This window comes from Oryctolagus cuniculus, chromosome 18, assembly GCF_051225735.1.
Source record: "Oryctolagus cuniculus isolate XC-2025 breed Fujian yellow rabbit chromosome 18, ASM5122573v1, whole genome shotgun sequence".
In the NCBI taxonomy this organism is placed as follows: domain Eukaryota; kingdom Metazoa; phylum Chordata; class Mammalia; order Lagomorpha; family Leporidae; genus Oryctolagus; species Oryctolagus cuniculus.
This window is the reverse complement of record NC_142884.1, coordinates 2,674,897-2,796,792: the sequence shown is the minus strand read 5'-3', so window position 1 is coordinate 2,796,792 and position 121,896 is coordinate 2,674,897. Positions and strand designations below refer to the sequence as shown.

The 121,896-nt window shown below is 43.5% G+C and overlaps 3 protein-coding genes, 1 long non-coding RNA gene and 2 pseudogenes across 8 annotated transcripts; 5 read left to right on the top strand and 1 right to left on the bottom strand.

Annotated features, from left to right (window-relative positions):
- Positions 1-5,370: 5,370 nt before the first annotated feature.
- On the top strand, positions 5,371-17,001 carry ZNF582 (zinc finger protein 582). 3 transcript variants are annotated; one of them, XM_070063460.2, is made up of 5 exons: positions 5,371-5,713; positions 6,993-7,098; positions 8,874-9,000; positions 9,269-9,364; positions 13,842-17,001. In XM_070063460.2, exons 3-5 carry the CDS (start codon positions 8,967-8,969, stop codon positions 15,158-15,160), a joined length of 1,449 nt encoding a protein of 482 aa, XP_069919561.1. In that variant the 5' UTR covers positions 5,371-5,713; positions 6,993-7,098; positions 8,874-8,966; the 3' UTR covers positions 15,161-17,001. The 3 variants fall into 3 exon arrangements, with proteins under 3 accessions (XP_069919561.1, XP_069919560.1, XP_069919562.1); XM_070063459.2 differs by having other exon boundaries at positions 5,372-5,713; positions 6,993-7,081; XM_070063461.2 differs by lacking the exon at positions 6,993-7,098 and having other exon boundaries at positions 5,372-5,713.
- On the bottom strand, positions 9,349-26,260 carry LOC149120697 (uncharacterized). The gene is made up of 2 exons (XR_016225128.1): positions 16,093-26,260; positions 9,349-16,037 (listed from the first exon to the last, which is right to left on the bottom strand). It is a non-coding gene; the product is annotated as an uncharacterized LOC149120697 (long non-coding RNA).
- A 9,186-nt stretch (positions 26,261-35,446) lies between these two features.
- On the top strand, positions 35,447-49,941 carry LOC138846759 (vomeronasal type-2 receptor 116). Its single transcript, XM_089320098.1, is given in 10 exon segments — positions 35,447-35,501; positions 36,650-36,704; positions 40,616-40,907; positions 41,571-41,781; positions 41,784-42,245; positions 42,248-42,356; positions 43,387-43,577; positions 43,580-43,653; positions 44,364-44,487; positions 46,979-49,941. Coding segments are annotated over 10 exon segments (2,487 nt in total). The 3' UTR covers positions 47,893-49,941.
- Positions 49,942-51,093: 1,152 nt separating this feature from the next.
- Positions 51,094-67,351, top strand: LOC100343264 (vomeronasal type-2 receptor 116). Of its 2 annotated transcripts, XM_089319919.1 has the most exons (6): positions 51,094-53,031; positions 59,776-60,067; positions 61,067-61,867; positions 62,998-63,225; positions 63,563-63,686; positions 66,072-67,351. In XM_089319919.1, the coding sequence occupies exons 1-6, from the start codon at positions 52,772-52,774 to the stop codon at positions 66,983-66,985; spliced, it is 2,619 nt and encodes an 872-aa protein (XP_089176045.1). In that variant the 5' UTR covers positions 51,094-52,771; the 3' UTR covers positions 66,986-67,351. The 2 variants fall into 2 exon arrangements, with proteins under 2 accessions (XP_089176045.1, XP_089176046.1); XM_089319920.1 differs by lacking the exon at positions 61,067-61,867.
- A 6,009-nt stretch (positions 67,352-73,360) lies between these two features.
- LOC138846760 (vomeronasal type-2 receptor 116-like) lies at positions 73,361-87,359 on the top strand (annotated as a pseudogene). The gene is made up of 7 exons (XR_016225219.1): positions 73,361-73,515; positions 76,457-76,791; positions 77,827-78,563; positions 79,698-79,925; positions 80,634-80,757; positions 83,084-86,231; positions 87,103-87,359. The product of XR_016225219.1 is annotated as a vomeronasal type-2 receptor 116-like (transcript).
- A 1,537-nt stretch (positions 87,360-88,896) lies between these two features.
- On the top strand, positions 88,897-100,577 carry LOC138846758 (vomeronasal type-2 receptor 116-like; annotated as a pseudogene).
- Positions 100,578-121,896: the final 21,319 nt, after the last annotated feature.

Genomic DNA, 121,896 nt, shown 5'->3' with positions numbered 1-121,896 from the left:
CAGGCTGAAGATACAATTCTGGAACACTCCATCTGAGTTTCCCACATGGGTCACTCATGACCCAAATACCGAGTCATTATTTGCTGCCTCCCAGGATGTACATTGGCTGGAAACTGGATCGTAAGCAGAGCATGGACTCCAATCCAGGCACTCTGATGTGGGATGTGGGTGTCCCAAGCTCCATCTTAACTGCTGCACCACAGTGCTTGGCCCTAAAGTAGCCAGCTTTCACAGTTGCTGTAGTGTCATTTTCCCCTCTTGTGATCACTGATTTTAAAATGCCCATTGTACTGGGCTGAGGGATGCCCAGGTAGTTGGTAAAACATTATCTCTGGGTATGTGAGGGTGTTTCCAGGAAAGAAAACATTCAAATTGGTGAGCTGAGTAGAGTGGATGGCTGTCCTCTGTAGGGTGGGTGGGTAGCAGCCAGTCCATCCAGGGCCTGAATACAACAAAAACATGGAGGTAGGGCAGTCTCTCTCTGAGCAGGGACAGCCACTTTTCTTCTACTCAGGACATCGGCACTCCTACTTTATACAACAAAAAGGTGGAGCTAGGGCAGTCTCTGTCTCTCTCTCTCTCTGAGCAGAGACAGCCACTTTTCTTCTACTCAGGACATCGGCACTCCTGCTTTATTGGCCCTTGGGTTTGGACTAGCACTTAACACTATTGACTCTACTGGTTCTCCAGGTTTTGGGTTTGGACTAGAACTGTGCCACCAGCTTCCCTGGTTACCCAGGTTGCAGACAGCAGATCATGTGACTTTTCCATAATCATGTGAGCCATTTGCTCATAATACATCTGTCTGTATATGTTGATGTATTTACTCTTAGCACGACATCAATCCTGATGTTAACCTCAGTAAACTGTGTTGAGGTATGCACACTTCTATCACGAATTTACATCGAACCCACAGCACAGGATTCTTCCTTGCCTTTCCTCATCCTGTATTTATTTCTCTCCTCTCCACCAGGAGAAGACTGGCTCTCCAAAACTAATGTATTAATTTGTTCAATTTTATTTTATTTTTTATTAAAGATTTATTTATTTATTTGAAAGTCAGAGTTACATAGTGAGAGGAGAGGCAGAAAGAGAGGTCTTCCATCCGATGGTTCACTCCCCAATTGGTCGCAATGGCCGGAGCTGTGCCAATCCGAAGCCAGGAGCCACGAGCTTCTTCCTTGTCTCCCACACAGGTGCAGGGGCTCAAGCACTTGGGCCATCTTCCACTGATTTCCCAGGCCATAGCAGAGAGCTAGATCGGAAGTGGAGCAGCTGGGACTAGAGCTGGTGCCCATATGGGATGCCAGTGCATCAGGCCGGCCCCAATTTGTTCAATTTTATAACAAATAGTTTCCACATCACTACTCATGCTTTTCTGAGTGATCAGAAGTTGCTTATGGCTTCTTGTTTTTGTTTTCTTTATATAAAATTGCTAGCTCTTATCTGAGGTATATAAAGGTGTTAATATTTTCTTCCAATTTTTCGTTTGTCTTTTGCCTTTGCTTGTAGAGTATTTTACTTTGCATAAGTGCTTTTTTTTTTTTTTTTTGACAGGCAGAGTTAGTGAGAGATAGAGAAAAAGGTCTTCCTTCCGTTGGTTTACCCCTCAAATGGCTGCTATGGCTGGCGCACTGTGCCCATCTGAAGCCAGGAGCCAGATGCTTCTTCCTGGTCTCCCATGCAGGTGCAGGGCCCAAGCACTTGGGCCATCCTCCTCTGCCCTCGCGGGCCACAGCAGAGAGCTGGATTGGAAGAGGAGCAACTGGGACTAGAACCCAGGGTACTGGCGCTGCAGGTGGAGGATTAGCCTAGTGAGCCATGGTGCTGGCATAAGTGCTTTCATGTTCTCAAAAATGTCTTTTCATTTATTAAGTCTATAGAGTTTTCAGCCACAATTAGAAAGAATTTTCACACATACAGCTTATAATGGAATTCACCTCTAAACCTTCTGGTATTTCTAAAGCTTCACTTAGACCTCAGGTCAATTTAGAATTTTGATTCTAATAGAAGAAGGTAAGAATACAATTGAATCTTTTCTAAATGACTCTCCCAGTTATTCCCCAATGTAATGTATTAAGAACATCCATTTAACCTGATTTGTCATCTTTATTGTACACTAAATTTCCTCATTTGAAAGTATTTCTAGACTTTGAATTCTATTCTACTGGTTTAACAATTCATAGGTCAATCCCATACAGTTTTAATTGAAAAGTTGATCAGAATGTTTTAACATCTGATGAGGTTAGTATATCCTCATAGCATTCCTCTTGGGGTATTCCTAGACATTCATGCATGTTTTCCACCCATCTATTTTCATGGGGGAATATAGTATTGGAGAACTGATGTCCTTGAGATGTACAATACAGACATGAACAAATTTCAAATAAAATGTTGGAGGAAGGCTGACACATATTTTAATTCTACTTATGCAAAGTTCAAAACTGGTAAAGCTAGTCTGCACTAACATGTGCAGTAAGGAGATTGTAGGGTATGAGTGAGACTTCATGGGTCTGATCAGGAGCTGTTTTTCCTTTTTATAACAGACATTTTTAAAAAAAGAATTTATTTATTTATTTGAAAGGCAGAGTTACAGAGGCAGAGACAGGAGCAGAAGCAGAGAGATTTTCCATCTGCTGGTTCACTCCCCAGATGGCTACAATGGCCAGAGCTGTGCCGGCCTGCGGCACAATGAACTGGGTCTTCCTGAAACAGAGAGTGGGAATGCGGGGACAAGGACGCAAAGAATGGAGCCAAGACAAGTCCTGATCAAGGCTCGTTTATTGAAGAAATCCAGTAGTATTTAAACATGACCAGTTGTTTACAAGAAGGAGCACAAAAGATTTACATATCAAAAAGGCTTTTAAGGTTACAATAAAACATTTAGGTGATAAATGCAGGTTACAGGTGTGACTGATTATCTGTATCATCTCTTGTGAAAGGTTTAGGTTCTTCCTGCCTCTTCCCGGAATCTCCCCTAGCCTAATTGTCTGTGCCGGGAAGTCTCCATTCATATGTTTAAGTGTAAACAAAGGGAGCGACTACCTGTGGCTGCCCACAAGGAGCCAGGAGCTTTTTCCATGTCTCCCACATGATGTGGGGGTCCCACGCACTTGGGCCATCTTCTACTGCTTTCCCAGGCCATAACAGGGAGTTGGATTGGAATGGGGCAGCAGGGACTCCAACTGTCACTCACATGGGATGCCCACGCTTCAAGTGGAGGCTTTACCTGCCACTCCACAGTGCCTGCCCCAGGATCTGTTCTTCAACATGGTTACAGGTTACAGCAGGTGAAAATTAATCTTTTGTAGTTGAAGGAGTTTTTAAGATCAATGTCTTAATTGTGAAATTCTCTCCTAAACTGAAAGTTTAAAGATATAATAAATACATTGTATGAACCTGAATCAGAGGCTGGATCAAGAGTTAAAAGTGGGGATGGTGCTGTGGCGTAGTGGGCAAAGCCACCGCCTGCAGCGCTGGCATGCCATCCATAAGGGTGCTGGTTCTAGTCCCGGCTGCTCCTCTTCAGATCTAGCTCTCTGCTATGGCCTGGGAAAGCAGTAGAGGATGGCCCAAGTCCTTGGGCTCCTGCACCCTTGTGGGAGACCCAAAGAAGCTCCTGGCTTCAGATTGGCACAGCTCTGACTGTTGCAGCCAATTGGGGAGTGAACCATCGGATGGAAGATCTCTCTCTCCCTGTCTCTCTGTAACTCTTTCATATAAATAAATAAGTAAATAAATAAAGTTAAAAAAATGTTGGGGTAGGTGGTCACACAACTCAGTAAATTATCCACTTAAAAATTAGAATCAAGTGTGGAAAACCTGAACTTGGGCTGTATGTGAAGGGTTAAAAAGTTAAAAGCCGCTCCCCCCCCCCCAACCTCCTCTGGTGAACTTTCCTGACCTCGTTAGACTTGCTCTGCATAGCCATTAGTCAGTAAATTACCCCAATGTGAGCATAACCTCAGTTTCACCTAAGTGAGATAGAAGAAGTCACCATATATCTCTGCCTCCTGGACCCCTGACTCCACCATGTGTCCCTTATCGCCATTCGGCTGCATTCCTAGGTATCACTCCCTGTATTCATAAATCAACTGGTTGTAAAATCACTTAACTTGTATCAATTGTTTACTCTATACCACTGTCTGCATGCAATGATTGATTTTCTTTGTTTCAATGTGTATAAAAACCCCAACCCAAGACTATTCGAGGCCGCTTGCTCCCCTGTACTGGGACGGGGGCCCCAACATGTCGGAACATCAATAAACTTTACCCTTTGTTAATTACATGAGAGAAAGTCTCTTGGAGCGTTTTTGGGGTGGCAAGAGCAATTCAACTCTAATTCAACTGTAACATATGTATGCGAATATTACGACTGTTAATTTCTTCAGATGTGATAATGGGACTTAAAACCAGAGAGCAGGGGGAAAGAGGATGGGGAATACCAGGGTGACACTTTAGGCAGGGCAGTACTAAGTTTGTCCAACTAGAGCTTAACGGTACCATCCTCCACACATTGCGATCCCCTCACAAATGCTAACAAGAGTGTCTTTTAACAGCACGAAGTTGGAATCAGACTAAACATATAAAAATACGAGACTTACAATAAGTTGAGATTATGCCAGCTTGGGAAAAACCATTTTTCTTTTTTGACAGGCAGTTAGACAGTGATAGAGGTGTCTTCTGTTGGTTCACCCTCCAAATGGCCGCCACGGCCGGCGCACCACGCTGATCCGATGGCAGGAGCCAGGTGCCTCTCCTGGTCTCCCATGGGGTGCAGAGCCCAAGCACCTGGGCCATCCTCCACTGCACTCCCTGGCCACAGCAGAGGGCTGGCCTGGAAGAGGGGCAACCGGGACAGAATCCGGCGCCCCGACCGGGACTAGAACCCGGTGTGCCGGCGCCGCAAGGCGGAGGATTAGCCTAGTGAGCCGCAGCGCCGGCCAACAAATACACTCTGACTGGAGCCTCCACCCAGTCGATCTCTGTGCATTCCTCTCCGGAAACCCGAGTTTCCCGTGTCAGCTCCCGACAGGCGCCTCGCTTTCCCCCCTTCCCATCCTCGGGTGAACTTGTACCTCACGGAACCGGCGAGCTCACGGCTGACAAGGTGTTTCACAGCCCACACAGTGCGTGAGGCCACCATTACACGTTACAGCCACTGAAGCCACGACCCACGCCCCCGAGGAGCGGACCCCGCGGACCGCCGGGAGAGCCCCGCACGCACGGCCGCAGAACCACGCGCAGCCGGCGAAGCCGCGGGGCCCGGTACGCGGGACGCGCGCACGCATGCGCCGTCCGCACTCGGAAGCCTCGCGGTGCCCGGCCTCGAGGCCTGGTAGAGACTACGTTTCCCAGAAGTCATTGCGGCCGCGCCGGCGGTGCTTTGTGCGTCTGCGCCATCTTCCGGCTCCGGGCGGCCACTCCACCGCTGCCGGGCTGGGAGCGCTCAGCGGCGCCGGCGGCACCTGGGCCCGAGGCGGCGGCGCGTGAGGGCTTCTGGAGCTTTCCGGGCGTTCCTGGGAGTTAGCGGGAGCGAGACCCACGGCCAGGCAGGCCTCGGACCTGCGAGAAGCCGGGACGTCCGGCGCCGGCGCCAGTGTGTGGCTTTTCCCGCTCAGGACTACGTCTCCCGCCGGCCCCTGGGGCACGGGCCCCGCCAGCGCCCCCTTTCGGCGCCCAGCGTCATAGCCCAGGCCCCTGGACCTCGTAGGTGGGTGTGGAGGGGCCCGTGGCCCTTTCGAATACTAGCGTTTGGTTGAAACTGGGGTGCAGTGTGCTTCCATGCGTCCGCTGACACGCGGGTGCAGTAACTGCCTCCAGGACTCAATGACGTGATCCCAAAAGGTTTGGAACTAGTAGTAGTTTAGAAGCAGCCTGGCACTCGGGGACGTTTTAGACGACCTCGGTCGAATTCCCTGTTTAGCAGTGGAACAGGCGAGTCAATCCAGGCCCTGCGTGTGCGAGAGCGTTCTACGGCGATTCCAGTAATACTGACAGACGTCATCGTGCGACTGCCTGTTCCAGCATGTTCGGCAGCTCCAGGGACTATTTCACTTACGCATTGCTTAGAATTAAATGGCTGTGACGTGCAAGGTGCTGTCCAAAGTGCCACACACTTGACGATAAACTAGAGAAGTGGTTTAAACGAGAACGCTCTTAATACTTAGTATCTACCGTTCGAGTCGGTGGATGCATGGGCTTGGCTTTTGTTTTGCTGACTGATTTCATATTGTACAAAGGATACATATTATGGACTTTTTTTTTTTTTTGCTTGGCATTGCACACTAAAGCTGCCTCAGAATTAACCCAGTCATTTGGCACCAGAAGTGCCTGGTGTGTACTGATTTCCAGTTTTACGGCAGGTGACACTGTGTGTGCAGTTTTGTACACTGCCGTGTCTAATGGAAGGGCATATGCGTGTGCTGATAATGGAGCACTGGGCCTGCTCCATCTAAGTTGTCCACTTGTCCCCTGCAGCCCCACCCTGTTTCTTAGGGCAGAACCCATGCAGCCTCAGGTTGAGTTGTGGGGCTCTTTGTGAACTTGGACGTGCCAAAAAGAGCCAGGTAGCCTCCTGGTGTGACATTTGATACGTGACAAAGTCAGATGGCTCGGTGCTGGCAAGGCTTTATTTCGGACCGAGGATGCAGATTATGCGGGTGCTCTGTGATCCCTGGGCTGCTGAGAGCCCTCCTTGTCCTTGAGGTGGGATTCAGTGAGAACAGGTCTCAGCATTCCTCCCTCAGATTTGCGTCTGCAGAGAAGGCAGGACTTCTGAGTATTTAGTAGAAACAGGACAGAAAGAACCATGGTTCCCTGTCTCCTTGGCAGCTAATGGTGATGTCCTGAGGTTGTTTTAAGATGACGGTTTGTCCCAACGCTCTAATTTTTGTGGTTGGTGGAGGGCCAGCAGGCAGGGACTTGAACCTTGGCATTCTGGGAGCTGTCAGGCAAGCCTAGCCTCTCATGTTTGCTCTTTCCTCCCCCAGCTCTGCCACCTCAGGAGTCTGCCCTTCCCCAAGGGAGGATCCAGGAGGAGAACTCGTCAGCCCTTGAAATTCTAAAAGTCATGTCCCTCGTGAGTTTTAAAATCATGTAAATATTTGCTTATCCTGAAACTTGGCATGTGGGTTCCACGCAGGAATTCGGTTCTCAGAGGTTCCCATTTTAGGGAATTAAAAGGTCTGCACAACCAGTCCCTCTCCCATTGCTCCCTCCTCGTGGATTCATGCTGTATAGGATTCTGTATCTCCTCATGGTTCAGTCTTCTGCCAGGAGGCTAAGTGGAGCTGAAGTCCCTTTCCAATTAGGAATTGAGAGCATCCATTGTAGGAACTGAAGTTTGAAGAGACAGAAATCAGCACTTACTATTAGTGATTACATGGGGAAGTGGTGCTGGTTGGACTCAAATTCAGCCTTGTTGCAGTGTTCTGCTTTGGAAGAGAGTTATGTGTCCTTGTGTAATTGAGGCTTAGCTGGGACTCTATTAGAGATTAGGTGTTCAACCTCTAATTTGAAGTTGAAAGGTGTTTGATGCCGGGTCACTCTGCGTTAGCTTCCTCAGCTTATGAGCAACAGCTGTGCAGAGCTATGGCTGGTAGGTGATAGCAAGGGAGACAGTCAGATGGGCACATGTTTAGAACTTGAAAGTGCTTTGGAGATCTGATCCAACCTATGAATATAAAATAAACGAATGAGTCTTTCTTTTCACTTGATAGGAAACTGCACATTCAATAAAAGTGATCTTCATGTTTTTCTCATAAAAAATGCTTGTGATATGTTCTAATGTAGCAGTGAACTTAGCTCTTCAAGAAAGTGTTGACATACATGAAAATACTCTTTGTAATATAGAAAAAAATTGAAATTCTTAAAAATTTAATTGAGAGACAGATAGACCAAGCTCCCATCCATTGGTTCCCTCCCTAATGCCCAGAATGGCCAGGGCTGGCCTTTGGGATGGAAGCTGGGAACTGGGAACTCAATCCAAGCCTCCCATACGGGAGCAGGAACCCAGTTATTTGAGTCGTCATTGCTGCCTCGCAGAATTACATTACCAGGAAACTGATGTGACACATGGGCATCCCAACTACTAGGCTGAATACCCACACTTAAAACAGTTCTTATAGAATATTTTTATTTTTAAAAAAGATTTATTTATTCATTTGAAAGAGTTAGAGAGAGACAGAGAGGTCTTCTATCTGCTGGTTCACTCCCCAACTGGCCACAATGGCTGGAGCTGCACTGATCCGAAGCTGGGAGCCAGGAGTTTCTTTGGGTCTCCCACAAGGGTGCAGGGGCCCAAGGACTTGGGCCATCTTCTTCTGCTTTCCCAGGCCATAGCAGAGAGCAGGATCAGAAGTGCAGCAGCCGGGACTCGAACTGGTGCCCACATAGGATGCCAGCACTGGTGACCTTTACCTGCTGTGGCACAGTGCTGTCCCCTATAGAATATTTTTGAACAGAATATTTGAAGATAGTCCATCAAAAAGCTTTGTATTATTATTATTATTCTATGAAGATAAAAATGATAAATCTGTCACTTTGAGAATTTATTATGTGCCAAGCAGAGTAGACGACATGTTTAATACACTGTTTCTTACAGTAAGGAAAATTGCATTTGCTTTGATTTTCATGGTTTAGTCCCATCCCATATCTGTGCACAAGAGCTTTGATTTGAAATAGAATGGAGTGTTTCGGAATGTTTGAACATTTTGTTTTTCTCAGGCCCATAGTCCACTATCATCTGCTCACAACCAGCCCCTGCTTTCTTTTCATTAGAACAACCCCTTCCTGCAGAAACCCATGCGACTGCTCTCATACCACAGTGAAACATTGAAATACACATATATCATGCATGTCTGTTGTTTCAGGGGTCAGAGTTGTTCAGAGATGTGGCCATAGTCTTCTCTCAAGAAGAATGGCAATGGCTGGCACCTGTCCAGAGGGATTTGTACAGAGACGTGATGCTGGAGACCTACAGCAGCCTGGTCTCATTGGGTAAGGTAATCTGGTGTATGCTCATCCCTTCCTGGTCAGTTTCTGAGTACCTTCATTTTGTGACTAGATGCTCATTTTTGAGGTGAAAGTATAGCCCATTGGCTGAAGCTGCATCTTCCCACCCTCAGATGACTGTCATGTCTTCCCCTGGTGTCCCTGCAATGCCCCTTTTGCTCAGTGACCAAGCCCTGGTTCTGCTTCCCAACCTTATCCTCCCTCACGCCACCCCTCACACACACTATAATAAGGAGGCATGTTTCATCTCCAGGTCTTTGCATATCCAAACCTGATGTGATCTCCTTTCTGGAGCAAGGCAGAGAGCCCTGGATAGAGGAGAGGGTGACGGTAGGAGACCTGTGTCCAGGTGAGTGAGACATCAGTGGGAAGGGAGCAGCTACTGCAGGTTCACATGTTAGCTGATTGGCAAGGAAGTAGGCTCTTTCATTGGAAAATCTTCCTCCAAGTTGCCAAATTCAGAAAGTGTAGCTTATCATCTTTGTTGGTTTGTCAGTAGCATATGACTAGAGTAGTAGTTCTTTCCTTCCTGAAACATTTGAAAATTCCATTTGCATTTTAGGGCTACAATACAAATATGGTGGTTCCTGAGGAAAGCATTTTCTCTTTAGGAAGATGTTTCTGTCTTTTGACCACTTCTCTTTTTCTATCCAGTTAGCAAATTTTTTATTATCTGAAAGGCAGAAAGGAGGATCTTTCATCCAGTGGTTCACTCCCCAAATGCCTGCAACAGCCAGAGGTGGGCTGTGCAGAAGCCAAAACTCAGTACAAGTTTCTCATGTTAGTGGCAGGGACCCAACTACTTGAGCCATTGGTGCTGCTTCCCAGGGTGTGTGTTACAGGAAGCTAGAATCAAAAGTGGAGTTGGGACTCAAACGTAGGCACTGTGATATGGGATATGGATACCCCAAGGGGTTTCTTAACCCCTGTGCCACTCACACCATTTGACTACTTTTCTAAAGGAACAAGTTGGTCAGCAAATACATATTGAGCCTTTATTATGCACCATAGAATGTGCTACAGTAAACTTTGGTAAGGTAGGCAGACTTAATCCCTGCCTTCATGGAATTGATCCTGTAGGGAGAATTCGACATTTACACACACACATACACAAAACTTATACTGTGGGGAGAAAATAGGCATTCACATACATGCATGTGTATGCAGATACATGAAAGAAAAAGCCGTTTCTGTTGGGGTGCATTTGGGACTGGTGACCTCTCCAAGTATAAGACAGTTTAGCTGAGACATGGTAGTTGAATTGTAGTTGGGAAAATATCAGCTGTAGCTGGTGTGTGTCAAAGACTTGCCCAGGGGAAGCACTGGTACCTCTGAGAGACAGGATGACTAATGTGGCTGGAGTTGGAAGCAAGGCAAGGAGCACAAAGGAAAAATAGGAATGGCAGCCATGTTAAGGGGTTTGGATTCTATCTGTGGGCAGCCACTGGAGGAGAGGGCCACGCTATGATTTGTGGGAACTTTAAGAACATATGAATGTCCTCTCAACAGATTTTTCATTTGCCAGATTCAGAATCCATTGAGAGTTCTCTCTGTCAGATCTTGCCTACGATGACTACAAAATAGTGATTTAAAAAAAAAAAAAAAAGCTTTATTCTTCCTCATTCATTAGTTAGCTTATTTATAAAGAAGAACTTTTTCCTTTTCATCATTTATGCATTTATTTTTATCAAAAATTTTTATTTATCAAATATTTTTATTTTATTATTTATCAAATATTTTTATCAAATATTAGTCAATCTTACATCACTTAAATTACATCCCATACCATTATTTATCATCGTGTTCATATTTTTCCAGATTTAGCCAGTGAGAATCCTTTCATCCTGGTTGCTGGGTTCTTTAGACAGAATCCCTATCATTTTTTCTTTTTTGTAAGTACATATTTAACTTCTAACAATTTAAATAAAAGTCATCTGGTTAACAAATATGGAGCCAGTGCACATGATTTACAGCCATCTACATAAATGCAAGAATAGCAAACCTCACATGAATCAAAAGATACCAGCTCTTAAAAACTTGACTTTAGTTATGAGTGATAGGCCATTATTTAATTCTTTATATATGCAGTGTATACATTCAAATAATTTAGCAAAAGCTAAAATAAAACAATTTAGATCTCTTAAAAAAGATTAGTGTAAAAGTCATTAATCTATACAATGATTAATAAGAAATACAATGGCATGATGAGGAAGAAATTTGAATGGGCAAAAAATACATTGTCTAAAATACTCTTTTTAAAATGCAATTTTTTTTTTAAGATTTATTTATTTATTTGAAAGTCAGAGTTACACAGAGAGAGGAGAGGCAGAGAGAGAAAGAGAGAGGAAGGTCTTCCATCCGATGGTTCACTCCTCAGTTGGCCGCAATAGCCGGAGCTGTGCTGATCTGTGCTGATCTGAAACCAGGAGCCAGGAGCTTCTTCCGGGTCTCCCACATGGGTGCAGGGGCCCAAGGACTTGGGCCATCCTCTACTGCTTTCCCAGGCCATAGCAGAGAGCTGGATGGGAAGTAGAGCAGCCAGGTCTTGAACTGGCGCCTATAAGGGATGCTGGGGCTTCAGGCCAGGGCATTAACCCTCTGTGCCACAGCGCTGTCCCCCCCCCCCCTTTTTGAAGATTTATTTATTTGAAAGAGTTACACAGAGAGAGTAGAGGCAGAGAGGGAGGGAGAGAGAGAGAGAGAGAAATGCAATTTAAATCATTGTTAAATATCTGAGGTGTCTTCAAAAAGTTCATGGGAGGTGCATATTATGAAAAAACTGAATGGATTCCAAAATATTTTTGCAGGAAAATAAAGTTATCTTTCAATTCGATTTTGTACTCCCATCCTTGAAACTGGATAACTTATAAAGAGGTTTATTTGGTTTGTGATTCCCAAACGGGATGGCACTGGAGTCCCAGTAATGGGCTCATGGTGATTTCACAGTGGCAGAAAAGCAGGAAGGGAACTGGCTGCTGCGCAGGGGCCCTAGCACCTGGAGAGGCCTCATTCAATAACAGCCTCCTCTCAGGAGAGCTGACTCAGTCACATGATACCTGCCCTCCTCTGAGATGGGCGTTAGTCCCTTCCAGTGGCGGTCACTGCCCCCCCGCCCCCATCCTCTAATCACTCCTTTTTAAAGGTTCCACCGCCTCAATATTGTTACACTAGGAACCCAGCTTTCAGCACCATGCTAATTTTACTGTCCCACAGTCTACTGCAGTCTCTTAGTTTTCTTTCTTTCTTGTAAGATAACAACTAGGTGTCTTTAACCATTGAGTAAATAATACATAAGTAGCCATCATAATGGTTGTGTTTGCAGTTTATATCGCCAGATGAATAGTTGGACCACAGCAAAAAGACCCATAGACTTCCTCTTGAACATTCAAACACAGTATCTGAGCTAATATCTTTGAAGTCCTTTTTATATGATCTTGTTGCAGTGATACATAAATGCACAGTAGTTGTGACGTAAAATTTTAAAGTGACAGCCAACATCATTCCCACAAAAATCTGATGCCTTTTCAGTCTTCAGTATTTTCCATGGTAGAGGCAATCCTGTATTTCAGTAGTTTTCGCTTAGCATTTTCACAAATAGTAAAATGAGTTAATCTCTGATACACCACTGTGTGCAGCAGACATGTGCCCATGACATCCTCTAAGGCCACCCATCTGGTAAACTTTATGGCCGCAGTTAAAAGCATTCATTTGCTTTCTGCCATGGATCCTCACATCAAGCTTTAAGGAGACTTTTTAGTTCACGTGGAGTTACGTACTGTAACTGAGACTTGCCACTGTAGCTGCAATCTTGCCCCGTGTGTCAAATCAGGACCACATATCCCATTCAACTTGTTCTAGGAATTTGAATTAGCAGTGAAGTTTGTTGCTTTGCAAGGATGCCCATCTCCAGTAAACTGGACCTAATCCTTTAAACAAGGAACAAGAGCCTTCTTTTACCAAGGTTACCTTTAAGCAGTGGAAAGATCCAAAGGAGGCTTCTGCTCAGTTGGTGCTCAGCTCAGTGTTGGATACAGGAACTGTCACAGAAGGTGGCAGCAGCATAACCATAACTTCCACTGGGTATGTGAAAATAACTGCTACCGTACTGCCACATCCCTGGCAGGCTCTGGCTCGTTCCTTTTCCCACATGTCCTCTGGCCACTGAGGCAGGGTGTGGATCCAGCGCCACACTCATTCCGTTGCTTTTATTTGCATTCTTTAACGTTGTAAAATACTCATAAAACATTTTAATTACGTGTACAATTTAATAATATTATATTCATGTTATACAACTGTTAACTAATTTCATCTTGTGAAATCCTCACTTAAAAATGTATTCTATTGGGTATAACTTAAATTAATAAAGTACATGTTTTGAATATAATATTGATAAGTGTTGACAGATTTCTACACTCATGTAACCACCAACACAATCGAGACAGAATATCTGCTTTACCCTGATAGTTCTCTGTGTTCCTTATTGCTCAGTTTCTCAGCCTCAGGCAACCAGTGATTTCTTATTGTCACTCTACAGATTATTTTTGTCTTTTCTAGAGTCTCATGGAAACACTCATTTAAAAAAACATGGTTCAGAGATGAGTGAGTCACACTAGCATTTTAGACCTGTTGTTAATCAGTTCTCACTTGGTTACCTCCCTCATCTCACCTCATGATATTTTCCCTTTCTCTCTTCTGCCTGTTCACTTTGCAGTTGCCTAACCACAGGAAGGGGCTGTAGCTGTTTTCGGTCTGTACCTTCAGTTTTGTCTACAGTCCTCTTTCCAGGGAAGGGAATACAAAACACTTGCTTTTTTGTTCTTTTTCAGTGTTGGAGTCCCAATATGATACCAGGGTATCATCTCCAGAGCAGCCTGTTTGTGAAATTGAGGTACCCCAGTGGGGGATAAGGGAGTGTCTCACAAGTAATGATCTTGAGCATTCAAGTGTCCAAGATGATTGGGATGGCAGAAGCCAGTTTGACAGACAGCCAGGAAATCCAGATAGACCTTTCAATCAAATGTTAATCAGTCACGAAGAAATGCCCACTTTTGACCAGCAATCATCCCTTACTTTTTATCAGAAAATTCATACTGAAGACAAACATTTTGTATATAACAAATGTAGAAAAAGCTTCTGGCAAGAGGATTTTCTTATTAATCATCAAGGAATTCATACTAATGAGAAACCCTATAAATGTAAGGAATGTGGGAAGGCCTTTAAATATGGCTCACGACTAATTCAACATGAGAATATTCATTCTGGAAGGAAACCCTATGAATGTAAGGAATGTGGGAAGGCCTTCAATTCTGGATCGAATTTCATACAACACCAGAGAGTTCATACTGGGGAGAAACCTTATGAATGTAAGGATTGTGCAAAGGCCTTTAGTCGAAGTTCACAGTTGATTGAACATCAGCGAATTCATACTGGAGAGAAACCATACCAGTGTAAAGAATGTGGCAAGGCCTTCAATCGGATCTCACATCTTAAAGTACATTACAGAATCCATACTGGTGAAAAACCCTATGCTTGCAAGGAATGTGGGAAGACCTTTAGTCATCGGTCTCAGCTGATTCAACACCAGACTATTCATACTGGCAGAAAACTCTACGAGTGTAAGGACTGTGGGAAGGCCTTTAATCAGGGCTCAACTCTTATTCGACATCAGAGAATTCATACTGGTGAGAAACCGTATGATTGTAAAGTATGTGGAAAGACATTTAGAGTGAGTTCACAGCTTAAGCAGCATCAGAGAATTCACACTGGAGAGAAACCCTACAAATGTAAAGTATGTGGAAGGGCCTTCAAACGGGTTTCGCATCTTACTGTGCATTATAGAATTCATACAGGTGAGAAACCATATGAGTGTAAGGAATGTGGGAAGGCCTTTAGTCATTGCTCACAACTGATTCAACATCAAGGAACTCATACTGAGAAAAGACCCTATAAATATAAGGACTGTAGGAGGACCTTAATTCACGATTTAACTACTGTTCAACGTCAGAAGCTGCATAACAGAGAAACACATGTGAATATAATAAATGTAGAAAGGCCTATCAGCACGTATCCCTTATTAATTATCAGAGAATTTATGTTGGCAAGCAGCCATATGAATGAAAGTAACAAGGAAAGCCTATTAGGTTAGGCTGATCCAAGCTAACACCTGTGTCTTGGAGAAAGTCTTCAGGACTCTAATACAAGTGAGGATACATTCGCTTAGAGGTTATCGTATGTCAGAAAATTTCTATCCCAAGAAAAATTTTATGGTTGTAAATGGTTTAACCCATGGCTGCCTGAGAAGCAGAGGAAGAAGGGAAAAAGATGTTTAATATGTTTCAGAATCACATTTTCTAACCACATTGTAATAATCATAACAAAAGCCTGAAGTTTTCCTTTTCTTGGAAATAGAAAACAAAAAGCCAAATTACTCTCAGGTTCACAAAAAAATAAAACAGAATTACCATGGATGATAATGAATAAGCTGCCAAAAGATGCACCCAGAACCACCCGCAGTGGAATCTTTACAGCCAAGGTCATGTATCTACATGAAACCTGAAAGACTATATCAAATACACATTAAATGCATTATTCTAGACTGCCAAGCATCCAGGAAATGGAAGAACGAAATAAAGGCAGAGTGAGGGTAGTCCAGGAATCTCAGTTTTAATTACTTTGTGATTCAGGAGTGGTCTAAATTTGGGAGTGTTTCTTAATTGGGGTTATCTGTTAGGAATTCCATGACAGACAAATACTGGTTGCCTACCCAGCACCCATGCCCTCTTTCCCTTAATGGAAGCCTTTGCCTTGCCTTAGAGTCTGAAAATATCAGATACTAACTTTTTAGTGTGTGCAGCTTTGGGTGGCCATATGTCCCCCAGTGGTGGCCAGTGTTGTCTGCTGGGGGTTTGGGGAAAGAGTTTTCTCATTCAGAAGAGATGTATTGTGTGGTGGAATGAGAAGGCTGTGCCAAGTAGCCGTTGACAAATGAGCTTCAGTTACTCAGGAATGGCTTTGAAACCCACCTGGCAACCAAGCCTGCCTGGCAACAGGCTGAGATTGGATGGCTTTGGAAACCACCTGGCATCAGAGCCTTCCTGGCAACAGGCTGTGATTGATTAGGGCATAAACCACACCTTGACCGGATTGGCTATCTTGGTTATTTAAGCTGCTGTACCAACTGAAATAAACGAGTCTACGGCTGCTTGCCTCTGGCCTGTTTTCACCCAGCTCCCGGGGTCTGTGTGGTGATCCCGCGCCTCTTGCCCCCACCACACTCCTCCTCTCAGAATGAATCCACAGCAACAGTATTGGAAGACTCCTTTTCTCACTTCTTGCTTGTAAACATCTTGCCATGCGAGCGTGATGCCTGCAGCTGTCTTGGAACCAGGAGGAGAAAACAGGATTCAGACAAGCTGACCCAGATCAACAACACTCAACTAGAACTGCTTCTTTGATGCCTTGTTATAAGAAAACTAAACCTTTATTGGTGAAGTTACTGTTGGTTGTGTATTTTGTAAACTTGTAACCAATAGCATACTAAGTAAAATTTTACTTTATTATGATTGATAAAAGTGGCCCGGAGATACCTACTGTTTTGAATTTTACATTTTTTTTCTTTGTGGCTAAATAGAGGATTGATTTTTGTGTATGTTCCATGAATATTGAGAAAATACATATTTTAGGGTACACATTTCTAATAAGTATCAAGCCAATGAATTATAATGATAAAATTCTCCCATGTTTTACATAATTTGACTTACAGGCACAGAATTTCTTAAAATTGAAGTTTTTTTGAACCTAGATCTTGAACTTCCAGAGACATTTGCTTTTTAATTTATGTTCTTTGCCTATAAAATACATTACTAACCCTTCATTATGAATTGTAGGTTTTATAATTACATAATAACCAATTTTGCCTACCACAGAGGTTTACTAGCCAAATCCAGCCTGCTGCCTCTTTGATGAATAAAGTCTTACTGGAACACAGCCATGCTCATTTGTTTATCATCTGACTGCATCTGCACAGCTACATCAGAAATGAGTAGGCACAGCAGTTTACATGACCACAAAAGCATACTTAGTCTCTGACTCTTAAAGTTTGCCAACCCTTGGCCTAGGGCAGTTCTTTTGGTACCTGATGTTTGTTTGCCTGGTACACTTGCTGATCCATTGGTTTTCAGCCTGTCACTTGATCTGTTATTTCTTATTAAAGAAAAATTTAGCTGAGTTTTAAAACTCAAAGGATTAATTGGAATTTCCACTGTGCCCTTAGGATAGTGGTTATCTCCCCATCTTAATAGTCATTACTTGATCAGAATGACCTCACACACTTTTTTTTTTGACAGGCAGTGGACAGAGAGAAAAGTCTTCCTTTTCCATTGGTTCACCCCCCAATGGCCACTGCGCACTGTAGCCGGCGCACTGCGCTGACCCAAAGCCAGGAGCCAGGTGCTTCTCCTGGTCTCCCATGCGGGTGCAGGGCCCAAGGACCTGGGCCATCCTCCACTGCACTCCCAGGCCACAGCAGAGAGCTGGCCTGGAAGAGGGGCAACAGGGACAGAATCTGGTGCTCCAGTCAGGATTAGAACCTGGGGTGCCAGCGCTCCAGGTGTAGGATTAGCCTATTGAACTGCAGTGTGGGCCTGATCTCACAAGAAGTATGAAAGGGAGTTTAAGCTGCCGAGAATGTGACTAATGGCAAGTCAGGAACAGATGGGTGCTGGAGCTGGTTGTGTGCCTGATAATGGTATTTTATTAGTCATGGATGTTAACATAGTTCATTGAAAAAGCTGCTTGATGGTTTAATCGTTAGGAGGAAATAGCGGGATATTATTTGGCATCTGAAAGATAAAAAGTTCTGTGTTAGGAGCGTTCAGTGTTTTGTTGACTGGGACAAGGCCTGTTCAGCCTAGATGCTTCCTGTGCTCTTAGTTATTTGTATCCCTTTACAGTCTGTTACAATAAATTCAGTCCTCTGGTCATGCTGCCTGGGCTAAATCAGATTAGTTTCCAACTTGAGCTGGCTTTCCCAAGGCCAGGCATTATTGATGTGTTGAACACTTTAGTCTGTTACAAGCTCAGTAGTTAGCTTTTGTTTGTGAGATATGGAAAGAAAAGATGTATTCAGTAGGAGGAGTACACTTGAAAGCTCATTTTTAAATCTTTCCACAAGCTAATGAAAACTGAGCTAATAGGTCTCTGAGTTCAATGTTTTGATACTTCTATTCTCAGACTTACCCATATTGCCACTAAATTTACACAAACTCAGTAATAATCATTGCTGGTCCCATTTTTCATTGCTTTCCAGTTTCAGTTCATATGCTACTTACTGGACTGTTGTCTTAGTTATTCATAGTTATTCAGTAAATGGTCATTTGTGACTCTATATTCCAAAATTTTCTTGCACCATCAGAAATTATATCTTAGGTGAGAACAACATTCTTGGACTGCAGGGTTTTTTTCTTATTACTCTACAGATGTCCTGTCAGTGAAGTCAGGCTTCTGGTCTTGGAGAAACCCAGTACTAGTCTGGTTATCTTGGCCTATATAGGTATATTTGTTTCCTATTGCTATTATAACAAATTATGCAAATTTAACAGCTTAGAACAGGTTTATTGAGGCTGGTGCTGTGTCCTGGGAGGCTAAGCCTCTGTCTTTGTCTCCAGTATTCCATGTGGGTGCTGGTTTGAGTCCTGGCTGCTTTTCTTCTGATCCAGCTCTCAGCTTATGGCCTGGGAAAGCAGTGGAAGATACCAAAGTGCCTGGGTCCCTGCACCTGTGTGGGAAACCCAGAAAAAGCTATTGGCTCCTGGCTCAGATCTGCTCAGCTCTGACCATTGTGGCCATTTGGGGAGTGAACCAGTGAATGGAAGACCTTCCTTATCTCTTCCTCTCTCTAGCTCTACCTCTTAAACAAATCTTTTAAAAAATACTATATTTTTAAAAAACATTTAGCTGGAAGTCAATATTCTGAATAGGTCTCTATAGACAAAAATCAAGATATTGGCAGGTGTGAGTTCTCCTTAGGAAGTAGAATGGGAGAATCCTTTTCTTGGCTTTTTCAGCTTCTAGAGGCTAACCCCATTTCTTGGCTTGGTGTCACTCTTCCATCTCAAAGCCAGCAGTTACCAGACAAGTCTGATGCTGACCCTTCTGCCTCTTTCCCACTTTTAGGGCCTCATATGTGTAATTCAGGATTATCTGACCTTAAAAGTCGTCTGATTAAGAACCTTAATTCCTTTAAAAAATGTGTCCATTTCTAAGGCAGAGTTAGAGAGGGTGATGATAGATCTTCTATCCACTGGGTCACTCCCCAAATGGCTGCAATGGCTGGGAATGGGCCAGTTTGAAACCAGGAGCTTCATTCAGGTCTCCCACTTAGATGGCAGGGGCCCAAGGATTTACACCATCTTCCACCTTCCAGGTGCATTAGTAGGGACCTGGATAGGAAGTGGAACAGCCGGAAGTGGAACTGGTGCATATTTTGGGATATTGGCATTGCAGGCAACAGGTTAACCTATTATGCTACAACACTGGCCCCAAGAACCTGAAATTCTTATCTGCAATTTAATTCCTCTTTGCCATGTGGCATATTTACAGATTTTCTGGGATTAGTTTTGTATTTGGCTGGCTCTAATTGGCTATCTCATTAAGAACATATTTCTGTCTGGCACTTGACAAAGGTTTATCTTTGAAATTTAGGATCATAAGTTGGATATGTAGTTTGGAGCCTTTAAAAAATTTTCATTTCAAGGAAATTTTTTCCTACATATTACTTTAGTAGTACTTCTTAATTGTTTCACTTTATTTTAAAATGTTAATATTTGGATTACTAGTATGACCTCATCATTCAAAAACCTGAAGATGTATAAAAGATGTACAGTAAAAAGAATTTTCCTGTTTTTTACTTACTTTTATTATACCAAGAAAAAAGTATCTCCCTGTGTTCTGATTCTCACGGTGTGAAATTCAGCCTCTTCCTAATGCCTCTGTTAATCCCACTAATCAAAATTCCTCAATATAACCTTGTGGTTAGATTTTTTTTTAAAGATTTATTTATTTGAAAGGCAGAGTTACAGAGAGGCAGGGAGAGAGGCGTTCCATCTGCTAGTTCACTACCCAAATGGGTGCAATGGCCAGAGCTGGGCTGATCAGGAGACAAGAGCTCTCTCCAGGTCTCCCAAATGGGTACAGGGGCCCAAGGACTTGGGCCATCTTCCACTGCTTTTCCAGGCCATAGCAGAGAGCTGGATCAGAAGTAGAATAGCCAGGACTTGAACTGGTGCCCATATGGGATGCTGCCACTGCAGGCAGTGGCTCTAACCACTATACCACATAGCCAGCCCCTAGATGATTTTTTTCTTTTTTGTAGGAGAAAAAAAAAAACACAGAAGAATTAAGAGACTTGCTGAGGAGTTCCAAGCTGGCTAAATAAGGAAAAGATGCACTGATGTTGATCATGAGAAGATACTAGTAAAATGGGAGGATCTGCTTTCCTAGGAGACAGTTGGAGAGAAGTTTTCAGTGAAAAGTCTGCAGAAAGAAGGGAGCCTCCCAGGAGCAGTGGAGATTGTAGAAACACACGGCAGCTCACAGGATGCCAGCACTGACTCCTGTGGCCAGCAGCAGGCAGGGGAGCCATCTTCCCAGAACAAGGTAAGAGGCAGGTACGGAATCCAGTGCTCCACTGGTGATCTTGTCTGGGGTAGAACCTTGTGAGCCCCACTAGCTGAGTCCAGACAGACGAGTTGGCAGAGAGCAGGGTGCCTCTTAACGTGAATGGAGGGCACTTGGCTCCCCTCCCCGCCTCCCAGCAAGGTGCCCAGCAACCAGAGTGGGAAGCCCCACTTCCAGAATAAGGCTAGTGGAGGCTGCTGCAGCCAGCATACCTCAGGTGAATTTTGTCACAGAAATTCAAAGTCCCCACTGACTTTCAATCTGGGCAGATGACTGGCTAGGGGCAGGGTGGCACTTAACTTTGTGGACAGAGGGCACATTGTTTTCCTTCCACCTTCCAAGGTGCCTGGTGACCAGCAGGGTAAGCACCGCCTTTGCAGAAAAAGGTGAGTGAAGACTGTGGCCTGTGCACCTATGATGGATTTTGTCAGAAATCCACAGTCCCCACTGACTTTGAGTCTGGCCTGGAACGTTGGGCATGGGGTAGGTTCCCACTTGGCACATTGCTCCCCTCCCCTCCCCTTCTCCCACCAAAGTGTCAGCCTCAGCTTGCCAATGTGGATCACCTGACACCTCTGTTGGGCAGTTAGCTGGCTTCAGGGATGGGGTGTGGGGGGATTATCTCTGGACCGATAGGCTCAAAGGGCAGAGAGTAGATCCCCTGCATCCTGCGACTGTGGGAACCCTACACCTTGTGACTGCAGCAGTCCTGTGATTGTGTGATAGGCTAGGAAACCAATAAAGGTGTGAGGTGTTGCCGGGTCTTTGGGCAATTACTGAGTCTGAGCCCAGAAGCTCAGAATGGACATGGTGGAGGGCTCCATGCTCACACTATGTACTTGAGGTGAGTTGGGAAGGGGGTGGTTGCAGCCACAGTGAACTCACCCTAGGCACTTGTTCCACCATGGCATAGAGAAGGATAGAGGCAGTGATCATGCCAGCCAGAGTGATCATCCTATCTTCTCTACTGACTATAGAGATCTACCACAAATAACTTGGGTGTCACCCTAGGCTCTTCCTCACTCAAAAATGCTGGCCAGAACTCCCTGGTCCCACCCACCACACACCTCTGGATATCCACCAAAGGTGGTGGCATTCCACTGCCTATAGGTCCTTCCCCTCAGAAGAGATATCAACAAGTGTTTCTCCAGATGAAAAAAATAAGCATATAACTAATAGAAACATGAACAAAGAAGACAACATTACTCCCCAAAATGATCACAATAACTTCAATATTAAGTTGTGAAGACAAGGAGATTGATGAAATGCCTGAAAAGGAATTCAAAAGAATGAGGGTAAGATTACTCAAAAACACCAAGTAGTTATATGAATTAAATAAATCTGAAAGTGATATGGATAAGAAATTCTTCTTGGAAACACAAATACTAATAAAAAACTGAAATGCTGGAAATGAAGAATTAATATGACAAATGAAAATACAGTGGAAAGCCTAGGCAACAGACTAAGTGAAGGAAAAGAAAGACTATCTGAACTGGAAGCTTTTGCAATAGACCAAAAAGAAGAAAAGGAGAAGGAAATATTTGTCCCTTTGGGACTGGCTTATTTTACTCAGCGTGATGTGTTCCAGATTCCTCCATTTTGTTGCAAATGACCAGATTTCATTGTTTTTGACTGGTGTATAGTATGTTATAGAGTACATGTCTCATAATTTCTTTATCCAGTCTACTGTTGATGAGCATTTAGGTTAGTTCCAGGTCTTCGCTAATGTGAATTGGGCTGCAACAAACATTAAGTTGAAGACAGCTTTTTTGTTTGCCAATTTAATTTCCTTTGGGTAAATTCCAAGGAGTGGGATGGCTGGGTCGAACGGTAGGGTTATCTTCAGGTTTCTGAGGAATCTCCAGACTGACTCCCATAGTGGCTTTACCAGTTTGCATACCCACCAAAAGTGGGTTAGTGTCCCTTTTTCCTCACATCCTCGCCAGCATCTGTTGTTGGTAGATTTCTGTATGTGAGCCATTCTCACCGGGGTGAGGTGAAACCTCATTGTGGTTTTGATTTGCATTTCCCTGATTGCTAATGACCTTGAACATTTTTTCATGTGCCTGTTGGCCATTTGGATTTCCTCTTTTGAAAATTGTCTATTGAGGTCCTTGGTCCATCTCTTAAGTGGGTTGTTGGTTTTGTTTTTGTGGAGTTTCTTGATCTCTTTGTAGATTCTGGTTATTAACCCTTTATCTGTTGCATAGTTTGCAAATATTTTTTCCCATTCTGTCGGTTGTCTCTTCACTCTCCTGACTGTTTCTTTTGCAGTACAGAAACTTCTCAATTTGATGCAATCCCAATAGTTGATTTTGGTTTTGACTGCCTGTGCCTCTGGGGTCTTTTCCAAGAAGTCTTTGCCAGTGTCAATATCTTGCAGGGTTTCTCCAATGTTCTCTAGTAATTTGATAGTGTCACGTCATAGATTTAGGTCTTTGATCCATGTTGAGTGGATGTTTGTGTAAGGTGTAAGGTAGGGGTCTTGTTTCATGCTTCTGCATGTGGAAATCCAGTTTTCCCAGCACCATTTGTTGAATAGACGGTCCTTGCTCCAGGAATTGGTTTTAGATCCTTGATCAAATATAAGTTGGCTGTAGATGTTTGGATTGATTTCTGGTGTTTCTATTCTGTTCATTGGTCTATCCATCTGCTTCTGTACCAGTACCATGCTGTTTTGATAACAACTGCCCTGTAGTATGTCCTGAAATCTGGTATTGTGATGCCTCCGGCTTTGTTTTTGTTGTACAAGATTGCTTTAGCTATTTGAGGCCTCCTGTGTCTCCATATGAATTTGAGCATCATTTTTTCCAGATCTGAGAAGATTGTCTTTGGTATTTTGATTGGTATCGCATTGAATCTATAAATTGCTTTTCAGAGAATGGACATTTTGATGATATTGATTCTTCCAGCCCATGAGCCTGGAAGATTTTTCCCTTTTTTGGTATCCTCTTCTATTTCTTTCTTAAAGATTTTGTAATTTTCATCATAGAGATCTTTAACGTCCTTGGTTAAGTTTATTCCAAGGTGTTTGATTGTTTTTGTAGCTATTGTGAATGGGATTGATCCTAGCAGTTCTTTCTCTGCCATGGCATTGCCTGTGTATTCAAAGGCTGTTGATTTTTGTGCATTGATTTTATATCCTGCTACTTTGCCAAACTCTTCTATGAGTTCCAATAGTCTCTTAGTAGAGTTCTTTGGATCCCCTAAATAAAGAATCATGTCATCTGCAAAGAGGTATAGTTTGAGTTCTTCCTTCCCAATTTGTATTCCTTTAATTTCTTTTTCTTGCCTGAATAGAATGCTGGCCGTGGGTTTTCATAAATTGCTTTGGTTGTATTGAGGAATGTTCCTTCTATACCCAGTTTGCTTAGAGTTTTCATCATGAAAGGATGTTGAATTTTATCGAATGCTTTCTCGGCATCTTTTGAGATAATCATATGGTTTTTCTTCTGCAGTCTGTTAATGTGGTGCTTCACATTGATTTGCAAACATTGAACCATCTCTGCATACCAGGGATAAATCCCCCTTGGTCTGGGTGGATGATTTTTCTGATGTGTTGTTGTATTTTTTTTTTTTTTACAGGCAGAGTGGACAGTGAGAGAGAGAGAGAGAGAGAAAGGTCTTCCTTTTGCCATTGGTTCACCCTCCAATGGCCGCCGCAGCCAGCACACCGCACCTATCCAAAGGCAGGAGCCAGGAGCTAGGTGCTTCTCCTGGCCTCCCATGGGGTGCAGGGCCCAAGCACTTGGGCCATCCTCCTCTGCACTCCCGGGCCACAGCAGAGAGCTGGCCCGGAAGATGGGCAACCAGGACAGAATCCGGCGCCCCAACTGGGACTAGAACCCAGTGTGCCAGTGCCGCTAGATGGAGGATTAGCCTGTTGAGCCGTGGCGCCGGCCAGTGTTGTTGTATTCCATTGGCGAGAATTTTATTGAGGATTTTTGCATCTATGTTCATCAGGGATATTGGTCTGTAATTTTCTTTCAATGCTGCATCTTTATCCAGCTTAGGGATTAAGGTGATGCTGGCTTCATAGAAAGAATTTGGGAGGATTCCCTCTTTTTCAATTGTTCTGAATAGTTTGAGAAGAATTGGAGTTAGTTCTTCTTTGAATGTCTGATAGAATTCAGCAGTGAATCCATTTGGTCCTGGGCTTTTCTCTGTTGGGAGGGCCTTTATTACTGTCTCAATCATGCTGAGTGAAATAAGCCAGTCCCAAGGGACAAATATCATACATTCTTCCTGGTCAGTGACAACTAACCGAGACCAAAAAGGAAACCTGTTGATGTGAAATGGACACTATGAGAAACAGTGACTTGATCAGCCCTTGTCCCGACTGTTGATGAACAACTTAATACTTTACCCCTTTTAGTATTTTTTTTGTTCCACTTAATACTATTGATTGAACTCTATAATTGATACACAATTATTCTTAAGTGTTGAAACTTAACTGAAAAGTGATACCTGTTAAATATATGGGTGGGAATAAGAGAGGGAAGAGATGTACAATTTGGGACATGCTCAATCCCAAATTATCTTGCCCCAAGTGGTAGAGTTAGAAATGTGCCAGGGGATTCCAATTCAATCCCATCAAGGTGGCATGCACCAATGCTTTCTCACTAGTCCAAGTGATCAGTTTCTTTTCACAATTGATCATAATGAAAGGACTAAGAGCCAAAGGGATCACATAAACAAGTCTAGTGCCTACTAATACTAACCGATAGAATAAAGGGGAGAGCGATCCAACATGGGAAGTGAGATACTCAGCAGACTCATAGAATGGCAGATGTCCTGAACAGCACTCTGGCCTCAGAATCAGCCCTAAAGGCATTCAGATACAGCTGAAAAGCCCATGAGAGTATTTCAGGCATGAAAAGCCAAGACACTCTGGCAAAAAAAAAAAAAAATGACCTAAATGAAAGATGTCTGTGAGTGAGATCCCAGTGGAAAGAACAGGTCATCAAAGAAGGAGGTACCTTTCTCTGAAGGGAGGAGAGAACTTCCACTTTGACTACGACCTTGTCTAAATATGATTAGAGTCAGAGAACTCAAAAGGCCTCCATAGACTTGGCAACTCCTGTCAAGATCCTAGGGTGATTACTGACACCATAAACAAGAGTGTCAAATTGTTAAGTCAACAACAGGAGTCACTGTGCACTTCCTCCTCGTGTAGGATCTCTGTCCTTAATGTGCTGTACATTGTGATTTAATGCTATAACTAGTACTCAAACAGTATTTTACTCTTTGTGTTTCTGCAAACTGTTGAAATCTTTACTTAATATATGCTAAATTATTCTTCTGTATATAAAGATATTTAAAAATGAATCTTTTTTTTTGACAGGCAGAGTGGACAGTGAGAGAGAGAGAGAGAGAGAGAGAGGTCTTCCTTTTGCCGTTGGTTTACCCTCCAATGGCTGCTGCGGCCAGCGCACTGGGTGATCCAAAAGCAGGAGCCAGGTGCTTCTCCTGGTCTCCCATGGGGTGCAGGGCCCAAGCACTTGGGCCATCCTCTGCTGCACTCCCGGGCCACAGAGAGCTGGCCTGGAAGAGGGGCAACCGGGACAGAACCCGGTGCCCCAATTGGGGCTAGAACCCAGTGTGATGGTGCCGCAAGGTGGAGTATTAGCCTATTGAGCCGCGGCACTGGAAAAATGAATCTTGAAGTGAATGGAAGAGGAGAGGGAGTGGGATGGGGAGGGTTGTGGGTGGGATGGAAGTTATGGGGGGGGAGCCATTGTAATCCATAAGCTGTACTTTGGAAATTTATATTCATTTAATAAATGTTAAAAAAAATAAAAGGAGAAGGATAGGAAGAAGAAGATGGAAAACAGAAGAGTTTTCAGGACCTATGGGACACCATCAAGTGACAACCTACACATGTCTTAGGAATTCTGAAGGTATAGAAAAACAATGCTTAGAAAATTTATTCAGTGAGGCCAGCACTGTGGCTCACTAGGCTAATCCTCCACCTTGCAGTGCCGGCACACCGGGTTCTAGTCCCGGTCAGGGTGCTGGATTCTGTCCCAGTTGCTCCTCTTCCAGGCCAGCTCTCTGCTGTGAATCGGGAGTGCAGTGGAGGATGGCCCAAGTACTTGGGCCCTGCACCCCATGGGAGACCAGGAGAAGCACCTGGCTCCTGCCTTCGGATCAGCGCGGTGCGCCGGTGCAATGCACTGGCCATAGCGGCCACTTGGGGGGTGAACCAATGGAAGGAAGACCTTTCTCTCTGTCTCTCTCTGTAAATCTACCTGTCAAATAAAAAAAAATCCCAGCTTGCAGCACTAGCATCCCATGTGGGCGCCAGTTTGAGTCCTGGCTGTTCCACTTTTGAAAAGCGGTAGAAGTTGTCCCAAGTCCTTGGGCCCCTGCACTCATGTGGGAGACCTGGAAGAAGCTCCTGGCTCCTGGTTTTGGATCAGCCCAGCTCTGGCCATTGTGGTCATCTGGGGAGTGAACCTGCAGATGAAAGATTTCTCTCTTGTTAATTCACGAATGTTGAGAAACGTGGAATTTTATGTGAAAGGGAATATAAACGGAAAAGTCCCCTGCAAAATACTAGAAGGATGCAGTAGTATACTAAAAATGTGCACTTATACATCAGGAGCAAGTGATATTATTCCAGGAATGCAAAGGAGATGCAAATGCACCACATTCTAGAGTACAGAAATAATGCACCACATTAGTAGATGAAAAGAAAAGACATCATCTCAATTGATGCAGACACTAAGTTGCTAAAATTCAATCCCTTTCCTGACAAAAATGCTCAATAAGCTGGAGATAGAAAGAAGCTCCAGGCCAGCGCCGTGGCTCACTGGGCTAATCCTCCGCCTTGTGGCGCTGGCACACCGGGTTCTAGTCCCGGTCGGGGTGCCGGATTCTGTCCCGGTTGCCCCTCTTCCAGGCCAGCTCTCTGCTGTGGCCCGGGAAGGCAGTGTAGGATGGCCCAAGTGCTTGGGCCCTGAATCCCATGGGAGACCAGGATAAGCACCTGGCTCCTGGCTTTGGATCAGTGCGGTGCGCCGGCCGCAGTGCGCTGGCCGTGGTGGCCATTGGAGGGTGAACCAATGGCGAAAGGAAGACCTTTCTCTCTGTCTCTCTCACTGTCCACTCTGCCTGTCAAAAATTAAAATAAAAAAAAATAAAAAAATTAAAAAAAAGAAAGAAGCTCCAGCCACATGATAAAGGGGATGAGTATGGGAAAAACGGTGCTTTCCCTGGAAGGTCAGGAAAAAGACAAGGATGTCCTCTTTCAGCTCTTCTATTTACCATTTCATTCGAAGTTCTAGCCAGAGTGGTTGTACTAGAAAAAGAAATAAAAGCCACCAAGATTAGAAATGAAGAAATGAAACTATTTTTAGGGGGCAAGATCATATACATCAGAAATCCTAAAGAATCCACACAGAAACCATTAGAACTAATAACAAAGTTCAGCAAAATTACAGGATATGAAACAACACACAAAACACATTGCATTTCTGTAACAACAATGAATACAAAACATAAATTAAGAAAGCAGTTCCATTCACATTCTATCAAAGTGGATAAAATCTTGGGAATAAACGAGAAGGTACCAGACTTGGACATTGAAAACTATAAATCATTGCTGAAAGAAAGTGAACTTACATAAATGAAAAGAGACCCCAATATAGGGATTAGAAGATTTAACATTAAGATGGCAAATACTCTCCAGAGTGATCTACTGATTCAATGTGATTACTATAAAAATTGAAATGACCTCTTTTAACAGAAATAGAAAGATGTTCTAAAATTCATGTGGAAGTGCAAAAGATCTCAAGAAGCCAAAACACTCTTTCAGAAGTTGAAAAATCAACATTTCCATATTTCAAAATTGATTACCGACATAAAGGCAGACATACAGCAAATGGAATACAATTAAGAGTCCTCTATAATTGGTTGATTTTCTTTCTAAAAATATTTTATTTATTTATTTGAAAAGCTGAGTTAGAGAGAGAGAGCAAGAGAGGGATACAGAGGGAGAGGGAGCGAGGGAGAGAGAGTGAGAGGGAGTGAGGGAGAGAGAGGGAGAGGGAAAGACAGAGAGAGGGAGAGAGAGGGAGAGGGAAAGACAGAGGTAGAGAGAGGGAGAGGAAGTGAGGGAGAGGGAGAGAGAGCGAGGGAGAGAGAGGGAGAAGGAAAGATGGAGAGAGGGAGAGAAAGGAAGAGGGAGAGAGGCAAAGAGAGGGAAAGGGAGAGGGAGAGGGAAAGACAGAGAGAGGGAGAGGAAGGGGGGGAGAGAGGGAGAGAGGGAGAGAAAGGAAGAGGGAGAGAGGCAAGGAGAGGGAAAGGGAGAGGGAGAGAGGGAGAGAGAGAAAGCTTGCATCCACTGACTTATATCCCAAATGCCTGCAGCAGCTGTAGCTGGGCCAGGCTGAAGCTAGGGGCCAGGAGATTTTTCCAGGTCTCTCATGTGGGTGGCAGGGACTCAGGGACTTGGGCCATATCTTCTATTGCTTTTCCAGGCAGAATAACAGGAAAGTAGAACAGTCAGGACTCAAATGCACATAATGGATGCTAGCATTGCAGGTGGTGGCTTTACCTACTACGCCACAGTTCCTATTCCTCTCAATTGTTTCAAGAAGGGTGCAGGACTAATGGAGGAAACATCTTCTCAACAACTAGATATGCACATACAAAAAAATGTTCCATTACCTTATGGCACATGTAAAAAATAATTCAAAATGCATCGAAGATCTAAATACAAGGGGTAAAAATCAGGATAAATCTTCCCTTGGATATTGCAATGGTTTCTGAGACATTACATCAACACTTAACTACAATAAAGGATTAAATTGGACTTCTTCAAAATTAAATGTGTTTTTTTTTGCATCAAAGACACTATGAAAAGAGTGAAGAGGAAAACTCAAGAATGAGATAGAATATTTGGAAATCATTATCTCCTACAGGTCCAGTATACAGAAGATAAGATGAGTTATGACCCAACAAGAGGGGACAACTGTTTAAAGAATGGCAAAAGATTTAAGCCAGTATTTCCCCAGTGGAAAAACAAATATCCAACAAGAACATGAAAATATGATCGGCTCCATTAGTTACCATGAAAATGAGTATCAAGAAACTCCACAAAAACAAAACCAACAACCCACTTAAGAGATGGGCCAAGGACCTCAATAGACATTTTCCAAAAGAGGAAATCCAAATGGCCAACAGGCACATGAAAAAATGTTCAAGGTCATTAGCAATCAGGGAAATGCAAATCAAAACCACAATGAGGTTTCACCTCACCCCGGTTAGAATGGCTCACATGCAGAAATCTACCAACAACAGATGCTGGCGAGGATGTGGGGAAAAAGGGACACTAACCCACTGTTGGTGGGAATGCAAACTGGTGAAGCCACTATGGAAGTCAGTCTGGAGATTCCTCAGAAACCTGAAGATAACCCTACTGTTCGACCCAGCCATCCCACTCCTTGGAATTTACCCAAAGGAATTTAAATTGGCAAACAAAAAAGCGGTCTGCACCCTAATGTTTATTGCAGCACAATTCACAATAGGCAAGACCTGGAACCAACCTAAATGCCCATCAACAGTAGACTGGATAAAGAAATTATGGGACACGTCTGCATTTCTACCAGAATGCTTGGTTCCAGTCTCAGCTCCTCCACTTCCATGCCAGCTCTGTGCTGCAGTGCGTGTTTCAAATTTCTTTATTTACTGGAAAAGCAGAGTTACAGAGAGAGAGGGAGAAGGAGAGACAAAGAAAGAAGTCTTCCGTTCATTGATTCACTCCATCAGGGCCAGGACTGGGCCACGCTGAAGCCAGGAGGCTGGAACTCCATCCAGGTCTCCCGTGCAGGTGCCAGGGGCCCAATACTTGAGTCCTCTTCTTCTGATATTCCAGGCACTTTAGCTGGTAGCTGGGTTGGAAGTGGAGCAGCTGGCACTGGTACAGGCACTCATAGAGCATGGCAGCATTGTGGGCAGCAGCTTGACCAGCTCTGGCACATGTTATCCCCCACCCCCACTTCCTATCATGCACACCCTAGAAATAAGTGGATAATTACTTGAGTACTTGGATCCCTTCCACCTTCCTGAGAGAAATAGATTCCTGACTTTGGCCTGGCCTCGCATTGGCAGCTGTGGGTCTATGGAGAATGAACCAGCAAATGGGAAAATCTTTCTCCCTCTCCCTTCCCATTTCTGTGTCTCTTGCCATCTCTTTCTCTCTCTGCCTTATAATTAAGTACCATTAAAATTAATATTAGCATTCAGTAAGGTTACCAGGTAGCTATCATTATAGTAACTAAGAGTTTCAATTTAGGCAAAAAATACACTTGATATCAATTTTAGCAGAAAGCAATGATTCCACTGACAGCAAGAAACATTCCTATAGTAACTTCAAGCATGAAATGAAGATTATCAAAATTTGCTAATGCCTATAAAAGAACTGACTAAATGCAAGCGAGTGAAACAGGGATGAACTGCTAAAATGAAACTATTTAGTGACAAGAAGACTCAAAATGAAATGTTATCAGTTCCTGTCATCTGTAATGTGTCCACTGTGACATTCTAACAGACACTGGGAGTTGACAAAGTGTTCAGAAGGTTAAACGTAAGGATAACAAGAGGACTGGATTCCAGACCACATTCAGAGCGGGGACATTGACTGTCATGTGTGAAAATATATGTTAAAGCTGAGACAGTGTTTCTTTCTTTGCCTTTTGACACTCCTATGACCTCTGTATTCATATTCTGAAATGTTTTATAGTTACCCTAAATCTCTTCACATATATCACTACTCTTACTGTTACATACTAAAACCTGGGACTCCCTGGGATATCTCTCAGCGGCTCCAGGTCCTGTGCAACAAGGGCTCTGCCACTCTCTTCTACCTCGTGCTGGGATACCTGGGGTCCCTGGCCCTGGGCAGCTTCTCAGTGGCTTTCTTGGCCAGGAGTCTCCCTGATTCATTCAATGAAGCCAAATACTTGATGTTCAGCATGCTGGTGTTCTGCAGTGTGTGGGTGACCTTCATTCCTGTGTATAATAGCACCAAGGGGAAGGTCATGGTGGCTTTGGAGGTCTTCTCCATATTGGCTTCCAGTGTGGGACTCCTGGGCTGTATCTTTGCCCCCAAGTGCTACATCCTTCTGGTGCGGCTGAACAGGAGCATTTTACAATAATAAAGGAGAAAGCAAGGTCTAGGGGACCATAAGCAGACTGTGCATTAACTCACAGGTTTTATAAAATGAAAGCAAGGGCTAAATCTAACCACACCACTCTGGTACGCAGGACTGAGATGGATCAGAACACTGCACCTTCTCATTGGACACGAGGCTCTCCTTTCTTTAACAGCTCAGGACACTCCAGCCTTCTTTCTATTCATCCCAATAACATGTAGGTTTTTTTTTCTTTTTGGCTGTGTTAATTTAATTTTAATATCATACCTTAAAATTTCTAGTTCTTGTACATAAATTACTTTTCCAGTGCTTTTACTGTACAGGTTTAAATTGCACAATATGATATTTTGATATGGCTGTAAAGGTGAACACATGACTAGAGTCAAACAAACTCACATATGCATCATTTGTGTAGTTGTATTTTCCAGTGTGTGCACCACTAAAGCAGCTAAAAGTTGTACTACTAACACATTTCCAGTATAGAGTACTATTAGCTGTAGTCATCCTGTGTGCATCAGTCTTACTCATTTCGCTCACTGCACATTTGTAACCTCTGACCTATTTTCCATACTACTCCTTCTCCTGAACTCAGGAGCCACAGGAACACTATTCTAAATGTGACAACACAGATAAACGTGGTTGAGTACATGAAATTGGACCATGCCATTATGAGGCCTGATGTGTCCACAATCCGCAGGGTAGACCAGGAGGCTCAGAGCTCAGGAAGGCCAAGGCTGCAGGCCTTGTCTAGTGTGTTGCTGACGAGCCAGGAAGGGCTGAAGTTGTCCATGAGATTGCAGAACTGCCTGCTGCACAGTCTCCTGTCTTGGTTTTCAATTCAGACCTTCCACTGACTACAGGAGACCCAGCCAGAGTAGCAAGGGAAACGTTCTTTGCTCAAAGTCCACCAACTTCAACACTCATCTCATCTAAAACAACCAACCAGAAACCCCAGAGTAATATTTATCACATGTCAGGGTAATCAAGGGTCCAGTAAAGATGACACATTTAATGAGAAATCACACATTTTCTCATTCATCAAGGGAAAAATCCACTAACTTGATTTACCAAGTACAGGGATAGCAGAGAACATTGCACTGCAGGTACATATGTGTGCTAGGCTGACCAGGAAAATGAGTAGAGGAATGGTCTTTCTAGGTGCATCAAACACCTCTCCCCAAAGAACAGAATCACAAGAGCATGGTCTCACTGCAATTTTGCAAAGTGCAAAGGGAAGAGATGGGAGATGCTCCTGGGAAGATGGAACAAATTGATATTTCCTACTGGGCTACGTTCAGGCGCTTGGATTCTGTTCTGTGGTGGATGGAAAGTGTGAGGGCTGTGAGTCAGGCACAGTCATTACGACATTAACATCATCTTGGGGCAGAATGATGGTTGGGGAAAGGGAACTGAATGTGCCAAAGGGCCAGTCAGGTTTTCTGGCTCTGTCTCTGGCAACTGCAGACCTCTTTATGCAACAGACACTGGGGTCTCATCTCTCAAGCCAATTTCACTTTGCATCATTTAGTCAAAATCCAGGGGCTTTCGCTCTGGCACAGTAGGTTAATCTTCCACCTGCAACACCGGCATCACATATGGGTGCTTGTTTCAGTCCCATTTTCTCCACTTCCTTCCAGCTCTCTGCTATGGCCAGTGAAGGTTGCAGAGGATGGCCCAAGTGCTTGGGCCACTGCCTCATGCAGGAGACCTGGAAGAAGCTCCTGGCTCCTGGCTCTGATTGGCTTAGGTTTGGTCATTTTGGCCATTTGGGGAGTGAACCAATGGATGGAAGACCTTTCTCTTTGTCTCTGCTTCTCACTGTATATAAATCTACCTCACAAATAAATAAATAAATAACTATTTCAGAAAAAATGAAGTGGAGTGGCCAGGTCTTGAACTGGCACCCATATGGGATGCCGCCATTGTAGATGATGGCTTAATTTGCTACACCACATTGGCAGCCCCTGCATTTTCTCTAAAAAATGACTACAAAAGGAAGAAAACAAACAGTGCATGCACAAAAGGATCTTCCATCTCAAAGCAAGGAAATGCTTAAAGCTGTTTCTACTAGAAAAACTGGTAGGATTGAGAAATAAGAAAAATAAGTGGAAAAGTAAAAGCTTTACTACAAGCAGAAAACTATGAACACAAAGACAATGTGAAAACTTATTATACTTCTGATGCCTCCACACTTCCCCCTGTCTGACAAAGCACTAAATAGAAAGGGTAGAAAGAGCTACAGCAAGTCCTTGACCAGAGAAGAAAAAGGAAAGGAGAAAGCTAATGAGCACTAACAGGGGGCTGTACCACTATCACCAGGGTACATCCCGCTTAATAGTCAGTGGGGAGGCTCTCCAAGCAGGAGGGAAGGCAGAGTGAAGCAAAGCTACTCTTTATCCATAGCTTTTAAGTCTGTTCACTAAGTCATCACTTCCTAGAGTCTTTGTTATATAAGGAAAATGCTTTCTTCAAGTTTAGAAACAACTCTGAAATGGTTTATGTCTGTACACACACGTGTCTGTTCATTTAGCAGACATGTGGACATGTTTGCCAGCTGTTTGCTGTAAGGCAGAGAACAATTCACCCCAGTAGCATGGAGTGAGCTTGATGTCCAATCTTGATGTATCATTTCATCCTGTACTGAAGACAACCAAAGTCCTCTACAAATCTTGATCCCAGGTTTGGTTCAGGCCAAACATAAGGTGACTCTGTAAGATAACACTATCTCATAAAGTCAGAAATTGTTCTTTAAAGGAATGCAGAGGAGGGGCTGATGCTGTGGCTGGGGTATAGGGTTGCCACCTACAGTTCTGCCTTCCCATGTGGTCTCAGCTCGAGTCCCAGCAGCTCCACTTCTGATCCAGCTCTCTGCTATGGCCTGGGAAAGCAGTGGAAGATGGCCCAAGTGCTTGGGCCCCTGCACCCTTCTGGGAGACCTGGGGAAGGTCCTGTATTCAGATCAGCTCAGGTATGGCCATTGCAATGATTTGGAGTGGATGTGGGAGACCGAGAAGAAGCACCTGGCTCGTAGCTTGTAATTGACAAAGCTCTAGCCATTGAAGCCATTTTAAGTGTGAACCACCAGAGGAAACACATCTCTCTCTCTCTCTCTCTCTCTCTCTCTCTCTGTCTGTCTCTCTCTCTCTTTCTCTCCCCCTCCCTCTCTTGATCTCTCTACTATCTGTATCTCTACCTCTCATATAAAATAAATAAAATCTTTTTAAAAATTCTGGTCTTAGAATCTTTGATGAAGTAGTAGGATGTTTACATCTCTTGAAGTGTCTCCTCACAGAATGACTATATATTGCCAGGGGAAAGTTATGAAATAATACATAAGTGTACCAATAGATATGGAAATGGGCAGCCCCTTGTCACAGGGATCAAAGTGGACACCAATGAGTGTTAGATGAACATGTGCTCATACTGTGACACTTGGAGAAAGATTCCAGCCCTGAACACTAGAACAGCCAGTTCAACGTAAGGATCCCTCAGCTGACAAACGGTGTGTGTACAGCCACCGCCTTCTTTTAAAACAATGTCAAGGACACAGTAGTTAAAAGAAAATGAAGAGAGAATTGTTTCTTTCCTCGCTGACCATGGCCTATTGGAAGCCCATTTCCTTACATCAACATGGCAGCTCCGGGAACATCAGTGAGTATTGTTGTGGGGCTGCAATGCATCCTGTGCTACTGTCTGAATGATTGTGCCCCTCAAACTCATATGTAAAAATCCTAAGCTGCACATACTGGTGGATGTCCAGGGACCTCCTGGAGATGTGATTAGGACATCAGTGCAGGGTCTTGAAGAATGGAACACCTGCCCTGAAAACCAGACCCCTGGGAACTTGTGACCCCAACCCAGTGTGAGGGCACAGTGACAAGGCACCATCAGTGAATCCAGGCTCGAGCCCGCATGGGGACTACAGCAGCCAGCAGGACACAGATTCTGGAACAGGTGGTAATAATGTTCTGACTTTCTGAGCTTCCTTCTCATCGTATCTCCTCATATTTTCTTGTAGTGACCAGCAGACTGAGACACTTTGGGTGTGAGGCCACATGGGCTCAGACACGCCCTCTACTTGACTCAGAGAGGGGATTCTGGGAAGTTCTCTGCTGACTCAGGAGCCCACTGGCCTTCTCACTTCACTCAGGACCCTTCAAGGCCAAAAAATGGCTTCGACCTGTTAAGGACACAACATGGCCAAACAGCCTCTGGCTCAGGGAAACCACAGTCCTGGAGTTTTGATGCCCAAGGGTCTAGGACATTGACACATGAGGGCTTGATGTGGCAAATTCCAAACATGTTTTTTCACTGAACTGAGACATAGGTGCATGACCTCAGGGCAAATATTGTCCCCAGGTCTCCTATCTGGGGGATTGCTGTGAGATGACTTCCAAATATCCAAGTGCCATTAAGGTGCTAAGAAATAGTCCCATCTTAAATACTCCTGCATCCTGTACTCAGGACTGCACGGACCTGGACAGTTGTCTGAAACACATTGCTCTCTGTTTCCACAACTGTGTGTTGGGCACCTGCTGCTTCATCCCAGCCCAGGGTAGTTAATGTGAGCTGCATCTGCACTTGCTTGCTCCACATGCCTGGGTCTCTGGCTGCGGTCTCTAAAGACAATTTGGGCATGCTGGCTGGTACTTTCCTTCTTCTGCTCCTGCATTTCCCACTCTCTCTGGGCAGCTTAGAGATGCTCTCCTGCGTTACCTGCATGAAGTCCAGCCTACTCAAGGATGGGGATCTGATTGTTGGAGTGTTTTTCCCACTTTATGTTTTTCATTATTTTCCAGATCTCTATGAGTTCCCTATCAAACCAAAGGCATTGAAAAAACTATATATCGACAGGTAAGTCTCTTATCCATCTTTGATTATTTTAGGAAACCCAGCTCTACTTATCTCCAGATGATTTGGTCAAAAGACACAGTGTGGTAGGTCAGACAATGCCGTGAACCTGCATGCACCTTTCCTGCCCTTAAGGACAACATTCCTGGAATTTAAATATTGTGGGTGCTGCCAGTAGCCAGGGTTCCTCAAAGCTGAAGAGAGAGTAACTCCTCTTGCTTATATTCTGTGTACCTTGTATTCCTGCAACCCTCACCGCTTAGCCTGGAGTCCATGTCCACAGTTCTTTCTTTCCCCCATGTCTGGGTATAAACAAAGAGTGACTCAAACCCTGGCATTTGAATGGTAGTCTCACTTTGGTGGTTATCCCTGAAATGGTGTCAAGTCAAGTACTTCAATGCCAGACTGTGGCTGATAGGATAGCAGAAGAGCCTGGAGCAAAAGTTCCCTTTCATTGGGTATCACACAATTGTCAGAGTTCCCTTCCCACAGGTGGTCAGTGCTCTCAGCTAGCACAGAGACCAAGACATCCCAAGTCTTGCCCCTAGCAGAAACAGACGCCTTCTAAGCTCCTTTGAGCTGTGAAGCTCTGGAATCCATTTACACACTTCCTGCTGTGGTCTATGTACCTGCAGTGTCTGCAAGTCACGCTAGGAACACAGCACTGCTCCCCTAGCTGGTTTTTTTTTGTTGTGTTTTTATTTTTAACTTTTATTTAATAAATATAAATCCAAAGTACAACTTTTGGATTATAGCTGCTTTTTCCCCCATAATCACCCTCCCACATGCAACCATCCCATCTTCCACTCCCTCTCCCATTCCATTCTTCATAAAGATTCATTTTCAAATATCTTTATGTACAGAAGATCAATTTAGTATATACTAAGTAAAGATTTCAACATTGCACCCACACAGACACACAAAGTATAAAGTACTGCTTGAGTACTAGTTATACCGTTAATTCACATAGTACAACACATCAAGGGCAGAGATCCTACATGGGGAACAGGTGCACAGTGACTCCTGTTTTCCATTTAACAATTGACACTCTTATTTATGACATCAGTAATCACCCGAGACTCTTGTCATGAGCTTCCAAGGCTATGGAAGCCTTTTGAATTTGTCAACTCTGATCTGATTATACAAGGCCAGAGTCAAAGTGGAAGTTCTCTCCTCCCTTCAGAGAAAGGTACCTCCTTCTTTGATGGCCCATTCTTTCCACCCTAGCTGTTCCTTATTTGCTGCCTGCAGCTTCTCTCCTAGTGCTGGTGATTTGAATTTCTTTTGTATTTAATTATGTGTCAGTGCTGTAGCCCTGGCCTTTGAATGTATCCTGATACATAATGGCATTTAGGTTGACTTAATTTCCTGGCTAGCGTGGTTTGAGCTGCAACAAACATAGAGGTGCAGAGGACTTTATTATTTGCCAATTTTATTTCCTTTGGGTAAATTTTGAGGAGTGAGGTGGCTGGGTGGTATGGTAGGGCTATATTCAGATTTCTGAGATATCTCCAAACTGTCTCCATACTGGCTTTACTAGTTTGCATTCCCAACAACAGTGCATTAGGGTACCTTTCCCCAACATCCTCACCAGCATTTGTTGTTTGCTGATTTCTGTATGAAAGCTGTTCTTACTGGGGTGAGGCGAAACCTCATATTGGCTTTGATTTGCATCTCCCTGAGGGCTAGTGATCCTGAACATTTTTCATGTGTCTGTAGCCCATTTGGATTTGCTATTTTTGAGAAATGTCTATGTAAGTGCTTTGCCCACTTAACTGGGTTCTTTGCTTTGCTATTGTTGAGTTTTTTGATCACTTTATATATTCTGGTTATTAATCCAGTATCAGTTGCATGGTTTGCAAATAATTTCTCCCATTCTGTTGGTTGTCTCTTTACTTTCCTGACTGTTTCTTTTGCTCTACAAAAGCTTCTCAACTTGATATAATCCTACTTGTTAATTTTGGATTTTATTGCCTGTGCCTCTTGGGTCATTTCCAGGAACTCTGTGCCTAGGCCAATGTCTTGAAGGGTTTCATCAATGCTCTCTAGTAATTTGATGGTGTAGGGATCTAGATTTACTCTTTTAAGCATTTTGAATGGCTTTTTCTTTTTTTTTAACTTTTATTTAATGAATATAAATTTCCAAAGTACAGCTTATGGATTACAATGGCTTCCCCTCCATAATGTCCCTCCCACCCATAACCCTCCCCTTTCCCACTCCCTCTCCCCTTCCTGAATGGCTTTTTCTTAAGGTGTAAGGTAAGGGTCTTGCTTCATATTTCTGCAGTGGAAATCCAGTTTTCCTAGCACTATTTGTTGAAGATAGTGTCCTTGCTCCAAGAATTGGTTTTGGATCCTTGATATAATATATATAAATATAAGTTGGCTGTAGATGTTTGGATTGATTTCTGGCATTTCTATTCTTTTCCATTGGTTTATCCTTCTGTTTTTGTACCAGTACCAGGCTGTTTTGATTATAACTGCCTTGTAGTATGTCTTAAAATATGGTATTGTTTGCCTCTGGCTTTATTTTTGTTGTATAAGATGCTTTAGCCTCTTATTTTTCTAAATGAATTTGAGCATCATTTTTTCTAGATCTGAGAAGAATGTTGTTGCTATCTTGATTGGTATAGCATTGAATCTGAAAACTATTTTTGAAGAATGGACATTTTGATGATATTTATTCTTCCGATCTATGAGATTGGAAGTTTTCCCATATTTTATGTCTCCTTCTATTTGTTCTTTAAAGTTTAGTAATTCTCATTAGATATCTTTGAGTTCCTTGGTTAAATTTATCCCAAGGTATTTAATTTTTCTGTAGATATCGTTAATGGCATGGATGTTAGAAATTCTTTCTTAGCTATGGCATTGTCTGTGTGTAAAAGGCTGTTGTTTTGTATGTTTTTAGATCCTGCTATTAAACCCCACTCTTTTATGAGTTCCAGTATTCTCCTAGTGGAGTTTCTTGGTTTCCCTGTATGTATCATCCTATCATGTGCAAAATAGGATTGTTTGACTTCATCCTAACTGATCTGAATCATTTGATTTTGTTTCTTGCCTGTTGGCTTTTGGTGAAACTGCCAGGACTATATTGAACACAATGGAGAGAGTGGGCATCCATGTCTGGTTCCAAATATCAGTGGGAATACTTCCAGTTTTTCCCCCTTCAACAGGATGCTGGCCTGTGTTTGTTGTAAATTGCCTTAATTAGTTTGAGGAATGTTCTTTCTAGCCCAGATTTGCTTAGAGTTTTCATAAAGAAAAGAAGTATTTTAAGGCTGTTTTGTGGGTCAGTTTCAATGTACTTTTTAAAGTAATTCCACTGACACATTTACATTTAATGTGAGGGTCAGAGGACATCAAATATTCTCTGATTCATAGTATTCATAGTGCATCTGGTAAAGACATTTCTCCTTTTGTGAGTTTTTTTTTTTTTTTTTTTTTTTGACAGGCAGAGTGGACAGTGAGAGAGAGAGAGACAGAGAGAGAAAGGTCTTCCTTTGCCGTTGGTTCACCCTCCAATGGCCGCCGCTGCAGCCGGCGCACCGCGCTGATCCTGGCAGGAGCCAGGAGCCAGGTGCTTTTCCTGGTCTCCCATGGGGTGCAGGGCCCAAGCACCTGGGCCATCCTCCACTGCACTCCCTGGCCATAGCAGAGAGCTGGCCTGGAAGAGGGGCAACCGGGACAGAATCCGACGCCCCAACCGGGACTAGAACCCGGTGTGCCGGCGCCGCAAGGTGGAGGATTAGCCTATTGAGCCACGGCGCCGGCCTTTTGTGAGTTTTAATTATTTTCCACAATGCCCCCAACACTGCATTGATTTTCTTGGAATGAATGACTTGAGTGTACAGCAGATGTTTCCAAAAAAATAAGGTGTGAACTTGTTTGTGAGGTCTGAGTATGCTTTCTTGCAGGTTACAACCTAAAAGTTACCAGTATCTTCTGGCCTTTATATTTGCCATTGAAGAGGTCAACAGGAACCCACACCTGTTACCCAACGTGTCCCTTGGATTTGATCTCTACAGTGCCATCCATAGTGAATGGAAGACCCTGGAGAGCACCCTGACCTGGTTGTCTGCAGTGGGCAAGGCCATTCCTAATTACACCTGTGTGAGGAAGAGCAAGTCTGTGGCAGTCATTACAGGAAACACAGGGGCGATTTCAGCACAGATAGGGACGCTGTTGGAACTCTACAAATTCCCTCAGGTAAGGGGAGAAATACATCTTTCCTCTTCAGGTGCCTTCTTAGGTGGCTTCAAGAGTATAAAATTGAGTAGTTTCACATATTTCTATAGAGCAGAATATAAACTTTGTGTGTGTGTGTGTTTGTCTTCATTGGACTTTTCCTATTTTTATGGATTTATTTGAAAGGCAGAGGTACACAGAAGGAGAGAGAGAGAGAGAGAGAGTGAGAGTGAGAGAGAGACAGGAGTTTCCACTGTGTCTTCCACATGGGTCGCATGATCCAAGGACTTGGGCCTTCTTCCCTGCTTTCCCAGGCACATTAGCAGGGAGCTGGTTCAGATGTGGAGCAGCCAGGAATTGAACAGGTGCACATAGAGCTGCTCCACCACAACTTTCCTGGTGGAAGGAGATGAGTAAATGCAGCATTTACAATTGTCTATGCACTGTCATACCTTGAAGTACTGAGCTGCAAAGCTCTCTCAGTCTTCCAGAGAGCCCTTACAGGGGGAGTGAAGTCCTGTAAGTTGACTTCCAACACTTCCTCCAATCAATATCCAGCAATAAATGAGTGAAATCTTCTCAGAGCCAAGTGTGTGCATGGAGTGTGCTGCTTCCCTGCAATACATTCTGAGGTCTTGCTTCCACAGAACTCATTTGTTCTCAACATCTTCATTTTCACTCTAGCTCACCTATGGTCCTTTTGATCAAATTCTGGGAGAAAATCGTCAGTTTACCTACTAGATGGCTCCCAGGGAATCATCTATGGGCCTGGGCATGGTGTCCTTGATGCTGCATTTCCACTGGACGTGGGCGGGGTTGGTCATCTCTGAGGACACCAGGGGCATTCAATTCCTGTGGGATATAAGAGATGAAATGAACAAGAACGAGGTCTGTGTGGCCTTGTGGAAATGCTCTCTGTCATGGGCAAGAGGAATGCACCATCTGATTGGCACTACCACTTTAGAATCCTGGAATCAACTGCAAACGTGGTGGTCATTTATGGTGACACAGACTCATTAATGGGCCTGAGCTTCTCAAAATATGGGCTCCTTGTGACTTGGAAAGTGTGGATCACGACATCACAATGGGATTTCATCCCCAGTGAGATGGAGCTCATGATGGACACATTCCATGGGACTTTGAGTTTTTCACACTCCCACGATGAAATCCCTGGTTTCAAGCATTTTCTCAAGACACTGAATCCTTCCAAGTACCCAGAAGACTTTTACCTCACTAAATTTTGGCTTATCTATTTCTTCTGCTCGATTTCAAAGTCCGACTGTGAGATGTTGCAGGGCTGTCCCACGAATGCCTCTCTGGAGGATCTGCCAGTGCACGTCTTTGACATGAGCATGTCTGAAGGAGTTACCACATCTACAATGCTGTGTATGCCATGGCCCACACCCTTCATGAAATGCTTCTTCAGCGGGTAGAGGTGCAGCCAGTGTGGAATGGAGATGGGTTGACGGTGTACCCTGGCAGGTACTGTATGTTCTCCAGGCAGCTTTTCCTTGTTCCTTGTGGACCTATCACAGTACAGAGACTCTGCTCATACTTAGCCACATCATGAATTGCTTATAGGGTATGATGGGATGACAGAAAGCTCTGTTGTCACAAAATCTGTAACACATGTGGCCGATGTTCCCTGGCATTTTCAGTGTGCCACATCTGGATCTCTTCCAGGACTGAGGAATTTTACACAGAATGGCATACAGAAGGTGGGAAGCTAGTCTGTTGATGACAACATTCGCCAGGCATCAACAAGGCCTGACCATAAGGAATTCTGCAAGTGTTTTAGGCAGTAAATGTTATGACGTCAATTTACGCAGAAGGCAACCCAAGCTCTAAGTAAGTGGGTGATGATGTATTTGACTTTATTATAGACACGTTTCTGAATACCATGTACAGTGATCATATTAATGAGTAGTGTATACTAAACAGTTTAAAGAACAGAAATTCCTTTTCTCACAGTCCCGGTAGCCGAAGTCTTGGACCAGGTTGCCCAGAGGGTTGAATTCTTTGAGGTCTGCCTCCTCTACTGCCAGATGGCTATACTACCCTTGTGTCTTTGTAGGGTCTTCCCTGTGTGTGCACTGTGTCCAGACTTCCGCTACTTCTGAGGATGCCAGCCACACTGCATTCAGGATCCTCCCCCCTATGACATTATTTTAACTTCTTTTTCTCCACAAAAAGCTAGTTGGCATATACAATCACAATTCTGAGGTTCTAGGAGTGAAGGATGGCAATATAGTAAAGGTTATGGATCATTTTAATTCTGTGCTATTTCCACTATCACACCGTGTATTGTAATAGACAATATATATTTTACTTTAAACATAGTCTCCTGAACCATGCGCTATCAATGTATTATCCCATTTGAATAATTATAAATTTAAAATTTTAAAACAGAAACAATCTAAAGCAATAATTCTGATGAGCTTCAATAGTTTGACTCCAATCAGAGATTCCTCTATCTAAATTGAATACACAGTTATGTAAGTGTGCTTCCTTTCTTTCTTTTTATTTTTTTTCTTTTTGAGCTTAACTCCTTTCTGAAGAACATCAAATTTGACAACAGTGTTGGTGATGAAGTGAATCTGGATCAGGAACGAGTTTCTAGGAAAGACTATGACATTCTCAACTACTGGAATTTCCCTCAAGGCCTTCACCTCCAGGTGAAGGTTGGAAAGTTTCACCACGGGCTCCACATGGTCACCGTCTTTCCATATCTGAGGAGATGATAGAGTGGAATGTGGAGTTTAAAGAGGTCAGTTGCACAGTTGAAATACCAGGTTTGTGGCAGGCACTGTGGCATAGGGGGTACAGCTGCTACCTGCAGCACTGGCATTCCACGTGAGAGTCAGTTCAAGTCCCTGCTGCTCCTTTTCCAATCCAGCTCCCTGATAATGCACATGGACATGCAGCAGAAGATGGTCCAAGTGTTGGCACTACTGATCCTTTTGGACAACCTGGCAGAAGCTCTGGCTCCTGGCTTGGATCGGTTCAGCTCTGGCCATTGCAAATGTCTGGGTTGTGAACCAGAATATGGAACATCAACCTCTGTCTCTCTCTCTCTCTCTCTCTCTCTCTCTCTCTCATTCTCTCCCTGTAACTGTGCCTTTCCAATAAATAAATAAGTCTTTTCCAAAAGTATGCCAGTTTGTGCTTACAGAGAGATCTTCAGTACAGAGCTCCATGCTGGGAATTCTGCAGGTCCCGAGAGCATGGCAGAGCAGCACACAAGTGCATGCCAACTTCCCTTCTGCACTGCCATTTTGCTTACTCTGGTGATTTCCACTGAATGTCCAAGAAAATGTTTCCCTGTGGATAACTGAGTGTCACCTGCTGAAACAGAGTGCCCAGGCCATGAATCAAGTGTGCCGATTTCTTGTCCACCTGGATATTCTGACAACGCACAGTGGGAACAGCATCAGATAACCATGATGACACTTCTCAAGACTCTCTGATTTGTTTTAGATTCCCCGTTCTGTGTGCAGTGAGAGCTGTGGCCCAGGATTCAGGAAAACCCATCAGGAGGGACAAGCTGCCTGTTGCTTCGACAGTACCCCTTGTCCAGAGAATGAGATTTCTAATGAGACAGGTACAGATTATAAAATTTTCTGTAGTTTTGGTTATTTTAAATTAAATTAAATTTAATTGGTCTTATGACCAACATGAAAGCACAGCATGAGATGCAAATTTGAAATTTGTTGGGGTCTTGAGAGAAAGAGCTTAGCCTAATTATGTGTTGAGATCTTGAAGGCTTCCCAGAACCATCTCAGCCTGAGTGTCCTTGGCACTGCTCACTCATATTGGTCATGAGGGATGCAAGTGAATCCAAACTCTGGCCTGTTTCATCTCCATTGTTTGCCTCTGTGTAGTCATGACTGTGGGCACTCAGGTACAATGGTCCCTGTTTTTATTAATTTATTTTTTAAGCAGCCTACTCTGGCACTCTTCTTTTTCCCCTACAACAGGTCCCAGCACTTCCCACAGAACACAAGCTTACCTTATGGTAAGCAGATTGTGGGAGAGACTGGTTGGTCTCCCTGTGTCCACTGCTAGAAATCATAACATAGATATTGGCCATGGGAAAATAGTCTAAATGAAAGAAGAACCAAAGAAGAGAGAGACCTCCAGTGGGAGTCGGGCACAGCTGCTAACTCACGTTGACATGTCTGCATTTCTACCAGAATGCTTGGTTCCAGTCTCAGCTCCTCCACTTCCATGCCAGCTCTGTGCTGCAGTGCGTGTTTCAAATTTCTTTATCTACTGGAAAAGCAGAGTTACAGAGAGAGGGAGAGACAAAGAAAGAAGTCTTCCATTCATTGATTCACTCCATCAGGGCCAGGACCGGGCCACGCTGAAGCCAGGAGGCTGGAACTCCATCCAGGTCTCCCATGTAGGTGCCAGGGGCCCAATACTTGAGTCCTCTTCTGATATTCCAGGCACATTAGCTGGTAGCTGGGTTGGAAGTGGAGCAGCTGGCACTGGTACAGGCACTCATAGAGCATGCCAGCATTGTGGGCAGCAGCTTGACCAGCTCTGGCACATGCTATCCCCTCACCCAGCTTCCAATCATCGAGCCCTGGAAATGAGTGGATAATTACTTGAGTACTTGGATCCCTTCCACCTTCCTGAGAGAAATAGGTTCCTGTCTTCGGTCTGGGCTGGCCTTGGCAACTGTGTGTCTATGGAGAATGAACCAGCAAATGGGAAAATCTTTCTCCCTCTCCCTTCCCATTTCTGTGTCTCTTGCCATCTCTCTCTCTCAGCCTTATAATTAAGTACCATTAAAATTAATATTAGACTTCAGTAAGGTTACCAGGTAGCTATCATTATAGTAACTAAGAGTTTCAATTTATGCAAAAAATACACTTGATATCAATTATAGCAGAAATCAATGATTCCGCCGACAGCAAGAAACATTCCTATAGTAACTTCAAGCATGAAATGAAGATTACCAAAATTTGCTAATGCCTATAAAAGAATTGATGAAATGGAAGTGAGTGAAACAGGGGTGAACTGCTAAAATGAAACTGTATTTAGTGAAAGAAGATGAAAACTAAGCGTTATCAGTTCCTGTCATCTGTAATGTGTCCACTGTGACATTCTAACAGACACTGGGAGTTGACAAAGTGTTCAGAAGGTTAAATGGAAGCATAATGAGAGGACTGGCTTCCAGACCACATTCACAGAGGGGACATTGACTGTCACGTGTGAAAATGTATGTTAAACCTGAGACAGTGTTTCTTTCTTTGCCTTTTGACACTCCTATGACCTCTGTATTCATATTCTGAAATGTTTTATAGTTACCCTAAATCTCTTCACATATATCACTACTCTTATTGTTACATACTAAAACCTGGAACTCCCTGGAATACCTCTGTAATTTCTATAGTTTGCTGACCCTAGAACATTTTTGGAGAAAATTTATGGATTTTATTGACTATAACAACGTTGTTGGAGGACAGAAATATCCTAGGGTTTCACTCACATTCCCTTTCATGAGAATCCTAGTTCTTCCAGGACGTAGGATGAGTGGATTCCACTCTGTGGTGCATTTTCCTTTTCTGAAAAATGGGATATCGCAGTGGGTAAAATATGGAATTCCAAAGGTCTTCAAGTCCACATTCTATGTGTTGATCATGTAATATCACCCAGAACCTAGGCCCTCTCTTGCTTGTTGCTTGCTTTTCTGCATGAATGAATAAAAAATATGGGAGAATGATGTATTGAGCTAAAATAGGTATAGGTGATGGTTTCATTGTGATACAGAAAACTACACTTTGAAGATAAAAGCTAATCACAAAGGGGAAATATGAATTTTATTGCTATTCCCAAGGCAAGAAGAGAGAGAGTACATGCATGTGCTCAATGAGAGAGTGAGAGAATGAGAGAGAGTGAGAGAAAAAGAGAGAAGAGGAAGAAAAGGAGAAGGGGACAGAAATTGCCTTGGAAATATACTCCATGATTAACCTTGGTTGGTGTCCAATAAGGCAACACAGTTAGAGAAAAATATTTTCTGTGACTGGGATGAGTGAATGCTGAGAATCACTACCAGCCAAATAATGCCCTGCCTGTCTCCCCAGATGTGGAGCAGTGTGTGCACTGTCTAGATGACCAGTACCCAAATCCTGCACGAGATCGGTGCCTGCCCAAGGTCGTGGTGTTCCTGGCCTATGAAGACCCGTTAGGAGCAGCACTGGCCGGGGTGGCTCTTGGCTTCTCTGTGCTCACTGCTCTGGTACTTGGGGTGTTTGTGAAGCACAGAAACACTCCCCTAGTCAAGGCCAATAACCGCAACCTCAGCTACACCCTGCTCGCCTCCCTGTGTCTGTGCTTCCTCTGCTCCCTGCTTTTCCTTGGCCATCCCAACACAGCCACCTGCATCCTCCAGCAGACCATGTTTGCCATCGTGTTCACAGTGGCTGTGTCCACCATCTTGGCTAAAACCATCACCGTGGTCCTGGCTTTCAAGGCCACAGCACCAAGGAAGAGGATGAGGCAGTGGTTGGTGTCAGGTGCACCCAACTCTGTCATTCCCATCTGCTCCCTCCTCCAAGTGATGCTCTGTGGAATCTGGCTGGGAACGTGTCCTCCCTTCATTGACACAGACACACATGCTGAGCCTCAGCGGCTCCTGGTTCTGTGCAACAAGGGCTCTGCCACTCTCTTCTACCTCGTGCTGGGATACCTGGGGTCCCTGGCTCTGGGCAGCTTCTCAGTGGCTTTCTTGGCCAGGAGTCTGCCTGATACGTTCAATGAAGCCAAATACTTGACGTTCAGCATGCTGGTGTTCTGCAGTGTGTGGGTGACCTTCATTCCTGTGTATCATAGCACCAAGGGGAAGGTCATGGTGGCTGTGGAGGTCTTCTCCATCTTGGCCTCCAGTGCGGGACTCCTGGGCTGCATCTTTGCCCCCAAGTGCTACATCCTTCTGGTGCAGCCAAACAGGAATGTTTTACAAGGAACAAAGGAGAAAGCAAGGTCTAGGGGACCATAAGCAGACTGTACATTAACTCACAGTTTTTATAAAATGAAAGTAAGGGGTGAATCTAACCACACCACTCTCGTACGCAGGACTGAGATAGAGCAGAACACTGTACCTTCTCATTGGACATGAGGCTCTCCTTTCTTTCCTAACAGCTCAGGGCATTCCAGCCTTCTTTCTATTCTTCCTTATAACATGTAGGTTTTCAATTTTTGACTTTTAAATTTATTTTTCTATTATAACCTGAAATTTCTAATTTTGTAATGTCAGCTACTCTTAATGTTTTTACTGTACAGGTTTAAATTGCACAACATGATGTTTTGATGCATTTATACAAATAGAACTGATGACCAGAGTCAAACAAATTAACATATGCATCATGGGCTTAGTTGTATATTCCTTTGTGTGTACCACAAAGTAGCTCAAAGTTGCACTACTAACACATTTCCAGTATCGAGGATTATTAGCTTTAGTCATGCTGTGTGCATCAGACTTACTCATTTCACTCACTACACATTTGTAACCACTGACCTGTTTTCCACACCTTCTCCTGACCTCAGGAGCCACAGGAACACTATTCTATTTGAGACAACACAGATAAATGTGGTTGAGTACAGGAAATTGGACCATGCCATTATGAGGCCTGATGTGTCCAAAATCTGCAGTGTAGACCAGGAGGCTCAGAACTCAGGAAGGCCAAGGCTGCAGGCCTTGTCTAGTGTGCTGCTGATGAGCCAGGAAGGGCTGAAGTTGTCATGAGATTGCAGAGCTGCCTGCTGCAAAGTCTCCTGTCTTGCTTTTCAATTCAGACCTTCCACTGACTACAGGAGACCCAGCCAGAGTAGCAAGGGAAATGTTCTTTGCTCAAAGTCCACCAACTTCAACACTCATCTCATCTAAAACAACCAACCAGAAACCCCAGAGAATGTTGATCAAATGTCAGGGTAATCAAGGGTCCAGTAAATAGGACACATTTAATGAGAAATCACATATTTTCTTATTCAGCTAGGGCAAAATCCACTAACTTGATTTACCAAGTACAGGGATAGCAGAGAACATTGCACTTCAGGTACATATCTGTGCTAGGCTGACCAGGAAAATGAGTAGAGGAATGGTCTTTCTCGGTGCATCAAACACCTTTCCCCAAAGAACAGAATCACAAGAGCATGGTCTCACTGCAATTTTGCAAAGTGCAAAGGGAAGAGATGGGAGATGCTCCTGGGAAGATGGAACAAATTGATATTTCCTACTGGGCTACGTTCAGGCGCTTGGATTCTCTTCTGTGGTGGATGGAAAGTGTGAGGGCTGTGAGTCAGGCACAGTCATTACGACATTAACATCATGTTGGGGGCAGAATGAAGGTTGGGGAAAGGGAACTGAATGTGCCAAAGGGCCAGTCAGGTTTTCTGGCTCTGTCTCTGGCAACTGCAGACCTCTTTATGTAACAGACACTGGGGTCTCATCTCTCCACACCCAATTTCACTCTGCATCATTAAGTCAAAATCCAGAGGCTGTCACTGAGGTACAGCAAGTTAATCTTCCACAACAGCATCACATATGGATGCTTGTTTCCGTCCCATTTTCTCCAGTTCCTTCCAGCTCTCTGCTATGGCCAGTGAAGGTTGCAGAGGATGGCCCAAGTGCTTGGGCCAGCGCACTCATGTGGGAGACCTGGAAGAAGCTCCTGGCTCCTGGCTTCTGATTGGCTCAGCTCTGGCCGTTATGGCCATTTGGGGAGTGAACCAATGGATAGAAGACCTTTCTCTCTGTCTCTCCTGCTCACTGTATGTAAATCTACCTCTCAAATAAATAAATAACTATTTCAGAAAAAAGGAAGTGGAGTGGCCAGGTCTCGAACTGGCACCCATATGGGATGCCACCCTTGTAGATGATGGCTTAATTTCCTACACCACATTGGCAGCCCCTGGATTTTCTTAATGCAATGGCTACAAAAGGAAGAAAACAAACAGTGAATACACAACAGGATGTTCCATCTCCTAGCAAGAAATATCTTAACACTCTTCCTAATAGAAAAACTGGGAGTTCAAGAAATAAGAAAAATAAGTGAAAAATAAGGCATTACTACAAACAGAAAACTATAAACAGAAAGACAAAGTGGAACTTATGATACTTCCGATGCCTCCACACTTCCACCTTGTCTGACAAAGCACTAAATAGAAAGGGTAGGAAGAGCTACAGCAAGTCCTTGACCAGAGAAGAAAAAGGAAAGGAGAAAGCTAATGAGCACTAACAGGGGGCTGTACCACTATCACCAGGACACATCCTGCTTAATAGTCAGTGGGGAGGCTCTCCAAGCAGGAGGGAAGGCAGAGTGAAGCAAAGCTACTCTTTATCCATAGCTTTTAAGTCTGTTCTTTAAGTCATCACTTCCTAGAGTCTTTGTTATACAAGGAAAATGCTTTCTTTGGATTGAAAAAGCACTCTGAAAGGGTTTATGTCTGTACACACACGTGTCTGTTCATTTAGCAGACATGTGGACATGTTTGCCAGCTGTTTGCTGAAAGGCAGAGAACAATTCACCCCAGTAGCATGGAGTGAGCTTGATGTCCAATCTGGATGTATCCTTTCATCCTGCACTGAAGACAACCAAAATCCTCCACAAATCTTGATCCTAGGTTTGGGTCAGGCCAAACATAAGGTGACTCCGTAGTATAACATTATCCCATAAAGTCAGAAATTGCTCTTTAAAAGAATATAGAGGAGGGACTGGTGATTTGGCATGGGGATAGGGTTGCCACCTGCAGTGCTGCCATCCCATGTGGGCATCAGTTCGAGTCCCAGCTGCTTCTCTTGTGATCTTGCTTGCTTCTATGGCCTGGGAAAGCAGTGGAAGATGGCCCTAGTGCTTGTGCCACTGTCCCATGTGGGAGACCTGGGGAAGCTCCTGTACTCAGGTCTGGCCATTACAATGTTTGGAGTGGATGTGGGAGACCGGGAAGAAGCACCTGGCTCATGCCTTGTGATTGGTGATCTCCAGCCATTGCAGCCATTTGAGGTGTGAACCAACAGAGGAAAGATCTCTCTCTCTCTCTCTCTCTCTCACTCTCTCTCCCCCTCTCACTCTCCCTCTCCCTCTCCATCTCCATCTCCATCTCCTTTTATCTCTATACTGTCTGTATCTCTACCTCTCATATAAAAGAACTAAAATCTTTTAAAAAATCTGGTCTTAGAATCTTTGATGAAGTAGTAGGATGTTTACTTCTCTTCAAGTGTCTCCTCATGTAATGACTATATATTGCCAGGGGAAAGTTATGAAATAATATATAAATGAACCAATAGATAGGGAAATGGGCAGCCCCTTGTCACAGGGATCAAAGTGAACACCAATGAGTGTTAGATGAACATGTGCTCATACTGTGACACTTGGAGAAAGATTCCACCCTGAACACTAGAACAGCAAACTCAATGTAAGGATCACTCAGCTGACAAATGCTGTGTGTACAGCCACCACCTTCTTTAAAAACAATGTCAAGGGACAGAACGTTAAAATAAATGAAGAGAAAGTTAAGCTGTTTCCTCACTGGCCATGGCCTATTGGAAGCCCATTTCCTTACATCAACATGGCAGTTTCTGGGAACAAGAACAATGAAAGGCCAGTGCTGGGGCTCAATAGGTTAATCCTCCCCCTGCTGTGCTGGCATCCTAGGTTCTAGTCCTGGTTGGGGCGCTGGATTCTGTCTTGGTTGCCCCTCTTCCAGTCCAGTACTCTGCTGTTGTGTGGGAGTGCATTGGAGGATGGCCCAAGCCCTTGTGCCCTGCACTCACATGGGAGACCAGGAGGAAGCACCTGGCTCCTGGCTTCAGATCAGTGAGGTGGGCCAGCTGCAGCCCGCCAGATGCGGCAGCCATTGGAGGGTGAACCAATGGCAAAAGGAAGACCTTTCTCTCTGTCTCTCTCTCTCACTTTCCACTCTGCCTGTAAAAAGGAAGTTGTGGGGCTGTAATGCATCCTGTGCTACTGTCTGAATGATTGTGTCTCTTAAACCCATATGTAAAGATCCTAAGCTGCACATACTGGTGGATGTCCAGGGGACCTCCAGGGGAGGTGATTAGGTCATGGGTGAGGGTCTTGAGGAACGGAATCCATGACCTGAAAAATGAGGCCCCTGGGAGCTTGTGACCACAACCCAATGTGAGGGCACAGTGAGAAGGCACCATCAGTGAATCCAGGCTTGAACCTGCTTGGGGACTATGGCAGCCAGCAGGACCCAGGCTCTGGAACAGGTGGCAATAACTTGATGACTTTTTCAGCCTCCTGTTTCCTGGTATTTTCTTGTAGTGACCAGTGGACTGAGACGCTTTGGGTGTGAGGCCACATTTGCTCAGACATGCCCTCTACCTTGACTCAGAGAGTGGGATGCTGGGAAGTTCTCTGCTGACCCAGGAGCCCTCTAGCCTTCTCACTTCACTCAGGACCCTTCAAAGCCAAAACATGGCTCAGACCTGTTAAGGGCACAACATGGCCAAACAGCCTCTGGCTCAGGGGAACCACAGTCCTGGAGTCTTGATGCCCAAGGGTCTAGGACATTGACACATGAGGGCTTGATGTGGCAAACTCCAAACATGTGTTTTAATTTGTGTTTTTCACTGGGAACCAAGACGCAGATGCATGACCTCAGGGCAACATGGTCCCAGGTCTCCTAGCTGGTGGAAGACAGCAAGATAAATTCCTAATATCCAAGTGCCATTAGGGTGCTAAGAAATAGTCCCATCTTAAATACTCCTGCTTCCAGTACTCAGGACTGCCTGGACCTGGACAATGGTCTGAAATACATTGCTCTCTGTTTCCACAACTGTGTGTTGGGCACCTGCTGCTTCACCCCAGCCCAGGGTAGTCAACGTGAGCTCCACCTGCACTTGCTTGCTCCACATGCCTGCATCTCTGACTGTGGTCTCTAAAGACAATTTGGCAATGCTGGCTGGTACTTTCCTTCTTCTGCTCCTGCATTTCCCACTCTCTCTGGGCAGCTTAGAGATGCTCTCCTGCATTAACCGCATGAAGCCCAGCCTACTCAAGGATGGGGATCTGATTGTTGGAGGGTTTTTCCCACTTTATTTATTTCAACATCATACAGATCTGCATGAGTTTGCTATCAAACCAAAGGCATTGAAAGGAGTATATTTTGACAGGTAAGTTTCTTATTTGTCTTTGATTATTTTAGGAAACCCAGCTCTACCTATCTCCAGATGATTTTGACAAAGAAACTGTACAGTAGGTCAACTATGCCATGAATCTCCCTGCACCTTTCCTGCCCTTATGTATCACAATGCTCAGAGTTTAAATATTGTGTATACTCCCAGTAGCCGGGGTTCCTCAAAACTGAAGAGAGAGTAACTCCTCTTGCTTACATTCTGTCTATCTTGTATTCCTGCAACTCTACCCCTTAGCCTGGAGTCCATGCTCACAGTTCTTGCTTTCCTCCATGGCTGGGTATAAACAAAGAGTGACTCAAACCCTGGCATTTGAACTGTAGCCTCATTTTGGTGGTTATCCCTGAAATGGTGTGAAGTCAAGTACTTCAGTGCCGGACGTTGGCTGATAGGATAGCAGAAGAGCCTGGAGCAAAAGTTCCCTTCCATTGGGTATCTTGCAATTGTCAGAGTTCCCTTCCCACAGGTGGTCAATGGTCTCAGCTACCACAGAGACCAAGACATCCCAAGTCTTGCCCCTAGCAGGAACAGATGCCTGCTAAGGTCCTTTCAGCTGGGAAGTTCTGGAATCCATTTACACATTTCCTGCCCGAGGTCTGTGTATCTGCAGTGCTGGAAGTTGGGCTAGGAATACAGCACTGCTCCCCTAGCTGTTTCTTATTCCCTCCATGTAGTTGCTCTCATAGTGCTGGGGACTTGAATTTCTTCTATTTTGTATTTAATAAAATGTGTGTTATTCCTGTATCCCTGGGCTTTGAATGTATCCCTGATATAATTAATGGTATGTGTTTCCAGCTATCCTTTTAGGCTGCTTCTATTTGAGGTGTTGTTTTTCTTTCTTTGGCCATCCATAAGAATTCTGCATAGGAAACAATGAATGTAATTTGGGGAAAGATGGAGAAGCATGTTTGTAAGGAAGAGCTGCAGTGTTTTTGGTTGCATGACATGCTCTGTTCCAATGTGCTGCTATGTTCTCTAGGTTTCTCTTCATGGTTCATCAATCATTAGCTGTTTTTTCCATGTCTTCCTATCCTTTCTCCTCCATGTATCTCCCAGAGGGCCCTTTAACATAACGTTGTTCTTGTTGCTGTTCTGACGGCCATGGAATTATGTTTAAATACTTCTCAGGCTGTGCTGTGGCTGCTGATGCTGGCGTTCTGCCGTGGCAGGGTTGAGGATCTGAGGAACCTAAAGCAGAGTGCTTTCCTGTACTGGTCTAGACTTGGACAGGATTGTCTGATGGCAGAGGAGAAGAGTGACTTGTCCAAAATACCAGAGAGACCTTAGGATGCTCCCCCTTGGTCTTAGAAAGATGCCTGAGGAAGCGATACCTGCATCTCAAGGCTTCCCTGAGGCCAATTACTCTTCTTCTAATTCTTTATATATAGATATCAGTGATGAATCAAAACAGGGTGGTTTTCTATTCATTTCTCTTCAGTATGGTTTTCTTATCTAACATCTCACGGTAAGTATTTGTTCTAACAATAAGCGTCAAGGTTATAGTCTTCCATTGATGGGCATTTAGGTTGACTGCATGTCTTGCCTATTGTGAATTGAGCTGCAACAAATATAGAGGTGTAGAAGACTCTATTATTTGCCAGTTTCATTTCATTCCTTTGGGTAAATTCCGAGGAGTGGGATGGCTGGAACCTTTTGCAAGGCTATCTTCAGATTTCCGAGGTATCTCAAAGCTGTCTTCTATAGTGGTTTTACAGTTTGCATTCCCATCAACAGTGCATCAGGGTACCTTTTCCCCCACATCCTAGCAGGCATTTGTTGTTTGTTGATTTCTGTATGAAAGCTGTTGTAACTAAGGTGAGGAGAAACCTTTTGTGGTTTTGATTTGCATCTCCCTAATGGCTAGTGATCCCGAGGATTTTTAATTTTCTGCAGGCCATTTGGACTTGCTTTTTGTGAGACATATCTATGTAAGTGCTTTGCCCACTCCTTGACTGGGCTCTTTGCTTGGCTATTGTTGAGTTTTTTGATCACTTAGTATATTCTGGTCATTAATCACTTATCAGTTGTATGGTTTGCAAATACTTTTCCCGTTCTATTGGTTACCTCTTTCCTTTTCTGTTTTTTTGCTGTACCGAAGCTTCTCAGTTGGAGGCAATCCCGCTTGTTAATCTTGGATTTTACTGCCTGTGCCTCTGGGGTCATTCCCAGGAACTCTGTACCTAAGCCAATGTCTGCAGGGTTTCCTCAATGCTCTCTACTAATTTGATGGCATTGGGTCCTAGATTTAGATCATTAATCATTTTGAATGGATTTTTGTATAAGGTGTATGGGAAGGGTCTTGCTTCCTATTTCTGCATGTGGAAATTCAGTGTTTCCAGCATGACTTGTTGAGGAGACTGTCCTTGATCCAGGGAATGGTTTTAGCTCCTTGGTCTAATATCAGTTGTTTGGAGATAGTTGGAATGATTTCTGGCATTTCTATGCTGTTCCATTGGTCTATCCATCTGTTTCTGTAGCAGGACCAGGCTGTTTTGATTATGACTGCCTTCTAGTATGTCTATTTTTTTTTCTTTGGCAGGCAGAGTTAGACAGTGAGAGAGAGAGAGAGAGAGAGAAAGAGAAAGCTCTTCCTTCCATTGGTTCACCCCCCAAATGGCCGCCACAGTTGGCACGCTGCACCAATCTGAAGCCAGGAGCCAGGTGCCTCCATCTGGGCTCCCATGGGGGTGAAGGGCCCAAACACTTGGGTCATCCTCCACTGCCTTCCCGGGCCACAGCAAAGAGCTGGACTGGAAGAGAAACAACTGGGACAGAATCCAGTGCCCTGACTGAGATGAGAACCCGGGGTGCAACACCACAGGTGGAGGATTAGCCTAGTGAGTGGTGGTGCTGACCCTTCTAGTATGTCTTGAAATCTGGTATTGTTATGCTTCTGGCTTTATTTTTGTTGTATCAGATGGCTTTAGCTATCCTAGGCCTCTTATGTTTCCAAATGAATTTCAGCATCATGTTTTTGAGAGCTGAGAAGTATGTTATTGGTATTTTGAATGGTATAGCACTGAATTTGAAAATTATTTCTGGAAGCATTTTGATGACATTGGTTCTCCTGATCCATGAACCTGGAAGTTTTTTCCATGTTTTTATTTCACCTTCTATTTCTTTCTTTAGAGTTTATTAATTCTCGTCGTAGAGATCATTGACTTCCTTTGTTAAATTTATCTCAAGGTATTTATTTTTTTTGTAGTTTTTGTGAATGGGATAGATTTTTTTTAACATTTATTTAATGAATATAAATTTCCTAAGTACAGCTTATGGATTACAATGGCTTCCCCCCATACCGTCCCTCCCACCCGCAACCCTCCCCTCTCCCACACCCTCTCCCCTTCCATTCACATAAAGATTCATTTTTGATTCTCTTAATATACAGAAGATCAGTTTTGTATACATTAAGTAAAGATTTCAACAGTTTGCTCCCACACAGAAACATAAAGTGAAAAATAATAGATGATCTTTTAAATGATGATGAAATCAGACCAGACCTATTGTCATGTTTAATCCCAGTGAGAGTCAAGTTGGGAATTGATAATGTTTTTTCTTTTTTTTTTTCAGAAGATCAGTTTAGTATACATTAAGTAAAGATTTCAACAGTTTGCACTCACACAGAAACACAAAGTGAAATATACTGTTTGAGTACTCATTATAGCATTAAGTCTCAATGTACAGCACATTAAGGACAGAGATCCTACATGAGGAGTAAGTGCACAGTGACTCCTGTTGTTGACTTTACCAATTGACACTCCTGTTTATGGCATCAGTAATCTCCCTATGCTCCAGTCATGAGTTTCCAAGGCTATGGAAGCCTTTTGAGTTCTCCGACTCTTATCTTGTTTAGACAAGGTCATAGTCAAAGTGGAGGTGCTCTCCTCCCTTCAGAGAAAGGTACCTCCTTCTTTGAAGACCTATTCTTTCCACTGGTATCTCACTCACAGAGATCTTTCATTTAGTTTTTTCATTTAGTTTTTTGTTTTTTTTTTTTTTTGTTGTTTTTTTTTTTTTTTTTTTTTTTTTTTTTTTTTGCCAGAGTGTCTTGGCTTTCCATGCCTGAAATTCTCTCATGGGCTTTTCTGCCAGATCGGAATGCCTTTAGGGCTGATTCTGAGGCCAGAGTGCTGTTTAGGACATCTGCCATTCTATGAGTCTGCTGAGTATCTCACTTCCCATGTTGGATCACTCTCCCCTTTATTTAATCTATCGGTTAGTATTAGCAGGCACTAGACTTGTTTATGTGCTCCCTTTGACTCTTAGTCCTTTCATTATGATCAATTGTGAACTGAGATTGATCACTTGGACTAGTGAGATGGCATTGGTACATGCCACGTTGATGGGATTGAATTGGAGTCCCCTGGTATGTTTCTAACTCTACCATTTGGGGCAAGTCAGCTTGAGCATGTCCCAAAATATACATCTATTCCCTCTCTTATTCTCACTCTTATGTTTAACAGGGATCACATTTCAGTTAAATTTCAACACTTAAGAATAACTGTGTATTAATTGCAGAATTAAACCAGTCATATTAAGTAGAACAGACAAAAAAAACTACTAAGAGGGATAATGTATTAAGTTGTTCATTAACAGTCAGGGCTATGCTGATCAAGTCACCATTTCTCATAGTGTCCATTTCACTTCAACAGGTTTCCTTTTTGGTGTTCAGTCAGTTGTCACCGATCAGGGAGAACATATGGTATTTGTCCCTTTAGGACTGGCTTATTTCACTCAGCATGATGTGTTCCAGATTCCTCTATTTTGTAGCAAATGACTGGATTTTGTTGTTTCTTACTGCGGTATAGTATTCTAAAGAGTACATATCCCATAATTTCTTTATCCAGTCTATCGTTGATGGGCATTTTGGTTGGTTCCAGGTCTTGGCTATTGTGAATTGTGCTGCAATAAACATTAGGGTGCAGACCGCGTTTTTGTTTGCCAATTTAAATTCCTTTGGGTATATTCCAAGGAGTGGGATGGCTGGGTAAAATGGAAGGGATCTATTCAGGTTTCTGAGTAATGTCCAGACTGACTTCCATAGTGGCTTTGACCAGTTTGCATTCCCACCAACAGTGGGTTAGTGTCCCTTTTTCCCCACATCCTCACCAGCAGGTGTTTTTGGTAGATTTCTGTATGTGAGCCATTCTAAGCGGGGTGAGGTGAAACCTCATTGTGGTTTTGATTTGCATTTCCCTGATTGCTAGTGATCTTGAACATTTTTTTCATGTGCCTGTTGGCCATTTGGATGTCCTCTTTTGAAAAATGTCTGTTGAGGTCCTTGGCCCATCTCTTAAGTGGGTTGTTTGTTTTGTTTTTGTGGAATTTCTTGATCTCTTTGTAGATTCTGGTTATTAACCCTTTATCTGTTGCATAGTTTGCAAATATTTTTTCCCATTCTTTCGGTTTCCTCTTCACTTTCCTGACTGTTTCTTTTGCAGTATAGAAACTTCTCAATTTGATGCAATCCCAATAGTTGATTTTGGCTTTGACTGCCTGTGCCTCCCGGGTCTTTTCCAGAAACTCTTTGCCTGTGCCAATATCTTGAAGGGTTTCTCCAATGTTCTCTAATAACTTGATGGTGTCAGGTTGTAGATTTAGGTCTTTAATCCACGTTGAGTGGATTTGTGTGTAAGGTGTAAGGTAGGGGTCTTGCTTCATGCTTCTGCACATGGAAATCCAGTTTTCCCAGCACCATTTATTGAATAGACTGTCCTTGCTCCAGGAATTGATTTTAGATCCTTGATCTAATGTAAGTTGGCTGTAGATGTTTGGGTTGATTTCTGGTGTTTCAATTCTGTTCCATTGGTCTATCCATCTGTTTCTGTACCAGTACCATGCTGTTTTGATTACCACTGCCCTGTAGTATGTCCTGAAATCTGGTATTGTGATGACTCTGGCTTTGTTATGTTGTACAAGATTGCTTTAGCTATTCGAGGTCTCTTGTGCCTCCATATGAATGGGCTATATCTTAAAAGTTCTTTCTTTGCCATGGCATTGTCTGTGGGTAAAGGCTGCTGTTTTTTGTGTATTTTTATATCCTGCTATTTTAGCAAACTCTTTTATGAGTTCCAGTAGTCTCTTAGTGGAGTCTTTTGGTTCCACTATATGTATAACCCTATCATGTACAAACAGGGATTGTTTGACTTCATCCTTACTGATCTGAATCCCTATGATGTTTTTTCTTCCCTCATGGCTGTGGCTAAAACTGAATCCCTTTGATTTGGTTTCCTGCCTGATGGCTTTGGGTACAACTGCCAGGATTATTTTGAACAGCAATGGAGCAAGTGGGCATCCTTGTCTGGTTCTGGATCTCAGTGGGAATACTTCCAGTTTTCCCCCTTCAACAGGATGCTGGCCTTGGGTTTGTCATAAATGACCTTAATTATGTTAAGGAATGTTCCTTCTAGAGCAAATTTGTTTAGCGTTATCATAAGGAAAAGAAGTATTTTTAAGGCAGTTTTACTGCACTTTTAAAAGTAATTCCACTGACACATTTACCTTTAATGTGAGGGTCAGAGGATATCAAACATTTTCTCCAATTCATAATTATCATAGTGCATCTGGTAAAGACATTTCTCCTTTTGTGAGTTTTAATTATTTTCCACAATGCCCCCAACACTGCATTGATTTTCTTGGAATGAATGACTTGAGTGTACAGCAGATGTTTCCAAAGAACAAGGTATGAACTTGTTTGTGATGTCCAGGTATGCTTTCTTGTAGGTTACAACCTAAAAGTTACCAGTACCTTCTGGCCTTTATATTTGCCATTGAAGAGGTCAACAGGAGCCCACACCTGTTACCCAACGTGTCCCTGGGATTTGATCTCTACAACGCCATCCATAGTGAATGGAAGACCCTGGAGAGCACCCTGACCTGGTTGTCTGCCGTGGGCAAGGCCATTCCTAATTACACCTGTGTGAGGAAGAGCAAGTCTGTGGCAGTCATTACAGGAAACACAGGGGCAATTTCAGCACAGATAGGGACACTGTTGGAACTCTACAAATTCCCTCAGGTAAGGGGAGAAATACATCTTTTCTCTTCAGGTGCCTTCTTAGGTGGCTTAAAGTGTAAAAGAAGTGAATGGATTTATGTATTTTTAAAAATATTTATTTATTTATTTGAAAGTCAGAGTTTCAGAGAGAGGAGAGCCTGAGAGAGAGAGAAGTCTTCCAGCTGCTGGTTCACTCCCCAATTGGCCACAACAGCTAGAGCTGTACTGATCTGAAGCCAGAAGCTTCTTCTGGGTTTCCCAAATGGATGCAGGGGCCCAAGGACTGGTCCATCTTCTACTGCTTTCCCAGGCCATAGCAGAGAGCTGCATAAGAAGTGGAGCAGCTGGGTCTTGAGCGCTTCAGGCCAGGGCATTAACCTCCTGCGTCACAAGCTGGCCCCGCTTTATGTATTTTTATAGAGACAGAATATAAACTTTCTATGTGTGTGTGTGTGTCTTCATTAGACTTTTCTTTTTAAAGATGTATTTATTTGAAAGGCAGAGGTACAGAAAGAGTGAGAGAGAGAGATAGTCTTTAGTCTATGGATTCACTGCCCAAATGGCCACAACAGTGAGGGTGGTGGCAGACTGAAGCCAGGAGGCAGGAGCTTTTTTTGGGTCACCCACATGGGTGGCAGGGACCCAAGGACATGGCCCATCTTCCACTGCTTTCCCAGGCACATTAACAGGGAGCTGGTTCAGATGTGGAGCAGCCAGGAACCAAATGTTTCTGTTGGAGAGGAGGTTATGGGTAAATGGCAGTAAGAAATAATTGGCTCTGCACTGTGATACCTTGAAGTGCTGAGCTGCAAAGCTCTCTCAGTCTTCCAGAGAGCCCTCACAGGGGGAGTGAAGTCCTGTAAGTTGATTTCCAACACTTCCTCCAATCAATATCCAGCAATAACTGTGAAATAAATTCAGAGCAAAGTGTGTGCATGGAGTGTGGTGCTTCCCTGCAATAATTCCGAGGTCTTGCCTCTGCAGAACTCATTTGAGATCAAATCTTCATTTTCACTCTAGCTCACCTATGGTCCTTTTGATCAAATTCTGGGAGAAAATCATCAGTTTACCTACCAGATGGCTCCCAGGGAATCCTCTCTGGCCGTGGGCATGGTGTCCTTGATGCTGCACTTCCACTGGACCTGGGTGGGGTTGGTCATCTCTGAGGACACCAGGGGCATTCAATTCCTGTGGGATATAAGAGATGAAATGAACAAGAATGAGATCTGTGAGGCCTTTGTGGAAATGCTCTCTGTCACAGACAGGATGTATTCATCACTTGACTGGCACTACCACTTTCGAATCCTGGAATCAACTGCAAACGTGGTGGTCATTTATGGTGACACAAACTCATTAATGGGGCTGAGCTTCTCAAAATATGGACTCCTTGTGACTTGGAAAGTGTGGATCACGACATCACAATGGGATTTCATCACCAGTGAGAATGAGATCATGATGGACACATTCCATGGGACTTTGAGCTTTTCACACTCCCTTGATGAAATCCCTGGTTTCAAGCATTTTCTCAAGACAGTGAATCCATCTAAGTACCCAGAAGACTTTTACCTCACTAAATTTTGGTTTCTCTATTTCCCCTGCTCGATTTCAAAGTCTGACTGTGAGATGTTGCGGGGCTGTCCCGTGAATGCCTCTCTGGAGGATCTTCCAGTGCACGTCTTTGACATGAGCATGTCTGAAGGGAGTTACCACATCTACAATGCCGTGTACGCTGTGGCCCACACCCTTCATGAAATGCTTCTTCAGTGGGTAGAGGTGCAGCCAGTGTGGAATGGAGATGGGTTGACGATGTATCCCTGGCAGGTACTGTGTCTTCTCCAGGCAGCTTTTCCTTGTTCCTTGAGAGCATGTACAGCACAGAGGCTTTGCTCATACATAGGCACGTGGTGAACTGCTTTTCCATGTTGCTTGTGGACTTCTCATGGCACAGCAGCTATGCTCATACTTAGCCACGTGGTGAATTGCTTTATTTTTCTTGGGATAACAGAGGTCTCTGTGGTTACAAAATGTGTAACCCAAGTGGCCAATGTTCCCTGGCATTTTCAGTGTGACACATCTGAATCTCTTCCAGGAATGAGGAATTTTACACTGAATGGCATTACAGTAGCTGGGAAGCCAGTCTGTTCATGACAACATTTGCCAGGCATCAGCAAGGCTAATAAACAAAACTGACCAAGGAATTCTGCAAGTGTTTTAGGCAGTAAATGTTATGATTTAATTTTTCACAGAAGGTGAAAGCTCTAAGTACGTGGGTGATGATGATTTAACTTTATTGTAGAGATGTTTCTGAATTCCATGTACAGCGATCATATTCATGTTTCCTAGTATTGACTGGGGAGTTTAAAGAACAAAACTTTGATGCCAAACAGTGCTGGTGGCTGATGTGTATGACCAAGTTGCCAGCAGGGTTGATTTCCTCTGAAGACTGCCTCCTTGACTTGTAGATGGTTCTGATACACATGTGTCCTCATAGGGTCTTCCCTGTGTGTGCACTGCATCCAGACTTCCTCTTCTCAGAGGAGGCCAGCCAGACTGCATTTTGGCGCCCGCCCCAGTGACATCATTTTCACTTCATAAGTACTCAAAGAGCAAGGTTACATAGACACTCAAAATTCTGTGGTTCTGGAGTTAAGGATAGCAATATAGGAAAGGTTAGGGATCATTTTAATTCTGTGATATTTCCAGTATCACACTGTGTATTATAATAGACAATAGGACACAATATGCAGTATATAATGTGCGTTATACATAGTCTCTTTAACCATGTGCTATAAATGTATTATCTCATTTGAATAATTATAAATTTAACATTTTTTAAACAGTAACAATTTAAAGAAAGAATTCTGATGAGCTTCAATAGTATGACTCTAATCTGAGATTCCTCTATCTAAATTGAGTACACTGTTATGTAAGGGTGCTTTTTTGTTTTTAAGCTTAACTCCTTTCTGAAGAACATCAAATTTGACAACAGTGTTGGTGATGAAGTGAATCTGGATCAGGAACGAGTTTCTAGGAAAGACTATGACATTCTCAACTACTGGAATTTCCCTCAAGGCCTTCAACTCCAGGTGAAGGTTGGAAAGTTTTCACCATGGGCTCCACATGGTCACCGTCTTTCCATATCTGAGGAGATGATAGAGTGGAATGTGGAGTTTAAAGAGGTTGGTTCTGCAGTTTTGAATGGTGGGTTTGTATCTACACATATCAATCAGAGCTCACCCTGACTGTGAATTCTGGCCCTCTCGGCAGGAGGAGGACCACACTGTTGGATGTTGGCTTGTACTTTACACTTAGTTTTTCCTTAGTCTGATGAAGTCCACTGGATTTTAAGGCAGATGTTTCCAGTTTTGATAAGCTGCATGTCAGACAATGGAGCAGGACACGCAGTCCCTGAATGAAATGTAATGACTTGTAGTCTCCCTAGATGTCCTGGAATTGCTCAGTTGTAACATAGGATAGCATTTGTGACACCTTTAAGACTTCTCTGATTTCATTTAGAATCCCCGCTCTGTGTGCAGTGAGAGCTGTGGCCCAGGATTCAGGAAAACCCACCAGGACGGACAGGCTGCTTGTTGCTTCGACTGCACCCCATGTCCAGAGAATGAGATTTCTAATGAGACAGGTACACAATTCAAAAGATTTCATTTTGGTTGAGCTAAAATTTAATGAGACTTGGGGCTACAATATTGGACCTGAAAACATTAAATACAGTGTTGCTTTCTGGCTGGGTCTTGTGGTACAAGAACTTGGAGTAGGCTATGTGCTGTTGCCTTTGGTTTCTCTCTGCCCTGTGACAACCTTGTGCCTTTATCTCCTCTCACTCATATTGGACGTGTGAAGAATGCAAAGGACTGCTAAATCTGTCTTGTCCATCCCTGTCCCCCCCCATATGACAATTTCAGGCAGCTGGGTATAAATACTCCTGATTCTGTTCATTTGGATCCTTTTTTCTTGGAGTCTACTTGGCACCAGTCACAATTTCCCTTACAACAGATTTTCATAGTTCACAGAGAATACATGCATACTCTCGATAATGGGAAAATACTACTTAATCTGCTCATCATTATGTTATTAAAGCTTAAAATGTAAGGGTTTTCCTTTGGAGTTATGGAAAAATATCCCATTCTTCATTCTCTCTTCAGAGAACAAACAATAAAAAAGGAAGGGTGGCACTGTGGCATGTTGAAACCCTGGTGTAAAGTGCCAGAACTCCATATGGGTGCTTGTTCTAGTCCTGGCTGCTCCTTTTCAGATAAAGCTTTTGCCTATGACTTGGAATAGGAATAGAAGATGGCCCAAGTCCCAAGGTCTTTGCACCCATATGGGAATCCCTGAAGAAGCTCCTTGCTCCTGATTTCAGATCGGTGCAGCTCCAGCTGTTGCGGCCATCTGGTTGTGAAAGAGCCAATGGAAGTCCTCTCTCTCTGTATCTACCTCTCTCTGTAACTGTCTTTCAACTAAATACAATAAAGTGAAAAAAAAGAGAAAAAAAATCTGTATACAGTGAAGTAAATATGGAGATCACGGGAACTACATACTATAGATTCCCCGGCTTGTAAATGTAAGAATTATTTAAAGTGTAGTTTTTCCCTTATCAGTTAAAGCACACAGAAGATAGAATACACATTTTATCACTATTATTTAATATTTTTCCAGAAAATCTATATAATACAATCACTATAGAGAAAGGGAGCAGGAATCCCAATTACAAGATGATAAAATTACCATTTTGCAAATCTATACATGGTGACTGAAGCTAATGGCAATTGGAATTAGCACTAGAGACCACTTAGGTTTATTTTTCTTTTTTTTTGATATGCAGAGTCGACAGTGAGAGAGAGAGACAGAGAGAAAGGTCTTCCTTTGCCGTTGGTTCACCCTCCAATGGCTGCCGCAGCTGGCACGGTGTGGCCAGCGCACCACGCTGATCTGAAGCCAGGAGCCAGGTGCTTATCCTGGTCTCCCATGCGGGTGCTGGGCCCAAGGACTTGGGCCATCCTTCACTGCACTCCCTGGCCACAGCAGAGAGCTGGCCTGGAAGAGGGGCAACCGGGACAGAATCCGCCGCCCCAACCAGGACTAGAACCCAGTGTGCCGGTGCCCCAAGGTGGAGGATTAGCCTATTGAGCCACTGTCCCGGCCCACTGAGGTTTCCATTTACTCAATCAGTATATACAAACAGTTTCATATTATATGAGTAATATATTTGATTTTAAATATAGAAGAAAAATTCTTCTATTGATATAACAATAAAACTATAGTTATTTTCAGAATGAAATTGATTGCTCAAATTTGCTAGTGTTTGATTGTAAAAGAGGAGTTGATTAAATGAACACTACAAGCCTTAATGGAAGAAATTAAAGAAATAGGTGTAGATGGTGGTTTTGTTTTCATATAAAAACTCCACATTTCAAAATGAAAATTAATTATAATGGGGGAAATGCACACTTTATTACCATAATCAAGCTAGAGAGTAAGAGTGAGACAGAGAGATTTAAAATTTTTCATTGATTAATTTACTTATTTGAACAGCAGACTTTTGTGTGGATGAGAAAAGTGAGAAAGAGAGAGAGAAAGAGAGAGAGAGAGAGAGACAGAGAGAGAGAGAAATAGCAGTCTTCGTTCAGCTGGTTTAATCCCCAAGTGATCCCAATGACCCAGACTGGTTTATGCTGAACCAGGAATCCAGAAGCACATCTGAGTCTCAACTTTGGGGCCAAGAGCTTGAGCCATCCTCTGCTGCTTTCCCAGGTCTATCAGCAATGAGCAGAATCTGAAGTGGAGCAGACAGGACTTGAACTGGTGCCCTGATATGGGATGCTGGGCTCGTAGGCAGCAGCTTAACCTGCCATGAACACCAAACCGGAAGACTTAGAAATATTTCCCATGTAATCTTTCATTAGGTGGTGTCTTAATAGGGCAACACAGCTAAATATGAATATTTTGGGTGCCAGGAGTGAGTGCAGAGAATCACTGCAGCCTAATAATGCCCTGCCTGTCTCACCAGATGTGGAGCAGTGTGTGCGCTGTCTAGACGACCAGTACCCAAATCCTGCACGAGATCGGTGCCTGCCCAAGGTCATGGTGTTCCTGGCCTATGAAGACCCGTTAGGAGCAGCACTGGCCGGGCTGGCTCTTGGCTTCTCTGTGCTCACTGCTCTGGTACTTGGGGTGTTTGTGAAGCACAGAAACACTCCCCTAGTCAAGGCCAATAACCGCAACCTCAGCTACACCCTGCTCGCCTCCCTGTGTCTGTGCTTCCTCTGCTCCCTGCTTTTCCTTGGCCGCCCCAACACAGCCACCTGCATCCTCCAGCAGACCACGTTTGCCATCGTGTTCACAGTGGCTGTGTCCACCGTCTTGGCTAAAACCATCACCGTGGTCCTGGCTTTCAAGGCCACAGCACCAGGGAAGAGGATGAGGCAGTGGTTGGTGTCAGGCGCACCCAACTCTGTCATTCCCATCTGCTCCCTCCTCCAAGTGATGCTCTGTGGAATCTGGCTGGGAACGTGTCCTCCCTTCATTGACACAGACACACATGCTGAGCCTCAGCAGCTCCTGGTCCTGTGCAACAAGGGCTCTGCCACTCTCTTCTACCTCGTGCTGGGATACCTGGGGTCCCTGGCTCTGGGCAGCTTCTCAGTGGCTTTCTTGGCCAGGAGTCTGCCTGATACATTCAATGAAGCCAAATACTTGACGTTCAGCATGCTGGTGTTCTGCAGTGTGTGGGTGACCTTCATTCCTGTGTATCATAGCACCAAGGGGAAGGTCATGGTGGCTGTGGAGGTCTTCTCCATCTTGGCCTCCAGTGCGGGACTCCTGGGCTGCATCTTTGCCCCCAAGTGCTACATCCTTCTGGTGCGGCCGAACAGGAATGTTTTACGAGGAATAAAGGAGAAAGCCAGGTCTAGGGGACCATAAGCAGACTGTGCATTAACTCACAGGTTTTATAAAATGAAAGCAAGGGCTAAATCTAACCACAGCACTCTGGTACGCAGGACTGAGGTAGAGCAGAATACTGCACCTTCTCATTGGACACGAGGCTCCCCTTTCTTTCTGTAACAGCTCAGGACACTCCAGCCTTCTTTCTGTTTATCCTAAAAACATGTAAGTTTTTTCTTTTTGACTGTGTTAATGTAATTTTAATATCATAACTAAAATTTCTAGTTCTTGTCACATAAATTACTTTTCCAGTGCTTTTACTGTACAGGTTTTAATTGCACAATATATTTTGATATGGCTGTAAAGGTGAACTAATGACTAGAGTCAAATAAACTCACATATGCATCATTTGTGTAGTTGTATTTTCCTGTGTGTGCACCACTAAAGCAGCTAAAAGTTGCACTACTAACACATTTCCGGTATAGAGTACTATTAGCTGTAGTCATCCTGTGTGCATCAGACTTACCCATTTCGCTCACTACATATTTGAAACCTCTGACCTATTTTCCACACTCCTTCTCGTGACCTCAGGATCCACAGGACCACTATGCTATTTGAGACAACACAGATAAATGTGGTTGAGTACAGGAAATTGGACCATGCCATTATGAGGCCTGATGTGTCCAAAATCTGCAGTGTAGACCAGGAGGCTCAGAACTCAGGAAGGCCAAGGCTGCAGGCCTTGTCTAGTGTGCTGCTGATGAGCCAGGAAGGGCTGAAGTCATCCATGAGAATGCTGAGCTGCCTGCTGCACAGCCTCCTGTCTTGGTTTTCAATTCAGATCTTCCACTGACTACAGGAGACGCAGCCAGAGTAGCAAGGGAAATGTTCTTTGCTCAAAGTCCATCAACTTCAACACTCATCTCATCTAAAACACCCGACCAGAAACCCCAGAGTAATATTGATCAAATGTCTGGGTACTCTAAGGTCCAGTAAATATGACACATCAAATGAGAAATCACATATTTTCTTACTCAGCAGGGTCAAAATCCACTAACTTGATTTACCATGTACAGGGATAGCAGAGAACATTGCACTGCAGGTACATATCTGTGCTAGGCTGACCAGGAAAATGAGTAGAGGAATGGTCTTTCTAGGTGCATCAAACACCTCTCCCCAAAGAACAGAATCACAAGAGCATGGTCTCACTGCAATTTTGCAAAATGCAAAGGGAAGAGATGGGAGATGCTCCTGGGAAGATGGAACAAACTGATATTTCCTACTGGGCTACGTTCAGGCGCTTGGATTCTCTTCTGTGGTGGATGGAAAGTGTGAAGACTGTGAGTCAGGCACATTCATTATACATTAACATCATATTGGGGACAGAATGAAGGTTGGGGAAAGGGAACTGAATGTGCCAAAGGGCCAGTCAGGTTTTCTGGCTCTGTCTCTGGCAACTATAGACCTCTTTATGCCACAGATACTGGGGTCTCATCTCTGAAGCCAATTTCACTCCACATCATTTCATCAAAATCCAGGGGCTTTCACTGTCATACACTAGGTTAATCTTCCACCTGCGAAACCGGCATCACATATGGGTGCTTGTTCCAGTCCCAGTTGTTCCACTTCCTATGCAGCTCTCTGCTATGGCCAGTGAAGGTTGCAGAGGATGGCCCATGTGCTTCAGCCCCTGCACTCATGCAGGAGACCTGGAAGAAGCTCCTGGCTCCTGGCTCCTGGCTTCTGATTGGCTCTGCTCCGGAGTATGGCCATTTGTGGAGTGAACCAAAGGATGGAAGACCTTTCTCTCTGTTTCTCCTTCTCACTCTATGTAAATCTACCTCTCAAATAACTAACTAAATAAATGTCTTAAAAAAATGAGTGGAGTGGTCAGGGCTCGAACGGGCACCCATATTGGATGCCAGCATGACACATGATTGCTTAACCTGCTATACCACAATGGCAGCCCCTCAATTTTCTTAATGCAATTGCTACTAATTGCCAGAAAAGAAACAGTGGAGGCACAATAGGATCTTCCATCTCCAAGCAAGAAAATGCTTAAAACTCTTTTAGTAGAAAAATTGGGGAGTTCGAGAAATAAGAAATATATTTGGAAAAGTAAAAGCATTACTACAAGCAGAAAACTATAAACACAAAGACAAAGTGGAAACTTATGATACTTCCGATAATTCCACACTTCCCCCTGTCTGAGAAAGCACTAAATAGAAAGGGTAGAAAGAGCTACAGCAAGTCCTTGACCAGAGAAGAAAAAGGAAAGGAGAAAGCTAATGATTACTAACAGGGGGCTGTACCACTATCACCAGGACACATCCTGCTTAATAGTCAGTGGGGAGGCTCTTCAAGGAGGAGGGAAGGCAGAGTGAAGCATATCTTTATCCATAGCTTTTAAGTCTGTTCACTAAGTCATCCCTTCCTAGAGTCTTTGTTATATAAGGAAAATGCTTTCTTTGGATTGAAAAACAACTCTGAAAGGGTTTGTGTCTGTACACACATGTGTCTGTTCATTTAGCAGACATGTGGACATGTTTGCCAGCTGTTTGCTGAAAGGCAGAGAACAATTCACCCCAGTAGCACGGAGTGAGCTTGATGTCCAATCTTGATGTATCATTTCTTTTTTTTTTATCTTTTATTTAATGAATATAAATTTCCAAAGTACGACTCATGTGTTACAATGGCTTCCCCCCCCATACCGTCCCTCCCACCCACAACCCTCCCCTTTCCCACTCCCTCTCCCCTTCCATTCACATCAAGATTCATTTTCGATTATCTTAATATACAGAAGATCAGCTTAGTATACCTTAAGTAAGTATTTCAACAGTTTGCTCCCACACAGAAACATAAAGTGAAAAATAATAGATGATTTTTTTTTAATTTTTTTTTATCTTTTATTTAATGAATATAAATTTCCAAAGTACGACTCATGTGTTACAATGGCTTCCCGCCCCATACCGTCCCTCCCACCCACAACCCTCCCCTTTCCCACTCCCTCTCCCCTTCCATTCACATCAAGATTCATTTTCGATTATCTTAATATACAGAAGATCAGCTTAGTATACCTTAAGTAAGTATTTCAACAGTTTGCTCCCACACAAAAACATAAAGTGAAAAATAATAGATGATTTTTTTAAGTGATGATGAAATCAGATCAGACCTATTGTCATGTTTAATCCCAGTGAGAGTCAAGTTGGGAATTGATAATTTCTTTCTTTTTCTTTTTCTTTTTTCTTTTTTTTTTTTTTAACAGAAGATCAGTTTAGTGTACATTAAGTAAAGATTTCAGTCGTTTGCACCCCCATAGAAACACAAAGTGAAATATACTGTTTGAGTACTCGTTATAGCATTAAGCCTCAGTGTACAGCACGTTAAGGACAGAGATCCTACATGAGGAGTAAGTGCACAGTGACTCCTGTTGTTGACTTTACCAATTGACACTCCTGTCTATGGCATCAGTAATCTCCCTATTCACCAGTTATGAGTTTCCAAGGCTATGGAAGCCCCTTGAGTTCTCCGACTCTTATCTTGTTTAGACACGGTCATAGTCAAAGTGGAGGTTCTCTCCTCCCTTCAGAGAAAGGCACCTCCCTCTTTGAAGACCTGTTCTTTCCACTGGGATCTCACTCACAGAGATCTTTTTGCCAGAGTGTCTTGGCTTTCCATGCCTGAAATACTCTCATGGGCTTTTCAGCCAGATCCGAGTGCCTTTAGGGCTGATTCTGAGGCCAGAGTGCTATTTAGGACATCCGCCATTCTATGAGTCTGCTGAGTATCTCACTTCCCATGTTGGATCACTCTCCCCTTTATTTATTCTATCGGTTGGTGTTAGCAGATACTAGACTTGTTTATGTGCTCCCTTTGACTCTTAGTCCTTTCATTATGATCAATTGTGAACTGAAATTGATCACTTGGAGTAGTGAGATGGCATTGGCACATGCCACCTTGATGGGATTGAATTGGAATCCCCTGGTATGTTTCCAACTCTACCAATTCAATCTTGATGTATCATTTCATCCTGTACTTAAGACAACCAAAATCCTCCACAAATCTTGATCCTAGGTTTGGGTCAGGCCAAACATAAGGTGACTCCGTTATATAACATTATCCCATAAACTGAGAAATTGCTCTTTGAAAGAAGGTAGAGGAGTGACTGATGCTTTGGCATGGTTTTCGGGTTGCCACCTGCAGTGCTGCCATCCCATATGCTCACCAGCTCGAGTCCCAGCTGCTTCTCTTGTGATCTTGCTTGCTTCTATGGCTGGGAAATCAGTGGAGGATGGCCCTAGTGCTTGTGCCACTGCACCATGTGGGAGACCTGGGGAAGCTCCTGTATTCAGATCAGCTCAGGTATGGCCATTACAATGTCTGGAGTGGATGTGGGAGACTGGGAAGAAGCACCTGGCTCATGGCTTGTAACTGGCAAAGCTCCAGCCATTGCAGCCATTTGAGGTGTGAACCAACAGAGGAAAGACATCTCTCTCTCTCTCCCTCCCTCTCTCAATCTCTCTCTCTCCCTCCTTGATCTCTCTACTGTCTGTATCTCTACCTCTCATATAAAAGAACTAAAATCTTTTAAAAAATCTGGTCTTAGAATCTTTGATGAAGTAGTAGGATATTTACATCTCTTGAAGTGTCTCCTCACAGAATGACTATATATTGCCAGGGGAAAGTTATGAAATAATACATAAGTGAACCAATAGATAGGGAAATGGGCAGCCCCTTTTCACAGGGATCAAAGTGAACACCAATGAGTGTTAGGTGAACATGTGCTGATACTGTGACACTCGGAGAAAGATTCCAGCCCTGAACACTAGAACAGCAAATTCAACGTAAGGATCACTCAGCTGACAAACGGTGTGTGTACAGCCACCGCCTTCTTTAAAAACAATGTCAAGGGACAGAACATTAAAATAAATGAAGAGAAAGTTATGCTGCTTTCCTCATTGGCCATGGCCTCTTGGAAGCCCATTTCCTTACATCAACATGGCAGTTTCCAGGAACAAGAACAATGAGAGGCTGGTGCCGTGGCTCAATAGGCTAACCCTCCACCTGCAGAGCTGGCACACTGGGTTCTAGTCCCAGTCCGGGTCCTGGTTTCTGTCCTGGTTGCCGCTCTTCCAGTCCAGCTCTCTGCTGTGGCCCAGGAGTGCAGTGGAGGGTGGCCTAAGTGCTTGGGCCCTGCCCCTGCATGGGAGACCAGAAGGAAGCACCTGGCTCCTGGCTTCATATCAGCACAGTGTGCCAGCCACAGCAACCCCTGGAGGTTGAACCAACAGCAAAGGAAGACCTTTCTCTCTGTATCTCTCTCTCACTGTACACTGCCTGTCAAAAAAAAAAAAAAGAACAATGAGGATTGTCGTGGGGCTGCAATGCATCCTGTGCTACTGTCTGAATCATTGTGTCCCTCAAACCCATATGTAAAAATCCTAAGCTGCACATACTGGTGGATGTCCAGGGGACCTCCTGGAGAGGTGATTTGGTCATGGGTGAGGGTGAAGAATGGAATCCATGGCCTGAAAAACCAGGCCTCTGGGAGCTTGTGACCCCGACCCAGTGTGAGGGCACAGTGAGAAGGCACCATCAGTGAATCCAGGCTCGAGCCTGCTTGGGAACTATGGCAGCCAGCAGGACCCAGGCTCTGGAACAGGTGGCAATAACTTGCTGACTTTTTCAGCTTCCTGTTTCTTGGTATTTTCTTATAGTGACCAGTGGACTGAGACACTTAGGGTGTGAGGCCACATTGGCTCAGACATGCCCCCTACCCTGACTCAGAGAGTGGGATGCTGGGAAGTTCTCTGCTGACCCAGGAGCCCTCTGGCCTTCTCACTTCACTCAGGACCCTTCAAAGCCATCACATGGCTTGGACCTGTTAAGGGCACAACATGGTCAAACAGCCTCTGGCTCAGGGGAACCACAGTCCTGGAGTCTTGATGCCCAAGGGTTTAATTATATTGACACATGAGGGCGTAATGTGGCAAACTCCAAACATGTTTTTAAATTTATGTTTTTCACTCAAAACCGAGACGCAGATGCATGACCTCGGGGCAACATGGTCCCAGGTCTCCTAGCTGGTGGAAGTCAGCAAGATGAATTCCTAATATCCAAGTGCCATTGATGTGCTAAGAAATAGTCCCATCTTAAATATCGCTGCTTCCTGTACTCAGGACTGCACGGACCTAGACAATGGTCTGAGACACATTGCTCTCTGTTTCCACAGCTGTGAGTTGGGCACCTGCTGCTTCATTCCTGCCCAGGATAGTCAACGTGAGCTCCACCTGCACCTGTTTGCTCCACTTGCCTGCATTTCTGACTGTGGTCTCTAAAGACAGTTTGGGCATGCTGGCTGGTACTTTCCTTCTTCTGCTCCTGCATTTCCCACTCTCTCTGGGCAGCTTGGACATGCTCTCCTGTGTTACCCGCTTGAAGACCCGGCTGCTCAAGGATGAGGATCTGATTGTTATAGGGTTTTCCCCACTTTATTTATTTCAACATCATATGGATCTCGATGAGTTTGCTATCAAAACAAAGGCATTGAAAGAACTGTATTTTGATAGGTAAGTCTCTTATCCATCTTTGATTATTTTAGGAAACCCAGCTCTACTTATCTCCAGATGATTCTGTCAAAAGACACAGTGTGGTAGGTCAGACAATGCCATGAACCTGCATGCAAATTTCCTGCCCTTATGGACAACATTTCTGGAATTTAAATATTGTGGATGCTCCCAGTAGCTGACGGCTCCTCAAAGGTGAACAGGGAGTAACTCCTCTTGCTTAGATTCTGTCTATCTTGTATTCCTACAACCCTACCCCTTAGCCTGGAGTCCATGCCCACAGTTCTTGATTTCCTCCATGGCTGGGTATAAACAAAGAGAGACTCAGACCCTGGCATTTGAATGGTAGTCCCACTTTGGTGATTATCCCTGAAAAGGTGTCAAGTCAAGTACTTCAATGCCAGACTTTGGCTGATAGGATAGCAGAGGAACCTGGAGCAAAAGTTCCCTTCCATTGGGTATCACGCAATTGTCAGAGTTAATGCTCTCAACTAGCAGAGACCAAGACATCCCAAGTCTTGCCCCTAGCAGGAAAAGATGCCTGCTGAGGTCCTTTGAGTGTAAAGCTCAAAATCCATTTATACACTTCCTGCCTGAGGTCTGTGTACCTGCAGTTCTGGAAGTCTGGCTAGGAACACAGCACTGCTCCCATAGCTGTTTCTTATTCCCTCCATGAGGCTGCTCTCATAGTGCTGGGGACTTGAATTTCTTCTCTTTTGTATTTAATGAAGTGTGTGTCATTCCTGTATCCCTGGGCTTTGAATGTATCCTGATACCATTAATGGTGTGTGTTTCCAGCCATCCTTTTTGGCTGCTTCTACTTGAGGTGTTGTTTTTCTTTCTTTGGCCATCCATAAGAATTCTGCATAGGAAACAATGAACGTAATTTGGGGAAAGATGGAGAAGCATCTTTGTAAGGAAGAGCTGCAGTGTTTTTGGTGGCATGACATGCTCTGTTCCAATGTGCTACTATGTTCTCTAGGTTTCTCTTCATGGTTCATCAATCATTAGCTGTTTTTTCCATGTCTTCCTATCCTTTCTCCTCCATGTATCTCCCAGAGGGCCCTTTAACATAACGTTGTTCTTGTTGCTGTTCTGACTGCCATTGAATTATGTTTAAATACTTCTCAGGCTGGGCTGTGGCTGCTGATGCTGGCGGTCTGCCATGGCAGGGCTGAGGATCTGAGAAACCTAAAGCAGAGTGCTTTCCTGTACTGCTCTAGACTTGGACAGGATTGTCTGATGGCAGAGGAGAAGAGTGACTTGTCCAAGCTACCAGAGAGACCTGAGGATGCTCCCCCTTGGTCTTAGAAAGATGCCTGAGGAAGGGATACCTGCATCTCAAGGCTTCCCTGAGGCCAATTACTCTTCTAATTCTCTATATATAGATAGTAATGAATCAAAATGGGGGGGTTTTCTATTCATTTCTCTTCAGTATGGTTTTCTTATCTAACATCTCACGGTAAGTATTTGTTCTAACAATAAACGTCAAGGTTATAGTCTTCCATTGATGGGCATTTAGGTTGACTGCATGTCTTGCCTATTGTGAATTGAGCTGCAACAAACATAGAGGTGCAGAAGTCTCTATTATTTGCCAGTTTCATTTTGTTCCTTTAGGTAAATTCCGAGGAGTGGGATGGCTGGAACCTTTTGCAAGGCTATCTTCAGATTTCCGAGGTATCTCAAAGCTGTCTTCCATAGTGGTTTTACAGTTTGCATTCCCATCAACCGTGCATCAGGGTACCTTTTCCCCCACATCCCAGCAGGCATTTGTTGTTTGTTGATTTCTGTATGAAAGCTGTTGTAACTAAGGTGAGGAGAAACCTTTTGTGGTTTTGATTTGCATCTCCCTAATGGCTAGTGATCCTGAGGATTTTTAATTTTCTGTAGGCCATTTGGACTTGCTTTTTGTGAGACATATCTATGTAAGTGCTTTGCCCACTTCTTGACTGGGTTTTTTGCTTGGCTATTGTTGAGTTTTTTGATCACTTAGTATATTCTGGTCATTAATCACTTATCAGTTGTATGGTTTGCAAATACTTTTCCCATTCTGTTGGTTGCCTCTTTCCTTTCCTGTTTTTTTTTTTTTTTTTTTTTTTTTTTTTTTTTTTTGCTGTACTGAAGCTTCTCAGTTTGAGGCAGTCCCACTTGTTAATCTTGGATTTTACTGCCTGTGCCTCTGGGGTCATTTCCAGGAACTCTGTGCCTAAGCCAATGTCTGCAGGGTTTCCTCAATGCTCTCTAGTAATTTGATGGCATTGGGTCCTAGAGTTAGATCATTAATCATTTTGAATGGATTTTTGTGTAAGGTGTATGGGAGGGGTCTTGCTTCCTATTTCTGCATGTGGAAATTCAGTGTTCCCTGCATGACATGTTGAGGAGACTGTCCTTGATCCAGGGAATGGTTTTAGCTCCTTGGTCTAATATCAGTTGTTTGGAGATGGCTGGAATGATTTCTGGCATTTCTATTCTGTTCCATTGGTCTATCCATCTGTTTCTGTAGCAGGACCAGGCATCCTTGTCTGATTCTGGACCTCAGTGGGAATACTTCCAGTTTTTCCCCTTCAACAGGATGCTGGCCTTGGGTTTGTCATAAATGACCTTAATTATGTTAAGGAATGTTCCTTCTAGAGCAAATTTGCTTAGCGTTATCATAAGGAAAAGAAGTATTTTTAAGGCAGTTTTACTGCACTTTTAAAAGTAATTCCACTGACATGTTTACCTTTAATTTGAGCGTCAGAGGACTTCAAACAATTTCTCTGATTCATAATTATCATAGTGCATCTGGTAAAGACATTTATCCTTTTGTAAGTTTTAATTATTTTCCAAAATGCCCCCAACACTGCATTGATTTTCTTGGAATGAATGACTTGAGTGTACAGGAGATGTTTCCAAAGAACAAGGTGTGAACTTGTTTGTGAGGTCTGGGTATGCTTTCTTGTAGGTTACAACCTAAAAGTTACCAGTACCTTCTGGCCTTTATATTTGCCATTGAAGAGGTCAACAGGACCCCACACCTGCTAACCAATGTATCCCTGGGATTTGATCTCTACAACACCATCCATAGTGAATGGAAGACCCTAGAGAGCACCCTGACCTGGTTGTCTGCAGTGGGCAAGGCCATTCCTAATTACACCTGTGTGAGGAAGAGCAAGTCTGTGGCAGTCATTACAGGAAACACAGGGGCGACTTCAGCACAGATAGGGACGCTGTTGGAACTCTACAAATTCCCTCAGGTAAGGGGAGAAATACATCTTTCCTCTTCAGGTGCTTTCTTAGGTGGCTTCAAGTGGAAAAGAAGTGAATGGATTTATGTATTTTTAAAAATATTTATTTATTTATTTGAAAGTCAGAGTTTCAGAGAGAGGAGAGGCTGAGAGAGAGAGGTCTTCCATTTGCTGGTTCACTCCACAATTGGACGCAATGGCTGGAGCTGTACTGATCCGAAGCCAGAAGCTTCTTCTGGGTCTCCCAAATGGATGCAGGGGCCCAAGGACTGGTCCATCTTCTACTGCTTTCCCAGGCCATAGCAGAGAGCTGGATAAGAAGTGGAGCAGCTGGGTCTTGAACCAGCACTTCAGGCCAGGGCATTAACCTCCTGCGTCACAGCACCGGCCCGCTTTATGTATTTTTATATAGACAGAATATAAACTGTGTATGTGTGTGTTTGTGCTATTTCATTAGACTTTTCTTTTTAAAGAAGTATTTATTTGAAAGGCAGAGGTACAAAGAGAGAGAGAGAGAGAGAGAGAGAGTCTTTAATCTGTGGATTCATTGCCCAAATGTCCACAATGGTGAGGGTGGTGGCAGATTGAAGCCAGGAGCCAGGAGCTTCTGCTGGGTCACCCTCATGGGTGGCAGGGACCCAAGGACATGGGCCATCTTCCTTCCACTGCTTTCCCAGGCACATTAGCAGGGAGCTGTTTCAGATGTGGAACAGCCAGGAACCAAACAGGTGCACATAGAGCTGCCCACCCCCCACAACTTTGCTGGTGGAGAGGAGGTTATGGGTAAATGGCAGAAAGAAATAATTGGATATGCACTGTGATACCTTGAAGTACTGAGCTGCAAAGCTCTCTCAGTCTTCCAGAGAGCCCTCACAGGGAGAGTAAAGTCCTGTAAGTTGACTTCCAACACTTCCTCCAAATAAAAATCTAGCAATAACAGTGAAATCTTCTCAGAGCCAAGGGTGTGCAAGGAGTGTGCTGCTTCCCTGCAATTCATTCCGAGGTCTTGCTTCCACAGAACTCATTTGATTTCACATCTTCATTTTCACTCTAGCTCACCTATGGCCTCTTGATAAAATTCTGGGAGAAAATCATCAGTTTACCTACCAGATGGCTCCCAGGGAATCCTGTCTGGCCCTGGTCATGATGTCCTTAATGCTGCATTTCCACTGACCTGGGTGGGGTTGGTCATCTCTGAGGACACCAGGGGCATTCAATTCCTGTGGGATATAAGAGAGGAAATGAACAAGAACGAGGTCTGTGTGGATTTTGTTGAAATTCTCTCTGTCACAGACAGGAGGTATGCACCATCTGATTGGCACTACCACTTTAGAATCCTAGAATCAACTGAAAGCATGGTGGTCATTTATGGTGACATGAACTCATTAATGGGCCTGAGCTTCTCAAAATATGGGCTCCTTGTGACTTGGAAAGTGTGGATCACGACATCACAATGGGATTTCATCCCCAGTGAGATGTAGCTCATTATGGACACATTACATGGGACTTTGAGTTTTTCACACTCCCACGATGAAATATCTGGTTTTGAGCATTTTCTCAAGACAGTGAATCCATCTAAGTAACCAGAAGACTTTTCCCCTGCTCGATTTCAAAGGCCAACTGTGAGACGTTGCAGAGCTGTCCCGTGAATGCCTCTCTGGAGGATCTGCCAGTGCACGTCTTTGACATGAGCATGTCTGAAGGAGTTACCACATCTACAATGCCGTGTATGCCGTGGCCCACACCTTTCATGAAATGCTTCTTCAGTGGGTAGAGGTGCAGCCAGTGTGGAATGGAGATGGGTTGACGGTGTACCCCTGGCAGGTACTGTGTCTTCTCCAGGCAGCTTTTCCTTGTTCCTTGAGAGCATGTACAGCACAGAGGCTTTGCTCATACATAGCCATGTGGTGGACTGCTTTTCCATGTTGCTTGTGGACCTCTCATGGCACAGCAGCTATGCTCATACTTAGCCACGTGGTGAATTGCTTTGTTTTTGTTGGGATAACAGAGGTCTCTGTGGTTACTAAATGTGTAACCCAAGTGGCCAATGTTCCCTGGCATTTTCAGTGTGACACATCTGAATGTCTTCCAGGAATGAGGGATTTTACACTGAATGGCATTACAGTAGCTGGGAAGCTAGTCTGTTCATGACAACATTTGCCAGGCATCAGCAAGGCTAATAAACAAAACTGACCAAGGAATTCTGCAAGTGTGTTAGGCAGTAAATGTTATGACGTAAATTTGCACAGAAGGTAACCGAAGCTCTAAGTACGTGGGTGATGATGATTTAACTTTATTGTAGAGATGTTTCTGAATTCCATGTACAGTGATCATATTCATGTTTCCTAGTATTGACTGGGGAGTTCAAAGAACAAAACTTTGATGCCAAACAGTGCTGGTGGCTGATGTGTATGACCAAGTTGCCAGCAGGGTTGATTTCCTCTGAAGACTGCCTCCTCGACTTGTAGATGGTTCTGATACACATGTGTCCTCATAGGGCCTTCCCTGTGTGTGCACTGCGTCCAGACTTCCTCTTCTCAGAGGAGGCCAGCCAGACTGCATTTTGGCGCCCGCCCCAGTGACATCATTTTCACTTCATATATACTCAAGGAGCAAGGTTACATAGACACTCAAAATTCTGTGGTTCTGGAGTTAAGGATAGCAATATAGGAAAGGTTAGGGATCATTTTAATTCTGTGATATTTCCAGTATCACACTGTGTATTATTACAGACAATAGGACACATACATGCAGTATATAATGTGCGTTATACATAGTCTCTTTAACCATGTGCTAAAAATGTATTATCTCATTTGAATAATTATAAATTTAACAATTTTTAAACAGTAACAATTTAAAGAAAGAATTCTGATGAGCTTCAATAGTATGACTCTAATCTGAGATTCCTCTATCTAAATTGGGTACACTGTTATGTAAGGGTGCTTTTTTGTTTTTCAGCTTAACTCCTTTCTGAAGAACATCAAATTTAACAACAGTGTTGGTGATGAGGTGAATCTGGATGAGGAACGAGTTTCTAGGAAAGACTATGACATTCTCAACTACTGGAATTTCCCTCAAGGCCTTCACCTCCAGGTGAAGGTTGGAAAGTTTTCACCACGGGCTCCACATGGTCACCGTCTTTCCATATCTGAGGAGATGATAGAGTGGAATGTGGAGTTTAAAGAGGTCGGTTGCACAGTTGAAATACCAGGTTTGTGGCTGGCACTGTGGCATAGGGGGTACAGGTACGACTTGCAGCACTGGCATTCCACGTGAGAGTCAGTTCAAGTCCCTGCTGCTCCTTTTCCAATCCAGCTGCCTGATAATGCCCCTGGGGATTCAGCAGAATATGGCATGTGTCCTTGGGCCCCTGATCCTTGTGGGAGACCTGGGAGAAGCTCTGGCTGCTGGCTTGGATCAGATCAGCTCTGGCCATTGCAAATGTCTGGGGTGTGAACCAGAGTATGGAACATCTCTCTCTCTCTCTCTCTCTCTCTCTCTCTCTCTCTCTCTCTCTCTCTCCCTGTAACTGTGCCTTTCAAATAAATAAATAAGTCTTTTCCAAAAGTATGCCAGTTTGTGCTTACAGAGAGATCTTCAGTAAAGAGCTCCATGCTGGGAATTCTGCAGGTCCTGAGAGCATGGCAGAGCAGCACACAAGTGCATGCCAACTTCCCTTCTGCACTGCCATTTTGCTTACTCTGGTGATTTCCACTGAATGTCCAAGAAAATGTTTCCCTGTGGATAACTGAGTGTCACCTGCTGAAACAGAGTGCCCAGGCCACGAATGGAGTGTGCCGATTTCTTGTCCACCTGGATATTCTGACAATGCACAGTGGGAACAGAATCAGATAACCATGATGACACTTCTCAAGACTCTCTGATTTGTTTTAGATTCCCCGTTCTGTGTGCAGTGAGAGCTGTGGTCCAGGATTCAGGAAAACCCACCAGGAGGGACAGGCTGCCTGTTGCTTTGACTGTACCCCTTGTCCAGAGAATGAGATTTCTAATGAGACAGGTACAGATTATAAAATTTTCTGTAGTTTTGGTTATTTTAAATTAAATTAAATTGGTCTTATAACAAACATGAAAGCAGAGCATGAAATGGAAATTTGAAATTTGTTGGGGTCTTGAAAGAGCTTTGCGTAATCATGTGTTGAGGACTTGAAGACTTCCCAGAACCATCTCAGCCTGAGTGTCCTTGGCACTGCTCACTCATATTGGTCATGAGGGATGCAAGTGAATCCAAACTCTGGCCTGTTTCATCCCCATTGTTTGCCTCTGTGTAGTCATGACTGTAGGTACTCAGGTACAATGGTCCCTTTTTTTAATTTATATTTTAAGCAGCCTACTCTGGCACTCTTCTTTTTCCCCTACAACAGGTCCCAGCACTTCCCACAGAATACATGTAATCTTTCCTGAAGGGGAACAGAGTGTGGGAGAGACTTGTTACTCTCCCTGTGTCCACAGCTAGAAATCAGGACATAGGGATTGGCCACGGGAAAATAGTCTAAATGAAAGAAGTACCCTAGAAGAGAGAGACCTCCAGTGGGAGTTGGGCACAGCTGCTAACTCATGTTGACATGTGTGCATTTCTCCCAGAATGCTTGGTTCCAGTCTCAGCTCCTCCACTTCCATGCCAGCTCTGTGCTGCAGTGCGTGTTTCAAATTTCTTTATCTACTGGAAAAGCAGATTTACACAGAGAGGGAGAGACAAAGAAAGAAGTCTTCCATTCATTGGTTCACTCCATCAGGGCCAGGACCGGGCCACGCTGAAGCCAGGAGGCTGGAACTCCATCCAGGTCTCCCATGCAGGTGCCAGGGGCCCAATACTTGAGTCCTCTTCTTCTGATATTCCAGGCACATTAGCTGGTAGCTGCATTGGAAGTGGAGCAGCTGGCACTGGTACAGGCACTCATAGAGCATGGCAGCATTGCGGGCAGCAGCTTGACTAGCTCTGGCCCATGCTACTCCCTCACCCCTGCTTCCTATCATGCATGCCCTGGAAGGAAGTAGATAATTACTTGAGTACTCAGATCCCTGCCACCCATCTGAGAGATCTGAATTCACTTGTAGGTTCTTGACTTCAGCCTAGCCTGTCCTTGGCAATGTCGGCCTATGGGGAAAGAACCAGCAGAGGGCAAAATCTCTCTCCCTCCTTATTTTTCTATCTCTTCCCATTTCTGTGTCTCTTGCCATCTCTTTCTCTCTGTGCCTTATAATTAAGTACCATGAAAATTAATATTTGACTTCAGTAAGGTTGCCAGGTAGCTAATCAGTATAGTAAGTAAGAGTTTCAATTTATGCAAAAAATACACTTGAGATTAATTATAGCAGAAATCAATGATTCCGCCGCCACCAAGAAACATTCCTATAGTAACTTCAAGCATGAAATGAAGATTACCAAAATTTTCTAATGCCTATAAAAGAATTGATGAAATGGAAATGAGGGAAACAGGGATGAACTGCTAAAATGATACTCTATTTAGTGACAAGAAGACTCAAAATTAAAAGTTATCAGTTCCTGTCATCTATAAGGTGTCCACTGTGACATTCTAATAAACATTTGGGACTTGACAAAGTATTCAGAAGGTTAAATGGAAGGATAATGAGAGGACTGGATTCCATACCATGTTAACAAAGGGGACATTGACTGTCATGTGTGAAAATGTATGTTAAAGCTGAGACAGTGTTTCTTTCTTTGCCTTTTGACACTCCTATGACCTGCCTATTCATATTCTGAAATGTTTTATAGTTATCGTGAATATCCTAATTTATCTGAGAGGTTTCAGATATGCATCATATGTGTAGTTGTGTTTTCCTGTGTGTACAACACAAAAGAAGCTAAAAGTTACTCTACTAACACATTTCCAGTATAGAGTATTATAAGCTGTAGTCATCATGTGTGCCTAAGATTTCCAGACTTACTCATGGTCATTGAGCAACATAGGTATAGATGAAGGTTTTGTTGTGATACAGAAAACTACACTTTGAACATAAAAGCTAATCACAAAGGGGAAAAGAGAATTTTATTGCTATTACCAAGCAAGGAAGAGAGAGAATACATGCATGTGCTCAATGAGAGAGAGAAAATGGAATTCAGAGACAGACAGAGGGAGAAAGAGAGAGAGAGACAGAGAGAGAGAAAGAGAGAGAGAGAGAGAGAAAGAAATCAGAGTAAAAAGAAGAGGGGGTGGAAACTGACATGAAAACATACTCCATGTAATAATCTCGGATTGGTGTCTATTATGGCAACAGAGATAAATATGAATATTTTCTGTGACTGTGCTGAGTGAATGCTGAGAATCACTGCCAGCCAAATAATGCCCTGCCTGTCTCCCCAGATGTGGAGCAGTGTGTGCGCTGTCTAGATGACCAGTACCCAAATCCTGCATGAGATCGGTGCCTGCCCAAGGTCGTGGTGTTCCTGGCCTATGAAGACCCATTAGGAGCAGCACTGGCCGGGGTGGCTCTTTGCCTCACTGTGCTCACTGCTCTGGTACTTGGGGTGTTTGTGAAGCACAGAAACACTCCCCTAGTCAAGGCCAATAACTGCAACCTCAGCTACACCCTGATCGCCTCCCTGTGTCTGTGCTTCCTCTGCTCCCTGCTTTTCCTTGGCCGTCCCAACACAGCCACCTGCATCCTCCAGCAGACCACGTTTGCCCTTGTGTTCACAGTGGCTGTGTCCACCATCTTGACTAAAACCATCACCGTGGTCCTGGCTTTCAAGGCCACAGCACCAGGGAAGAGGATGAGGCAGTGGTTGGTGTCAGGCGCACCCAACTCTGTCATTCCCATCTGCTCCCTCCTCCAAGTGATGCTCTGTGGAATCTGGCTGGGAACGTGTCCTCCCTTCATTGACACAGACACACATGCTGAGCCTCAGCAGCTCCTGGTCCTGTGCAACAAGGGCTCTGCCACTCTCTTCTACCTCGTGCTGGGATACCTGGGGTCCCTGGCCCTGGGCAGCTTCTCAGTGGCTTTCTTGGCCAGGAGTCTGCCTGATACGTTCAATGAAGCCAAATACTTGACGTTCAGCATGCTGGTGTTCTGCAGTGTGTGGGTGACCTTCATTCCTGTGTATCATAGCACCAAGGGGAAGGTCATGGTGGCTGTGGAGGTCTTCTCCATCTTGGCCTCCAGTGCGGGACTCCTGGGCTGTATCTTTGCCCCCAAGTGCTACATCCTTCTGATGCGGCCGAACAGGAACGTTTTACAAGGAATAAAGGAGAAAGCAAGGTCTAGGGAACCATAAGCAGACTGTGCATTAACTCACAGGTTTTATAAAATGAAAGCAAGGGCTGAATCTAACCACAGCACTCAGGTATGCAGGACTGAGATGGAACAGAATACTGCACCTTCTCATTGGACACGAGGCTCTCCTTTCTTCCTGTAACAGCTCAGGACACTCTAGCCTTCTTTCTATTCATCCTAATAACATGTATGTTTTTTTTCTTTTTGACTGTGTTAATGTAATTTTAATATCATAACTTAAAATTTCTAGTTCTTGTCACATAAATTACTTTTCCAGTGCCTTTACTGTACAGTTTTTAATGGCACAACATGATGTTTTGATGTAGCTATATAAAGAGAACTCATGACTAGAGTCAAATAAGTCACATAGGCATCATATGCTTAGTTGTATTTTCCTTCCTGTGCACCACAAAGCAGCTAAAAGTTGAAATACAAACACATTTCCTGTGTAGAGTATTATTATCTGTAGTCATGCTGTGTTCATCAGGCTTACTCATTTCACTCACTACACATTTGTAACCTCTGACCTGTTTTCAATACCTTCTCCTGACCTCAGGATCCACAGGACCACTATCCTATTTGTGACAACACAGATAAACGTGGTGGAGTACAGGAAATTGGAGTGTGCCATTATGAGGCCTGATGTGTCCAAAATCTGCAGGGTAGACCAGGAGGCTCATAACTCAGGAAGGCCAAGGCTGCAGGCCTTGTCTAGTGTCCTGCTGACGAGCCAGGAAGGGCTGAAGTTGTCCATGAGATTGCAGAGCTGCCTGCTGCAAAGTCTCCTGTCTTGGTTTTCAACTCGGACCTTCCACTGACTACAGCAGACCCAGCCAGAGTAGCAAGGGAAACGTTCTTTGCTCAAAGTCCACCAACTTCAACACTCATCTCATCTAAAACAACCAACCAGAAACCCCAGAGTAATATTGATCAAATGTCAGGGTAATCAAGGGTCCAGTAAATATGACACATCCAATGAGAAATCACATATTTTCTTATTCATCAAGGGCAAAATCCACTAATTTGATTTACCAAGTACAGGGATAGCAGAGAACATTGCACTGCAGGTACATATCTGTGCTAGGCTGACCAGGAAAATGAGTAGAGGAATGGTCTTTCTAGGTGCATCAAACACCTCTCCCCAAAGAACAGAATCACAAGAGCATGGTCTCACTGCAATTTTGCAAAGTGCAAAGGGAAGAGATGGGAGATGCTCCTGGGAAGATGGAACAAATTGATATTTCCTACTGGGCTACGTTCTGGTGCTTGGATTCTCTTCTGTGGTGGATGGAAAGTGCGAGTGCTGTGAGTCAGGCACAGTCATTACAACATTAACAGAAAAGATAAACAGAAAGATAAAGTGGAAACTTATGATACTTCAGATACTCCACACTTCCACCTTGTCTAACAAAGCACTACATAGAAAGGGTAGAAAGAGCTACAGCAAGTTCTTGTCCTGAGAAGAAAAAGGAAAGGAGAAAGCTAATGAGCACAAACAGGGGGCTGTACCACTATCACCAGGACACGTCCTGCTTAATAGTCAGTGGGAGGCTCTCCAAGGAGGAGGCAAGGCAGAGTGAAGCAAAGCTACTCTTTATCCATAGCTTTTAAGTCTGTTCTCAAAGTCATCACTTCCTTGAGTCTTTGTTATACAATGAAAATACTTTCTTCAATTTAGAAACAACTCTGAAAGGGTTTATGTCTGTACACACAAGTGTCTGTTCATTTAGCAGACATGTGGACATGTTTGGCAGCTGTTTGCTGTAAGGCAGAGAGCAATTCACCCCAGTAGCATGGAGTGAGCTTGATGTCCAACTTGATGTATCATTTCATCCTGTACTGAAGACAACCAAAGTCCTCCACAAATCTTGATTCTAGGTTTGGTTCAGGCCAAACATAAGATGACACTGTAATATAACATTATTTCATAAAGTCAGAAATTGCAATTTTAAAGAAGGTAGTGGGGGGCTGACACTGTGGCTGGGGTATAGGGTTGCCACCTGCAGTGCTGCCATCCCATGTGGCATCAGTTAAAATCCCAGGAGATCTCTTCTGATCCTGCTCTCTGCTGTGGTCTGGGAAAGCAGTGGAAGATGGCCCTAGTGCTTGGGCCCCTGCACCCATGTGGGAGATGCGAGGAAGCTCCTGTAATCAGATCTGCTCAGTTCTGTTGTGGGGCGAAAGCAACTTTGGCTGGCTGACAAGGTCACAGCAGAAGGTCTGTCTCAGCATTTGGTAAGAACAACAGCTGTGGTGCTCTTGGTGGTTTTAATTTTTTTTAACTTTTATTTAATGAATATAAATTTCCAAAGTACGGCTTATGGATTACAATGGCTTCCCCCCAATATAGGTGGTTTTAGTTTTCTTGGGAACTACACTCTGCATAAGAAAGCCAGAGCTTCCTGGTGGTCCCGCTAATGATAGCTGTATTATTAATTTTAGGGAAGAACACTTTGTCTCATAACTCCCAAAATGTCCACTGCTTTGTAGAATTTTAAGCATACAGAATGTTAGTGTAGTAGAAATGGTTAATGCTTTATGCAAGGTTGACCTGTTTATGGAAAAGGGTTAAAAGCAAGAGGCTCCCTGGTATATACTTCCCACTACAATAAAGACAAATGTTATTAAAGCTTTAACTCAGTAAATGTTACAAATACAACAATGGTTAGGATGTCAAAACTGTAGAATAGATCTAAGTGAACCTTTAAATAAGTACAATAAAGAAATGAAAGAATTACAGAAAGAAGTGCAAAGAGGGGATCCATTTTAAAAAGGGCCTGCTTTGACCTGGTGCTTCTAATAAAGATTAGATTAGGAAGGTACTACTCTAGCTTGTGTAGCCAATTTCTACATAGCTCAGCAGCACTCCAGGCCTTGGCGTGTGTGGGCGGCCCGTTATCTTGCACCTGTCTGTGATTGTAACCCATGCTCTAATGTGCCCTTGAGAAAAAAAAAAGAAATTGTAATTAGAAACAAATGGACAACAGACTTGTCATTGTGAGAAAACAGAATCATTATTTGACTTCTGATAAAAATATAGTCTGGTGCTTGAGAGCCAGAGCCATGCCATCAGCCTTGCTGTGAGTGTGTCTCTCATTTCTTTAAGCGTCGACACCTTTCACACCTTGGGGACTCTGGAGTGCTGGAGCTGGTCTCAGGCAGTTCTGCCCATTGCAACAATTTGGAGTGGATGTGAGAGATCAGGAAGAAGCACCTGGCTCCTGGCTTTGGATTGGCACAGCTCATCATTGCACTTTTTTCTGGAGTGAACCAATGGATGGAAGACATCTCTCTGTCTCTGTCTCTGTCTCTCTCTCTCTCTCTTTCTCTATCTCTCCCCCCCACTGTCTGTAACTCTACCTCTCATATAAAATAAATAAATTTGTTTAAAAAAATCTGATCTTAGAATATTTGATGAAACTCATAGATGTTTACATCTCTTCAAGTGTCTCCTCACAAACTGACTTATATTGCCAGGGGAAAAGTTATGAAACAATAGAGAAATGAAAATAAAAGATGGAGACATGGACAGCACCTTGTCACAGGGGTTAAAGTGAACACCAATGAGTGTTAGATGAACATGTGCTCATACTGTAACACTCAGAGAAAGATTCCAGCCCTGAACACTAGAACAGCCAATTCAACGTAAGGATCACTCAGTTGACAAACGGTGTGTGTATAGCCACGAGCTGCTTTAAAAACAATGTCAAGGACACAGAAAGTTAAAAGAAAATGAAGAGAGAGTTATGTTTCTTTCCTCGTTGACCATGGCCTATTGGAAGCCCATTTCCTTACATCAACATGGCAGCTCTGGGAACATGAACAATGAGGAATGTTGTGGGGCTGCAATGCATCCTGTGCTACTGTCTGAATGATTGTGTCTCTCAAACCCATATGTAAAAATCCTAAGCTGCACATACTGGTGGATGTACAGGGGACCTCCTGGGGAGGTGCTTAGGACCTCAGTGCAGGGTCTTGAAGAATGGAATCCATGTCCTGAAGAACAAGGCCCCTGAGAGCTTGTGACCCCGACCCAGTGTGAGGGCACAGTGAGAAAGCACCATCAGTGAATCCAGGCTCGAGCCTGCTTGGGCACTATGGCAGCCAGCATGACCCAGGCTCTGGAACAGGTGGCAATAACTTGCTGACTTTTTCAGCTCCCTGTCTCCTGGTATTTTTTTGTAGTGACCAGTGGACTGAGATACTTTGGGTGTGAGGCCAGCTTTAACTCAGATATGCCCTCTACTTTGACTCAGAGAGTGGGATGCTGGGAAGTACTCTGCTGACCCAGGAGCCCTCTGGCCTTCTCACTTCACTCAGGACCCTTCAAAGCCATCACATGGCTTGGACCTGTTAAGGGCACAACACAGCCTAACAGCCTCTGTCTCAAGGAAACCACAGTCCTGGAGTCTTGATGCCCACGGGTCTATGACATTGACACTTGAGGGTTTGATGTGTCAAACTCCAAACATGTTTTTTCACTTGTTTTTCACTGGAAGTGAGACATAGGTGCATGACCTCAGGGCAAATATTGTCCCCAGGTCTCTTATCTGGGGGATTGCTGTGAGATGACTTCCTAATCTCAAGTGCCATTAATGTGCTAAGAAATAGTCACGTTTTAAATACTCCTGCATCCTGTACTCAGGACTGCCTGGACCTGGACAATGGTCTGAAGCACATTGTCCTCTTTAACCACAACTGTGTGTTGGGCACCTGCTGCTTCATCCCTGCCCAAGGTAGTGAACGTGAGCTCCACCTGCACCTGCTTGCTCCACATGCCTGCATCTCTGCTGCGGTCTCTAAAGACAGTTTGGGCATGCTGGCTGGTACTTTCCTTCTTCTGCTCCTGCATTTCCCACTCTCTCTGGGCAGCTTAGGGATGCTCTCCTGCATTAACCGCATGAAGCCTAGCCTGCTCAAGGATGGGGATCTGATTGTTGGAGGGTTTTTCCCACTTTATTTATTTGAGCATTATACAGATCTCCATGAATTTGCTATCAAACCAAAGGCATTGAAAGAACTGTATTTTGACAGGTAAGTTTCTTCTTTGTCTTTAATTATCTTAGAAAACCCAACTATACCAATCTCCAGATGATTCTTTCAAAAGATACAGTGTGGTAGGTCAACTATGCCATGAATCTCCCTGCACCTTTCCTGCCCTTATGAACCACACTGTCAGAGTTTAAATATTTTGGATGCTGCCGGTAGCTGGGGGCTCCTCACAGGTGACGAGAGAGTGACTCTTCTTGCTTTGGATCCATCTGCCATCTACTCTTGCGACACTCTCCCCGTAGCCCAGAGACCGTGCCCACAGTTCTTGCTTTCCCCCACAGCTGGGTATAAGATAAGATAGCAGAAGAGCCTGGAGCAAAAGTTCCCTTCCATTGGGTATCACGCAATTGTCAGAGTTCCCTTGCCACAGGTGGTCAGTGCTCTCATCTAGCAGAGACCAAGACATCCCAAGTCTTGCCCCTAGCAGGAACAGACGCCTGCTAAGGTCCTTTGAGCTTTGAAGCTCTGGAATCCATTTATACACTTCCTCCCTGAGGTCTGTGTACCTGCAGTGCTGGAAGTCTGGCTAGGATACAGCACTGCTCCCCTAGCTGTTTCTTATTCCCTCCATGTGGCTGCTCTCATAGTGCTGGGGACTTGAATTTCTTCTCTTTTGTACTTCATTAAGTGTGTGTCATTCCTGTATCCCTGGCCTTTGAACGTATCCCTGATACAATTAATGGGGTGTGTTTCCAGCTATCCTTTTTGGCTGCTTTTATTTGAGGTGTAGTTTCTCTTTCTTGGCCATTCCCATAAGAATTCTCCGTATGACATAATCAACGTGTTTTGAGGAAGATGGAGAAGCAGCTTTTAAGTAAGATCTACAGTGTTTTTGGTGGCATGCCATGCTCTGTTCCAATGTGCTACTATGTTCTCTAGGTTTCTCTTCATGGTTCATCAATCATTAGCTGTTTTTTCCATGTCTTCCTATCCTTTGTCCTCCCTGCGTTTCACAGAGGGCCCTTTATCATAACATAGTTCTTGTTGCTGTAACTACGGTGTGGAATTATGTTTAAATATTTCTCAGGTTGTGCTGTGGCTGCTGATGCTGGCATTCTGCCATGGTAGGGTTGAGGATTTAAGAAAGCTAAAGCAGAGTGTTTTCCTGTACTGTTCTGGACTTGGACTTGGTATCCGAGGTATCTCCAAGCTGTCTTCCATAGTGGCTTTACCAGATTGCATTCCCACCAACCCTGCATTAGGATACCTTTTCCCAACATGCTAACCAACATTTGTTGTTTGTTGATTTCTGTATGAAAGTTGTTCTAACTGGGGTGAGACAAAACGTCATTGTGACTTTGATTTGCATCTCCCTGATGGCTAGTGGTGCTGTGCATTTTTCATGTGTCTGTGGGCCATTTGGATTTGCTATTTTTGAGAAATGTCTATGTAAGTGCTTTGCCCACTTAACTGGGTTCTTTGCTTTGCTATTGTTGAGTTTTTGATCATCTTATAGATTCTGGTTATTAATCCTTCATCAGTTGCGTGGTTTGCTGTCGCTCCCCCTCTTTGTGGAGGAACGACACTAAACCTTGCCTAGGCTTCCTATCCGAGTCACGGCACCATTATGTCGCTCCCCCTCTTCGTGGAGGAACGACACAGGACCCTGCGCTGTTCTTTCATCTGCTCGGCCCTCCCCGGGTTTGCTGCTGGTTCTTCCCGGGTTGGCTACCGTCCCTTCCACCTCCGTGGAAGGGCGGTTCCCCCTACCACTTTCCCCACTTCCGCGGGGGAGCGGCACACCGCCGGCCGGCTCTCTCGGGGGCTGCACAGGTGTTCCTTCAAATAGATGTTCCCCTTAGATGTTCCTGGTGCATGCTGTCTCTCTCCTCCTTTATAGTCCTCTTCCGCCAATCCCAACTCTGCTACCCACACGCTGAGTACGCTGCTCTCCTCCAATCAGGAGCAAGATCAGCTCCTGCAGCTCAGTCAATCAAATTGAGGAGAGGCAGCTGCGCAGAAGTTGTTACTCCCTTCTCAGTGCCATATTGTGGGAGAGCAGATGCATAGAATAAGTCCCAATTCCAGTAACTTAGTCTAGTCCGAGTTGCTCCCCACAGTTTGCAAATTATTTCCCCCATTCTGTTGGTTGCCTCTTTCCTTTCCTGACTATTTCCTTTGCTGTACAGAATCTTCTCAGTTTGAGGTAATCTCATTTGTTAACCTTGGATTTTATTGCCTGTGCCTCTGGGGTCCTTTCCAGGAACTCTGTGCCTAGGGTGATGTCTTGCAATGTTCCTCAATGCTCTCTAGTAATTTGATGATGCTGGGTCCTGGATTTAGATTGTTAATCCATTTTGAATGGCTTTTGTGTAAGGTGTAAGGAAGGGGTCTTGCTTCATATTTCAGCTTTTGGAAATCTTGTTTTCCCAACATGATTTGTTGAAGAGACTGTCCTTGCTTCAGGGAATGGTTTTTGCTCCTTGGTCTAAAATAAGTTGGTTGCAGATGGTTGGAATGATTTCTAGCATTTCTATTCTGTTCCATTGGTCTACCCATCTGTTTCTGTACAAGGACCAGGCTGTTTTCATTATAGGTGCCTTGTAGTATGTCTTGAAATCTGGTATTGTTATGCCTCTGCCTTTATTTTTGTTGTATCAGATTGCTTTAGCTATTCTAGGCCTCTTATGTTTCCATATGAATTTCAGCATCATTTTTTCTAGACGAGAAGAATGTTGTTGGTATTTTGAATGGTATAGCATTGAATCTGAAAATTATTTTTGGAAGAATGGACATTTTGATGACATTGATTCTTCCAATCCATGAACATGGGAGGCTTTTCCCTTTTTTATGTCTTCTTCTATTTCTTCCTTAGAATTTAGTAATTCTCATCGTTAAGATTTTGACTTCCTTGGTTATAATTTTCCCAAGGCATTTATTTTTTTCTAGCTATTGTGAATGGGATTGATCTTTTTAAAAATGTTTTTTGACTGGAAGAGTTAGACAGTGAGAGAGAGAGAGAGAGAGAGAGAGAGAGAGAGAGAGAGAAGGTCTTCCTTCCTTTGGTTTACCCCCAAAATTGCAGCTGCTGCCAGCACACTGCAGTCCGGGCCATGCTGCTCTGATGCCAGGAGCCAGGTGCTTCCTCCTGGTCTCCAATGCGGGTGCAGGGCCCAAGCACATCCTCCTATGCATTCCTGTGCCACAGCAGAGAGCTGGACTGGAAGAGGAACAACTTGGAAAGAATCCGTTGCCCGACTGGGACTAGAACCTGGGGTGTTGGTGCTGCAGGTGGAGGATTAGCCTAGTGAGCCACAGGGCAGCCTATTAATGGGATTGATCTTAGAAGTTCTTTCTTAGCCATGGCATTGCGTGTGCGTTATGGCTGTTTTTTTTTTTTTTTTGTATCCTGCTATTTTATCAAACTCTTTTATGAGTTCCAGTAGTCTCCTAGTAAGTCTTTTGGTTCCCCTATATATATAATCCTATCATGTACAAATAGGGATTGCTTGACTTCATCCTTACTGATCTGAATCCCTTTCATATTTTTTCTTGCCTCATGGCTTTGGGTACAACTGCCAGAACTATATTGAACAGCAATGGAGAGAGTGGTCATTCTTGTCTGGTTCCAGATCTCAGTGGCAATGCTTCCAGTTTTTCCCCCTTTAATAGGATGCAGACATTGGTTTTGTCATAAATTGCCCTAATTACGTTGAGATTATTCCTTCTAAAGGGAATTTTCTTAGAGTTTTCTTAAGGAAAAGAAGTATTTTGAGGCAGTTTTTATTGCATTTTTAAAAGTAATTCCACCAACACATTTACCTTTAATGTGAGGGTCAGAGGACATCAACTATTCTCTGATTCATAATATTCACAGTGCATCTGCTAAAGACATTTCTCCTTTAGTGAGTTTTAATTATTTTCCACAATGCCCCCAACACTGCCTTGATTTTCTTGGAATGAATGACTTGAGTGTACAGGAGATGTTTCCAAAGAACAAGGTATAAACTTGTTTGTGAGGTCCGGGTATGCTTTCTTGCAGGTTACAACCTAAAAGTTACCAGTACCTTCTGGCCTTTATATTTGCCATTGAAGAGGTCAACAGGAGCCCACACCTGTTACCCAACGTGTCCCTGGGATTTGATCTCTACAACGCCATCCATAGTGAATGGAAGACCCTGGAGAGCACCCTGACCTGGTTGTCTGCAGTGGGCAAGGCCATTCCTAATTACACCTGTGTGAGGAAGAGCAAGTCTGTGGCAGTCATTACAGGAAACACAGGGGCGATTTCAGCACAGATAGGGACGCTGTTGGAACTCTACAAATTCCCTCAGGTAAGGGGAGAAAAATGTCTTTCTTCTTCAGGTGCCTTCTTAGGTAGCTTCAAGAGTATAAGAAGTAAATGTGAGGCCTGCGCCGTGGCTCACTAGGCTAATCCTCCACCTAGTGGTGCTGGCACACCGGGTTCTAGTCCCGGTCGGGGCTCTGAATTCTGTCCCGGTTGCCCCTCTTCCAGGCCAGCTCTCTGCTGTGGCCTGGGAAGGCAGTGGAGGATGGTCAAAGTGCTTGGGCCCTGCACCCCATGGGAGACCAGGAGAAGCACCTGGATCCTGCCTTCGGATCAGCGCAGTGCGCCAGCCACAGCGTGCCAGCCGTGGTGGCCATTGGCGGGTGAACCAACGGCAAAGGAAGACCTTTCTCTCTGTCTCTCTCTCACTATCCACTCTGCCTGTCACAAAAAAAAGATAAAAAAAGAACTGATTGGGTTCATGTGTTTTCAAAGCACCAGAATATAACTGTGTATGTGTGTGTGTCTTCACTGGACTTTTCCTTTTATGTATTGCTTTATTAGAAAGGCAGAGTTACAGAGAAGGGGAGAGAGAGATCTACTGAGAGAGAGGGAGAGAGAGAGAGAGAGAGAGAGAGAGTTTTTCATCTGCTGGTTCCCTCCCCAAATGGCCACAACAGCCACGGTGGGGTCATGCTGAAGCCAGGAGCCAGGTTTTTCTGCTGGGTCTCCCACATGGGTGGCAGGGACCCAAGGACATGGGCCATTTTCCCTGCTTTCACAGGCACATTAGAAGGGAGCTGGTTCATATGTGGAGCAGCCAGGAACCAAACAGGCACACATAGAGCTGCCCCACCACAACATTCCTGGTGGAGAGGAGGTTATGGGTAAATGGCAGCAAGAAATAATTGGCTATGCACTGACACCTTGAAGTGCTGAGCTGCAAAGCTCTCTCAGTCTTCCAGAAGTGCTCATAGGGAGAGTGACGTCCTGTAAATTGACTTCCAACACTTCCTTCAATCAACATCCTGCAATAATTGAGTGAAATCTTCTCAGAGCCAAGGGTGTGCATGGAGTGTGGTGCTTCCCTCCAATACATTCCGAGGTCTTGCCTCTGCAGAACTCATTTGTTCTCACATCTTCATTTTCACTCTAGCTCACCTATGGTCCTTTTGATCAAATTCTGGGAGAAAATCATCAGTTTACCTACCAGATGGCTCCCAGGGAATCATCTCTGGCCATGGGCATGGTGTCCTTGATGCTGCATTTCCACTGGACGTGGGTGGGGTTGGTCATCTCTGAGGACACCAGGGGCATTCAATTCCTGTGGGATATAAGACAAGAAATGAACAAGAATGAGATCTGTGAAGCCTTTGTGGAAATGCTCTCTGTCACAGACAGGACGTATGCATCACTTGAGTGGCACTACCTCTTTAGAATCATAGAATCAACTGCAAACGTGGTGGTCATTTATGGTGACACGAACTCGTTAATGAGCCTGAGCTTCTGGAGACATGGGCTCCTTGTGACTTGGAAAGTGTGGATCACGACATCGCAATGGGATTTCATCACTAGTGAGACTGAGATCATGATGGACACATTCCATGGGACTTTGAGTTTTTCATACTCCCACAATGAAATCCCTGGTTTCAAGCATTTTCTCAAGACAGTGAATCCGTCTAAGTACCCAGAAGACTTTTACCTCACTAAATTTTGGTTTATCTATTTCCCCTGCTCGATTTCAAAGGCCGACTGTGAGACGTTGCAGGGCTGTCCCGCGAATGCCTCTCTGGAGGATCTGCCAGTGCACGTCTTTGACATGAGCATGTCTGAAGGAGTTACCACATCTACAATGCCGTGTATGCCGTGGCCCACACCCTTCATGAAATGCTTCTTCAGCGGGTAGAGGTGCAGCCAGTGTGGAATGGAGATGGGTTGACGATGTACCCCTGGCAGGTACTGTGTCTTCTCCGGGCAGCTTTGCCGTGTTCCTTGTGGACCTATCACAGTACAGAGTCTGTGCTCACACTGTGCAGGGCCCAAGTACTTGGGCCATCCTCCACTGTACTCCCGGGCCACAGCAGAGAGCTGGACTGGAAGAGGAGCAACTGGGACAGAATCCGGCGCCCTGACCGGGACTCGAACCTGGTGTGCCAGTGCCACAAGGCAGAGGATTAGCCTATTGAGCCATGGTGCTGGCCTGACAATATCGTTGTAATTCTGTAATATTTCCACTATCAGACTGTGTATTGTAATACACAACAAGACACATATATGATGTATATAGTGTACTTTATGCATAGTCCCTTAACCATGTGCTATAAATGTATTATCAACTTAATAAGTATAATTTTAACACTTTTTAAAAAGAAACAATTTAAAGCAATCATTCTGATGAGCTTCAATAGTTTGACTCTAATCACAGATTCTTCTATCTAAATTGAATACACAATTATGTAAGTGTGCTTCCTTTCTTTCTTTCTTTTTTTTTTTTTTGTTTTGTTTTGTTTTTAAGCTTAACTCCTTTCTGAAGAACATCAAATTTGACAACAGTGTTGGTGATGAAGTGAATCTGGATCAGGAACGAGTTTCTAGGAAAGACTATGACATTCTCAACTACTGGAATTTCCCTCAAGGCCTTCACCTCCAGGTGAAGGTTGGAAAGTTTTCACCACGGGCTCCACATGGTCACCGTCTTTCCATATCTGAGGAGATGATAGAGTGGAATGTGGAGTTTAAAGAGGTCAGTTGCACAGTTGAAATACCAGGTTTGTGGCAGGCACTGTGGCATAGGGGGTACAGGTACGACTTGCAGCACTGGCATTCCACGTGAGAGTCAGTTCAAGTCCCTGCTGCTCCTTTTCCAATCCAGCTCCCTGATAATGCACCTGGGAATGCAGCAGAAGATGGTCCACATGCTTGCACTCCTCATCCTTGTGGGTGACCTGGAAGAAGCTCTGGCTACTGGCTTGGATCAGATCAGCTCTGGCCATTGCCAGATTATGGAACATCTCTCTCACTCTCTCTCTCTCTCTCTCTCTCTCTCTCATTCTCTCCCTGTAACTGTGCCTTTCCAATAAATAAATAAGTCTTTTGCAAAACTATGCCAGTTTGTGCTTACAGAGAGATCTTCAGTACAGAGCTCCATGCTGGGAATTCTGCAGGTCCTGAGAGCATGGCAGAGCAGCACACAAGTGCATGCCAACTTCCCTTCTGCACTGCCATTTTGCTTACTCTGGTGATTTCCACTGAATGTCCAAGAAAATGTTTCCCTGTGGATAAATGAGTGTTACCTGCTGAAACAGAGTGCCCAGGCCATGAATGGAGTGTGCCGATTTCTTGTCCACCTGGATATTCTGACAATGCACAGTGGGAACAGAATCAGATAACCATCATGACACTTCTCAAGACTCTCTGATTTGTTTTAGATTCCCCATTCTGTGTGCAGTGAGAGCTGTGGCCCAGGATTCAGGAAAACCCACCAGGAGGGACAAGCTGCCTGTTGCTTCGACTGTACCCCTTGTCCAGAGCATGAGATTTCTAATGAGACAGGTACAGAATATAAAATTTTCTATAGTTTTGGTTATTTTAAGTTAAATTTATTTGGTCTTACGATGAACATGAAAGCACAGCATGAGATGCAAATTTGATATTTGTTGGGGTCTTGAAAGAGCTTAGAGTAATCATGTGTTGAGGACTTGAAGGCTTCCCAGAACCATCTCAGCCTGAGTGTCCTTGGCACTGCTCACTCATATTGGTCATGAGGGATGCAAGTGAATCCAAACTCTGGCCTGTTTCACCCCATTGTTTGCCTCTGTGTAGTCATGACTGTAGGCACTCAGGTACAACGGTCCCTTTTTTTATTATTTTTTTAAGCAGCCTACTCTGGCACTCTTCTTTTTCCCCTACAGCAGGTCCCAGCACTTCCCACAGAACACAAGCTTACCTTAATGGTAAGCAGATGGTGGGAGAAACTGGTTAGTCTCCCAGTGTCCACAGCTAGAAATCATAACATAGGGATTGGCCACGGGAAAATAGTCTAAATGAAAGAAGTACCTGAGAAGAGAGAGACCTCCAGTGGGAGTTGGGCACAGGTGCTAACTCACGTTGACATGTCTGCATTTCTACCAGAATGCTTGGTTCCAGTCAGCTCCTCCATTTCCATTCCAGCTCTGTGCTGCAGTGCATGTTTCAAATTTCTTTATCTACTGGAAAAGCAGATTTACACAGAGAGGGAGAGACAAAGAAAGAAGTCTTCTATTCATTGATTCACTGCATCAGGGCCAGGACCGGGCCACGCTGAAGCTAGGAGGCTGGAACTCCATCCAGGTCTCCCATGCAGGTGCCAGGGGCCCAATACTTGAGTCCCTCTTCTTCTGATATTCCAGGCATATTAGCTGGTAGCTGGATTGGAAGTGGAGCAGCTGGCACTGGTACAGGCACTCATAGAGCATGCCAGCATTGTGGGCAGCAGCTTGACCAGCTCTGGCACATGCTACCCCCTCACCCTGCTTCCTATCATGCACACCCTGGAAATAAGTGGATAGTTACTTGAGTACTTGGATCCCTTCCACCTTCCTGAGAGAAATAGGTTCCTGACTTTGGCCTGGCCCGGCCTTGGCTACTGTGGGTCTATGGAGAATGAACCAGCAAATGACAAAATCTTTCTCACTCTCTCTTCCCATTTCTGTGTCTCTTGCCATCTCTTTCTCTCTCTGCCTTATAATTAAGTACCATTAAAATTAATATTAGACTTCAGTATGGTTATCAGGTAGCTATCATTATAGTAACTAAGAGTTTCAATTTATGCAAAAATACACTTGATATCAATTATAGCAGAAAACAATTGTTCTGCTGACAGCAAGAAACATTCCTATAGTAACTTCAAGCATAAATGAATTTACCAAAATTTGCTAATGCCTATAAAACAATTGACTAAATGAAAGCGAGTGGAACAGGGGTGAACTGCTAAAATGAAACTCTATTTAGTGACAAGAAGATTAAAACTTAGTGTTATCAGTTCCTGTCATCTGTAAGGTATCCACTGTGACATTCTAACAGGCACTGGGATTTGACAAAGTGTTCAGAAGGTTAAATGGAAGGAAATTGAGAAGACTGGATTCCAGACCACATTCACAGAGGGGACATTGACTGTCACATGTGAAAATATACGTTACAGCTGAGACAGTGTTTCTTTCTTTACCTTTTGACACTCCTATGACCTCTGTATTCATATTTTGAAATGTTTTATAGTTGCCCTAATTCTCTTCACATATATCACTACTCTTACTGTTACATACTAAAACCTGGAACTTCCTGGAGTACCTCTGTAATTTCTATAGTTTGCTGACCCTATAACATTTTAGGAGAAAATTTATGGATTTTATTGACTATAACAAAGTTGTTGGAGGCCAGAAATATCCTAGGATTTCACTCACATTCCCTTTCATGGGAATCCTAGTTCTTCCAGGACATAGGATGAGTGGATTACACTCTGTGGTGCATTTTCCTTTTCTGAAAAATGGGATATCTCAGTGGGTAAAATATGGAATTCCATAGGTCTTCAAGTCCACATTCTATGTCTTGATCATGTAATATCACCCAGAACCTAGGCCCTTTCTTGCTTGTTGCTTGCTTTTCTGCATGAATGAATAAAAAATATGGGAGAATGATGTATTGAGCTAAAATAGGTATAGGTGATGGTTTCATTGTGATACAGAAAATTACACTTTGAACATAAAAGCTAATCACAAAGGGGAAATATGAATTTAATTGCTATTCCCAAGGCAAGAAGAGAGAGAGTACATGCATGTGCTCAATGAGAGAGTGAGAGAATGAGAGAGAGTGAGAGAAAAAGAGAGAAGAGGAAGAAAAGGAGAAGGGGACAGAAATTGCCTTGGAAATATACTCCATGTTTTAACCTTGGTTGGTGTCCAATAAGGCAACACAGCTAGAGAGAAATATTTTTTGTGACTGGGATGAGTGAATGCTGCCAGCCAAATAATGCCCTGCCTGTCTCACCAGATGTGGAGCAGTGTGTGCGCTGTCTAGACGACCAGTACCCAAATCCTGCACGAGATCGGTGCCTGCCCAAGGTCGTGGTGTTCCTGGCCTATGAAGACCCGTTAGGAGCAGCACTGGCCGGGGTGGCTCTTGGCTTCTCTGTGCTCACTGCTCTGGTACTTGTGGTGTTTGTGAAGCACAGAAACACTCCCCTAGTCAAGGCCAATAACCGCAACCTCAGCTACACCCTGCTCGCCTCCCTGTGTCTGTGCTTCCTCTGCTCCCTGCTTTTCCTTGGCCGTCCCAACACAGCCACCTGCATCCTCCAGCAGACCACGTTTGCCATCATGTTCACAGTGGCTGTGTCCACCATCTTGGCTAAAACCATCACCGTGGTCCTGGCTTTCAAGGCCACAGCACCAGGGAAGAGGATGAGGCAGTGGTTGGTGTCAGGCGCACCCAACTCTGTCATTCCCATCTGCTCCCTCCTCCAAGTGATGCTCTGTGGAATCTGGCTGGGAACGTGTCCTCCCTTCATTGACACAGACACACATGCTGAGCCTCAGCAGCTCCTGGTCCTGTGCAACAAGGGCTCTGCCACTCTCTTCTACCTCGTGCTGGGATACCTGGGGTCCCTGGCCCTGGGCAGCTTCTCAGTGGCTTTCTTGGCCAGGAGTCTGCCTGATACGTTCAATGAAGCCAAATACTTGACGTTCAGCATGCTGGTGTTCTGCAGTGTGTGGGTGACCTTCATTCCTGTGTATCATAGCACCAAGGGGAAGGTCATGGTGGCTGTGGAGGTCTTCTCCATCTTGGCCTCCAGTGCGGGACTCCTGGGCTGCATCTTTGCCCCCAAGTGCTACATCCTTCTGGTGCGGCCGAACAGGAATGTTTTACGAGGAATAAAGGAGAAAGCCAGGTCTAGGGGACCATAAGCAGACTGTGCATTAACTCACAGGTTTTATAAAATGAAAGCAAGGGCTAAATCTAACCACAGCACTCTGGTACGCAGGACTGAGGTAGAGCAGAATACTGCACCTTCTCATTGGACACGAGGCTCCCCTTTCTTTCTGTAACAGCTCAGGACACTCCAGCCTTCTTTCTGTTTATCCTAAAAACATGTAAGTTTTTTCTTTTTGACTGTGTTAATGTAATTTTAATATCATAACTAAAATTTCTAGTTCTTGTCACATAAATTACTTTTCCAGTGCTTTTACTGTACAGGTTTTAATTGCACAATATATTTTGATATGGCTGTAAAGGTGAACTAATGACTAGAGTCAAATAAACTCACATATGCATCATTTGTGTAGTTGTATTTTCCTGTGTGTGCACCACTAAAGCAGCTAAAAGTTGCACTCCTAACACATTTCCGGTATAGAGTAGTATTATCTGTAGTCATGCTGTGTGCATCAGACTTACTCATTTCACTCACTAAACATTTGTAACCTCTGACCTGTTTTTCACACCTTCTCCTGACCTCATTAGCCACAGGAACACTATCCTATTTGTGATAACACAGATAAACGTGGTGGAGTACAGGAAATTGGACCATGCCATTATGAGGCCTGATGTGTTCAAAATCTGCAAGGTAGAGCAGGAGGCTCAGAACTCAGGAAGGCCAAGGCTGCAGGCCTTGTCTAGTGTCCTTCTGATGAGCCAGGAAGGGCTGAAGTTGTCCATAGTTTGCAGAGCTGCCTGCTGTAAAGTCTCCTGTCTTGGTTTTCAACTCGGACCTTCCACTGACTACAGCAGACCCAGCCAGAGTAGCAAGGGAAACGTTCTTTGCTCAAAGTCCACCAACTTCAACACTCATCTCATCTAAAACAACCAACCAGAAACCCCAGAGTAATATTGATCAAATGTCAGGGTAATCAAGGGTCCAGTAAATATGACACATCCAATGAGAAATCACATATTTTCTTATTCATCAAGGGCAAAATCCACTAATTTGATTTACCAAGTACAGGGATAGCAGAGAACATTGCACTGCAGGTACATATCTGTGCTAGGCTGACCAGGAAAATGAGTAGAGGAATGGTCTTTCTAGGTGCATCAAACTCCTTTCCCCAAAGAACAGAATCACAAGAGCATGGTCTCACTGCAATTTTGCAAAGTGCAAAGGGAAGAGATGGGAGATGCTCCTGGGAAGATGCAACAAACTGATATTTCCTACTGGGCTACGTTCAGGCGCTTGGATTCTCTTCTGTGGTGGATGGAAAGTGCGAGGGCTGTGAGTCAGGCACAGTCATTATACATTAACATCATCTTGGGGCAGAATGATGGTTGGGGAAGAGAGGGCTGAATGTGCCAAAGGGCCCGTCAGGTTTTCTGGCTCTGTCTCTGGCAACTGCAGACCTCTTTATGCAACAGACACTGGGGTCTCATCTCAGCACACCCAATTTCACTCTGCATCATTTAGTGAAAACACAGGGGCTTTCACTGTTATACAGTAGGTTAATCTTCCATGTGCAACACTGACATAACATGTGGGCTCTTGTTCCAGTCCCAGTTGCTCCACTTTCTTTCCAGATCTCTGCTATGTCCTGTGAAGGCTGTAGAAGATGGCCCAAGTGCTTGGGCCACTGCTTCATGCCGGAGACCTGGAGGAAGCTCCTGGCTCCTGGCTTCTGATTGGCTCAGCTCCGGCTGTTATGGCCATTTGGGGAGTGAAGCAATGGATAGAAGACCTTTCTCTCTGTCTCTCCTTCTCACTGTATGTAAATCTACCTCTCAAATAAATAAATAAATATCTGGAGAAAAAAGAAGTGGAGTGGCCAGGGCTTGACTGCCAGCCATGTGGGATGCCAGCATGGCAGATACCACAAGGCTATACCACAAGGGCAGCCCCTGCATTTTCTTAACAAAATGGCTACAGATAGCCAGAAAACAAACAGTGGAGGCACAATAGGATCTTCCATCTCAAAGCAAGAAAATGCTTAAAACTGTTTCTGGTAGTAAAACTGGGAGGATTGAAAAATAAGAAAAATAAGTGAAAAAGTAAAGGTGTTACTAGAATCAGAAAATTATAAACACAAAGATAAAGTGGAAACTTATGATACTTCAGATACTCCACACTTCCACCTTGTCTAACAAAGCACTACATAGAAAGGGTAGAAAGAACTATGGCAAGTCCTTGACCAGAGAAGAAAAAGGAAAGGAGAAAGCTAATGAGCACTAACAGGGGGCTGTACCACTATCACCAGGGCACATCCTGCTTAATAGTCAGTGGGAGGCTCTCCAAGGAGGAGGGAAGGCAGAGTGAAGCAAAGCTACTCTTTATCCATAGCTTTTAAGTCTGTTCGCTAAGCCATTCATTCCTTGAGTCTTTGTTATATAAGGAAAATGCTTTCTTTGGATTGAAAAAACAACTCTGAAAGGGTTTGTGCTGTACACACATGTGTCTGTTCATTTAGCAGACATGTGGACATGTTTGCCAGCTGTTTGCTGAAACGCAGAGAACAATTCACCCCAGTAGCATGGAGTGAGCTTGATGTCCAATCTTGATGTATCATTTCATCCTGTACTGAAGACAACCAAAATCCTCCACAATTCTTGATTCTAGGTTTGGTTCAGGCCAAACCTAAGATGACACTGTAATATAACATTATTTCATAAAGTCAGAAATTGCAATTTTAAAGAAGGTAGTGGGGGGCTGACACTGTGGCTGGGGTATAGGGTTGCCACCTGCAGTGCTGCCATCCCATGTGGCATCAGTTAAAATCCCAGCAGCTCCTCTTCTGATCCTGCTCTCTGCTGTGGCCTGGGAAAGCAGTGTAGATGGCCCTAGTGCTTGGGCCCCTGCACCCATGTGGGAGATGCGAGGAAGCTCCTGTAATCAGATCTGCTCAGTTCTGTTGTGGGGCGAAAGCAACTTTGGCTGGCTGACAAGGTCACAGCAGAAGGTCTGTCTCAGCATTTGGTAAGAACAACAGCTGTGGTGCTCTTGGTGGTTTTAGTTTTGTTGGGAACTACACTCTGCATAAGAAAGCCAGAGCTTCCTGGTGGCCCTGCTAATGATAGCTGTATTATTAATTTTAGGGAAGAACGCTTTGTCTCATAACACCCAAAATGTCCACTGCTTTGTAGAATTTTAAGCATGCAGAATGTTAGTGTAGTAGAAATGGTTAATGCTTTATGCAAGGTTGACCTGTTTATGGAAAAGGGTTAAAAGGCAACAGGCTCCCTGGTAATATACTTCCCACTACAATAAAGATAAATGTTATTAAAGCTTTAATTCAGTAAATGTTACAAATACAAGAATGGTTAGGATGTCAAAACTGTAGTATAGATCTAAGTGAACCTTTAAATAAGTACAATAAAGAAATGAAAGAATTACAGAAAGAACTGCAAAGAGGGGATCCATTTTAAAAAGGGCCTGCTTTGACCTGGTGCTTCTAATAAAGATTAGATTAGGAAGATACTACTCTAGCTTGTGTAGCCAATTTCTCCATAGCTCAGCAGCACTCCAGGCCTTGGCGTGTGTGGGCGGCCCGTTATCTTGCACCTGTCTGTGATTGTAACCCATGCTCTAATGTGCCCTTGAGAAAAAAAAAAAGAAATTGTAATTAGAAACAAATGGACAACAGACTTGTCATTGTGAGAAAACAGAATCATTATTTGACTTCTGATAAAAATATAGTCTGGCGCTTGAGAGCCAGAGCCATGCCATCAGCCTTGCTGTGAGTGTGTCTCTCATTTCTTTAAGCGTCGACACCTTTCACACCTTGGGGACTCTGGAGTGCTGGAGCTGGTCTCAGGCAGTTCTGCCCATTGCAACAATTTGGAGTGGATGTGGGAGACCGGGAAGAAGCACCTGGCTCCTGGCTTTGGATTGGCACAGCTCCAGTCATTCTCCTCTTTTCTGGAGTGAACCGATGGATAGAAGACCCCCCCCCCTGTCTTTCTCTCTCTCTTTTCCAACTGTCTGTAACTCTACCTCTCATATACTAACCGATGGAGTAAATAAAGGGGAGAGTGATCCAACATGGGAAGTGAGATACTCAGCAGACTCATAGAATGGCGGATGTCCTAAATAGCACTCTGGCCTCAGAATCAGCCCTAAAGGCATTCGGAGCTGGCTGAAAAGCTCATGAGAGTATTTCAGGCATGGAAAGCCAAGACACTCTGGCAAAAGATCTCTGCGAGTGAGATCCCAGTGGAAAGAACAGGTCATCAAAGAAGGAGGTACCTTTCTCTGAAGGGAGGAGAGAACCTCCACTTTGACTATGACCTTGTCTAAACAAGATAAGAGTCGGAGAACTCAGAGGGCTTCCATAGCCTTGGAAACTCATAACTGGAGCATAGGGAGATTACTGATGCCATAGACAGGAGTGTCAACTGGTAAAGTCAACAACAGGAGTCACTGTGCACTTACTCCTCATGTAGGATCTCTATCCTTAATGTGCTGTACATTGAGATTTAATGCTATAACGAGTACTCAAACAATATATTTCACTTTGTGTTTCTATGGGGGTGCAAACTGTTGAAATCCTTACTTAATGCATACTAAACTGATCCTCTGTAAAAAAAAAAAAAAAAAAAAAAAAAAAAGAAATTATCAATTCCCAACTTGACTCTCACTGGGATTAAACATGACAATAGGTCTGATCTGATTTCATCATCATTTAAAAAAAATCATCTATTATTTTTCACTTTATGTTTCTGTGTGGGAGCAAACTGTTGAAATCCATACTTGATGTATACTAAGCTGATCTTCTGTATATTAAGATAATCAAAAATGAATCTTGATGTGAATGGAAGGGGGGAGGGAGTGGGAAAGGGGAGGGTTGTGGGTGGGAGGGACGGTATGGGGGGGAAGCCATTGTAATCCATAAGTCGTACTTTGGAAATTTATATTCATTAAATAAAACATTAAAAAAAAGAAAATTAACTGAAATGTGATCCCTGTTAAACATAAGAGTGGGAATAAGAGAGGGAAGAGATGTATAATTTGGGACATGCTCAAGCTGACTTGCCCCAAATGGTAGAGTTGGAAACATACCAGGGGATTCCAATTCAATCCCATCAAGGTGGCATGTGCCAATGCCATCTCACTACTCCAAGTGATCAATTTCAGTTCACAATTGATCATAATGAAAGGACTAAGAGTCAAAGGGAGCACATAAACAAGTCTAGTATCTGCTAACACCAACCGATAGAATAAATAAAGGGGAGAGTGATCCAACATGGGAAGTGAGATACTCAGCAGACTCATAGAATGGCGGATGTCCTAAATAGCACTCTGGCCTCAGAATCAGCCCTAAAGGCACTCGGATCTGGCTGAAAAGCCCATGAGAGTATTTCAGGCATGGAAAGCCAAGACACTCTGGCAAAAAGATCTCTGTGAGTGAGATCCCAGTGGAAAGAACAGGTCTTCAAAGAAGGAGGTACCTTTCTCTGAAGGGAGGAGAGAACCTCCACTTTGACTATGACCTTGTCTAAACAAGATAAGAGTCGGAGAACTCAAGGGGCTTCCATAGCCTTGGAAACTCATAACTGGTGCATAGGGAGATTACTGATGCCATAAACAGGAGTGTCAATTGGTAAAGTCAACAACAGGAGTCACTGTGCACTTACTCCTCATGTAGGATCTCGGTCCTTAACGTGCTGTACACTGAGGCTTAATGCTATAACGAGTACCCAAACAGTATATTTCACTTTGTGTTTCTATGGGGGTGCAAACGACTGAAATCTTTACTTAATATATACTAAACTGATCTTCTGTAAAAAAAAAAAAAAAAAGAAAAGAAAGAAATTTTCAATTCCCAACTTGACTCTCACTGGGATTAAACATGACAATAGGTCTGATCTGATTTCATCATCATTTAAAAAAAATCATCTATTATTTTTCACTTTATGTTTCTGTGTGGGAGCAAACTGTTGAAATACTTACTTAAGGTATACTAAGCTGATCTTCTGTATATTAAGATAATCGAAAATGAATCTTGATGTGAATGGAAGGGGAGAGGGAGTGGGAAAGGGGAGGGTTGTTGGTGGGAGGGACGGTATGGGGGGGGAAGCCATTGTAACCCATGAGTCGTACTTTGGAAATTTATATTCATTAAATAAAAGATAAAAAAAAAGTCGTACTTTGGAAATTTATATGCATTAAATAAAAGTTTAAAAAAAAAAAAAGAATCCCAAGACAGCAAAAAAAATAAAATAAAATAAAATAAAATAAATAAAATTAAAAAAAATCTGATCTTAGAATATTTGATGATACTCATAGATGTTTACATCTCTTCAAGTGTCTCCTCTCAGACTGACTATATATTGCCAGGGGAAAAGTTATGAAATAATAGAGAAATGAAAATAAAAGATAGAGACATGGACAGCACCTTGTCACACGGATCAAAGTGAACACCAATGAGTGTTAGATGAATATGTGCTCATACTGTAACACTCGGAGAAAGATTCCAGCCCTGAACACTAGAACAGCCAATTCAACGTAAGGATCACTCAGCTGACAAAGGGTGTGTGTACAGCCACCACTTCTTTAAAAACAATGTCAAGGACACAGAAAGTTAAAAGAAAATGAAGAGAGGAGAGCAGCAAGATGGCAAAATAGGAAGGGGGCACACTGATAGTCCGGGGAGAGACAGTTTAATAAAAGTGGAGATACTGCAGGTTCAAGGAAGAGTAGGGGAAGAAACAGCAGAAGAAACACTTCTGGAACTATGATTCACAGTGGACCTGCGTGGAGAGCGTGGGAGCCCACGGTTCCAGACACCAGCAGCAGAATCAACGCACCAGCACTGGAACGTGAGTTGAGCCAAACCTCAATAGCCCGAGACACCGGTGGGCAAGTGGAAAGAGGAGACTAGCAGGAATGGGGCTTGAAACCCCATGGAGAAAAGTTCATCATGCTAACTAGAAGAGAGAGGAAAAAAAATGTGACTGATAGGGACATGAGTTTTTCTCTCTCCACTCACCTCTCAAAGGTGAGCAAGACAGAGCAGGCACCATTTTGGACATACGTTATAAGTGGGGTGACCTCAGGGATGCGCCAGCCCACAGCCAAGCAGAAAAACCTGACTCTGGGGGTGTGTGTGTGAAATAACAGGAGATTAGGACCTAGTGAATGTATGGTGCTAATGAACTGAGACTGTGAATAAAGAGATGGTGGGTGAGAGAACTCACAGAGTTCGCATGAGTACTCTCCAGAGAGCTACAATTCGGAAACCTTGGCAAACCCAGTGGGAGACTGCAGGAGAATTTGAGCCCACATTGAGGGCAGAACAGATTCCCTGTGTGGTCCTTGGCAAAGAGCTTCTGATCTCTGGCTCCTGTGGGTATATCATTCACCTGCTAACTACCTTCAATTCCACTCAGCTGTGTGAAATTACTTCACTTCTGAATCAAAAAAACAAAGAAAGAAAAGAGAGAGATTTACCATGGCTAACCCGGGAGTGTCACATTTGGCACACCCTTAACCCTGAGGAACCAAACAGAGCTCTCAGGCCACACCCATCTCAAGCCTCTAAGGCTCCATCAAAAGCAGACAGTCCACTTAATACAGTCATAGTGTAACAAGGAAAAACACCACAGCAAGGGAAGAAGAATCCAAAGAATATCTCCACAATGCCAAGCTACAAATGCAGAAACTGAGGAAACAAGAACAAGGAAAACATTATGGCACACCCAAATAAACAAGACACCCCAAGCCAAGATTATGAAGATGAGATGGAAGAAATGCAAGACATCTATTTCAAAAAATTTATGATAAGAACAATTAGAAGATTTCAAAAACAAATGCTTGAGCTATGGAATTCCTCACTGGACAGGTTAGAAAATCTCCTTCGAGAAAATGAAATCTTAAGGAGGAATCAAAATGAAATGCAGAAACCAGTAGAACACAAAGTGTGATAGTGAAGAGAAATCAAAATGAAATGAATAACTCAATAGACAAAATGACAAACACATTAGAGAGCCTTAAAAACAGAGTCAGTGAAACAGAAGACAGAATATCAGACTTAGAACACAGAGCACAGAAAAGTATACAGTCAAACCAAAGAAAAGAAGAGGAAATTAGAAATTAAAAAATATTGTTGGGAATCTACAGGATACTATTAAAAAACCAACATTCGAGTTCTAGGAGTTCCTGAAGGCATGGAGAGAGAGAAAGGATTAGAAGGCCTTTTTAGTGAGATACTTGCAGAGAACTTCCCAGGTTTGGAGAAGAACAGAGACATCCTAGTACAGGAAGTCATAGAACCCCTAGTAAACATGACCAAAGGAGATCCTCACCACGACATGTTGTAATCAAACTCACCACAGTGAAACATAAAGAAAAGATTCTAAAATGTGCAAGAGAAAAATGTCAGATTACTCTCAGAGGTTCTCCATAACAGAGACAGAGAGACCCATAACAGAGACAGAAATTGAAACAGCAATAAAGGTCCTCCCAACAAAGAAAAGCCCAGGACCAGATGGATTCCCTGTTGAATTCTACCAGACATTTAAAGAAGAACTAACTCCAATTCTTCACAAACTATTCAGAACAATCGAAAAAGAGGGAATCCTCCCAAATTCTTTCTAGGATGGCAGCATCACCTTAATCCCTAAGCCAGAGAAAGATGCAGCACTTGATCAGCCCTCACCCTGACCTGTTGATGAGCAGCTTAATATGTTATCCCTCTTGGTATTTTTTTTGTTTGTTCTACTTAATACTTTTGGTTGAATACTGTAATCAATACACAATTCTTCTTAAGTGCTGAAACTTAACAGAAAAGTGATCGCTGTTAACTGTAAGAGTGGGAATAAGAGAGGGAAGAGATGTGCAATTCGGGACATGCTCAAGCTGACTTACCTCAAACAGTAGAGTTAGAAACATACCAGGGGATTTGAATTCAATCCCATCGAGGTGGCATGTACCAATGCCATCTCACTAGTCCCAGTGATCAATTTCTGTTCACAATTGATCGTAATGATAGGACTAAGAACCAAAGGGATCACATAAACAAGAATAGTGTCTGCAAATACTAGCTGATAGAATCAAAAAGGGAGAGAATTTTCCAACATGGGTGTCGCTCCCCGTCTTCGTGGAGGAACGACACAGTACCCTGCATTGTTCTTTTGTCTGCTCGGCCCTCCCCGGGTTTGCTGCTGCTTCTTCCCAGGTTGGCTACCATCCCTCCACCTCCGTGGAGGGGCGGGCCCCCTGCCACTTTCCCCACTTCTGCAGGGGAGCGGTACACCGCCGGCCGGCTCTCTCAGGGGCTGCACAGGTTTTCCTTCAGATAGATGTTCCTGGTACATGTTGTCTCTCTCCTCCTTTATAGTCCTCTTCCTGCAACCCCAACTCTGCTACCCACACGCCGAGTACGCTGCTCTCCTCCAATCAGGAGCAGGTCCTGCTGTTTATTGGTTGAACTGGAGGCAGCTGTGTAGAAGCTGTTTCCTCCTCTCCCAGCGCCATATTGTGGGAGTGCAGATGCATAGAATAAGTCTTAATTCCAGTAACTTAGTCTAGTCCGAGTTGCTCCCAGTTGCTCCCCACACATGGGAAGTGAGATACACAGCAGACCCATAGAATGGCAAAAGTCCTAACAGCACTCTGGCCTCATAATCAGCCCTTAAGGCATGCAGATCAGGCTGAAATGCCCATGAGAGTATTTAAGGCATGGAAAGCCAAGACACTCGGGAGAAAAAAAAACCTAAATGAAAGATTTCCACGAGTGAGATCCCAGTGGAAAGAATGGGTCATCAAAGAAGGAGGTACCTTTCTCTGAAGGGAGGAGAGAACTTCCACTTTGACCATGGCCTTGTCTAAATATGATCAGAGTCAGTGAACACAGGGGGCTTCCATAGCCTTGCCAGCTCATGACAAGAGCCTAGGGTGATTACTGAGGCCATAAACAAGAGTGTCAATTTGTTAAGTCAACAACAGGAGTCACTGTGCACTTACTCCTCATGTAGGATCTTTGTCCTTAGTGTGCTGTACATTGAGATTTAATGCTATAACTAGTACTCAAACAGTATTTTTCACTTTATGTTTCTGTGTGGGAGCAAATTGTTGAAATCTTTACTTAATGTATGCTAAACTGATCTTCTGTATATAAAGAGAATCGAAAATCAATCTTGACATGAATGGAGGGGAGAGGGAGTGGGAAAGGGGAGGGTTGCAGGTTGGAGGGACGTTATGGTGGGGAAGTCATTGTAATCCATATTCTGTACTTTGGAAATTTATATTCATTAAATAAAAGTTAAAAAAATATAAAAAAAGAAAAAGAAAATTTTAGACCAATATCGCTGATGAACATAGACGCAAAAATCCTCAATAAAATTCTGCCCAATAGAATACAACAACACATCAGGAAAATTATCCACCCAGACCAAGTGGGATTTATCCCAGGTATGCAGTGATGGTTCAACATTCGCAAATCAATCAATGTGATTCACCACATTAACAGACTGCAGAAGAAAAACCATATGATTATCTCAATTGATGCAGAGAAAGCATTCGATAAAATTCAACACCCTTTCATGATGAAAACTCTAAGCAATTTGGGTATAGAAGGAACATTCCTCAATATAATCAAAGTAATTTGTAAAAAACCCATGGCCAGCATCCTATTGAATGCGGAAAAGTTGGAAGCATTTCCACTGAGATCTAGCACCAGGCAGGGATGCCCACTCTCACCACTGCTATTTAACATAGTTCTGGAAGTTTTAGCCAGAGCCATCAGACAAGAAAAAGAAATCAAAGGAATACAAATTGAGAAGGAAGAAGTCAAACTATCCCTCTTTGCAGACAATATGATTCTTTACTTAGAAGATCCAAAGAACTCTACCAAGAGACTATTGGAACTCATAGAGGAGTTTGGCAAAGTGGCAAGATATAAAATCAATGCACAAAAATCAACAGCCTTTGTATATACAAGCAATGCCACGGCTGAGAAAGAACTGCTAAGATCAATCCCATTCACAATAGCCACAAAACCAATCAAATACCTTGGAATAAACTTAACCAAGGACGTTAAAGATCTCTACGATGAAAATTACAAAACATTAAAGAAAGAAATAGAAGAGGATACCAAAAAATGGAAAAATCTTCCATGCTCATGGATTGGAAGAATCAACATCATCAAAATGTCCATTCTCCCAAAAGCAATTTATAGATTCAATGCAATTCCAATCAGGATACCAAAGACATTCTTCTCAGATCTAGAAAGAATGATGCTGAAATTCATATGGAGGCAAAAGAGACCTCGAATACCTAAAGCAATCTTGTACAACAAAAACAAAACCGGAGGCATCTCAATACCAGATTTCAGGACATACTACAGGGCAGTTGTAATCAAAACAGCATGGTACTGGTACAGAAACAGATGGATAGACCAATGGAACAGAATTGAAACACCAGAAATCAACCCAAACATCTACAGCCAACTTATATTTGATCAAGGATCTAAAACTAATTCCTGGAGCAAGGACAGTCTATTCAATAAATGGTGCTGGGAAAATTGGATTTCCATGTGCAGAAGCATGAAGCAAGACCCCTACCTTACACCTTACACAAAAATCCACTCAACATGGATTAAAGACCTAAATCTACGACCTGACACCATGAAGTTATTAGAGAACATTGGAGAAACCCTTCAAGATATTGGCACGGGCAAAGAGTTTCTGGAAAAGACCCGGGAGGCACAGGCAGTCAAAGCCAAAATCAACTATTGGGATTGCATCAAATTGAGAAGTTTCTGTGCTGCAAAAGAAACAGTCAGAAGAGTGAAGAGACAACCGACAGAATGGGAAAAAATATTTGCAAACTATGCAACAGATAAAGGGTTAATAACCAGAATCTACAAAGAGATCAAGAAATTCCACAAAAACAAAACAAACAACCCACTTAAGAGATGGGCCAAGGACCTCAATAGATATTTTTCAAAAGAGGAAATCCAAATGGCCAACAGGCACATGAAAAAATGTTCAAGGTCACTAGCAATCAGGGAAATGCAAATCAAAACCACAATGAGGTTTCACCTCACCCCGGTTAGAATGGCTCACATACAGAAATCTACCAACAACAGATGCTGGCGAGGATGTGGGGAAAAAGGGACACTAACCCACTGTTGGTGGGAATGCAAACTGGTCAAGCCACTATGGAAGTCAGTCTGGAGATTCCTCAGAAACCTGAAGATAACCCTACCGTTCGACCCAGCCATCCCACTCCTGGGAATTTACCCAAAGGAGTTTAAATTGACAAACAAAAAAGTGGTCTGCACCCTAATGTTTATTGCAGCACAATTCACAATAGCCAAGAACTGGAACCAACCTAAATGCCCATCAATGGTAGACTGGATAAAGAAATTATGAGATATGTATTCTTTAGAATACTATACCACAGTAAGAAACAACGAAATCCAGTCATTTGCAACAAAATGGAGGAATCTGGAACACATCATGCTGAGTGAAGTAAGCCAGTCCCAAAGGGACAATTACCATATGTTCTCCCTGATCGGTGACAACTGACTGAACACCAAAAAGGAAACCTCCTGAAGTGAAATGGACACTATGAGAAATGGTGACTTGATCAGCATAGCCCTGACTGTTAATGGACAACTTAATACATTATCCGACTTAGTATTTTTTTGTCTGTTCTACTTAATATGACTGGTTTAATTCTGTAATTAATACACAGTTATTCTTAAGTGTTGAAAATTAACTGAAATGTGATCCCTGTTAAACATAAGAGTGGGAATAAGAGAGGGAAGAGATGTATAATTTGGGGCATGCTCAAGCTGACTTGCCCCAAATGGTAGAGTTGGAAACATACCAGGGGATTCCAGTTCAATCCCATCAAGGTGGCATGTACCAATGCCATCTCACTAGTCCCAGTGATCAATTTCAGTTCACAATGGATCATAATGAAAGGACTAAGAGTCAAAGGGAGCACATAAACAAGTCTAGTACCTGCTAACACTAACCGATGGAATAAATAAAGGGGAGAGTGATCCAACATGGGAAGTGGGATACTCAGCAGACTCATAGAATGGCAGATGTCCTAAATAGCACTCTGGCCTCAGAATCAGCCCTAAAGGCATTCAGATCTGGCTGAAAAGCCCATGAGAGTATTTCAGGCATGGAAAGCCAAGACACTCTGGCAAAAAGATCTCTGTGAGTGAGATCCCAGTGGAAAGAACAGGTCTTCAAAGAGGGAGGTGCCTTTCTCTGAAGGGAGGAGAGAACCTCCACTTTGACTGTGACCGTGTCTAAACAAGATAAGAGTCGGAGAACTCAAGGGGCTTCCATAGCCTTGGAAACTCATGACTGGTGCATAGGGAGACTACTGATGCCAAAAATAGGAGTGTCAATATGTAAAGTCAACAACAGGAGTCACTGTGCACTTACTCCTCATGTAGGATCTCTGTCCTTTATGTGCAGTACATTGAGGCTTAATGCTGTAACGAGTACTCAAACAGTATATTTCACTTTGTGTTTCTATGGGGGTGCAAACGATTGAAATCTTTACTTAATGTACACTAAACTGATCTTCTGTAAAAAAAAAAAAGAAATTATCAATTCCCAACTTGACTCTCACTGGGATTCAACATGACAATAGGTCTGATCTGATTTCATCATCATTTAAAAAAAAATCATCTATTATTTTTCACTTTATGTTTCTGTGTGGGAGCAAACTGTTGAAATACTTACTTAATGTATACTAAGCTGATCTTCTGTATATAAAGATAATCGAAAATGAATCTTGATGTGAATGGAAGGGGAGAGGGAGTGGGAAAGGGGAGGGTTGTGGGTGGGAGGGATGGTATGGGGGGGGAAGCCATTGTAATCCATGAGTCGTACTTTGGAAATTTATATTCATTAAATAAAACATTAAAAAAAAGAAAATTAACTGAAATGTGATCCCTGTTAAACATAAGAGTGGGAATAAGAGAGGGAAGAGATGTATAATTTGGGACATGCTCAAGCTGACTTGCCCCAAATGGTAGAGTTAGAAACATACCAGGGGATTCAAATTCAATCCCATCAAGGTGGCATGTACCAATGCCATCTCACTAGTCCCAGTGATCAATTTCAGTTCACAATGGATCATAATGAAAGGACTAAGAGTCAAAGGGAGCACATAAACAAGTCTAGTACCTGCTAACACTAACCGATAGAATAAATAAAGGGGAGAGTGATCCAACATGGGAAGCGAGATACTCAGCAGACTCATAGAATGGCGGATGTCCTAAATAGCACTCTGGCCTCAGAATCAGCCCTAAAGGCATTCGGATCTGGCTGAAAAGCCCATGAGAGTATTTCAGGCATGGAAAGCCAAGACACTCTGGCAAAAAGATCTCTGTGAGTGAGATCCCAGTGGAAAGAACAGGTCTTCAAAGAAGGAGGTACCTTTCTCTGAAGGGAGGAGAGAACCTCCACTTTGACTATGACCTTGTCTAAACAAGATAAGAGTCAGAGAACTCAAGGGGCTTCCATAGCCTTGGAAACTCATGACTGGTGCATAGGGAGATTACTGATGCCATAATCAGGAGTGTCAATTTGTAAAGTCAACAACAGGAGTCACTGTGCACTTACTCCTCATGTAGGATCTCTGTCCTTAATGTGCTGTACATTGAGACTTAATGCTATAACAAGTACTCAAACAGTATATTTCATTTTGTGTTTCTATGGGGGTGCAAACTGTTGAAATATTTGCTTAATACATACTAAACTGATCTTCTGTAAAAAAAAAAAAGAAATTATCAATTCCCAACTTGACTCTCACTGGGATTCAACATGACAATAGGTCTGATCTGATTTCATCATCATTTAAAAAATCATCTATTATTTTTCACTTTATGTTTCTGTGTGGGAGCAAACTGTTGAAATCTTTACTTAATGTATACTAAGCTGATCTTCTGTATATTAAGATAATCGAAAATGAATCTTGATGTGAATGGAAGGGGAGAGGGAGTGGGAAAGGGGAGGGTTGCGGGTGGGAGGGACGGTATGGGGGGGAAGCCATTGTAATCCATAAGTCGTACTTTGGAAATTTATATTCATTAAATAAAAGTTTAAAATAAATAAATAAATAAATAAATAAATAAAGTTCACAGAACAATGGGAAAAAAACCGTGTACAGTAAAAGCACTGGAAAAGTAGCTTATGTGACAAGAATGAAAAATTTTATATGATCATAGAAAATTAAATGTATTAAGTCAAAAATTGAAAATGTACATGTTATTAGGATGAATAGAAAGAATGCTGTAGTGCCCTGAACTGTTACCGAAAGAAAGGAAAGCCTTATGTCCAATGAGAAGGTGCAGCGTTCTGCTCCATCTCAGTCCTGCATACCAGAGTGCTGTGGTTAGTTTCAGCACTTGCTTTCATTTTATAAAACCTGTGAGTTAATGCACAGTCTGCTTATGGTCCCCTAGACCTGGCTTTCTCCTTTATTCTTTGTAAAACATTCCTGTCCCATCGAATTTTATGCATGATGTGTCCAGGTGCTACTGCAACAGCTCAGAATGGCGTAGCACAGAAGAGGCAGCATTTTAAGATACATGATTCAGTGATATAAGGAACCCTTACAAAAATTTTCATCGATCCACAAAGAAAAAGATACTCAGTAAGCAGGCACTCTCCATTCTCTAATCCCCCTCCTCTCTAGCAACTGCTTTCTGTCCCTATGGATTTGCCTATTCAGATATTTCACATTAAGGGGATCAGAGAATTTATGTTCTTCTGCACTACTACTAACATTTCAGTGCAAACTGTGGTGTGAACAGCAGTTTTCAGTTCCTTTGGGTAAACTGTAGCAATGGAATTTCTGGACCAGTTGTTAGCTCTGTTTAACTTTATGAGATATTTCTATATATTTGTCAAATGCTGTTATTTTCTCTATTTTGGGTTTTCTTTGTGTATTTTTCAGTATATTCATCCTAGAGGTCGTGAAGTGGTATCTAATTGTGTTTTCATACTCATATCCATGGTAACTAATGGAGTCGATCATATTTTCATGTTCTTGTTGGATATTTGTTTTTTTTCCACTGGGGAAATACTGGCTTAAATCTTTTGCCATTCTTTAAACTGGTTGTCCCCTCTTGTTGGGTCGTAAGTCATCTTATTTTCTGTATACTGGACCTGTATGGGATAATGACTTCCAAATATTCTATCTCATTCTTGAGTTTTCCTCTTCACTCTTTTCATAGTGTCTTTGATGCAAAAAAAATACATTTAATTTTGAAGAAGTCCAATTTAATCCTTTATTGTAGTTAAGTGTTGATGTAATGTCTCAGAAACCATTCCAATATCCAAGGGAAGATTTATCCTGATTTTACCCCTTGTATTTAGATCTTTGATCCATTTTGAATTATGTTTTACATGTGCCATAAGGTAATGGAACATTTTTTTGTATGTGCATATCTAGTTGTTGAGAAGATGTTTCCTCCATTAGTCCTGCACCCTTCTTGAAGCAATTGAGAGGAATAGGAACTGTGGCATAGTAAGTAAAGCCACCACCTGCAATGCTAGCATCCTAATATTATGTGTGTTTGAGACCTGGCTGTTCTATTTTCCTGTTATTCTGCCTGGAAAAGCAATGGAAGATATGGCCCAAGTCCCTGAGTCCCTGCCACCCACATGAGAGACCTGGAAAAATCTCCTGGCCCCTAGCTTCAGCCTGGCCCAGCCACAGCTGCTGCAGGCATTTGGGATGCAAGTCAGTGGATGGAAGTTTTCTCTCTCTCCCTCTCTCCCTCTCCCTTTCCCTCTCTTTGCCTCTCTCCCTCTTCCTTTCTCTCCCTCTCTCCCTCTCTCTCCCTCTCTTCCTCTCCCTCTCTCGTCTTTCCCTCTCCCTTGCTCCCTCTCCCTCTCTCTCCCTCGTTCCCTCTCCCTCTCTATCCCTATCTTGCTCTCTCTCTCTAACTCAGCTTTTCAAATAAATACATAAAATATTTTACAAAGAAAATCAACCCATTATAGAGGTATGGGTTTTCCTCTGGACTCTTAATTGTATTCCATTTGCTGTATGTCTGTCTTTATGTTGATAATCAACATTTTTATCTTTTATTTAATGAATATAAATTTCCAAAGTATAGCTTATGGATTACAATGGCTTCCCCCCATAACTTCCCTCCCACCTGCAACCTCCACTTTCCCGCTCCTTCATCCCTTCCATTCACATCAAGATTCATTTTCAATTCTCTTTATATACAGAAGATCAGTTTAGCATATATTAAGTAAAGATTTCAACAGTTTGCACCCACATAGAAACACAAAGTGAAAAATACAGTTTGAGAACTAGTTATAGCATTAAATCACAATGTACATCACATTAAGGACAGAGATCCTACAAGAGAGTGAGTGCACAGTGATTCCTGTTGTTGACTTTACAATTTGACACTCTTGTTTATGACATCAGTAATCCCCCTAGGCTCTTGTCATGAGTTGCCATGGCTGTGGAAGCCTTTTGAGTTCACCGACTCTGATCATATTTAGACAAGGTCATAGTCAGAGTGGAAGTTCTCTCCTCCCTTCAGAGAAAGGTACCTCCTTCTTTGATGACCTGTTCTTTCCACTGGGATCTCACTCGCAGAGATCTTTCATTTAGTTTTTTTTTCTTTTTTTGCCAGAGTGTCTTGGCTGTCCATGCCTGAAATACTCTCACGGGGTTTTCAGCCATCCGCATGCCTTAAGGGCTGATTATGAGGCCAGAGTGCTGCTTAGGACATCTGCCATTCTATGGGTCTGCTGTGTATCTCACTGCCCATGTTGGATCATTCTCTCCCTTTTTTATTCTATCAGTTAGTATTTGCAGACACTAGTTTTGTTTATGTGATCCCTTTGACTCTTAGTCCTATCATTATGATCAATTGTGAACAGAAATTGATCAACCTATCTAACTCTACCATTTGGGGCAAGTCAGCTTGAGCATGTCCCAAATTGCACATCTCTTCCCTCTCTTATTCCCACTTTTATATTTGACAGCAATCACTTTTCAGTTAAGTTTCAACACTTAAGAATAACTGTGTATTGATTGCAGTATTCAACCAAAAGTATTAAGTAGAACAAACAAAAATACTAAGAGGGATAACGTATGAAATTATTCATCAACAGTCATGGCAAGGGCTGATCAAGTCACCATTTCTCATAGTGTTCATTTCACTTTAACAGGTTTCCTTTTGGAGCTCAGTTAGTTGTCACATATCAGGGAGAACAAATGATATTTGTCCCTTTGAAACTGGCATGTTTCACTCAGCATGATGTTTTCCAGATTCCTAACAGGGATCACTTTTCAGTTAAAATTTAAACACCTAAGAATAATTGTGTGTTAATTACAGAGTTCCACCAATAGTATTAGAACAAAAAAAATACTAAAATGGATAAAGTATTACATTGTACATCAGCAGTCAGGACAAGAGCTGATCAAGTCACTGTTTATCATAGTGTCCATTTCACTTCAACAGTTTCCCTTTGGTGCTCAGTTAGTTGTCGCGGATCAGGGAGAACATATGATATTTGTCCCTTTGGGACTGGCTTAATTCACTCAGCATAATGCTTTCCAAATTCCTAACAGGGATCAGTTTTCAGTTAAAATATAAACACCTAAGAATAATAGTGTGTTAATTACAGAGCTCAACCATTAGTACTAAAACATAGTGTCAATTTCACTTCAACAAATTTCCCCTTTGGTGCTCAGTTAGTTGTCGCCGATCAGGAAGAACATATGATATTTGTCCCTTTGGGACTGGCTTAATTCACTCAGAATAATGTTTTCCAAATTCCTCCTTCTTGTTGCAGATGACCGGGTTTCATTGTTTTTGACTGCTGTATGGTATTCTAAAGAGTACATATCCCATAATTTCTTTATCCAGTCTACTGTTGATGGGCATTTGTGTTGGTTCCAGGTCTTAGCTATTGTGAATTGAGCTGCAATCAACAGTAAGGTGCAGACAGCTTTTGTGTTTGCCACTTTAATTTACTTGGATAAATTCCAAGGAGTGGGATGTCTCAATGGCTACCAGAGTTAGCCGGGCCTCATAGTCGGTCACATCTATTTACAAAAGTCCTGGCCCTGATTGCTAATATGAGTAGTTCCTCCTTTATGTGCACACTTGGGGCAGTTCTTTATTATTTTTTCTGCTACAATTTTTGGTAAGCTGAATTGTTGTCTCAGGTATGACACATCACTATGCCTTTTAGCATGATCGTCCGTGGCTGTCTCAATATGTTCTAGAAAAAAGACATTTGGTGCCTTATTTATGTCATGGAGGACAGGCATTAAAATTAACTGAGCTATTACTTGTCCTGTACTACTTTTTGGGATAGGTTGACCAATCTTATCTTTCAAGGATTTTGATCTCCTGGGCTGATGAAACCTCTAACTACCCTTACTTTGGCCTCAGCCATCTCTGATTTTCTGTTATCCACTCCCACTGTCCTGGGATTATGGTAATCCGTGTTTGTGGTTAAGGGTCTCTATTACCTTTGGCATAAGTACCAGATCTTTTGAGGCACTTATGGAGTATCCAATCTGTTCTGGTTCTTTTTCCTTAATGTAACCACCTTGTACTACCAAGTTTACTTGAGTTGTACTTATTTGTGAAACTAATTTGTCAATATTTTCATTGCCTGGGATTCCCTTATGTCCAGGCACCCATTGGATGTAAATTTCTTCTTTATTTTCTATAGCTTCTAGTATGGTTCTAAGCAAGGGTTCTTCAATGTTTACAGGCAGGGGTCTAGCCTCAATTAATGTATATGCATATTGGGAATCCGTAACTATATTCATTATCGGGGGTCCTTCTTGAAGGGCTAGTAGCATGGCTCTTTTTTCTAATTCTTGATTACTACCTTTACTCTCCTTAATTAGTTTAACTCCATCTGATCTCCAAAAGCCATATTAGGTCCTCGCACAGGATGATATTGAAGACTGCTTAGCACCCTTCTAAGCATTAAAGGCACAGGGGGCCGGCGCCCCAGCACAATAGGCTAATCCTCCACCTAGCGGTGCCACACACCGGGTTCTAGTCCCGGTCAGGGTGCCGGATTCTGTCCAGGTTGCCCCTCTTCCAGGCCAGCTCTCTGCTGTGGCCAGGGAGTGCAGTGGGGGATGGCCCGAGTGCTTGGGCCCTGCACCCCATGGGAGACCAGGAGAAGCACCTGGCTCCTGCCTTCGAATCAGCGCGGTGTGCCGGCCGCAGTGTGCCAGCCGTGGCGGCCATTGGAGGGTGAACCAATGGCAAAGGAAGACCTTTCTCTCTGTCTCTCTCTCTCTCACTGTCCACTCTGCCTTTCAAAAAAAAAAAAGGCACATGGGTACATTCAATCTTCAGTTCCCAATGCAAGTAGGGGTCTTCATGAATCATAACATCTAAATCCTCTTTTTTAATAGGTAACCTATATATAGGTTCTTGCCCTATTCGTATAATACATTCTTGTCTAATTTTATGTAGACATTTTAGGGCTCTAGTTAGAGGAGATGCTGCTAATACCTTTGGAAATTCCTGTCTACCTACACAAAGGATATCAGATCCTTAGTGCACTTTATAATTTATGGTGTTACCTCCCATCATAACTGCACAGTAACCTTCCTTGCTGGGTTCCCAGTAGCTTAAAGGTTTGTGTTCTTGTAATAGCTTCCTTATAGTCTGTAACTCCTGTCTTGCTTCAGGGCCATTCCCTGATACTATTTAATTCTTGGTTTCCCCTCCTCATGAGAGTAAAAGGTTTTGTCTTAATTCCAGGAACAGCTTGGGTCATCCAATTAAGGAGTCCTACTAACTTTTGTAGTTCCTTTAGGGTGCGTTTCTCTGGAAGTTCTGGCAACTCTAGTTTTTGCAATGTCCATTTATTCGGGTGCAACAAGTACCCCGTCCATGAATAAGGATATTGTTCTTGTAATTTCTCATTCAGGGACTCGAATCCCTTTTCTAGAAGCATTTTTCTAAGTTTTTCTACAATCGGTTTGTGTTGTTTTGGAGAATGATCGGACTCAATATATATATATCATCCATATATTGATAAAGATCTTCCTCTGGGTGTTGTTATCTCCAGGGCTCTTGTATGTCCCTTAGCAATCTTTGGTAAATCAAGGGACTCAATACAAAACCTTATGGGAGGCAATTCCAAACATCCCTATGTCCTGGACCTTGATTATTAACCTCTGCGATGGTAAAGGCAGTGTACTGCCTGAAATTCTTATCCAGAGGAATGGTAAAATAAGCATCCCTTATATCCAAAACAGTAACCTGGTTTCTTCTTTGTAATCCTCCAGGGTGTGGAATACCTAACTGAACTTCTCTTCCCTTATCTACTAATTTATTAAGTTCTCTAAAATCTATTAACATTCTCCATTTACCTGATTTTTTTCCATATCACAAATATTGGGGTATTCCAGAGATTATCTGAGTTTGCTGGAGATATCTTCCCTTCCTCTAGTAGTCTCTTTGTTATTTCCTTAATTCCTTCTATTTTTTCTTTGGTTAAAGGCCATTGGGGAATCAAGGGACCTTTACTAGGATCCTTCATTTTTATCTTCATTGGGGTAATTTGGGTAGAAAGTTACACCATAATTAGGGCTACCCTTAACTTTGTTAAGATATCCCTTCCGAATATATTGATGGGACTATCTGGGGATATTAGAATGGATGTCTTTGTCTTCCTTCC

What these genes read in the sequence shown, in the direction of transcription:
- ZNF582 (XM_070063459.2), top strand. An exon ending in CAGCAGCCTGGTCTCATTGG is followed by an intron (nt 9,001 to 9,268) that starts GTAAGGTAATCT and finishes TTTCATCTCCAG; the next exon opens with GTCTTTGCATATCCAAACCT. An exon ending in GGTAGGAGACCTGTGTCCAG is followed by an intron (nt 9,365 to 13,841) that starts GTGAGTGAGACA and finishes GTTCTTTTTCAG; the next exon opens with TGTTGGAGTCCCAATATGAT.
- LOC100343264 (XM_089319919.1), top strand. Translation starts at nt 52,772, where the DNA reads ATGCCTGCATCTCTGACTGTGGTCTCTAAAGACAATTTGGCAATGCTG. An exon ending in AAAGGAGTATATTTTGACAG is followed by an intron (nt 53,032 to 59,775) that starts GTAAGTTTCTTA and finishes GCTTTCTTGTAG; the next exon opens with GTTACAACCTAAAAGTTACC. An exon ending in TGACGATGTATCCCTGGCAG is followed by an intron (nt 61,868 to 62,997) that starts GTACTGTGTCTT and finishes TTTGTTTTTAAG; the next exon opens with CTTAACTCCTTTCTGAAGAA.